The following is a 142,120-nucleotide window of genomic DNA, read 5'->3' as shown; positions in this document are numbered from 1 at the left end:
AATACCCGTGTACGTGTGGACGTAGCCTCAGTCTCTGACTGGAAGCGCTAATTCGTCATTCGGCTTTTGTCAGACTAAAGTAACTGTTAAAACTGTTTGAAAAGCTAAGCTATACAACAAGGAGAGATTGAGAATTTCCTTTTAGTTCTCAGTTTATTTGATATTGACAAAAGTTTGTCAGTTTTGTCTGTTCTTCTGTAACACAAACTAAGATTTATTTTTAGAATTAATATTTTGTTTCTAAGTGGAATTGACAATTTAGTCTGTTTCGTTTGTTCTATTTTGAAACTTAAACGCTTTAGCGGCTGCCTTTTGTGTAGTTTGCAATATTTGCCTTTATTTATCTGAAAAAGTCTCATGTTCCTTAAGTACATCTACCCTGTCGAACTTATTATGGGAAATAAATATTTAAATAAAAACAAGCTGCTGATTATTTCACATTTTACTTGTGAGCAACGGCACATTTAAATCTTACAAATATAGTTATTTGGCTTATATCGTGATAGATATCGTTATCGCCTGAAATGAAAAAAACATATCGTGATATGAAAAAATCTCATATCGCCCAGCTCACCGTTCTCATGATCATTTTGACCCCACGGGATGAGATCTTGCGTGGAGCCCCAGATCGAGGGAGATTATCAGTGGTCTTGTATGTCTTCCATTTTCTGATGATTGCTCCCACAGTTGATTTTTTTCACACCAAGCTGCTTGCCTATTGTAGATTCACTCTTCCCAGTCTGGTGCAGGTCTACAATACTTTTCCTGGTGTCCTTCGAAAGCTCTTTGGTCTTGGCCATGGCGGCGTTTGGAGTCTGACTGTTTGAGGCTGTGGACAGGTGTCTTTTATACAGATGATGAGTCCAAACAGGTGCCATTCATACAGGTAACGAGTGGGGGACAGAAAAGCTTCTTACAGAAGACGTTACAGGTCTGTGAGAGCCAGAGATTTTCCTTGTTTGAGGTGACCAAATACTTATTTTCCACCCTGATTTACGAATAAATTCTTTACAAATCCTACCATGTGGATTCATGGATTTTTTTTTTTCACATTCTGTCTCTCACAGTTGAAGTGTACCTCTGGTGCAAATTACTGACCTCTGTCATCATTTTAGGTGGGGGAACTTGCACAATCGGTGGCTGACTAAATACTTTTTTGCCCCACTGTATGGCTCCCATCAACACTGTGCAAAACGAGGGATTTAGGAAAATGATCAACACCCTAGACAAACGCTACACAGTGCCGTCCCGCAACTATTTTTCTATTGTTGCACTACCTGCTCTATACACGCAGTGTCGAGCAACGGTGGAGACGGAATTTCAAGCAGTACATTTTGCGGCAACAGCAAAACGCGAGACATTTGTTGTTTTTATGTTTATTTATTGTTTTTATGTTCAGTCTTAACTGTTGCGAAGTTGATGTGCAGTTAATAAGTACTGGAAAAGAAAATCGTGAGAGAATCGTGATCTCAATTCTAAGCCCAAAAATCGTGATTCAAAATCGTGCAGCCCTAGACCTTAGTGTTCTCCTTTAAAAAAAAAAAAAAGAATCTATAAGAGAATCGATAAAGAATCGAATCGTTAAACAGAATCGAAAATGGAATCGGAATCGTGAAAATCTTATCAATACCCATCCCTATCAGAGGACCCGGTCTGATCGCATCAAGTAGACTGTACTTACTTTCCATGGGTCTCGACGAGGCCTTGTTCCTTTTACAGAAATTTGAGAAAGCAAGCAGTTGTTGCTTTGTCAGCTGACTAATTTGCTTTATCAACAGGGAGCTTTAGACTCCACTATAACCCAGTTAAAGTGAACGTCCGCAGTTGCCTGGACGTTTTTACACATCAGCTGAAGAGACCTTTGGTGCTGCATATTGGGATTAATAAACGCAAAAGGGACTTCTCAAAAGAGGTGTCAGAGTTCACAGAAAAGGGGAGGAAGCAAGACAGGAAGCCCTGTTGTTGCAATGTGTTCTTGGGACAGGAAATTATGTCCCTTTTCCCCATCCTGAAAACCCTAAAACAACATCAAGACCCTCCACTGTCTTTTCAACTCTCAACTCTCTGGGATATTTACATTGCCTTAAATCAGGGGGGTCGAATCCCAGGCCTCGAGGGCCGGCGTCCTGCAGGTTTTAGATCTCACCCTGGGTCAACACACCTAAATCTAATGATTAGTTCATTACCAGGCCTCTGGAGAACTTCAAGACATTTTGAGGAGCTCTTTTAGTCATTCAAGTCAGCTGTGTTGGATCAAGGACACATCAAAAACCTGCAGGAGGCCTGGAGTTTAACACCCCTGCCTTAAGTGGATGTTTCCTACTTCGTTAATAAGGGAAACAGGTTTTCTGAACAGGTTTACGAATGTATGAAAGACTTCAGGCATGAAGCCAGCAGAAGAGGAAATGAATGACTGTCCATCCCACAGTCCAAAGACATGCAGTTTGTGGGGTTAGGTTAATTTATCAATCTAAATTGCCCATAGGTGTGAATGCGGGAGTGAATGTGAGTGCGAATGGTTGCCTGTCTCTGTGCGTTAGCCCTGCAACAGACAGACTGGATCCTATTTTTCTTAAACAAAAATCAGGTAAAAAAAAAAAAATCACGTAATTCTTTGTTTTTACATTCATCAGGTCCCAATCTGCCCAAATATAAAGAGAAATTAAAAATGCATGCCATGAAAGAGTTCGGGTCTTAGGAGGTTAAAGTTTGTTTTCTTCTCCCATTCCTGGACGAACTCCGCTGTTGCTCTTTTCTCTATTTTGTCCCATTTGTCAACCGATAGGCATTCAGCAGCTGCATATGTCATCTGCTTCCAGTGACGTGCTTGCTGTCGAAATGGAAAGGCGGGCAGACACATTTGCATGACCATAACTTGCACACAGAGCTTTTCTTAACTTTTATGACTTTAGGGTTGGCAAACATCTCCATAGTCTACACTTCCTTCTGTAAAACTGACAATTGCTGATACCATTTATGGCAGGGTGAATCAAATCAAATCAAATCACTTTTTATTGTCACATCACATGTGCAGGCACACTGGCACAGCACATGTGAGTGAAATTCTTGTGTGCGAGCCCCACAAGCAACAGAGATGTGCAAACACAACAACACAAACGAGCAAAATACAAGAATGGCCAACCTGAAACTAATAAATATATGTACAATATATAATAGTGTATGCATTTCTGGATGTGTATACTAAATATTTTCCTGTGTGTGTGTGTGTGTGTGTGTGTGTGTGTGTGTGTGTGTACACACATTTTTACAAATTAAATAGTAAAAAAATAAAATAAAATAATAATAATGATAATAATAATAATAATAATAATAATAATAAAATATATAAAATATACAGAGTTGAATATGTGCAAAACAAGTGGCATTTATATACAGTATGGAGTGCATAATGTTGAAGTTCCAGTAGTGAAGCTGAGGTGTCTATGACGTGTTCAGCAGTCTGATGGCCTGGTGGAAAAAGCTGTCTCTCAGTCTACTGGTACGGGACCGGATGCTGCAGAACCTCCTTCCTGATGGAAGCAGTCTGAACAGTTTATGGCTGGGGTGACTGGAGTCCTTGATGATCCTCCCCGCTTTCCTCAGGCAGCGCTTCCTGTAGATGTCTTGGAGGGAGGGAAGCTCACCTCCAATTATCCGTTCAGAGCACCGCACTACTCGCTGGAGAGCTTTGCAGTTGTAGGCGGTGCTGTTGCCATACCAGGTGGTGATGCATCCAGTGAGGATGCTCTCAATGGCACAGTGATAGAAGGTCCTGAGGATGCGGGGGCTCATGCCGAATCTTTTCAGTCTCCTGAGAAAGAAGAGGCGCTGCTGCGCCTTCTTCACTGTTTTGTTTGTGTGTACTGACCACGTAAGATCCTCAGCCAGATGTACACCAAGGAACCGGAAGCTGCTCACTCTCTCCACAGCAGCGCCGTTGATGGTGATGGGGGTGTGTACTTCTCTGCACCTCCGGAAGTCCACTATCAACTCCTTTGTCTTTGCGACGTTGAGGGTGAGATGGTTGTCTTGACACCAGTGGGTCAGGGCGCTGACCTCCTCCCTGTAAGCCGTCTCATCACCGTTGGTGATAAGACCCACCACTGTAGTGTCGTCCGCAAACTTCACAATGATGTTGGAGCTGTTAGTGGCTGTGCAGTCGTAGGTGTAGAGTGAGTACAGGAGAGGGCTCAGTACACACCCCTGTGGAGCACCAGTGTTCAGTGTGATGGGGGATGAGGTGATGCTGCCCAGTCTGACCACCTGGCGTCTGTCAGACAGGAAGCTAAGGATCCAGCTGCAGAGGGAGCTGCTCAGTCCTAGATCCTGCAGTTTCCTGTCCAGCTTCGAGGGAACGATGGTATTGAATGCTGAGCTGTAATCTACAAACAGCATCCTCACATACGTGTCTCTCTTCTCCAGGTGTGACAGGGCAGTGTGTAGTGTCAGGGCTATGGCATCATCAGTGGACCTGTTGTGGCGGTATGCAAACTGTAGAGGGTCCAGTGAGTCGGGTAGTGCAGAGCAGATGAAGTCCCTGACCAGCTTCTCGAAGCATTTGCTTACGATGGGGGTCAGGGCTACAGGTCGCCAGTCGTTCAATGAGGAGATGGTGGAGGATTTGGGTACAGGGACGATGGTGGCCATTTTGAAGCAGGCTGGGACTACAGACAGAGAGAGGGAAAGGTTGAAGATGTGCGTGAACACTCCAGCCAGCTGAGCCGCGCATGACCTGAGGACGCGGCCGGGAATCCCGTCCGGACCAGTAGCTTTGCGTGCGTTCACCTTCCTGAAGCACCTCCGCACATCCTCCTCAGACACAGTGTGCGCACTGACGTCATCCGCGGTGCGCACACTGTCCGGTCTCATGGTGTTCGCTGTGTCGAATCTAGCGTAGAATACGTTTAGATCCTCACACAGAGAGGCCGTGGTCTGCGGTGTGCTGGTTTTCCCTCTAAAGTCTGTGATCGTGTTTAGTCCCTGCCACATACTCCGAGGGTTGTCAAACTGTTGTTCAAGGGTGAGACACGCACACACACATATACCCGCACTGGGAAGGTTAATTATGGACTTCAACAGGGTTCAGTGTTAGGACCAATTCTGTTCACATTATACATGCAGTATCATCAGTATAGGTTTTCAGTATAGGCAGTATCATCAGAAGTCATGGCATAGATTTTCACTGCTAAGCAGATGACACCCAGATCTATCGATCCATGTGTTGTGGAAGTTTTCCATTTAAATAAAGCCTGCAGACGAGCGGTGAGCGGTAGCTAACATTCTTTAATCAAAACACACAAAGAACAGACAACCAAGCTTGTGGAGAGCCTACATGACCGCGGGGCAGGTCAGCAGAGTCTCTCTGAGCCTAGCATGGCTCTCAGTTAAATACCTTCTCCAGGAACAAAAGGCAGCAGACAGCGGTTTCACACCTTAAGATTCACACTCCCTTGCTACCTCCCAGAGTCCTCAAAGAGACAAAAGATTCTTCCTGTGGAGCTGTCTGCTTCCCCCAACTTCCTAACTAGACCCCCACCATTTGTCTTACTGTATGAGTGTGAGACTTGTTAAAATCCAGTGGCACCCAGGCAGTATACAATATAATAATGTGATTAATACATAAGTAAAATAAATTCCTATACACATGAAGCCAGTTAACACACATCATTAGTTACACTGCAGGAATGTCTGGAGTATGAACGCTAAGGCGAGGGTTCCCAATGTTTAGGGACAAATCCAATCACATGTCGGGTTGATGTAAACAGACCAAACTTCAGTCAGGAGAAATACTGAGACAATCCATCCACAATACAAGGTTAGCAATTAATATACTGCTACATGGGCTGGGCTGTAGTTGCATCATAAGGTTTTAAAAACTGAGCTTTAAAATAAACAGTGGTAATAAAAACCGAGAGAGGCCGACAGTGATCACTGCTTTTTTAGGGGCTTGTTCAGATTAAATAGAACAAAGTACAAAGCATTAAAACATGTTACAAACACAACTGCCTTGATAAACGCGGAATAGTTTTGACCCAGAAGCAGGGTTTGTAGATCATCAGGTGGGACCAGATATCTCACCCGCTGTGAATGTTTTAATGCAGTACGGTTGTTATTATTATCAATTACCACATCCTGTTTATGACAGTTACAATACATAACATTCATATAAAAAATAAAATTGTCTTGTCTAAACTCTATGTGGTGTTAATTAAGCGTATACTACTGTACTTTAACGTCGCTCATAAGGGTGGTACTTCAAGAGCCATATATTTTATGAGGTGGTACCATCAGCGTGACAGCGCCGTGCCGCCTTTGCAGTTTTAAGGCCAGGGAAACGAGCCTGCCAGCGCTGTGTAGCTGGCGATAAGGAAAGGCTGCTCTTTATAGAGGACTCATGCTCCAGGAAATGTTTTCTGGTTGACTCCAGCTCCCAGAAGAGCTTCGGGAACTCTTGTGTCATCTTTGCATAGAGATTTCCCGTGTATCACCAGAGAGAGCCCAAGTAACACAGTTTGAGAAAGACTGAAATAGAGTAAAATAATATGTAAAATAATTGTCAGAAAGATTACACTGCACATAAGCGAGACTAGCGAAGGCTACCATGGTTTATTGGTTATGTGTGTTTCTGTCTGTGCGTGTGTGGTCATTTCCAGTCTTTGTTGTGGAGTCTGACAGCAGTTCGAAGGAAAGACCTCTGCCCACATTGTGGGTGCTGCAGCCCGCCACAGAAAGAGCTGCTCAGTGCTGTCCAACAATAACAACAATGTATCACCTCTCCATAGGTCTGTAGAAGTAGATGATGATTTTGGAGATTGACTGTGGTCAAAGCAATCAGTGATCGCTTGCCAGTCTAGGTGACTTTTAGGTCTCTTCCCCAGCTATACACACAAGTTAATATTGTTATGAGCACCATAATTAATTAAATCTGCATTGCTTTAATTGCGTCCCGCATCTCCACATATAACTGGCAGTTGTAACAGATGTGGTTTTTGGCTTGCGTGGACACATGGACTCATCAGGAGAGAAAACAGGAGGATGTTTTTGAGAGATATCTGATCTTTTCAACTAGCTGGTTCACAGGGGATGGAGGTGATGGCTGAAGGCTCTGCCTCACATTCTACCTTTACAGACTCGGGAGACTTGCTTGTGGTTCCTAATCTGTGAGGCAAGTGCTCTGTTGGAAAAACCAGGCACTTGCAGGTTAAGCTAATAACATGGAATTGAAAATGGAGTGTTTAGTAAACCTCCTGATCAAATGGGGGAAAAAATAAATTCAAAAATAATAAAAGAATATAAAATATTTGCATGTACGAGTTGTATTTTGTATCAAATTTGCTACATCACACTTCTTCTTTCTTTTCTTTTCTTTTTACTTTTATTGTGCAGTTTCTACAAAACACAGAGTCTCAGACTGGCTGCTGCACTTTACTTTAAAGCATTAGGGTAAGATGGGGACTGATTATTCAAGACTTTGTATGTGTGAGGAAATATTTTAAATTCAACAGATTTAACAGGAGGCCATCAAAGAGAAGCCAATATATGGGCAGTGCATATTGTAAAAATATAATAATATACACCAGACTTTTTACTACTGTGACCACTATGCTTGAATTAACTTTCCCCCCTTTTGTTCCCAAGGATGTTTAAAGCATTTCCTAATTCTCAGGGTGGATTTTTAGCAGACACGTTGGTCCGTGTGCTGCCTCCTGTGTGGAATTACAGGGCCAATCATAATATCCGCTCTGAGCTGCCTCTGTGTTAAAAGCTCTTTGTACTGGAGCAAGTTTGGACATTCCAACTTGGCATACAGTTACGGCCCCATTATACTCGCTGTGCACTGCCTGGCAAACCGCACCATTCATCACCTCTTGATTTTTGTAACCTTGGTCTTTGTACTGCAGCCACTGGATTGAGGACACAAGTGTTCAACTGTGTTGCTTTTTACAACCATTTAATGATACATCAGTACAGAAGCTCAGAGATTCATATATTAGGGGAATATGTTGCAAGAGTTTGAAAATACTTTGTGGGGGAAAATCACTTTCTTTGATTCCAGTTTTTTTTTTCTTCTTCTTCTTCGCCTTCGCCCTAAACTCTGTGCAGTTATGTTTATCCAGGAAGTTGCCTTTGCGTCAGAATCTTTGTCCTTTGAGTGCCACTCTTCTCATCTGGAGTGGATGACTTTAAGAGAAAGGTATCAATGTTGATAATCAGTCGTCATGGGGCTGACTTCTTTGGTCTTGTTCTGAAAAGGTTGTAACAGGTGTAACTTTTTTTTTTTTTTTTTCAGTTTCACTTACCATCAATTTGGGTTTACATGAGGAAAGGCATCCAGCATAAAAACTTACCAAATCAAACAAGTGGTACTACACACTGTGGTGACCCCTTGTGAATAAGACAGCCACTGACAGACAACTTAGGAGTTTCTTCCCGTGTAGGATGAGAGGAAGCAGCTCTCATCCTACACGGGAAGAAACTCCTAAGCAATTTTTTCCAGTGAAAATCTTAGATTTTAATGTTAAGTCTTTTGTGCGATTTAGATTAGATGAAACTTTATTAATTCCTCGGGTGGGTTCCTCCAGGAAACACAGTTTCCAGTAGCACAGCACCGACAGAAGTTGCATATTCCAGATACAATAAAAGGGAATGAGAGTAAGGATATACGCATAAATATACCACACATACACATATACAGTGGCTTACAAAAGTATTCGGCGCCCTTGAACTTCCACATTTTGTCACCTTACAGCCACAAACATGAATCAATTTTATTGAATTCCACGTGAAAGACCAATACAAAGTGGTGTACACGTGAGAAGTGGAACGAAAATCATACATGATTCCAAACATTTTTTACAAATTGGGTGTGCGTAATTATTCAGCCCCTTGAGTCAATACTTTGTAGAACCACCTTTTGCTGCAATTACAGCTGCCAGTCTTTTAGGGTCTGTCTCTACCAGCTTTGCACATCTAGAGACTGAAATCTTTGCAAAACAGCTCCAGCTCAGTCAGATTAGATGGACAGCGTTTGTGAACAGCAGTTTTCAGATCTTGCCACAGATTCTCGATTGGATTTAGATCTGGACTTTGACTGGGCCATTCTAACACATGGATATGTTTTGTTTTAAACCATTCCATTGTTGCCCTGGCTTCATGTTTAGGGTCGTTGTCCTACTGGAAGGTGAACCTCCGCCCCAGTCTCAAGTCTTTTGCAGACTCCAAGAGGTTTTCTTCCAAGGTTGCCCTGTATTTGGCTCCATCCATCTTCCCATCAACTCTGACCAGCTTCCCTGTCCCTGCTGAAGAGAAGCACCCCCAGAGCATGATGCTGCCACCACCATATTTGACAGTGGGGATGGTGTGTTCAGAGTGATGTGCAGTGTTAGTTTTACGCCACACATAGCGTTTTGCATTTTGGCCAAAAAGTTCCACTTTGGTCTCATCTGACCAGAGCAGCTTCCTCCACAGGTTTGCTGTGTCCCCCACATGGCTTGTGGCAAACTGCAAACTTCTTATGGTTTTCTGTTAACAATGGCTTTCTTCTTGCCACTCTTCCATAAAAGCCAACTTTGTACAGTGCACTGACTAATAGTTGTCCTATGGACAGATTCCCCCACCTGAGCTGTAGATCTCTGCAGCTCGTCCAGAGTCACCATGCGCCTCTTGGCTGCATTTCTGATCAGCGCTCTCCTTGTTCGGCCTGTAAGTTTAGGTGGACGGCCTTGTCTTGGTAGGTTTACAGTTGTGCCATACTACTTCCATTTCTGAATGATCGCTTGAACAGTGCTCCGTGGGATGTTCAAGGCTTGGGAAATCTTTTTGTAGCCTAAGCCTGCTTTAAATTTCTCAATAACTTTATCCCTGACCTGTCTGGTGTGTTCTTTGGACTTCATGGCGTTGTTGCTCCCAATATTCTCTTAGACAGTCACAGAGCAGCTGTATTTGTACTGACATTAGATTACACACAGGTGCACTCTATTTAGTCATTAGAACTCATCAAGTAAATTTCTAAGGGCAACTGACTGCACGCAGACCAAAGGGGGCTGAATAATTACGCACACCCCACTTTGCAGTTATTTATTTGTAAAAAATGTTTGGAATCATGTATGATTTTCGTTCCACTTCTCATGTGTGCACCACTTTGTATTGGTCTTTCACGTGGAATTGCAATAAAATTGATTCATGTTTGTTGCTGTAATGTGACAAAATGTGGGAAAGTTCAAGGGGGCCGACTACTTTTGTAAGCCACTGTATAAATACAGAATATATCATATGGATATAGGGCGCTATGACCAAAATCTCATATCCCGATATAAGACATTTATTGTCCTGACAACGATATAAATCACAAAAATTTAACATTTTCTGTAAATTCTGTGAATCTCGGGCAGCTCGACTGGCGTGAAGTGTTTTCAGCTGGGCGTCATGTACCTGGAGTCCAGTGTTTTAACCGATGCATGAAATTGTACATTTTTAGAAATAGGTTGTAACGGCCGCTGTTTTCTTCGTGGGTATTTATAACATGGCGTGCTGCGGGAAAAAGGCTGTTCTAAAACAAACAACTAAAGAATGTAAAACATTCCCTCCAAAAAACTTGTAGATTCTAAACAAGCAAGTCAGTCCGTGCATGATTACATTGCTTCGCCCATCAAAAAGTACCTGAGACAATATACCGCCTATCATCATTTATTGGACTGACGAATGTCAGTTGGAAAAAACTTACAAATCAAATGAGAAAAAGGGAAGCAAAGATTGTAAAGTGCACATGTGTGTTAAACCAGATCAAACGGATACTGTGTAGAAAACTGTGTGATAGCCGATTTACATAAATAGTAGTGAAGAATCACACACTGACACAGGTTAGCTGACAGGTCAGACTGAGTGTGTTCGTGCATAGAGACACACACACACAGTGAGAGGGAGATTTACATTGAGAGCTGAAACAGGAGAAGCTGTACTGAATCCAGATCTGATTGGGATTCACAGGCTGAGTTCTGTGTGCACGGATACATTCCTTCAGGGGGAGAGGGGCGGTGTGGAGGTGAGTGGGAGTAAGAGGATGACTCCATTCGGTAAAAATCTTTCTGTATTTTTTTAAGAGAGTGGCGCTGCGCCTTCCCCTTTATCAGCATCAGTGATGACATCAAAACTACATTTTGGGGGGTCTGGGTGGGGGGAGTAAGCTACCAATGAGCTACCGACTAGCTCACTGGTTGTGTTGCTCCTGTTTGTCGTTCAGAGAGGAACTTCTCCTATCGGTGATGTACTCAGCTCTTTTGGGCTGTAACGCTAGAGGGTACTCCCTCTTGGCAGCAGCTTTCACCTTAGTAAATTGCAAGGTGAGGCAGGTGGAAAATTTGTTTTAAGTGCTGCTTACGCCGAGTTCACCATGGCAGCAGAGCAAAACAAGAATTAGCATGACTCTGTTATCAGAGTGAGGGAGAGCAGCTGAATGCTTTCTTTTTTTCCAAGGTTTGAATGAACTAATAATAATTTTATAATATGTCACAGATGATCAGTTTCCAGATATTCCCCTGGTTTTATATTTTTTTAATCTATATTTGGCTTTTTATGAATAAACAGAAATGCACTGCGATTTGTTTGCTTAAGGTTTTTCAAATGATCTGAATATAGATTGATACTGGGCCCCAGAGAGTGTGATTGCCAGTGGCTGATTTGTCAGTATCAGATTTTTATGTAATCTTTAATCAGTTCTGCAGTGGTTTTTAAGGTATTTAAACACTGCTGAGTTGCAATGCAAAGAATGCAAAAAAGAAAATACATGTTTCACATATTTAGTTTATTATTAATGATGCAATATTCACTGTGTCTCCAACAATAGATCTTGTATCTACCAATCAGAAAGCAACACCGGTCTCAGCCTTAATGGAGGAAAAGCTGAGTGGTGTCGTGACAGAACAAAGGAAAAAGTCCAGATGACAGCAGGTGACACATTCCCACTATGCTGACATAGCTGGTCAATTGACAGCTCAAGAACACGCCCTTCCTGCTGAACACCGATAGTGCAGCAATGATTGTTAGGAGGAAGGCTTGTGTTGCCTTGGTGATCGCTGCCATCCTCTTCCTCATGATTGCCAGCCAGAGCATTCAGAGGAGGTATTTCCTGTTGCAGCCTGCAGCTCCGCCCAGAGGCCACAGCACGTCCAGTGGCAGGATGACAGGTGAAGAGCGGGTGTGAGAAATGAATGTTTGTTTGTTTTTTGTTGTTGTTGTTGTTGTTTTTTAAGTATTGATCCACACGGCCTGAACTTTTTTCTGTTTCCAGCAGCTGAATTCACAGGCCCAATTTCAGGTCAGGCACCTCCTTACCTGAAACCTGAACAAATTCCCACCGAGGAAGAGATGGTTGAGGAAGAAATTGACGAGGAGGAGGAAGAGATGGTGATTCAGGAGCAGCTTATGAAAAACGCTAAGTATGACATGTAACACTTGTAACCCTGCATATCCACTAATACCCTGATCTTACACCTGTGTTTTGTACTCTTACAGGCTGTGTGGCTGCTCTGATGCCTGTATTTCAGACAACAATGGGTCGAAATGGTTCAGCCAGCGCTACGACGCTAAACAGCAGCCCATCATCAAAGAGACCGGCAATAATTTTGACTCTGATGCACTTCAATGGTGGCTGGTAAGGACAAAATGTAGTGATAGTTCAGATTTTATTAAAGGGGACCTATTGTCATTATTTCCAACTCTACATTTTTATTCTTGGACTAGATAGTTTTGCAAGATTCACTTTTAAAAAATGATCCTTATTTATCCAATACTCCACCTTAGTGTAGCCCCCAAAGGTCTGAAGGTCGGTCTGAAACAAGCTGTTTAAGCTCCTTTCCCTTTAAGTTTCCTTTCTTTTGAATGATTGTTCCTTTTTAACCAGGAAATGTGAAAAGCAGAACTGTGGCTTTTTAATGGCCAGCAGGGTCACTAACTCCAGTGGCAGTGACTGCTTTGTTTACTTAAACTCTAAATCCAAAACACTTTCTGTGAATAGTGAATAAAACAAGAGTTTTTTGCAAATGGTAATGTAATGTCCAAATTATAAACTTACCGTGAATTATCAATGTTTTTTTATTAAAATAGTACAGCAGTATTAGTAATGTCTACTTAAGCCACTGTACTGTCTTCAAAGTAATGCATCATTTGTTAATTCAACTTTTGTAAAGCTTTTTTTTTTTAAACTACATAAATAAATAAACAAGGCGATTTTTTTTGTTTTTTTACAGTAAATGGCTTTTATTGCAAGTAAGTAAATAATTACCAAGTCATTTACAGGTTTTCCCTTTATTTCCTTTGCTTTAGTTTATGGACAAAGAAGATTCACAGGAAATCATTGCAGCCTTCAAAGTAGGGCTGCTCAATTAATCGAATTTTAATCACGATTACGATCTGGGCTTTCAACGATCATTAAAAATGACTGAGCCGATTATTAGCCCCTCCCTCATGCTTTACTCTCGCGCTGCTCCGTGTGGCAAATCGAGCGCACTGCTCTGCATTTCGAACACGCGATTAAGAGGACCTGAGGGAAGCTCGGAAAGCTAAGCAGAAGTTATTTGGAGAGGAGAGTGACTGCCGTTGGTTGAAAAGAGAGGTAAAAAAAAAAACTTCAGTGGTGTGGAAACATTATGGGTTTGCGGAGTCAGACGTGGATCAAGTAGACACAGTGTGTAAACTTTGCTACAGTGTAGTAGCTGCACCACAGAGCAACACTGCAAAGTTCACTAAACATAGATGTTTACATTTTTCATTTATTTCTTATATTGCAAACATTTGCACTGTTATCAGTATTTGCACACTATTTTATATTATTTTTTAAAGTCATTATTCAATACATTGTTATTATTAACCCTTTAAAGCCGGTCAGAGCAGCATGCTCTGTTTTGTGTAACTATTTTTAAATTCCTGTAGAACCTGAACCGCATAAGCTAGCGCAATAAATTTTTTTCCATATGAAACCAGAGGAGTTGTACTTACATCTGATGCCATCAGCTTGTCCTAGGTCACAGTTTCCTTCCACATAAAGCTTTGCAAAAATTGCATAAAAAGCGCTTGCAGGAACAAAAACATAATATTCCAGAAACACGCTTTGCCGATCCGATCAGCTGTTCGTAACACTTCCCACATTGAAAAAGACGTCAACGAGAACTATCGCATTTCCTGCCCGAAACCGGAAGTGACGTCATTTTCGCGGAAAATGTAGTTTTTTACTTGTAGGCCTTAAAAGCCTATACTGGTGTTTTTATAAGTCATGTTTGACTTTTCTGAATAGTTTCTGGGATGCTTAGAACTCGAATTGCACTGCTGGAAATATTTTATTTTGATGCACGTGCTGTTTTCTTTGCAAATTTGCATCATAGGATTGTTTTTTTGTTTTTCCTGCAGTATATAAAAATTGCTGTATCTCCAAAATAAAACTATGAAGACACTCAAAATAAATTTCCTGTTGTTGTAAACTATTTTTTGCAACTTTTTTTGTATTTAAAGTTTTGAGGGATAAACCTCTTAAATTTCTCCAAGTAGAAATATATGTATAAAAAACAAAAACGATTTCCAATTTTTTTGTAGTTTATTGCACTTTTTTGCAATTAATGTAGTTACTATGGACTTAATACATACATATCATTAAAATATGGGCTATAACAGTTGTATTGATGTATAGCAACTTGAAATGCTCCCACAAATGGCACTACAACATGTAAAAAAAATAATATAAGTATCGTCAAATAATCGTGATCTCAATTTCAGTGAAAATAATCGTGATTATCATTTTTGCCATAATCGAGCAGCCCTACTTCAAAGGGGAAATGACTCAACAGCAAATCAGCTTAATCTCTGGGCATTGTCTTAAATTGAAAGACCAACAGATATTTTGTAACATACTGGATGATGTTGCAGTAAATAGTCAAGAACAGTTATGAAGTTTTGTATTTTCAGAAGCCTGAATTTGTCCTTGTGGAGACTGGCTGCAGTTTGCATGAGAAGACAAATGTCTGAGTCTTTTTCCTGCATTTAGAGAGGTGAACTCCTGCTGCAGAAACCATTAGTAGATTAAAAAGAGGAGGCCAGTAATGCTGCTAACATAATTAGTCTGGGCCACAGAAGGCAGTAAAGAGTGTGTGTGTGTGTGTGTGTGTGTGTGTGTGTGTGTGTGTGTGTGTGTGTGTGTGTGTGTGCGCGTGTGTGCGCGCGCGATTGTGTGTGTGTGTGTGTGTGTGTGTGTGCGCGCGCGATTGTGTGTGTGTGCGGGTGGGGGTAGGGGTGTCAGTACTCTTTCGCCTGCTTCTTTTTTTTTAAATTAAGAAATTATTTAACTAAAAATTATTTTACTGTCATGAAAGACAGAGATAAGCACCAATAACAAGCCTTTTGACACTGGAAGTTTAAGAATTTTTAACGTGACTCATTATGCAAATGTTTTACTTGAGTATAAGTGTGTTAAACAGAAAAAAAAAATGTTTGTCTGCTCTTCCACAGAGTCTTCAACGTGCCGGTAACGATCAGTCCTTGGAGGAAGTGATCTCAAAGATGTTCCAGGTCATATCCCCACCCTCTATAGACTTGGAGCCCGTGCCCTCACGTTGCCGTAGTTGTGCAGTGGTTGGCAACTCTGGCAACTTACGGCATTCTGGACATGGTGCACTCATTGATTCTCATGGCTTCGTGTTCCGGTACATGCACATGCACACACACACACACACACACACACACACACACACACAATCGCGCGCACACAGCCCTCACCCTCCTTATGTTTTTTTTTTCTTCAGGATGAACAAGGCGGTGACTAAAGGGTTTGAGGAAGACGTCGGTCGTCGGACGACGCATCACTTCCTGTACCCAGAGAGTGCAGTGGACATCAGTAATGGTACCAGCCTCATCCTGCTGCCATTCAAACTGAGAGACCTGGAGTGGCTGACCAGTGCGCTGTCCACCGGAACAGTCAAAATGTACGATATATATAAAAAAACAAGTATGCTCATTATCTCATGCATCCATCAAAAAGACATCAAAAAACATATCAGACAGGAGAGATTATTTGATGTAAGAGGGAAAAGTTTATTTAAAAAAAAATCTAAAATTAAACTCCTGGAGTCTAGACCAGCAGTCCCCAACTTTTTTTTTGCGCCACGGATTTAATGTCAGTATTTTCACAGACCGGCCTTTAAGGTGTCGCTGATATATACAACAAAATAAAATGACCAAGAAAAAACGGTGGCATTTGGTAAATATAATAATAAATGCAAATTCACTGTGTAATTGTGTAACTTTATTAGCAGCGTCCTTCTGAAATGCGCCAACAACATTGAGAGTAACATCCTCCTCTCTGCCCCTTAATGCTCTCTGGTTGCTATGGTAACGCATAAATATTTCTTTCAAAATAAGACACACAACTACAACATGGGAAAAATACCCAGGGAAACAGAGTTAACAATAAAAACCCTGAAAACCATCAATTTCAAACCTGAGCCTCAACTCTCGTGGCCCGGTACCAAACAACTCACAGTCCGGTACCGGCCCGGGGGTTGGAGACCGCTGGTCTAGATGGTTGTGGTGGTGGAGCAGAGTAAGCAGAGGGTTGATGGGGAGAGAGAGTTAAAAGAGTGATAGACTACAAAGAATTTCAAGAGAACAAGAACTAGGGGGCTGTTTGGCTATATATAAATATGAGCCCAGAGGGTTAGATAAAAAGAAAAACAGAAGGTTTGTTACCACAACTGAAAACCGTTAGTCAAACAACTCACTACGCAATGGGGTGATGTAAACAAACATAACAAACAACTCATATATTCAAATAACGCTAATAGCAATAGTAGAACACTAATCACCTAAACATCTCACCGGCAGCTACTCAAAACGAAGGTGCAAAGGCAGGAGGGACAGTCTGCACAGTCTAGTCAAATCAACAAGTCCCCCGTAGAACAGAATTAAAACCACATTCACTTTCAGCAGAAAAAGGTAAAACACTCGAGAGGATGACAGTCTGAGAACCTCCAGTGTCCCTAAAACACGCACAGGTTTTAAATCGGAGGGATTGTCGGTTAGCGATACTGAGCCATCAAAAATGAATGGTTCAAAACAGGGGTCCGGCACCTCATTACAGGCCTCAGCTTTCACAAAACCCACCCCTTTGGGTTGCTGAGCATTTGATGTTTTGTGTTTTAAGGCTAAACAGTCAGCAATCACATGTCCAGTTTTATGACAGTAAAAACATTCGCGGTTTTCCCTGGACCCAGACACTTTAGCCGTGTGGGGCTGTTGCACAGCGCTAACCCGTGGCTTCTCACTGCCAGTAAACGAGGCTTTATGAGTGAGCACAAACTCATCAGCAAGGAGCACAAACTCATCAGCAAGAAGCAGCAGATGCGAGAGAAGTCGCTTTCTGTACATTTAAATATAGCACAATACGCTCAGGAAAATATTTCTTAAACTCCTCCAACAATAGTAACTCACGCAGAGCGTCATAGTCACCTACTTTTGAAGCAACGCACCACTTATCAAAGAGAATCCCCTTTTCTCTAGAAAACTCCACATAAGTTTGGGTCGGCATTTTCTTTGGCGAAACCTCTGCCTATAGGCTTCAGGGACTAACTCATATGCCTGCAAAACAGCTGTTTTAACACACGCGTAGTCTAAACTGTCCTTTAAAGAAAGCGCAGCCACCACGTCTTGGGCTTTGCCGGACAGTTTGCACTGCAACAAAAGAGGCCAAATATCACTAGGCCACTGCAATGCGCCAGCGATACTCTCAAATGCTGCAAAGTATGTATCAACCTCAGTTTCTCTAAAAGTGGGCACTAAAGAAATGCACTTGCTGATATCAAAAGCAGAAGCGGACGAGGAGGTGGAGCCGGAATTTTCAGCAGAGACAGATGAGGCTTGAGGCTGAGACTCCAGCTCAAGCTTTCGCAGCCTAATGGCTTTGTCTGCCTCTATCTCCAGCCTTCTTATTTCAAGCTCTAGCTGAGGCCGCCTGTTCTGGGGCTTCTCCTCAGCCTCCAATTTGAGACGTGCCAGCCGCACCTTCAGCCGAGCTCCTTCTCTGCCATCTGAACTCCCAGAGGAGAATGGATCATAGCGAGGAAGCGTGCGTGGCGTTTTTCCCCGCTCATCCCCCTCGCCATCCCCACAAGAACCATTCTTATGGCCCTCCTCAACTACGGCAGCTTGGCTTGGCACACCAGAGACCACAGGCAAAACAGGCGCTTGAATCACACCAGCTTCCACCAACTTGTCCACTACTAAAGCTTTCAAATCACATCTTACGGAGATTTTTTGAGACCTGCATCTGAAAGTGATCCAATTTGCAGCAAATCGTTTTTGTGACAGCTATTTAAAAGCTCAATAGATGGGGCATCTATAAAGTGCTGTAAACAAAACGCAGCCGACATAGCGCCTAAAGTGATAAGGCTACTCTAAAACGAACGCCCCCCCCCTTTTTTTTTTTTAACCCCCCCCCCAGGGACAAAGACCCTCTATGAGGGATCCCGGGATATATATCTCTTATATATAAGAGAGAGAGAGAAAAGTAAGAGTTGCATATGTTTATACACTAGTATACATGAATGCAAAAAGATAAAAAGAAACGTGGCACACTGTAAACATATATGACCTGTATGTAAGTGTTTGTGTGTGTCTTTTTTTCAGGACCTACATGAGGGTGAAAGCAAGAGTGCACGCTGATAAAGACAAGGTAAATTATGATCTCGACTGATCTCAGTTTTCTCTACAGCGCTTTCTGTTGCTATTTTTACTTTCAGCTTCACCCTTTTTTTTTTTTTTTTTTGCTGCTGCTGCTCCTATTTTTAGTTCTTAGTTTTATCTACCAGTATTTACAAGATTTTAAAAATTGCATTTGCTAAAGAATAAGGGAACAAAGATGAGCAAATAAATCTTTGTAGTATTTTTATTTTTTAAGACAAGTGAGAGTGAAGGAAGTGTCTATACCAGAAACCACACATGATGAAATCCACACTTCTGGTCTGATCTGGACACAGATGCCCCACTACATTTGATGTTCAAACATGACCTGTTATACATTTCCTTATTTTCTGTCATATCTACCCTGATAAACTCAGGGGTTGCAACAAGAGTCTTTTTGTAAGTACACGGGGCTTATTTTGGAACTGTGGGCAATGCAAGCCTACTCTTGTGTAAAACACATCCATTTTAAACAAACTCTGTGTGTGTGTGTGTGTGTGTGTGTGCGTGTGTGTGTAGGTTGTTGTGGTGAACCCAGTGTTCTTTAAGTATGTTCATGAACGTTGGAACGAGCATCATGGTCGCTACCCGTCCACCGGCATGCTGGCCATCGTCTTTGCTCTGCATGTCTGTGACCAGGTAAGAGGAAAGTAAAGACTGGGTGTAGAGAGAAAAACCACATTTGTTCTTTCTTTTTTTTTTTTTGTATATTCACAAAATATGGTGTTACTAACCAAAAACAGACTAGTCCAAACAATATTGTAGCATGTCCAGACTAGCAAGTCATGGCAATACAACCAAGACTAGAAAAAGTTGCATTTCCTGCGAAAATGCAGTTTGAATGCCGTGTAGTGGAATCTGCTAAAAAACAGCTGAAGAAGCAGAATTATCTGCTGAAAAGAGGTGTAGAAGCTGAACTGCTGAAGACAGTTGTATTTGAAAGGGTAGACTGAAGAATGTCAAGAAAGCAGAGTGCACGCAAACGGGAGAAGATGTGCGGCAACCGCCACAGGTAGGATTCGAACCTTTGCTACCAGGTCTCACGGCGGCTGCTCATCCCACTGAGCCAAACCAGTTCCGGTCCCAAACAAAGATGTGATGAGAGAAAAAATGTGTACTGTGCAGAAGAAGCTGAATTGTGCTGAAAAAAGGTGAAGAAGCAGAATTTTGTTGTGAAAAGAGGTGAAGAAGCTGAAAATTCTGCTGAAAATGGGTGAAGAAGCTGAAGTTTGTGTTGAAAAGAGTTAAAAAAGTTGAACTGTTACCTGAATATAATGTTGCCATAAGCGGGATTCGAACCCGGGCCTTACAGCATTCACACAAAAATTAATATGTGAGGGTAGAAGTCACACATGAAATGAAGCGTATAAAAGCGGGATGTATTTAGTATCAGTATGACCTGTCAGCAGTGTGTCATGCATGGTTGATGAAATAGCTTCCTTCTCTCTGTCCAGGTGTCAGTGTTTGGTTATGGTGCAGACAAGCAAGGAAACTGGCATCATTACTGGGAGAAGAATCAGTTTGCCGGAGCCTTCAAGAAGACTGGCGTCCACAGCGCTGATTTTGAGAATCAGATCATCCAACACCTTGCCAACGAAGGCAAGATCACTCTACACCTCAACACAACCACATCCGTGCAGACAGAACTAGGCACCAACGACAGACTGGCACATAAACTCAATTGACCTCTACCTGGCTGATCGTCAAAACACCTGGCTGTCCTCTGGCACTCAAACCAAATCTGAGCCAGTTTTTAGACCATACATTTGTTGTTTTGGGTAGAAATTAGACTCCTGCACTTTTTCTGTCAGTCACCACAACTGCCTTGAGTCAGACATCCAGGAATGCTGGAATGAATGTTGTTAAGCTTTTTCAGACAGCTGAATTACCTGTGGACACATCTGTGAGGCTTATCTAATTTAGAGATCCCCTGCCTCTTCCAACGTTTGCTGGCTGAAAGAAGTTAAAGCTCAACTCAAAAAAATCAGTCTGTTTTTCTAGACCTAAAACCAACTTTCCTGACGTGTGCAACTGCTGGGATAGACCACAAAGACCTTTGCTGTGAGCTGGAAACAACCACAAACTTTATTTTATCCTATCTTTGTTTTTATTGGATTTTATAGGTACACAGGGATAACCTTTTTTCTCTCTTTTTTTTTTTTTTTAAATAAAAGCACTTTTTCCTTAAGAAGAAATGGTGGAAAGAGGCCGAGTGAAGGAAGTGTTCATTTGGCCACATAAGATTTCTTGCATTGTATATCATTTATAATCCCTCCATTTTATTTGATCCTAATTTTAACACAAACCGTCCTGACCTAGAAGATCATGACAAACTTTTTAAGCCTTGTTACTTCTGCATTTTCAGAATGTAAGCCAATGATACTTGGAACTTCCTGTCCTGTCTTGGTTCTCAGCCTGTGTGATTCAGCAGTCTGCTGCAGTCTCAAGGTTTGCAGCTGATTTCATCCAAAATAGGGAGATTTTAGTTTTCTAATCAACGCACATAACCCCCTGTTGTATCCAACCTTCATTGGAGTAGTAAAGTCAGGAGAACCAGTCCTTCTGTTGCACGTCAATACAAAAATACTCAAAATGTGGTGATACTTGAAACCTAAACTTAGTTATTGAAAATATAAGGGCTGATATTGGCACATCACAGGTAATATCAGTTCAGATGTGGATACTGTATTGTTCTTTCAATCCCAGTTTAAAACCACTCCTGACGTCCCTCAGTGTACACTGTAAACTCCAAACAGATACAATTAGCTTTTCTGGTAAAAGGTCCTAGATTATTTTGTCAACCTTCGGTAACATCCTCTATAGAGTTAACCCGTTTCATCTTTAAACTTTAGGCCTGGTTTCTTCGCCCCCTTTAACAGGTAGTGCATATCTTTTATGTTCACATTTAACCTATGTCTTACGAGCTTTTAATCTCCTAAACACATTTTCTGGAACAATGGTTCTCTGTGCTTCTTTTTGGGGTTTGAGCACCGTGAACTTGAAGAGTTAACAGCAGGCAAAAGTCAGTGCAACTGACCTATAACACTGAAGGGTCAAGCAGCAGCATGTATGAATGCCACTGATGGAGCTTTGAATCACAAACTTGACAAGTGACATGACTGTTTGAAGGCACTGGACGTGATATTTGCCATGCTGGGAGTTAACCTACAAGAAAAGACTGAAAGATTAACAGAGAAGAAGAAACAGCTGAGTTGGGCCTGTGTTTGCTGGAGATTTGAAGGCCACACAGGACACTGTGAGAAGAGGGACAGGGACCAGTGAGAGGTCAAGCCCGGACGAGTTCGAGTGAGAGAGTACAGGATATAATTGGATTGAAAATGGAGGCTGAACTCATGGAGGTTTAGGATTGTCCACCACAGAGAAAGATAAATACATGAACTAACAATTACGTGAATGAATAGAAAACACACATACACAAATTGTTACATGTGAAATTATTTTTGGAAAGAATCAGAAGTGAGACAGTTTGAATCCACAGCTCAGTGCAAGGATGCATGAATTAAACCTGACTATAAAAATACACATGCAATGAAGAAGCAGCTTGCACCTCTTTTCCCGAAAATCAAACTTGCAGCGTAACATCTCATAGTCCATGTCCACACTGGGGCCGCTGCCTGAGAAGAATTCATCTCTGAGCGGCAGCCGCTGATCTGGTCTCAATGTCAACTCTCCTGATGTTAAGAAGAAATTCAAATTGGGACACAAACGAACCGGGCGGAAACACCAAATATTAACCCCGATTCTTTTGTCCCCATGATAAAACAGAGCAAACCGACTCAGAGTGTGTTAAAACATTTATATTTCTTTTTATTAAATCATCTTCCTGGAGAGAGAGACCCCTGCACAGCCCAAAACGCCAGTTGCAGGATCATTAACATTAGAATCATAAACTTTGTCTCATATAGGTATTATTTTGGTACTTTACACGTCACAGTTTCAATACAACCATTGCTTATATGGCAAAGTTTCTCTTTTCTGTCTGGCTTCCTGCATTTATTAATACGCTGTACAGCTCTACACTTCCTGTTTTCAGTCTGGCTGAGCACTTAGTTTGAGTCAAAAGTGGCCTTTTCTCTACAAACCTTCATTATTAAAGTACATAAAACAATATAATAAGAAAATAAGGATACTAAGGATATATTAATTACATGACAGTTACCAGCTGATGTTTGCAAGCCTGGTTACTAACTAGACTTTAGATTCGTGTTAAGCAACAGACTGCATGCTTTTGGTTTTTGTTTCTCAAACTTTTGCTCACCAAAATTGGACCACAGACGTTTTTGGTTGCCTGATAGTACAATCAGGCACATCAGGCCATGTTATTCAAATTTGGCACTTACAGCTGCCTACATGTGATTTTATTTCATTTCGAAGCTAGCCTCAAGTGGCCTTTAGAGAAAAGCATTTCTACTTTGGGTTTCCTTCTTGACATTAAGTAAGAAATTCTATATTAGTAGCAGTCATCACAGTAGTAGGAGTAGTTTCTCCTTGAGAACATGTGGGTTTTGTAAAGATTGGGGGGGGGGAAAGGAGCATGGCAGCTTTGAAGTATGTTGACAAAGGCAGATTCTTAACCAAGACAAAATGGTGACTAATGGATGCAGTGTGATGCACTGTCCAGAAACCAGTGGGTGATGTCACAGAAACTATTATGTCTTTTATATAAAGTCTGAGGAATCATAACTTTTGGGCTTCACACAGTTGGGTCACATGTGCCATCGTCGATGTGGGCAGGAGGTAAATATAGTATTGGATTTTTATCTAAAAATCTTAATACTAAAAAAAACATTTTTATCTTGTTTTTATTTTTTTTAGTGGACTTTTTAAGGTTGTCATGAAGAGTCTGTAATTTGTCTCTGATCTGCCCCCTACTGGATGTACTTTTTAAACCACAAGTTGATGAATGCAACTGTTTGCTTTGTAATTCTGTGCATATGTGTACTTTAAAAAATGGCTGTTATAAGAAACAAACAGCCTGCTGTAGTAATGAGGTTGGCGTGTTGTTTTAATGCAACAAAAATGTGCATATTTGTGGTGACAATGTAGACACATATATATACAAATAAGCCAGTGTGAAACCACCCTGAGACTGATGGTCAGTGAAAAGATCAATCTGCTCCAAAGAAAAATGTTCATACAATGTGTTGTCCAACACTCCTCTTTACCAAGTATAACTGTACAAGGTTGGTAGGATATTTTTTTTAATTTATTTATTTTATTGTCTGAAAGGAAAACAAAAGTCAGATACCATTAATGGAGGAATAAAAAAAAACAACCCTTTGAGAATCACAAGCAGGCTGAGGACTTCTCAAAAAATTCAAATGCTGAATTTTCATTTGGAGGATGTTGCTCTGTCATTGGTGTTAGCTTGAGTGAAGCGTTTACCCTTATCTGTCTGGAACAAGTCAGTGTCTTGTAAATCCAACTGCTGCATCGCCAGAAGCCTTAATGTTAATATGAAACATCTGCTGCTTGCTCTAAACTTTTTCCATTCACTGCTGAGATCTAAACCTTTGTTGCCTTGTCCAGGAAGGGAAGGAAACTTCCTGCCAAATTACCTGGGAAATTATCCAGTTTACACACAGATGAGGAATGCTTTAATATGCCAGAAAACGACAGAGCAGCAGCCCTTCTGAGTCCTGAGCTGGATTGTTGTAAACAAGTTTACTTCCTCACCTTTAACAAAGGAGTTTGTTGTGACTTTAAATCCAAAGTTGTGCTCAATGACTCTCTGCAGTCTTCAAATGTAGAGTTTTATTTCCATTGCTAGGTGCAGATAAATCCACTTAGTCAGCTGCTCGTAATTCCATTATAAACATCTGTACATGAGCTGTAGATTTAGTACAAAGTGACAACAAGTGACCAAACGTGTTCGGCCTGTGGTACCATAGCTTTAATTCGGCTCGTCATGCAAGTTTCATTTAACAAACCTGCTGATTATCAGTCCGTTTATAGAGGCCAAACTGACAGAAGCATTGAAACAACAGATAAAAATCCTGAATCCACCGCTGTCACTTTGAATGAAATAAAACATTTTTTTTTAAAAACAGAATTCATGGGTTTTTGTTTTTCTATTTGAAAAATTGTCCGTACTCTGGAGGTAAGAGCTGAACTGATCGTCTGTGGAGTTTGTCTATAAAAGCTGATTCTTACGCCAATGAATTTCTGCCACTATGCCAAATTCTTTTTTTCTTTTTCTTTAAATGAAGATGTTTTAACAAGAACTGTTTTCTTTCATGAAAATGTTTTAGAAAAAAAGAATCAAGAAGTTTATACAGAGATGCTATAAGGAAAGGTCTTTTTACAACCCCTGGCAAAATTATTTTAGGGAAGAGAAAAAAAAAAGTTCTCCAACCTGCAAAGCTCATCTGTCAGCTGTTACACAAGAAAGCTGGAATCAGCTTGATGGAGAATGTTGTTTTTTTTTTCATGGATGAAACCCAGTGTTGATGTTATGGGGGAGCTTTGGGGGTCTATTCACGAAGGTCAGCTGAATTCTGACATTTTTCAACAGTGTTTAATTTGAATCATGCTCGACTTACTGCAGCTCAAGTTAATTATTTAGTTAACAGCGGCTCATTGACTCTGTAACAACTGCAGTAACTAGTTTGACATTTGGAGGAGCACATGTGCCTGTGTAGGTTGGACTTGTGGAAGTACTCTCCTTAGTGTTTCTTTGAAACTAAGGAGAGGTCATTCATCCAGAATTATGGATACGGTTGCTTGTTTTTCTTTAAAGTTTTGTGTACACACACACACTTTTTTTTTTTTTAGATGTTTCTGTTTAATAACATAGCAAAATGAGTAGAGCAAAATGCCTCCTTGTCAAAACTAGTTTCCCTTCCAGTACATGTGCTCAGGCCATTGCATAAGCCTGAGGGGAGGTACTTTGATCTTCTTTATCAAAAAAGTATTACATTTGGTTGAGGCATGTTTCATAAAGCCAGAGCAATTAAACAATTTGTTCATTTGCTAGACAGAAGACTTTTTTTTTAAACTCTTTTTAATAATTCCAAACTTTTTTCCAGGGGTTATTATAAGCTGATATGTTGTTGTAACCAGGAATGGAAGTAGTCAAGTTGAGTGGCCACAGGTCACTAAAGTACAAACAATGCCTTAAAAAGCAAAATGCTGTTCTAAATTCAGTCTGAATGGGTGTTAGTTACATTATGCTAGGATGTCCAGTACACAATTCCCTTTTTGTTTTGTGTTTTTGCCTCATTAAATGTACCACATAACATGGTGCCTCAGTAGAACTTATTCTATATTTTACTAAAAGTTTTACACAAATCATACAAAATGTGCTATATGAAGTTCCGGTGCTTAGCTCACTATTACGGACCTAATAAAAGAATTACACAAACGATTAATGGGAAAATAAAACATGTAACATTAAAAACTCTTATCCAATTATTATTATTATTATTGAACATACATTAAGAAGATTTGTGTTTTCTCTTAAAGTCATATCCAACACATGCAGGTTATGCACAATGATTAAATTCTACTGTCTTAAAGTACCAAGTTTGTCTATTTTTGTGCTTTACTTTTGTGCTTGATGCCATTACTTGAGTATATATGTATATTACATAAGCTTCTTTTTTTTTTTTAATTGTTGCTTAAGTTTAACTATGTCTAAAATAACTCAGTACTTTTACTGAGATTGAATTTTAGGTCTTATTTTTCTCAAATAGCCAAATAAAATAATAATTATAAAACTTTCCATCCCTGGTTATAATGTTAATACAACGGTTCTTCTTAAAACAGAATTATTTAATCACGACAGAAGTAACTCATTATAATGAGAAGTTTTGAGACTTGAGCACTGAGTAAATTCATTTTGCAAACGTGGCAGCAACACACTGCTGTGTTCACTGAGGCGATGTGATATCTTGGGACATCGAAGGCAACTGGAAGGAAATGCGAGTCTCCCATGAAGTCCACCTTTCATATCTCACTTTAGAGCTTTGGTCCTTGGCATCGCAGAGTGTTTTGTGCTATCCGGGTAAGCAGCTGTAACCAACAGATCTGATCAATAATATGGCCTGAGTCCGGGTCTATCGAAACCTAAAATGTGGCAGCAGTAGCTTGTGTGTTTTGGCTAGCCACAAATTCAGAAAACATAAATAAATTATAATAAAATCAAAAGAAAATGAGGCCCAGATTACCTTCAGAATAAAAATCCAGGGGATTGCTGTTTCTTGTGATTTGCCCTTTGTGCTTAAATATTTTTTTGCTTTTTGAGTAAATAAATAAAGTCCGGGCTACAGCAGCCTCGAGTGCTGGCTGTTTGGTCTGTCCGAGGCTGTCTCATTGTTTTTTTCCTGACCTAACTGGAGCCACATAAAAATAATGTGTTGTCTTTACTGAAGGTCATCCATAATGTTTCCATGGTAACTGAAGGCATGAGGAACACCGGTTGCTGTGACAACCGTGTCAGGACCATGAACATTTGAAGCCTCTGAACATCTGACCTGGTCCATCTGCAGATCAGGTGTTCTGATGTGGTTTGGTTCTCCAGAGCTCTGCGGTGATCTGGATTTGTGCTGGTCTGAGGTCAGCCCAGTTCTGGTTTCACATCAGTCAGACAGCGGCTGGACGAATGAGGACGGAAACAACCCTCTCTGGTCTGGTTCTTCCTCTATGTAACCATGCTACACAGAGAGAGAGAGATGTTTACCTTAATGTTCACTGGACATGTAGTCAAACAGAGGTTTGAAGAGTGAGAGCCACTTGAGTGGATCACTGCAAAATTTTGCCTTCGTATTATGTACTTTTTTTTTTTTATTCTAAAGGAGGGGTAAAGATTTGATTTTGAGCCCTGGTAACTTTTTAAGCAAAGGTAATATCAACAGTAAAACGTATACTTTAAAAAAATCTATATTTCTTTTTAATGCTCATCATAGAAAGATGATCTATAAAAGGTTCAAGAGCACTTTCACAAATGGTGATGCCATTTTTTCCAGAGAATTAGTTAATAGCAGTTTGATTTCATACATGCTGATGACTAATATAAGCTGCTCTGGCACAGGTTAGAGTATCCTAGCAAGAACTGAACCACCTTTGTTAGCAGTGAAAATCCAGCTAAACCCAAAGTTTATCCTATAAGCTTTAAATTCTCCTTACCAGAACAGGCCTCTGGGCATATGTTTCAGCTGAAGTACAGACTTAAGTTCAGAGGACAGATGAGGTCACACTGTGAGACTTTCTCCAACCCGCCGGCCGAGGCTCTAATGAGAGGTCGGGTTGGTGATACTGATACCTACCCACCAATCATTGTCCTCCTGTCCCAGGACCACCAGCACCTGGCCCTCAGAAAAGCTCAGCTCGTCATGGTGGTCGGCCTGGCAGTCATACAGCGCCTGAACCCGACGACTGGATGCTCCTCGAGGCTAATTGATACATACCAAATCAGGTGTAACATTATTGCTCATGTATCACAGTGTAGCAATTATAATTTCATTGTACTGCCAATTGGAATTTGTTCCTCTGTTGTCCAAATATGATATCGATTCACTTCTTTCATTTTATGCTCATTCTTTGTACCTTTTGCTTGCATAACTACTGTACCTGCACACAAATTATTTGAATTATACCCCTTTACTATTAAGGATTTCTTGATCATTACTATGCAAATTGTCATGACCACTGATCAAAGACCATGAGTACTATTCACAGAGAGTTGGGCAATGGCTGTAATCACAGCATTGAAAGATGATGGCAAACGTGTTGCGGAAGCAACTGGATTGTGATTTTTTTTTCTTCCTAACATTAAAACACTGCAAGGTTGATGGGACGTTAAATATTTTCAAAAATCTCACCAGTGATCTACGAGGAAGTGGTTGAGGGGCGGAGCCTCTGCTTTCACTTTCAAAGCTCTGAGAGCGCTGATTGGATGGAGAGCCATTTATTGGTGCCTTACTGTGGAGGATCTGGAAATGGGAGGAGCCACTTTCACTGTCCGCCCTCCGAAAACCTCAGACAGAAAGATTCAGGTTTTAAGTACATTCTCGTTCATACAGGGACAATAATTACATTAAATATATATTTTACAATTTCATAATAGAGAAAAAATAATCATTAAAATGCATTATTAATTAGTCATAATTAAGTTTTAAATGACCTGAAATGACTAAATTAAATTATTTTTAAAAAAAATAATGCGTTTTTGTGCATGTAAAGTAATACATGTTTGCATATATTAAATAATGTGAATATTAATCTCTAAATTCAATTCACTTCTTTGTCAGATAAAATAACCATTTTTTTGGAACAGTCACAAGCAACACATGTGCTGTAAACAAGAAAAAGCAGCAAATCCTCAGATAAGATTTTGGAATTTTCACTAAAACTGCAGATAAATTTTGTTTTAATAAAAATAAATAAATAAATAAAAAAAAAAACCATCATAGAAGTCAGTGTAAACTCATAGAAGCCAAAATGTATCCTCAGATTTTGTCTGCTCTTCTGCTCTCTGGTTAAAGACTGTAGGTGCACGCTGTCTGTAAACATTTATCACAGATAGGCATAATGGATTTAACAGACTCTTGATACGTAAAACAGACTCAGGTCTCAGAAGACGTTTTGGGACAGGAAGTACCTCTGTCAGATCGTTCAGTCAGTGAGCTGAGAGGAGAAGCTGGACTGGAAAAACAGAGAGAGACAGGGAAGAGAAGGAGTCCGTGTTATTGTCTGTGGTGTTTTGAAGCTCATCACACTGACCTGTATTTCACCTCCTATCCACCAGAGGTCAGTACAACCTCAATTTATCTAGGTAGAAACTGCTTCACTTTGTTTAAGAATAAAGTTCCAGCTTTAACCTTTTATGTCCTCTTTAATTCTTTTACAATCATGTATGAAATAATAAACCAACAATATTCATATCTGCTGTCTGTCCCAATAAATTTACTCTGACAGATTTTGAACAAATTCAAATTTTAGGATCTCTCCTAAAATTAATTTGTTTCTATTTTGCTTAAAACTTTGTTCTACGGGTTTGAATTCTGAACAACAACATGAGCAGAATAGCACCTCGGTCTGTGAGACATCCCTTCATCGCACATCCAATTATAAGCTTCATCAGCAAAGGTTAAATTTTAGCTTTTTTTTTTTTTTAAAGCTAGGATACAAAAACACAAAATTCAGTGGACCATTTTAGAACACTGGACTGTACATACAAACTCCTGTAGTGCTCCTGGAGTTTGTATTCATACAAAAAACAAAAAAAACAACAACACACTTTTACAAAATAATAAAGAGACACAACCGGTGTTGTGATCATCAATGCAGCAGCTATTGCACCAATGATGATCACAACACTGGTCATGAGCCAGATTTTTCCTGGATGTGCTCGATGCAGTGCTGTGGATACTCACACACACTTCCTGAAGGAGGAGTCTGGACCACTGTATATCCTGGGACTGGCTGGCAACCCATAATCTACACACACACACACACACACACACACACACACACACACACACACACAGTTAATAACACAGTATCCTTCTGACTGATTAATTACAGTGTGTTTCTCAGATATTACCGTGCTTACTGGACTCAGAGCAGCTCCGCTTGTGTCGGACGGCGATCGGAGAGGGAGGGGTAATCCTTCTATTTCCTGTCAGGGGAAAGAATACCTCACCCTCTCCCTCTTCTTCCTCCCCCATACCATCTCCTCCAGACGGAGGTGGAGGAGGAGGAGGAACATTGGGAGCTGAAAGCCAAAAGAGAGCATTGAGGTTTTTCATTCAGGCAGCAGGTAAAGCCAGAGAAAGACGTTGAACCAGATAAAACATTTAAAAAATGTTTATATAAGCTGACCTTTGACCCTGGGAGGCAGCGGGGGCGCAGGAGAGGATGGAGGAGGAGGTGGTGGGCTGGGGACGGAGCCAGCGGGATGGCTGTGAAGCTCCATAGCCATGGCGAGTCTCCTCCCCACACTGAGAAGGCCTCCAGCTGGTCCTCCGGGTGTTCCAGAGGAGGACAACGTGACACAGGAGGAGTTGGACTGACTGAAGCTGAAGGGACGGGAGGAGAAGGAGAAGGAGGGGGTGAAAGAAGAGGATGAGGAGGAAGTGGAGCGCTCCTTTTTCAACGGACCATTCTGAAACAGAGGGTGAAGCACATGAAGACGTTAGCAGAGAGAAAGCAGTGAACAATTTATAAAGATCGATAGCTTAAAACTCATTATGAGCATCATGACTAAACTGCAGATTTTATGCACAAAGACTTTTACTCTAACGAGGAAGGGAGCCAAACATGTTTATTTCAAACAGAGTACAAACCAATGGGCTGCACCATAACCCAATAAAATAAGGATTATTTCAAATTGTGAACTGTGCAAAACTCCGATAGCAGAGTAGAGTAAATCATAAATACAAGTAACATATCCCCCTTATACTTATATATGAAAGCAGAACATGAAGAAAAGGCAGTGACATCATTTAAATTACTCTGAGGACTTTTTTTTGTAAAAATCTCAACTCAACAGCCTGTCAGTTGCCATGGTTACCTTGTCATCAAAGTCATCATCACTGTCGTACAGGTCGTCATGACGAATCCTCCACTCGTACTCCACATGGACGTGATGGTCAAACTGGTTGGACTGGGCTTTCTGCAACTGCACACACACAGTAAAATATTTGTAAATGAGGATCACCTTCAAAGACAAGGGACAAGGCTTTAGGAGCTACTGACCTATCAGGTTTGAGCAGTATTTGACTGCATGCTGCTTAACAATCTATGCTGAGAGTAAAAGATGGTCAGTTGAGGATAGGTCCAAAAACTAGGTGCCTCTCTATAGACTGCCTTTAAAATGCCAGATTTTACAACAGAAATTCACTTGTTTACAACCTGCTAAAATAATTAGTTTCAGCTCTGTATCTGTTTTGCTCTTTTATAAAAACTACACAGGTGTTCAATGTGAAACTTTATCAACGCCTTTTGGTTAACAGGTAAGCAAGTAAGTACCGTTTCACAGGCAAACAGTCACAAACCACTGCAACAGAGTAAAAATATTAAGTGCTACAACAGCAATACAAAATCAAGTTAAAACACAGACTAAAATTAACAGGTAGGTGACTTAAGCTCACTATAGACAAGATAGTCTGCTAGCTTTGACCTCCACTTATATGACTCACTAAACTGGGGCTTTCACCATGTTTGACGCCTTTTTAAAGATATAAGATGCATTGCTGTGCAGTTAATTATAGTAACAGACCATCATTTATCTTGCTAAATACATTTTTTAAAAATTAAAAAACTAGTAATTTAGTCCTCTGGCATCTTGGTCAAATATGGTGATAACACAGTATAACAGGTGGTTACTGATTTATCAGACAGTCTGATGTGAATCTGTAATCAGAGCGATGACCTCACCAGTGCCTCACAATGGGTGTGCTTCAACCTGCGGCTCACATCCAGAGCGGTTTCTCCTAACTCGTTCTCTGAAATAAACGGTTAAGATATTAATTAATAATGAAATAATTACCAAATATCATCAGTTTATCCAAGTCACCAAAAATATTCTACATGTAAAAACTAGGGGTGCAACGATATTCGTATCGATATTGAACCGTTCGATACAGTGCTTTCGGTTCGGTACGCATATGTATCGAACAATACAATTTTTTTCAAATTTTTTTTTTCAATTTTTTTTTTTTCAAATTTTTTTTTTTTTTGTGTCCCGTTTGGATCTATAGCCATCAGAATTGTTGTCTTGAGGCCAAGAAAGATGCCAAGAGGATTTATTTTAAGTGGATCATCATATTGGTCCATTTGATTGACCTTTATTATAATTATGAATTTATTTTATTTTCAGTTGCAAACGGGACAGACATGACTGTGGGATAGGACAGGGGGAAAGAATGAAAGAAAGAGGGGGAGAGAAAGAAAGAAAACCAAAGGGGAGAAAAAAAAAAAGAATAATACAAAATTTGTAATTTATTTTATCAACTTTCCTTCTGACGATGCTGTCTGTGTTGAGCGCTCAGTGAATCTGCATTTGACTACTCCGCCTAGGCTCGAGAGTGCAGCCTAGGCGGAGTAGTCGAACGCAGATTCACTGAGCGCTCAACACGGACAGCATGGTCAGAAGGAAGAGCGCAGGGCAAGCTAGCAGACAGAAGTGGACCTCCCCACCCTCATTCAAATCTGGCGTTTGGAATTATTTTGGTTTTCATGTGACGTATGACCCTGAAGGTAAGCGAGTCATGGACTAAAGTAAAACAGTATGTTGGATGTGCCATGCAATGCTCAATTACATGGGTGGGAGCTAGTGTGTTAGCGCAGTTAGCTGTTAACGTGTTGGCCGTCTAGCCCCTCTGTATAGGGTAGCTCGTTAACGGAGATTTGCCGTGTTGTGGCGTTAAGGTTATTTCAACGAGATTAACCTGAAAGCACTAGTGGGAACACAACGAATATGACTGCACATTTACACCGACATCATCCTAGTGCAAAGACAAAAACAACAAGCATGCATGCTACAAACTTTAGCCGAGTCATTTAGACAGCTGTTAGCACAGGATTCTCCTTATGGAGACCTGATATGTTTAATATGCTGCTGAGAATATAGCCCAGAAGAAGCGGATAGTATAGCTTTTATTTTGGAAAGAGACATTTCTCTGTAATAAACTCTCTTTTCCAAAGATGAGTGATTCCTCAATCAGATACAGGGCTCGCAAAATCGCTAGCCCGACGTCCCGGGGCTATCTCTGCCCTGCCTGTCGGGCTATCGTAGGAAGGAAAAATATATGTCAATGCTTTTGCATTCTTTCAGAAATGTAGCTGGGTAATTATGTCATTGGCATCGGTGAGCCACTGTCAATATGTGACATATTGAAATCGCGTTTGAATTTGCGCTTGTTTTTTTGCTTTCACTTTGCAATCGTGCGAACTGTGTATAGAGAGCGACAGCACTGATCTGTGAGTGATGATAATTTGTGCACCAATTCCTCTGACATCGTCTTATTAATCGTTAGCTTACTATGCAAACATGACAAGTGAAATCTCCCGCAGCTTAAACATGTGAGAGGTTGATCGCGCAGAGAATCGCTGAGCTTATGTGAGTGCGGCAGGATATATATTTCACTACGATGACCTGGATGACTGAGAACCTTCACAGACAGATATATATTTTAGTTCTGCTGAGCCAAATAAGACAGGTCAGGGTGAAGAAGTGACAGCCAAAGAAAAGCTTACCACAAAACGGAGAAGTTATGACAAATCAGACTATAAGGCAAAAAGAAAGTGCAGCTTTATGGTTTCATGGACAAAAGAATTTCTGTGGCTGCAATATGACGAGCTAAAAAACAACACGCACAAGGGTTAGGGTTAAATTTAAAAACTGTACTTTTGTGTTAAAATATATATTTATAATTTTAATAAATGACAAATTAAAAAGGCATGAACATTTTTTTTTTGTATCGAAAAAATATCGAACCGTGACACCAAAGTATCGAACCGAACCGTGAATTTTGTGTATCGTTGCACCCCTAGTAAAAACCTAAAAACTGTGCGTTTTACTTATTGTCTGACAGTCCTCCTGTGTTGTTGTTTTTTTATTGGGCCTCATCTATTGGCTGGAGTCGATGGGCATGGGCGCAGAAGGCAGGTGACTCTACATGGAGAGTGAGGCTGAAGACCTACAACTCTACAGACACTGATCTTCTGTTTCAGGTTATCTTTAGTTTGTCTTTGCGATCCTTACTGTGAACCTCTGGATGATGTGGTTGTTTGAAATAAAGAGTGTTTTATCTTTGGGACAGTAATCCTGGTGAACTCGGATTATTTTGGATGTGAAGAGTCTGACATTTTTCTCATATGCTTTATCAGAATGACATTAAATAACCTCTACACACAGTTGATGCTCAACTGATAAATGAGAGCTCTGACAGATACATTATACAAGTGTGTGTGTGTGTGTGTGTGTGTGTATTACTGATGTGTGTGTTGGCTCTGGCTCTCAGCAACAGCTTCACACAGTCGGTCTTGTTGTGTAGACAGCTGTAGTGCAACGCCGTGTTTCCCGCTGATGTCTGTGTATCAACATTAGAGCTGACAAAAAAGAAAAACATGCAGGTAAACACAAAGGTACACACACACACACACACACACACTGAGGTGTAACAAAGGTTTCCATAGCAGACTGACCAGTTCTGAGCCAGGAAGTCCAGGATGTGCAGTGATGTCCTGTCAGCCAGTAGGACAGCTAAATGGAGCGCTGTCTCTCCTTTCTCCTGATGGCAAGAAAACAATCTCTTGAGATTATGTTGTTCCCAGATTATTAATACCATGCATCTTAATGTAGCTGTGCGTGTGTAGCTGATTATACCTGGGGTTTTTTATATCTGTATGTGTGTGCGTGCAATCCAACATGCACATCAGTGTGCCTGTATCAAGTATGTTTAGCTACCTGTATGTGTGCGTGCAGTGGCTGGCTCAGCTCTGCCCTCTGAGCGTACAGCTGGATCAGAGTGTAGATATCGCAGCTCTTGGTTGCCTCCTGCAGACGAAGTCGCAGCGCCGAAGTAGAGCTATGACTCCGCCTCACAAAGTTAACATCTTGATACTTTGACAGGATGAAGTCTTTACGCTCCGGCCTGCACGTCAAAAATATACAACATCAGATTTGTTAGAGTGTGAAATATTTCCTTTGAGTGTGTGCACCTGTGTTCGTCTCTTACATGTGGCTGTGTTGAGAGGGCTTCAGTGACGGACTCAGCAGGTTGGCTTCCAGTATTTCGTTAAAACCAGAATTACCGACATTCCTGGCCAACTGGGAGATACAGAGAGAGAGAGAGAGCTCACAGTCAAGGGCAAACAACATGAGGGCCATGTAATACCCATTCAGTGGGTATTGTATCAAGAATAAGAATCATCATGATTTTTAACCTCAGAATAAGCTAGATTGGATTAGTTGGGGGACTCTCTCCCAACTCTGTGTGAACGGTACTCATGGCTAGTTTCAGTCATGACTGAAGTAGTAATTTGGATGAGTGACGAAACGTTTCTCCCACTGAAAACGCTACGCCCAGATGAACAGAATCAACTTTTGGGGATTTACTTACCTGGATGATTGAGAATGCATCGAGATGTAACGTTACAATCTTTTTCAGTTTGTCAGAGGTCACTGCTGACTGAGAATTGGAACTTATTATGTCTTGCATGGATATAAATCTCTTCTCTGAATTAACATTAAATAACCAAGTTTGACATTTAGTTAAATATTTTCTAACATTACATATGTCAGAATAAACCACACTGCACTGAAATAGTAAAGATCCAGCTGCAAAGCAATGGAAATGCACAGCAGGAAAAAAAAGACTCTAAACGTTGAAACTACCTGAGAGTTTATCTCTACAAATGTCTTTGATAACTGTTCACAAAGCTAACTGAAACTATGACACATGCTAATGACAGTTCTCAGCTGAGCACATGTAAATGCCCTGCACAGTAGCATTTCAGACGTGAACCCAGTTACACCTGGAAAGCATGACTGATAAGCTCATTAGCTAACAGGTCTGACCTACCAGCAGGTCTGAGGTTCCCAGACTGTCCAGGCTCAGAGACTGGATCCTGGAGACGTGGACCCCCATTTCCCTGTGGATGCCTGAACACTCAATACAGGTCAGGATACCCAGGTTTGTAGACAGCCACCCAGGATCTACAGTAAGAGAGGTCAAGGTCAAAGGTCAAGGTCAAATTTATTTATATAGCACATTTCCAGATAGAAGATGCTGCACAAAGTGCTTAACAATGTAAAAATGGCATTAAAAAGCAACAATGTAATACAATAATAACAATAATAGGACAATAAAAGAATTAAAATAATAACTAAAACTATTTGAAATAAGACCAAAATGCTTGGGCCATAGTGTGTTAAAAGCCAGGGCATAGAAACGTGTCTTTAGTAGTGATTTAAATCGATCAAGTGTTTGTGCAGATCTAATATTTAGGGGGAGACTATTCCAGAGTCTGGGACCTGCCACAGAGAAGGCTCTATCGCCATGAGATTTGAGATAAGTCCGTGGGATGGACAGCATTAATTTTGAGCTTGACCTCATGGTTTTTCATGGAGCATAAGCAGAGAGGAGCTCAGACAGAGAAGGAGGGGCTCGGGCATTAGGTGACTTAAAAACAAAAAGTAAAAGTTTAAATTGGATCCTGTAGGAGACAGGAAGCCAGTGTAGAGAAGCTAAAACTGGGGTTATATGCTCTCTCCGGTTGGTACCAGTTAGCAGGCGAGCAGCTGCATTTTTGACCATCTGAAGACAATGAATGGAGGCCTGGTCGAGACCAAAATACTATGAATTGCAGTAGTCCAATCTGCAAGCAAGGAAATGGTGAATGGCACGTTCAAAGACATTAGCCGGGAGGTATGGTGTTACCTTGGCTAGCTGTCTAAACTGAAAGAAGCAGGAAAAAAAAAAAAAAAGAAGCAGGACTGGACTACTGCACTCACCTGCTTATTCAATTTAAAACAATCATCAATGTAGACACCGAGGTTTTTTACATGTGTTTTACAGGAGGAGGAAAGGGGGCCCAGAGTGCCATCGATGTGATTATTGACAAAGCTGCCAAAAATGACAACTTCAGTTTTATTTTCATTTAGCGAGAGAGATTTTTTCCACATTAAAAGCCTACCTTGGCACAAACCACCTGATTGTAGAAATACAGACTGCTAATAAGAAATTATATAACATTTAGCAGATAAATATTAAATACACGCTTGGAATTAAACTAAGCTATTCATTCAACTGTCTTATTTGCCACAAAATAATCTTTCAATTATTTGCTTGATTAAATATGACACAATTAAATCAGTAATCTCTTCGGCATAACATCTAGTGTACTTTATTGGTTTGATTACCTGGTGCGCCACAGTCACAGCAGCTGTTGTTTCCCGGCATCCGTTTGATGTCATCGGTGATGGCTCGGGTCAGATCCTCCACGCTGCTCTCACTCCCTCCTCCTCCTTTTCTCCCCCCGTCCAGAGCCATACTCAGAGCCTCCTGCTTGCTGTTAGTGAGCACTGACATCCAGCTGAAAACAAACAACACTTCTTAATAATGTGTTCTCATTTTTAGACCCAAGATGATGTGAGCACCACAAGAAAAGAGTAGTCCGACAATTTACCACCATTACTATATTAAAAACACACACACGGCCGCTGACATCTCAGTCCAACCTCTCTCAGACAGCGTTTCAAGAGACATGCATCTCACTTCTTTAGGTGCAAAGTTTGTGGAGCAGCAAAGGAAACTCCCCTTCTGTCTAACTAAACATTTTCAGACTTGTAATGTTTAGTGTCTAGTGTCACATGTGCAATCATACTGCCCAAGACCTGCAGAAACATAACTCATACTGTACGTGTAAACTTAGCAGAGTGGCCCGTTAACAACCTGCCCGAAGAAAATTTTACTTACGCCACACACTCAGCTTCATCTTCAGCCAGGAAGTGGTAGGTCCGATTATCTGCAGGAAAAGGTGTATCTTATGCTTACAGAGACGTATTTATACAGTACATAATACTGATTACATGCATTTAAATTTATATTTGGATGCATGCAGTTTTTATCTTGTGTTAAATTATGTACGACTTCAGTGTACATGTAGAATAGCATTTAGTGACACTTACGAGAGATAAGGTCAAAGCATTTCTTATCCTCCACGCTGGGTTTAACCTGACATGTGAGCAGGTTGAGTCTGGTGGGAGGTTTGTTCGGCTGAAAAGCAGAAAGAACGCTGCTGATAAGATTCAGTTAAAACATAGACAGCAAAGAGAACTAAGCCAAACAGATTTTTCCTGATGTTTTTATCTCTTTATACATTTATACACATGCACTCACAGTAGCATGCGCGATGGTCAGGTAACAGTTGTGAACTGAACATTTCCTCTTCTGCCACATTTTCCTCAACCTGTAACACAAACACAGTTTTAGTCCTTTTAGTGATCCTAATAGCGCTGACTATCACCAAGTGTCTTAGTGCCCTCGCTCTGTAGCAACTTATCAATAAGGAAGACCACCCTATAGTTTTGGTGATTAGCAGATTGCCAGAGTAGCCCTTCATTTGCTTGAAACACATACTTGTCTACAGCAAATTAGTAACTGTCAGGGAATACACATTTTCCCTAGCATACTTTGGTCTCCAGTGGGTTGCCAACCAGTCACATGTGTAACTGAGGCCTTAGAAAAGCACAAGTTTCAGGTACTCTCCCTTTAAACCTCCTTTCAAACCCGAAATCTACAGCCATGTTTTATATACAGTCTGTAGGTGCACACAGAGAGATCTGTTCCCTGATTTTCACAATAAATGCAGCATCTTCCCCCATCCAACATAAATATTTTGGAAAACATCGACCAGTCTGGAGGGAACAAATTACAAAGGCCGGTTTCTTGCCATTCCATAATCCACACACACAAATATAAGTACGAATCCAGCACATGTGCAATGTCGCTCCTTGTCAGTTCAATATCTATATCGCCAGTTCACAACAGCTGCCTCAAGGCACTTCATTTTGTAGGGTAAAGACACCACAATATTAGAAAGAACAGTGAGAATAAAAGAGTGCCTTAAGCTATGAGACACAAGCCTTTAAAAGGAGATGATGCAATGACCATGATTATATAACAACATTAAACCAACGGCTGCAGGCTGATGTTGGTTAAGTGGTCCAAGAACTATTCAAATTCAAACAGTCAGTAGCACCAAAAAGCTTAAGGACACTCCATTAAGAGCACAAGTCAGATACATTTTTCTAAATGCGTTATTAATGTCGAGGAACAAATGTCGGTCAAGGTGAAGATACTTTTAACTATTTAACATTGTTTATATGAGTTGCCCTATTTTATCAACGCTTTGGTACCGTTTGTTTTTAAAATTTAAATGATTTCTTTAAAATACTGCAATTGAAAAAAAATCAGTACTACCAATGCAGTTTGCACATTAAGAGTAATTGAGGCATTTAACTTAATTGCACTGCTTTGTGAATGTTTAAAAAGGCGTGCAGGTTATTTTATGTTGTGTGTTTACCCGTCACTCTTCTTGTAGAGGAATCCTGTTCTCTCCGTCCCGTACTGTTTGTCTCCCAGCAGCTGATGCATATTGTACACCTGCTTAGGCAAAGAGTCCTACACGCGCACACACACACATGTGCAGACACACATTCATTATTTTGCATGTCCAAACAGCAAAATAGCGCACATATGTGTCTGTGTCTCTGACCTGCTCCGTGTGGACGACCGGCCTCAGCTGATCTCTGAGTGTGCACAGCTGTCTCTTCTCCTCATCCTGACGTTGCTTCACCTGCACACACAAACAGCTCACCTGCAGAGCTCAGCTAATCCAGGATCACATGCTGCTGCCGCGCTTACACCGTCCAAATCTCACTCAGCAAATTTCCATTTTTAGTTTTGGATTAAATCATCACGAGTTTACTTCTCATGGTATATTACATATGTAGAGAGCTGGAGCTGATCAGTTACTGTATGAATGGATGAGTTTTGATCATGTGACTGCAGAGACAGGGCACAACCAAGCGGCAAAGTATAGTTCCTCAAGGCTGGCTCCAAAAGGAAAGTCAAAAAGAGAGTAAATCACTTAATTTCTTACTTCATGTAATGTCTCTATTCTGTATGTTGTATTCTTCATAATAATAATTTTTTTTAAAGTAAATGACTTTATTTTAATCTCTGTGCAAATCATTAACAATCTGCCAGCCGCACTTAAAGGCTGCTGCTAGTGTTGCTGCTGTTAGCACTTCCTGTACCGTGGTCAGGACTCCGTTGAGCTCATCCATGTACTGCTTCAGCCTCTGAGTGGTGGAAACACACTCCTGCAGGAAACTGAACACAAACATAAAGATGTAGTAAATCGAACCATTCCAGTTTACTGTATGTAGCTTTGCCAAAGCTGTGTTTGTGTGAGCTCCTACTTGTTGTGGCTATGGTAGTGTTTGATGAGGTTCTGCAGAAGGTCGACTCCTCGCTTCGTCTTTATCTCATTGACCCTAATTAGATACTGAGGGAAAAAGACAAGAAGCGATTGAAGGAAAGCTGCACATTTAAAAAATAAAATAAATAAGAATGGAAATGAAGGGGAAGAGTCACTGACCTCACACATGCTCAGTTGGAAGGAGCGTCTCTCCTTCTCCAGCTCCTCCGCGATCTCTCCTCCGCTCACCTCACTCCTCACCATCCCATACTGCCGAGCTAACTCCCTCTTCTCCTTCTCCACCTGTTTACTGCACACACAGTTTCAAGACTTTAATTTAAAAATCTTCCTGCCCCTAATACAAACGTATTAAAGTTTCCAGTCTTAGATACTAGCAAATAAACATAAGTTAATTCAGTGTCACTCACAATCTGCTCTCATAATCCCTCCACGCTCTTTCAAAAGGCTTTTTCAGATCCTAGGAGACAAAGAAGGAAACTGGAATTAGAATTATTTACCTTACTGAACACAAGCAGCAGCATCCTGAGGCTAAACAGTAAAAAAAAGACTACAAAGATTCATTTTTTTTGACTGAACTCTGGTGAAATGTTGACAGAAACACTGGCCAGAGGCTCGTGACTGTTATAGTTCATACGAGTTATTTAGGTGGTATGAATGCACTAAGCAAAGATGAATGTCCTCACCCCCTTCACCTCCCTCAGGTCTCCTTTAACCAGAGAGTCCAAGAAGAAGTTGATGTTGTGGAGCATGCTCTTTAGCTGAACACAGAGAAACATAAATTATCTAAAGGGAAAACACATACTGCTCAAAGCCATCATGGGTAACACTATGAACTGCTTAACATGAAAAACATTAAGACAGTTTAGGTGATTATGACTTTGACAGAGAGCACAAAACCATATGACACAAGGATTGTGTCACGAGCTCACTACGGTCTACTGCCGTCCAGATGTATAGTAATTAGAACTACAGTTTGGTCTTAAGTTAGGTCCTTAATCGGACAGTGACAGTAATGTTGCTTCTGTACACCAACACAGCGGATTTAAATAAAGCAATCAAAATATGAGTACCTCATTTTCAAACCCCAGAATAACTGGACAATAAATGATAATAAAATGCACTCGTCATAACATAGAACCAAAAAGTCTGTATTTAATCATGTAGCTGATGCTGGTCAGTCAGTCATTTTGCAAATGAACTCATTATGCGCTCCTCGACATGGGGCTTTCTGTAAAGGAAGGAGGCAGATATTTTCAAACTAGAGCAAAGACTCATTTTAAGGGTTTTTTCAAACTGAAGTTACAGATTTTTAAGTAGAAACTCATCAGCTGGAGGTGTTTTGTTGCTATCACTCACCAGGTTTTTCATGGGAGAGAGGAGCTCTTTGGAAAAGTCCGCCAGGCGGCAGAAGGCGGAGCCAACCTCCGTCTCTCCGTTTGAGTGACAGTTGACCGACAGCTTCTCCATCGCGTTAATGTACTGCTCCAAATGAGACACGTGTTCTGACACAGAAATGCTGTTAGTAAAGGGAACAATACGGGGATGTGCATGTGTGCGTGTATATTTTGGGGTGTGTACCTTGACCTGATGTGTATTTGGCTTTTGCAGCTTTCTTCATCTTCTGTAGCACCAACCTGTCGCTGTCCAGAACCTGAAAAAAACAAAAAAACAAACCATACACACATTAATAAAGAGTGTGTGGACCTGCAGTGTGTGCATGTGTGTGTACATGTGCATGAAGGGGAGGTGGTAGTAATTCACCTGCTGACTCAACATACACACAGAGGACAAACTTGATGACATCGCTTGATGGCAGCAACGTTCCTGTGTGAGAACCATCGTCTGATCACTAAAAATCTCCACATGAAACTCCACAGTGAAGCTCTTCTCCCCATTCTGAGAAGATGTTAATTTTTTACCTTCAGCAGTTATTAACAGGTTAATAGTTTGTATAACTATTTCTACATGATTATTTCTGAATGTGTCAGACCACATATCTAATGGAGGCTGCCAGTTTTCATGCGCTGCTGCTTCTTATTGATTATTAAGTACTTTTTTTTTTTTGACACTACAACTTGAGTGTGGAAATGATGATTGATGGTTGTTATTATTGCAGTTGGAAATGTTAGGGTTGAAAATACTGTGTTACGTCAATAAACCACCACAAATTTCAAATTTTATCATTTAATTACATTTAAACAGCTTCAGGGTTTGCTTGATTTTTTCACATTCAACTTTCAAAGGTGTCCTTATGACCTAGATGTTGACATAAATGCCATTAAAATTAAAGAAAAGTGATAATTATGCAAAAAAATATGACAGGAACTAAACAAATGACCCTATCTGCAGCAGATTTTGGGGTATTCATAGCATTATTAATATGCTCTACTTTATTGTCAAACAGTGAAATAACATTTATCTTTGCCTGTTGGGAATTTATCTTTGGACAAGCTTGGACTGTCTATATGTTGCTTATTATTCGTGGCTTTAAAACTTTGCACACATGAAATAAATGTCACTATAAACAGGTGGTATGCCACCATATGGGTGTTTATTCTAAAATTTTTTTATAAATAATTAGAAATTATAAAATTAAATCTGTAATTTACAGTTTTTCAGCCTCCTTTGAATGCAGTACCAGTGTGCAAGCTAGAACATCCTTTACGTAATTATCCCTCTGGCCCCTTCTCTTATCATCAAATAACCATAGCTGTGAATGATTAATCTGTTGCCATGGTAACATATGCCAACACTGTTGGGGGTACATGTTTGGGGCAGAAGGGCAGTGTTTTTGAGGCCAGGCTCGGGGTCAGTAGCTCCACTGTTGAGGGAATTGCGCTGCCTGCTGGCTTGAGGGGCATCCCCATTCAAGCTCTCAGACCTCACACAGTAGCAGAGCAAATTTACAAACTGTTTAAGACCTTTAGTAGATTATAAAATGTTCTAACTTTAGACCTAATCACTTTAACATTAAGAAATTACTTCTGTATATGTAAATATTTAAAGGGCTTCAGTCCATTGAGTCTTCGGATGAAGGGTCCAAAATGTTTGCAAATTTGCATGCAAAGGGAGGTTTAGACAAAACTCGGATGTAAACATTTCATGATTTTGTTCCGCGTTTCCTTCTGAAATCCTGCAAGCACACTGCAAACTATAAGGGTGATATGAAAGTCGTGGCAGACAAATGGAAAAGAAACTGCTGTTACTGCAGAATGTTATTTTAGTCAAACTTCGTAGTGAGATACAGTCTGCTTTTTGTTTCAATTCAAGGATGTTCTGAAAGGCTGTAAACAACATGTCTGCAAATATAAGATGAGTAGTAGTTAAGGAACAGCTTTGTGCTAATTAGCCATGCTACCAATCTGCTGATTTAAAGAACCATTTGCACCCCTTGTGTTTTGACAAATTTTGCATAGCATGATTCTGTGTCTTCCTCCAAAAACTCAAAGTGACAGCAACACTTTGATTGTGAATGAAGTACAAAAGCTGGACTTCAGTGACTGAAGCATTTGTCTAACAGAAATGATCACATTTCTTCACCAATAAGCATGATAGCTCGAAGGGCGATTGACAGTAAATAAGAAGATTCATGTTTTTGATTAATAAGTAAAACATGGAAGATGTAGCTCTAGTATAGTCATTAAAAACAATGCACGAATTTAGCAAACAGTTGAGTGAATTGCTTTTTGATAAGGAATCTGATACTTTCCTCAAAGTACAGTAATACACGAATGCATTACTTTTTCTGTACGCAGTAACTAAGAATATATCTGAACTAGTAAAAATGATTGTCACCTGTCAAAACACTGCCCAGTTTACACAGCTTTTGTCTACAGCGGCTTTGATCTCGATATAATGGCGACAAGCTCAAACACTGCTGTTAAAATAAAACAGCTGAAGGGGTTTGGGCAATTTGACCAGGATGCCTTCCTGGAGATTTGTGCATCTCATTTGGTTTGGGAATGCTTCAGTGTGATCCTTGAAAACAGCTGGAGGCAGTGGTGGTGGTGAAGGAGGTGTGGGCATACAAACTGTATGAGGCCTGCCTTGTACTCCTATAGAACCAAGTGTTGAGCTGGTGGTCAATGTCATGAAACCCAGTCATGACAGTCAAAAGCTTCTTGCAATAGCATTATATAGAGGTAACATTTTCTGCAACTTCTTTCATAAATGGCTCTGAAATTTAGTGAAAATAATGAAACATCCACACAGCAGCGAGAGTTCTGGAGCCGCTCAATGGATAATATTTATAAACCATAATGTCGTCAGACCTGTGACTAAACAAATGTTAAAAGACATATCGAGGTAAAACAGTCCAACCATCAGAACTGTGTGTTATAATGTGGATTAGTCTGTTTAACAAGAGTGTGGTGAGTCTATGTTTGTGTCAAAAGGTTGGGATAAGTAGCACAGACATTTAAATGAAATTGTGAATAGCAAGCTGAAAAGCCAACAACGCTAAGCGCCAGGGGTCATCGTTAGTTAATGGAAACCGTCAATGGCAATAAATTCATAGTGCATAACCTCATGAATCACAAAGAAATTGACCTGCACACTCCTGGTCGCACACTCTGTGTCGTAGTTCTTTGACCCAACTCTCTTCACAGCGATGATCGTCGATATAAAGGCTGTTACACTTTGACACACAAGTTGATACTTGCTCTCTTTGCAAGTTTGAGGTTTTAAAATGCATTAGTCAAAGCAGGACTAAAAGGGAACCATCTAAACACAGCAGAAAGGCTGTGCTGTGCTTCACAAGGAGACAAATTTAAATCGGTTACATTTTTTTTGTACCAAGAAGAATTTTAAAAGGAATAAACTGTTTCATGCTTGCAGGCATTTATCATCTATAGTAAGTATGTATAAACAATTAATGTGCAAAGGCCTTTGTGATTTGTTAATCACATGCAAATAATATAAAAATGTTGTCATTTGTAGGAGACAGGGTTAAAAGGAAAAACTGTACATTTCACACAAAGAGGGGTTGGTATGAAGGATTGAGTGGGGGCCACAGCTGCTCATTTTCCCCGGGGACCCTGAGCACTTAGGTCCGGCCATGAATGTAGGCTAGAAGCCAAATAATCAATTTACCGTGTACGGATAATCTCATTCATCAGGTAGCCTACACCCGTCCTGTTGAATCTGCACGATAAGCATCTTCAGACTGCTACCACTACCTGCTACCCCTCCTCTGTCAGTACTGACCTCCTCCAGCAGGTAGACTGTGTTCCTGCAGCTGATCATCTTGGAGGTGAAAGAGGAGGTAGTGGGAGAGTTCCAGTCCTCCTGAACCTCCTGGACGAACTCTGATACCGACACACACTCCGGCATTGTGCTCCTGAGGCCGGTAAGGACCGGGAGAGAACCAGGACAGTCCGGAACTGAAAGACCAGTTCCACACAAAAGACCGAGGACACCAAGCGCAACGTAGAGTCACCAACAACACACAAAAATTAAAAATACAGCTGAAACGAGCCCATCAGTGGTACGTCCAGACTCCCACAGTCCCGGTAAGAGAAACTAGCATCAACTGGCTGATTTAAAAAAAGAAATGGGTAATTAAAGACCTGCTGGGTGATTCCTCCTCCGTCAGTGTGAGTGAACCGCAGCATCAGCTTCTTTTCTCCAAACAAAGGTGGTTAAACCCAGCAGCAGATGAAAGCCCACCAGCCTCTCTGCACGAAACAACCAAAAGATTAAAACGCCGCCGGTTCACTGACGTCCTAAGATCGAGTCGGTCTCCGATAGAGCGTCTTCATTGAGAGAAAACCAGCAAACCCGCCCGTGTGTGGTCAGTGTGTGAACCCGCTGACAAAGAGCGGAGGAGAGGAGAGGAGAACCGGACCCACCGGGCACCGGTTCCGGGCTCAGATGAGACAATAAAAGCGGCTTCTGCTGTCGGCTTCAGCCGCAGCTTCATGTCTTCTCGTCACAGATATTTCTTTTCCTGCTTTTGCTCCTTTATTTAAACCGCATGGAGAGGCGCGTTCACGGTGTACAGCGGCGGAGCCCTCTGTCGCGGCCGCGCGCACTGCTGACCGGGAGGAGTGTGAAACGCACGCTCCTCCAAATAAACCTCAGCTCGTTACACCTGCGTCCTCTCGTTGTTCGCTTAAATCACTCAACCGGAGTTACATTTCCACAAACGGCCATTTTAAAGTTAGTTTCAAAAGAAAAGGAACCATGAAAACAGGATTAGCTACTCAAAGACCCCACAATCTGAAAATCCCTGTTTGTGCTTTTTTCGACTCGTTTTCAAAAAAAAACAAATAAATTAAATTGGTTTCAGCCGGCAGGCTTAATTAGGACCAGCATGTAAGCGGCTAATACCTATCCAAAGACTTCATGCATATATATATATTAATTTAATTCTGGGTTGATAGTTTTATTTTTATTTTCTTCTTTAGCAAACCAACCCAAAAATCTTTCTAAAAATAATTCGAAGAACTTCACGTTTTTTGAGCATTTAGCCAGTGAAAAACCGATGCGACACCACGGTTCAGTTGTTGTCTAATGACGTAAGTAAATGTCATCTTATTCGCTGATATAATGTTATCAGACAGATGTTGGTATCTGCTGATATTGGATCTGTTGCACCGGTGGATCCATAGGGTATATACAGGCATGTTAAAAGCTAAGGTCCATTGGACTCGCTCCAGTTCTGTGAAAAACTAAGTACGACCCATAATTTAGCAGCAATAACTTGAAGTTTTCTGTTTGACTTTATCGGTCTTTCTTGTTGTGCACTCTTTACACGGTCGCCTCAGTTCACTAACGTGAACTACCAATTATTCGTATCGACTGAGCCTCTTATTCGTCTTCTGACATAATTTCCTTTGTAGTGTCTGAGGCAAAAAGCCAAAGTTTGTCTTGGCATCAACCATCATTATCATAGTTTTAGGGGAAACAATCAGAGCAAACCGCTATAAACAAGCTACTTCCAACTTCCTGTTGTTCTGACAGAAGATAAGAATGAAGTCTGACAGCTGACTGCAGCGTATTACTTAAATACCCCTAACAAACAAGGAAACATCCAAAGTTCTTTGATGCCTGTTTTAGATATGAGATAATAAAATGTCCCACTGTTAAAGTTAGGTGTGATATTGAGCCTTTTTCCAAGAAAATATAATAGTCAAGCTAGAAAACAGTACATCTTTTTAAAGGAAGACGTAGCAAAGTTCTCCTACACCAGACTAAATGTGTCGTTATGACAGAAATAATGTGTGCTCTATAACTTCAGTGCAAGAACTTCTACACAGAGGCAGCCTTATTTCTGTCCCTGCAGTTCAAATCCCAGCCAATTAATTTTGAATGAGTTAATCTAATTTCACAACTTATTTGCGAAGGGAAGAAACTGTGGTTTTAATTCTGCATAACCACAGTGAGTAGAGACGTGGCATCTCCCTTCATAATTATGTTGTTTCTCACCTTTCTACAGAATTAAAAAACTTGAATTTTCTGCTGTGATAGCTGTTAACAGGCACAATGACAGAACATAGAGAAATTACTTAAGCAGAGATCAGAAATCAGCACTGACAAATCCTTACCACGTTGTCTTAGCTGTCTATGGAGTCAAATATTTTGGAAAAATATCTGGAGAACCACGTATTAAATTCCTGAACTGCAGATTCAGCTTTTATGTTTGTTTTTTTTTTACCTTATTTGGGTGATCTGCCAGGAGCAAAAACAGGAAGTGGCAGATACACTTAAAAATTTATCAAAGTCAAAAGTTTACAGCGCAACCCAAATACACGAACATTCACGAAATTAACTTTCCTGTTGGTGATTTCCTTCAGCATTATTGCAGCTTTAAATCTCTTTCTTCTATTACGTTATGTAGAAGGCCTAATGTATGAGACCACTATTACATAGCATGCTGTATGTTCTGTGTATATAGGACTACATTGCATGTATTACTTGTATAGTAGATGCTGGATGCCGATGTAGCAGCAATTATACTCTGTGCCATTGTCTTTGACATAAACAGATTGCTTAATGCAGCACAGAAATAGAACCATCCGTTATGTAAGGAATCTGTTGTAGCTGACATTCAATTCAGATTGTTTTGGTGCAAATTGCTTTGTCTTTCAGTTACTGAGAAATCGTATAGCTCTCAGTGCTGGTGTGACGCTGATCCCACTACAATTAGCACACCAAATTTGTGCATAAAAGAAGCCAGAAAAACTGCCAAATTGAATAGAATTAAAAGCTAATTAAAGTTAATCTCCTTCACTGGGACTCTGCAGGTTTCGTTTGATCATTTGGTGGAACTTTCAGGTCTGACCTTAAACCTGTTAATTGTGACAGCAAGCAGGAGTTACATAGAAGTAAAAGTAAAAGATCCTTGGTGTCATGAATGCGTGCTGTTATTAAATCCTTTCCTGATCAGTTTGTTGTCTCACTGAATGCATGTTCATTTTGTAAAAGAGGGTTCCTATCAGTGTCCAGCATGACAGTAATGCAGGGTATCTTTAAGGGCGGTACCACCATATGAATGACAGGTTGCTACATGCGGCTTCTATCGGTTTCTTAGTCAGGTCCATCTGCGTTCATGATCAAAGCTAAAATGACAATGGAGAAAATACTCTGATCGAGAACTTTGAAAATAGGAGTAACTTTCACTATATTTAGATTTAAGAACCCAGTGTCCAGGTGGATCTATTTGCAAAAATAACTTATAGTATTCATAATTTATTTTAATTGGTATATAATCCCTGGAAAATAAGAACTTTTGCAGCTTTATTGGCTTCAAATATGCCCCACAGCAAGAATGGGAACTATTTCATGGAGTATGATCATTGCATCTGTCTGCAGTCTGTGATTTCACTGCTAAATGCCAGAAGGATATGTACTTATTTGACTTACCTTCCAATTATAACACCAATATAAACCTAACTATGCATAATACACAATATTAGACGTATTACAATGAATAGAAAAGTGTTTTATTTTAACATACATACTTATTTGTTACATCGGGTTGCTGCAAGTTTTACAGTTCATAAAATACATGTAAATAAGATCAGTGTGGTTTCAAACTGAGGAAAGAGATTTAATTTCCTCTGAGGATGGATTCATCCAAACGTAAAACATCTCTTTGATTATGTAGTGCAGTCAGGATAAATACATTAAATCACCTGTTATACAGATTAGGTACATAAAAGTGAGGAATAAAAAGGACGCTGGGCCAGGTCAGGTCAACAACCAGCCATCCATTTCTTTACCCCTTGATGATGAGAGAGCTGATTTGCTGTGGCATTGTGTAGACAATGAGGACGATGAAAAGCGTGAGGATGGTGATAATAACCAGAGCAATGATATACTTCTTGTATTTCTTCCAGATGAGGAAGACGAAGGTCTTCATCGGGTTGACGAACCAGGCGAAGCTGGTGGTGGGACGACTGGAGAGACAACAGAAGACAGTTTATGTGTTCACACCTGGGCTGTGGAAGCCTACAGGCTGGGTCACACCAAATTCAAAACATCAATGTTTTACCACAAAATAAACTTTCCCTGCTAGTGACCAGAAATGACAGGATTACAAAATTAGTACATCAAAGAAACAGATCAGGCTGAGCGGTTTGGAGACAAAGGTAGAGAGACAAGACTGAGATGGTTTGGACATGTGCAAAGGAGGGAGAGTGGATATACTTGATAAAGCATGCTCGATATGGAGCTGCCAAGCAGGAGGAAAAGAAGAAGACTATAGAGAAGGTTCTTGGAGTAGTAAAAGAGGACATGCAGAGGATTAGCTGGAAAGAGGAAGATGCTGGAGATAGCGGGGATGGAGGCAAATGAGCTGCTGTAGCAACCACTAAAGAGATCAATCAAAAAAAAAAAAGAAAATGGTTTTAGTTACATTAATCAGGGAAATTTAGAGATGAAAGAAAAGGAAGTTGAATACTCTCTTATAAATGTCTTTAAGTGTATAAATATATTAACTTGAAAAAAGAAAAAAAGAAAAGAGTTGTAGTGTGCATGTGGTAGTGCACGCAGTACTTTGGTTTGTCCAGAGGCTCTGGCTCCTTGCGTGCCCGACCCACAGGGTTGGCCTCTGCCTGCTCCAATGTCACCAGCTGAAGCTCCGCCTCCACTTTTCCCTTCATAGAGACAAGTTTGTGTTAAATAAAATTCATTTTCTTCATTTGCCATTATAAACTCAAAGACCAGAAGGCCAAAAGTGGGGAAAAAAGCTTTTGCTGCTGCAAAACTCTGTTTAAATTTCTCTTCTTGTGCCAACAGACACAGATGTTCTATAATTTAATTGAATAAATATTTTACTGCTTCTTGAACTGAAGTGATTCAGATGGATTTTTGTACCATTAACAGGAAAGTGTTGCCCATGCTGTCAGTGTACTGGATGTCCTCCTCTCTCAACTGGCTCCTCTTGTCTTTGTTCTTCTTTTTCTTTTTGCGTCCCTTCTTTTTGGCTTCCTCCTTCTCCTTCTCCTCCCTCTCAAAGTCCTCGGCGGTCTTTGGACGAGTCAGGGGCCACCAGCCCTTCATCTTCTTGGCACGAAAGATCGAGAATCGAGGGCTGGCCCGATCCTTCGCCATCGAAATCGTACACTTACCGGATGACTTTGCCGGTCGCACCATGTCGCTGAGGCGCAACTCTATTGCACCTAGCAGATGAAGCATAAAAGAGGAATGACTGGGTGGAAGAGTCGGAGGTAAGGACTCTTTAATCTTGTGACACATTTTAAACAGTGGATGGAAAAATAACAGCTCAGCCGTGAGTTGAATAAAGCTGAAATAACTATTACAGAAACATAAAAACATTCATTTGTTAATTGCCAAGATTGTTACTTTAGGGCAGCTGTGGTATAAACCATACACTGGGTGGTGGTCTAATAATTCTTTTAAGGGCTATTAAGCATTTCCTAATTGACAGTGTTGATAAGCCTGTGTGCCTCACCCAGGAAGTCATTGGCAGCGATGCGATCGTAGTCCCAGACCTGCAGAGCCAGAACAGCCGGCTGACGAAACTCTGACTCCTCCAGAGAGAAGATGGACTCCTTCTTCTTGTACACCACCTCTTTCTACAGAAGGAGAAGATGCATTTTTAACAAACATGATACGTCTCCAGTCATTTTCTAGTACCTCTAGAAAACTATGTGAAATAACTAACAGATAGAAACACATATTTCATGTATTGTGACACTGTTGGTTGTTTGTTTGTTTAATTGCTGTCTTAACTATAGAGAAACTCAGTAATATTTCTGGTCAGAAGTTTACAAAAGCGATCACAAAGGCACTACCCCCTGAAATTTACATGGTAGACAGCTAAGTACATAAGGTGCAGAGTATACTACTAAGTACTGAGGCTCACTATGAGACATGCTAGCATCCACTAGAGCCACAAGAAGATCAGCATCTCCGTCTAGTAGTTTTTTCTCTTCTTTGATCTCTTTTTTTACCCTCACTCCAACTCATCGTAGCAGATGACAGCCTTCCCCTGGGATTTCTTCTTGTTAGAAGGGAGCTTTTCCTCCCCACTCTTGCCAGGTCCTTCCTCATACATTTTGGATACTTGGTGACTTTGGTTATGTCATCTTAATGGATCTTTACCGTACAAAACAAATATCCTGGCTATTTTTGTAATTTCAGGCTTTATAAATAACTGAAGTTGTACTTTAATAATTTTTTTAAACTAAAATGCCTTTTCTGGGCAGCACCAAAGGAAAGAACATAAGAGTCAAGATGATTCATCTCCAGAGAAAGAGCGCATTTACTTATGTTTACTGATTCTGAAAAAGGAGTTTTCTGCTTTTCTACTTTATGTAAAGATTCAAGGATGATATTTTTAACATTTTTATAGACTTATTAGTTATCTGGTTGTAGCCCTGGAGACATAAGAGCAAAGGCTAATTGACATTAAAAGGTCCAGACATCACCAAAATATGTGTGTACCTCAGTAGGAAGGTAGTCAAAGCGGAAAACAAATCTCCAGTTAAAGTTTCCTTCTCCAGTCAGAGAGTTGAAGTGAACATCGGTTTCCTGCTTGTCTCCTTCCAGTCCTTTTATCCAGCTGCACAGGGAATACAACACAACAATGATCCCTAAAGGCTAAGCAGGAACACAGAGGTAAGCCCATCAAGATGTAGGCATGATGACTGTGCAGACCAAGTTAGAGAGAGAGTGTGTGTGTGTGTGTGCGCGCGTGTCTAACCCTTTCACATAGATGTCAGAGGACGGGTCGCCTGTGAACGGGTTCACATCATCCAGAAACACATCATCAGTGTTCCAGATGATCACACGCAGCTCATATTGTTCAGGTAGGCGGGGCTTTATGTCAATGGGGGGCGGAGCTGGGATGTCAGTGGGAAACATGTCCACCCACATATGAAGATAGCCCTGCAACACACACACACACAGCTGAATATACTTATTTGCACCTGTAGCAGTGTGTTGTCCTTACTGCTGTGGTATGGTTACCTGTGGCAGTCCAGGATTGTCCTGGTTCATCAGAGACCGGATTTCCACGTGCTCAGGTACCAGAGGAACAACTCCAGCAATGAATTCGTTCATTTCACCCCAGCGGTGCAGCACACTCAGGGCTGCATGCTCCTGTATCTCTGCCTCCTCCTCTGGAGACCGCTGGTTCTTCTTCAGCAGGTCTAATAACAATAACAGTGGCAGCAGCAGTGTTGTTAGAGCTGTTATTACCATTACTGTTATTAGTGTTATGAGAGCTGGAGGCTGCTGTATGAGACGAGCAGCAGAAATAAAGTATGAAAAATGATTATGGTGCAGTTTCAGAGCTGCTAGATGGAACAATATGATGTTGTACTGTATATTATGATTCATTTACAGATGTACAATTATGCACTGTTTACTTTGGCTTCAGAGTAAGCACTGCTTCACTTAGTACTAAAGTCTATTTAGATCTAGCTGAATCGCAACCTACCTGTCTCTCCTTTTCTTTCCGTCTTACCTTCAGGTATCGCGTCTGGTGGTACTTTGAAAATCTTGTTGAGGACTTTGACTTCAGATGGCCTGTACTCAGGAGACGGGATGCCGTACTTCCTGCAGTGCTCATTTAAGATAGTTGACGGCTTCTTTGCATCCCGCCACATATTGTAACCATCACTGGAGTGAGAAACAGCAGAGAGACAAAGCATATATACTCACCAGCCACTTCAAGTAGACATTGCTTGTACCAGTTTTGACCCTACTGTCAGAATTATATTAACACTTTAAACCCTGAGCAAATAAAACATTGCAATAAAAAGATATATTTTTTGATTCATTAAACCCTTTGAAAAAAATTATAATTAGTGAGATTGTTGCAAAGCACCAATCACATGCGTTCCAGGGTGAATACTTTATAGCAAAGGTTCAACAAGGTACTGGAATTGTTCCTAAGGGATTTTGGCCCATATTGATATGACAGTGTCACTCAGTTACTGCAGATTTGTCAGCTGCTCATCCATGATGTGAATCGTCTGTTCCATCTTATGCCAAAGGTGCTCATTTGGACTGTGGAGGCCATTTGAGTACTGAAGTTATTGTTATGTTTAAATGACAATGAGTAAGATACAATAAGATATAGTTTATACACAGTAAGAAGCAAAATAATTTTTTACGTGTCCAAATTGTAGAATTAAATTTAAAGTGTCATTGTCCAGAGCCTTGAATGACTTGCGGTACTAACGTGTCGTAGTAAAGAGCCAGACCGCAGGAGGCTCTGTGGCTGCTGTAGAACCGGTTCTCCAAGTCAATCCGTGTCTCTCCGATACGGTCATCGGCCCCCACAAGATCGTGGTCCATGACTGTGATAACCAGCTCCGTCTCCAGTGGGAAAGACACTGTGAGTTCAAATACCCTGAGATACAGAGTCAGTCAGACAGGCAGACAGACAGTGAGACATATAGGCAGGTAAACAAAGAATCAAATACAGCTAGACTGACACGCATCAAACAACTAGAGTTGAATAAAAACAACTCGAAGTTGTGCAATTTTATTCTTTGTTAACTTAAAATTTCCAACACAACTGGTCTGAGGAGGCTTTGGTGCAAATGATTATGGGATGTCAGTTTCAGGCTTTTTTAAGATTCAAGAACTTCAGACAAGTTCAATTAGACAATGTTACATATTATCGTAAAACGAATAACCAATACCAACACTAACAGTAATAAAACAAGCAGTTCCACAAAAAAGCAAAAAATAAAAAATAAAACCATAATAACTGTGGTACTGACTCTCCAAATATTGGATTGAGCTGTTTGGGGATGTATCGATCTTTGGTGTCCATATTCTGCTCTACAACTTGGATCACGAGGTAAGGGTCTGCTTTACCATTTGGGTCTGTGGGAGCCAGGCTGGTGGCCTGCAGGCACCAAACACACAGCAGGAAATAAACATCAATTGGGTCCAAACAGATATCAACCCAGTGCAATGCAGCTGCAGGCAAGAATGTGAATTTGGTTATCGAATGCACAAAGCTGTTTGTGTAAGCAAGAAGGACCTTGACTATGTAGACTCGAACTAAGACTTTAACTGGTGAGTTTCTGGGGATTCCTTTGATGATCTGACAGCTGGTGTCTTCGGTGTCTTCTGGTTCAATCGGATAAACCAGGAAGGAACCCTAGGGAGAGAGAGAAGTACATAATAAACACTATTTACCAGAATAATACACAGACAGCTCTGTATACATTACCTTGTATTTTCCCATCAGCCTCGCCTCTTCATCCTCCTCCTCATCCTCACCGCTTGCTCGACCTTTATACACAGGGAAAACCCGCAGCCAGTCCTGAAAGTGACTGAATTCTGACTCCAGATCGCCTCCATACAGCTGAACACACACACACAACACAGAGAGAAAAATGTCTGAAAGTCTACCCCAGCTCCAAATCTGCTCTGTTGTTACTCATTGGCATCAAGGCTGCGGAAAAAACTCGACTCAGAAAATAGTCGCACCCAAAACAACTGAAGCTACAGTGCACCTGAGAAAAATAGCCATCCACATCCTGCTTTGGTAGGGACGGCAGAAGGGGCCAAATTTAAAAAGCTGGAGTACCAAGTTATCAGATGATTGTGGTAAGCTGCACCCATAAAATCTGCAGGTACAACAGACGGGTATCTTCCAACTAGTGCTAGACTAAGAAAAGCAAAATTTATCTCACCAAAACTTGAGGTCAGTCTGCTTGGATGGACTGAATCACACAACAAGTCACATCACTTGTGAGGTAAATTCATTAAAAATTCTCTGTAAGGCAATCATCACCACCACAAACTTGATCCAGACCAGAGTTTAGTGGTCAGTGAAGAAGAGGTGAAGCCTTGCAGAACGATGCCAGCTACAGCTGCGCATGAATCACTCAAAGGGGCCTTTTCTGTAATAATGCATTGCTTTAAGCATTAATATAATGCAATCCTTTTGTTGTATTTGCAGTTATTTTAAAGGGCCAGATTATTATACTTTTTTGTTTTTTTGTTTGACTGTATTTTGTTACCCTCTATTTATACTTGTGTAATGACAATAAAGTTGAATCCTAATCCTTTTAAACTGCCTGTAAACATGTAATTTTTTATGCTAACAGTATTTTAACAATGACGTCTATGTGGATTGACTCACAACTTCTAGTACTTTCAACTGATTTAACATTTCTACCCAAATTTCACTTCAGGTGCAAACTTTGCATGTGACAAATAAAGGATTGATTGATTGATTGATTGATTGATTGATTGATTGATTGATTGATTGATTGATTGATTGATAAGGTTGGGAACTGGGGAACCCTAAAAGCTTTGCAAATGTTCCTGTGTTTTTATTTTTCTAGAAGCTTACAGTGAGTTCTCTGGATTTTGTATTTGTTGTAAGCGTTTAAATGCACAGATGTGTTTTTCTAAAACCCAATATAGCCAAAATATAATATGTGGGCTTGAGTTTAGACACCTTATTAACAGTTAAAGTAAAAAAGATGTTTATGACGAGTTTTTGATTTTATGAAATTGCCTGAATATGTGTTAGTCCTGCGACAGACTGGCGACATCCTGGACAGGTTGCCTTGCCCTAAGACAGCTCGGATAGGCTCCAGCCCGCTGCAACCCTGAACTAGATAAGTGGAAGAGAATGAATGAATGGATGGATGGATGGATGGATGGATCAATCCAAGTGAATGGAGGTCTCCAAGTTCACAACTTCACAGTTAACATATCAGTGTGGGACCAAAACAGTTTGTAATTGTTTTTCTGAGAGAATCCTAAAGACTCCTTTTAGTAATGTGGCCATAAGATTATGATTATGGATCAGCTGCTTCAGGCTGGGGATCGATTGTGAAGTCACACCTTTAGTGTTGCAATCTTTTTGCGTTTGGGAGGCTCAGCCTCCACAAGCACGGCTTCCTCCTCTTCCTCTTCAATGTTCGCCATGGTTAGATTTACTCCCTCTGAGCAAAGAAGAACATTTTATTAAACACACACACATGGGCACACACACGTGCTTTCTCTGTTATATATCTATCAACATTTTATATTTAGACATTTGGACTGTTGGGATTTTTTCTGGATTGGGACGCCTAATGCTGCAGAATAAAATCATGTTTTAGAAGATTTTATGTCAGAATGTGTTTTCTGTTAAACATACGATCCTTGTAAATAATCAGATGATATGTTGTTGATATTTAATAATATAAAATAATACAGATTATTTGAACTAAATTTAGCCGTTTAACTGTACCGGTTTCGGCTTGTTCCTCCATCTCCAGAATCTCAGCAGCCTGCAGATGGGATCAGAACATTAGGACGACTGAAAAATGTCCTAATTAGTGCGATTATTTATTTCTCATAAGCTTAAGCACATATATTTGCACATGTTCGGTGGAAAGAAATTATTTAAACATAAGGTCTCTTGTTGAAAGTCTTAATTAAGCAGAATTTCATTGATTCTTAAGGTATTATATTATTGAAGCCTCACATGTATCCACGGCTCTGTTTGAAATTTATATCAACATTTAACCTTTTTGTCCATGAGGAAAATTAACAGGTACACAGGTAAATTAGTGTCTCACCTGCTTCTCGAGCTCCTCCAGTGAGGCGTAGTATTTCGACCACCAGTCTAACTCCTCCTTCTCAGGCACCTCCTCCTCTAGCTCCTCCTCCTTATTTCTAATTTTTTTCAGGGGTGCCTAAAGACATTAAAAATATTTTTAAAATGTGGATGGTTGAAATTTGATTTGAAATATGTCTGAACCTTTCTAGTTCCTAGTTTTTAACACCCAGCGCAAAGTGAGTGGGAGATTAACACACATACATTAACCAGCTTTAAGGGGTTGATGGGAATCTTGGACTGTTTGACTGAAAGGTTGCTGAGTCCCATACTCCTCACTGACATCAGAGGGTCCATCTTCATTGAACTCTTCTTCGCTGAAAAGACACACAAAAACTTTTGGAGGATGCTGAGAAAACTGTCTATTGAAACCTTGTGGAAACAAATGAGTAGTACGAGTTACTCGCTTGCATTCTCAGCAAACAGCTTCAGAGAGCAACATTAGACTAATTTTGCAGGTCTTACCTTTTGGCTTGGGCTCCTCTTCCTCCTCTGGCTCCCCAGCAACCTCACGCGGGCCGTAGTCCATGAGGTTCTGAACCACATGGGACCCGACCAGAGCAAGCTGGCCAAACGCTCGATGCTCTACCACAAACACTGTGAGAGGAGGATGCAGGTACAACTCCTCCGGCAGCTCCTAATCAGACCACAAGCAGGAAGAGGAAACAGGACAGGAAATGAAATTTTACATTTTTGCACCTGTTCTGAATTTGTACAATTCTGCTTTTCTTTATACCAGAATTGTTCTCTTTAGCATCCTTAACTAGTAACTCACCACATCCATGTAGTGGACCACCTCTTTGAAGTTTGGGTTAGTCTTGTAGCTTTCAATCTCCTCAGACTCCAGTTGTCGTCCTGCACACTCGATCTTCACCTGAGGGTGCTCCACCTCAAAGAGGTGCACTCGCTTCAGGTCCCGCAGACCCCAGAACAGCACCTGAACGCACACAAACAAAGACACAGATCTCGCCCTATAAGCCAAAAGTCCACATTATCCATCTGCGTCACATCAACAAACTTTGTGTGTCCATGTGTGCCTGACCTCAATCCTGAAAGTCTTCAGCACAGGTCGCACTCCTTCAGGGATCAGGTAAAAATTGTGCTCTTCATCGTAGTTCAGTTCCTGCGGGTCCACGTGGCTGGGGAGAGTGGGCTGCAGGGGGAAATGTTTTTGGTATTCACTATGTTTGATCAGTTCAGACACACCACCTGTGTCTCTATGTAAAAGGACGTTTCTGATTTAAAAGAAAACGAAACTTAGTTGCTGCGACCATGTTTTCTTTTTTCCTCTTTAATTTTATTAACCAAATTCATTGAGATTTGTCATCAGATCTTCTATCAGATTAGAAACAAAAAAGACTGTTACTCCAGATTCCTCACTTTAAATATGAACTTTTTTTTAAGATTGTGACTGGCTGACAGTCGTTACCTCTCCAAACCCAGAGTAGTCCAACTCGATGAGTTCAAAGGCAGCCAGCAGCTCTCCAGCGGAGACCCTCCCCATGTTAACATCAAAGAAACGGAGGCGGGGCTTTTCATACAACTGCTCCACGGTTTTAAACTCAGGCTCAGCAAAAGCTCGACCCAGAGGCTTCGGACCACCCTGCGCACACACACACACACACACACACACACACACACACACACACACACACACACACACACACACACACACACACACACACACACACACACACAATAGCTATTATGACATCACTTAATAATAAGTTGACGATGTGGCAAATACTAAAACATTTCATTTAAAAAATCTGCTCCCATATGAGGTTGACATAGCAGAACATCTTCCTCGATCTCACCCTATCCGTAGCGTCTTCCTCTCTCTACCAGCCGGTGCTATCATTTCCAACATGATAGCACGGTTCTCACTACCACCTTGTAAACCTTTCCTTTCACTCTTGCTGCTGTCCTTGTGTGACAAATCACCCCTGACGCTTACTCGACCCACTCCACCCTGCTTGCGCTCTCTTCATTGTTTTGGATCATTGACTCCTTTTAAAGCCATTCATCTTCACTACCTTTACTCATTCCATCTTCACCTTTCCACATATATTCTGTCTCGCTTCTACTGTCTTTCACGTTTCTTCTGCAGTGTATACCTCCACCCTAACAGGTCCTCTTCCACCTTCTTCCTCTGGATAAATCAAATGGTATTCACTGTGCAAAAATGACAGTGAGCCACTAAGAGTCTAAATAGGGAAAATCTGTTGATTCCATTCATTAAAAAAACACTTATGAAAGCTGTTCAGTTCTGATTACAACTGCAGAAACACATTTAGCTCTCACCTACTAGATTGCTAAAGGATACCTGCTATGTCTGTCCTTATTTTAAATACTGACACAGTGTTGGATGTTCCAGTTACAGACAACCAAAGTGTTTAGAACTTAATCCCTGTGAGCTAAACTACTATAAGTGCCTAATGTCAAACAGTTTTGTCTACTCTTGGACAAAAGCTATCACTCTTCTGTTTATGAGACAAGCAGACAAGCAGTATAAAAGTGGCTTTAAGTGAGAGGGAAGATTTGTGTCAGACAGCAGATGAGCTGGGGGGCTCCAACAAGGTGAAATATAAGAGAAATAACACTTATTTTGAACTGTTTATCATGCAAAGCTACTTTAGTACAGTCCAAGTATATATATGTGGAGCTGGAAATTAGTATATGAATCCGTTATAAACTTATAAACTAAAGTTCTCACTAAGTGTGAGATAATATTTTCTATTTTAAAAAAATGAAGCGCATTATTTTATAATAACATTTTATAATAATATAACAACGAAAAAAATAACATTACCACAGCATCATAGTCGTAGATGTTGATGATGATGAGGGGCGGATCCTGTTGGAGATCCTCTCTCGTTCCCTCTAGCAGAACTCTGTCGAACACCAAGCACTCACACCAGGCAGGAGAGAGTGTGTCTGGCAACATCTGTACATATCAAAAACAGTAGGTGCAAAGTTTACGAGCTCTGATAAAAGATCCCATGATAGTATGTTAAAAAAGAAACAGACCAACAGATGACTTTAGTGGCAGGTAAATGTAAAGAGAGACCCAATAATGATTATCATTTTTTGTCACCCTTAATTTCCCACAAATTTCCCACGTGTGGGACTAATAAAGGTTATCTTATCTTATCTTATCTTAATTCTCACTTTAGCTCATTTTAGCCTCAATGATTACTTTATTTTGCCGATTCAATGTTTCAAATGTGGAACGTTTGAAACATTGCACTTACAACTGTTAAACCTGCTGTACCTACCCTTGTGACCTGGCAGTGAGTGGTGAAGACCACCCTGGCAAAGGGGTCTGACAGGCCATCATCATCTGCAGCCATCAAGCCACGCCCCTGGTACAGGTGACATCGTAGCTGGTAGTACCTGCGGTCTGTGGAGAAAGAACAAAACCAACATGAACAAACAGCTGAAACTGTACGATCAACAAGTCAAAATAAAAGAAACTACAAGGCTTTTATGTAGAAGTACAAATTTATCAATTTATTGCAGGGAACTTTAAATGTTTGCAAACTCTAGTTCTCTAATAAGATTATTTTTTTCACCTCGATGCTAAGCTTCCACCAACACACAGACGTTTCAGCTGACTCACCTTGGCAGGACAGTCCGAGAGGAAGCTTCCTCCTTCCACCCGTATCAACAAGCCCCCTCTGCTCCTCCCCCTCTCCTATGTCCTCCGCATAAACTGGCACAAAGTCCTCAGGCAGGCAACTGATGACCTCTTTGCTGTACTTGGTAAGACCAAGCCACAGGTAGACCTCAAGTTTCACAAAGATCTCACTTGCTGGACCTCCCGGAGACTAAAAGGACAGACAGATAAATGGGATGAAATGGGAAACATCAGTTTTTAGAGCGTGACCATGAGAGGAGATGAATTATCTGTGTTGTTATCAGATCACTGTTGTAAAAACAAACTTTATTCATCCGTTGTGAGAATGGACCTCTACAAAAGTTCTTTGACTTGTCATAATTATTACTGTCATGTTATCATTGCTATATTATTTTTTATCGCACCTATATTGTTAATATTATAAGTTTTGACAGATTTGTGTGGTTTCATTGATTTATGAATTTATTTCAAAACAAACTGCCCCTAATGGTATTACCAGTGCTGGATTTAACTAAAGCAAATTATCATGGGTTTCACTGATGACTAGAGACGGAATGGTTACCTTCATGTAAAGAGTGCTGACTTTGCCACAGTCCCGCCCCCTCTGCTCCTCCACCAATGAAAACAGGATGGAGTAGGCCGGGATCCTGACGTAAGCTAGTCGCTTGTTTCCACTCAGTAGCCATATGAAAGCATCTGGGATGGTACTCTGGGGCTGAAGAGAGCACAGCGTGGGCAGTAGATGTCAGACTTGCAACATATTGTACATAAAGCGATTTTCTAACATCTTTTTGGTGACTATCAGTCACACTCTTTGAACTCTGACCTCTACAGCCAGTAGGCGGAGCTTCTTGAGGAATCTCTTGCTCTCCATTAGCCGCTGTTTGGCAGTCCGTCTTGTAATCCTTCGCCTGGCCCTGACTGCTTGCCTGGCCAGCAGGATCTGGACAAAGTAAGACATTCAATCAGGCAGAGAGAAACAGGCAGGTAGATGGTGATGGGTAAAGGAAGGACATGAGAACAGACTCACCAAATTCTTCTTGATGAAGTTCCTTCTGCATTTATCGAGGTTGTTGGGACGCGACTGAGATCTCTTTTCAGAGAAAGCACTGAACTGTCTGCAGAGAGAAAGAAGGGAGAACATTAGAAAAATGAAAAGACCAAAAGACAAATAAAGTTAGATCAGAACAAACTAAACTGAATCATTTCTAATACAGCTTTCAGAAGGAGGACACTGACTTGCAGGAGACCACGAGCTCCAGCAGCACCTCGTCCAGTCGCTGCTTCGCTTTACTCCTCGGCCTCCTCAAAAGTTTTTCCACCTCATCGAGACCAATCTCCTAAAAGTAGAGAGAGCACGGATGGCGCTGTATGCATAACTTAAAATATATATAATTTCATTTTTGAAATTGGAAATCCATCGAGTCTCACCAGCCTGTCTGCCATCTTGCTCAGCCAGTTAGCCTGATAGAGACGAAAGCTGTGGTCTTCAAACTGACTCCAGACAAACAAACAAGGCTTCGATTTCACTAATGGGGGATGAAGTTGGAGACACTGGAAAGACCTTAGAGGCCAAAAGACATAATGAAAGTCATGTTAGGGTCACATATAAAAAAATCTCCTTAAACAGGCAATCGAAGTATTGGAAAAGACACGGGGTTATCATTTGAAGACGTGAGATGACAGAGAATTACATAGGTCACATGCATCTTCTATCAACACTGTTCATTGGTTAATTCAGTTAATGGGCTGCATGGGTTATAGTATTTGAAGAATGAACTCTACAATATTTATCAGAAGTGTCATCACAATGTGATTAATTTATTTCTGCAGAAAGTTGTCTAATGCAGAGCTTCTGCCCAGGGATGGACAAACGATGGGAAGACTTTTTCCAAACAGAAATCATTTTTGATGTTCTTAAGTTATCTTGAGTTAAGGTTAGAAAATTGTGATGAACCGTGTCCTAGTAATCTAAAGGGGGCAGAGGTTACCTGCTGTACTCGGTGGGTTGGGGCCTCATGGCAGCAGACACAGATCTGTTCTCAGGTTCAGGACTTTGAACCTCCTCTCGGTCCAGCTCGTCCTCTGAATCCAGCAGATTCCGAGTCTCCTCGCTCAGATCCTCTCTGCTGCTCCTCAGCTCTTCCCTGCTCCTTCTCAGATCCTCCTTGCTCTGCTTCTTCTTTGACTTCCTAACCTGTACTGCTTTCCCATAATTCCCTGGGAAAAACACATCAGTACCTGGAGTTCAAGGATTCACCATTGCAAATAAAATGTGAAATTTGAGCCCCAGGCAGCGAAAACCAGAGCGGCCACTGCAATCTGTGGTTTCTTCCTCACAACCACAGAAGGTCCGTCTAGCTATCAATTTACAGGATTTGACTCAATCTCTGATATCAACAATTTACTAAGAAAATAATAATCAGATAAACTATCAGTGAAGATAATATCTAACTGTTGACCCACAGTGACTAAACCAGCAGTTCCCATATCCTGCAAACTGACCACCACATTTACCTATGGAGAGTTCAAAGGTTATTGGTTTGGTTCCTACAGATGGTTCCATCATTGTGACTTCAAACAGAGATGCAAACAGCAGAAACTCCTCCTTCTGTCCCAGGAGACCCTGAGGAGGAAAATAACTTCCCTTAAGTGATGAGCAGAAAATTCCCAACAATTTAGAAATTTAAAAAAATCATGTATAGTGTGTCGTTCATTTCTCTACGTATGCAGAGAAGGGAAGAGCAGAAACAAAACAATGAGAAAAGATCAAATTTGATCTCAGTGTTGAAAACAGAATAAAAAATATGTATATATATATATTTTTTTAAATATTCTCAGCTATCACAGTATAATTGGTACTCACCTCTGGGAGAGGGTGGATCTCCTCGACATCCACAGTCGCAGCCTCTGGTACCTCAACACTCGCCTCCCCTGACTCATCAGGTCCACTAGCAGCCTGAGATGCTGCTGCTACAAGAAGGAAGCAAAACAAGTGGATTCCTTTATTCTGTACAGTTAACCTATTTTTTTATCCTAACTATACTTTTTGTCATTGGCTTCGATTATCCAGAGTAAATAAAGGAAAACATATTGTGTTAAAAGATAAAACATTTTGTTTCAGCTCAGCTTTCAAAGAAGTCTGAGAATATCAGTGAAACAGTTTTGCCCCCAAAATTTCTTCTCGTTCACCACAACTGAATTCACTTCCTCTTACTTCAAACTCATTAAGTTGCCACTGGGGGAGGTCATAAAGTCCTGGTTTTTTTTCTCAGGCTTCAGACTGTGCTAAATGCACTTTTTTTCAACTGTTGAATCTGTATGATGTCAAAGAAAGTAAATAACCCTTCTATGGTCATGTCAGGTGCATAGCTTTGCTGTCCCAATCACCTGCTGTCCAGATCTTTTGGTTATGAGATGGGTGAGCCAATCGGTAACAAGACGCTGGAAGGTGAATCAGTCAGAGGAGGAACTAGGGGTCTGCATCAAGACTCATACAAAGTGAGTCCAAGCACAAAAGCACAGAGCTGAAACTGACTGGAAAAGGTCCCTTCATCTCCAGTGATCTAATTTTTCTTGAAAAAAATGCACTTTGGCAGCTTAGACATTACTTTAGTTTATTTTCTCTCAGTTTCAGCAGACTGACCTTCCTTCTTATCTTTTTTACTGCTCCTTTTCTTCCTCGATCCCAGCTTACTCAGGGCTCCTTTCATCTTTAAGGGCAAAATATAGATTCAGAAATGAATTAGTAACGTCATTAATGCAGAAATCAGGCCAGCAATAAAATTAAATAACATTGTATTACATGATGTTGTTGTTGAGATCCAAAATCCTGATTAGAGCGAAACATCGTATAGAAAATACTGCTGATAAACTGAAGTGTTTGCGAATTGTTTTGACTGATACTGAAGTTTCAGCTGTTCAGGTACCTTTCCCAAGGCAGCAGAGCCTGTGTCTGCAGCGATGGCTGAGGAGGAAGAATAGACCTCCATGGAGAGAGCGAGGAGGATTCGGCCACGGTAGAACAGTCCTTCGCCCAGACCCTCATTCAAAGCCTGAAGAAGTGAACAAAAGATATATCAGTATACATATTGTCATTGTTACATTTTTCCCCTCCACATTCCCTTTGGAAAGTAATACCAAACACCCACCCAGAACACATGGTAGGACACCAGTCCATAAAAAAAAACGAGTATTCGCATAGGTTTACTACTGCTGAAGCCGTGACCTGCATGCTATAGTTCACATGTACACATAAAACACACAAATGTTAATGTGATAGGGCTGCTAGGTGGGCAAGTTTTGAAGTCTTAAGCAATGTAGGTATGTTAGCACTGAATTTGTCCCTGAACCCTCAGAGATTGTATTTTATTATTTGTAATTGAATTAATTGAGGTTGCCAAACCACAGGGACACATTGGGCGGGTTTTTAGATTCCCAACATAGTAATATTCTTCTCCTTCCAAGTAGCATTGTGAAAGCAGTGATGTTTTTATGTTACAAATTATCGTGAAGTCCTCTAGTTACGATTATTTTAATCCTGCAAAGGCTACATATTATTCCTGCGGATGACTCCACAAGATGCCTGGAAGTTTTTAAACAGCAGCTGATTAGGTTACATTAGCTTAGCGTACACACTGTCAGTAGTTGAAAGTAGCCAATATTATTCTGTCTAAGGACAACACAATTGTTAGTTCTGGGGGGACTTTGGATAGTAGAGGAGATTTTTTTTATATATATATATTTAGATAAAGCCAGAAGAACTCTTACCATCTTTTTTAGTCTTTGTGCTAAACTAAACTTGCTGAATGAGGCAAACAACAAATATTCATCTCCATCCTATTTTCAGATAGAGAGCAAAATACTGCCTTTCTTAATGCTGGTTTGCTGGGTGTAGATTACCTGGTGGACATCTCCAAGGGTGGAGTTCTGAGGAGATCCATAAAGGTTAACCCAGCTTGGGCCAAAGGTGGGGTTAAATCCTGCAGATAAAGGAGGGACAGAAATTCTACTGTTTCAATTAATGGTATAATACATTTTAGCATAATACATTTTTCAAAATAACGTTTTTCAAATAATGTCGGTATGCCAAACATGTAACGTTGGCTGTATTTAAAAGGGACAAAAACAAAATTTTGTCAATACTTATTGCTTTGCTTAAAACTTTTCAGTTTACCAATAATACAATTTTTAATCATTGATCACAGCTTCCTTGAAGCTTTGTTCCTACCACAAGTGAGCAGGAAGTGTTAAAGTGACAAATACTCGGTTATCTTTGCAGATTAAGATTTGATTTTCAAGTTTTTCATCATTTTTTAATAGAATTAAGGAAAAAAAACATTATGCATTGTTTTATTAAGACAGTGTAAATCTGGGGTCACACCATTCCTGGTGGGGTCAGAGATCTGCTGCAAGTCAAGAAAGTGAGTTGCCAAAGCGATGTCGCCCATCTTAGAGTCATCAAGAATCTGAACTTTGATTCGCTGAGCCAGAGGAGGAAACTGTTCAATGAAGGAGATCTCCTCGTTCCAAACTGGGCAGTTGGTGGCAGTGGCGACAGATGTTTCCCCCTGAAAGCAGACACACAAAAAGATTATGAAATGTGACAACTCCAAACATTGTTATCAAAAGCAAAACAACTTAAAAACAGCCTATTCTGCTTTCCGATATTTTCTGTGATATATGATACATGGCCAACAATTCAGATAGTGATGTCAGTGTATGTACAAGTAAACCCTTCAAGCTGAAAGGAGGCCTTAGACTGCTGTAAACATTCACTATCAGACAGTTCTTTCTACTCCTGGTTCTGTATTTATTCAGTCAGAAGGAACATCCCTAATGTGGTCAAGATTAGGCTGTCAGTATGAAAGCCCAACCTGCAGCCTGTCCAGACCTTCTGTTTGTGGAGGTGAACTAATTAGAAAAAAGTTGGGTTGAAGGGGGAGGAGCTAAGCAAGCCCATTAAAATGTAGGTAAGGATGATTTTAATCTCTGAAGCTACTCTAGCAAAACTAAACAGAGTTGAAAATGAGCACAAAAAGTTTAATGCAATTCTAGGACTGACCTATGAATATTATAAAGCTGTGAACATCCTGTTTGTGTTTTTCTTGCAGATGTGACAATAGCAGAAACCAAAGTTTGGTACACAAGTTGAAATGCAGGAAAATTTGTTTCAGCAATGCTTCTGAACCAGCACTCAGACCACAAACAACATTTGTACATTTATATATCTGAGTACCTGTTGGCCAGCGAAGGTCACCTTCACATAGGGGTCAATGAATACAGTCCTGTCAGTGACAGACACAAAGGCCATTAGCCCCGCCTCCATGGTGGGCAAACCCTCGGCCCTGTAGATCCGGACACGGAACCGAGCCCAGGGGCGCTCAGAAGGCATACCACGAGGAAGCAGCAAGTTCCTGCAGGAAAAACACAATATCACAACCCACTGATGATGTGTGCTGTATGTTTTTATCAATCTCAGATTCAATAGTTCACAACGAGATCTGCATTTTTGTTTTGCTGAGATTTGATGCGCCCATAAGTTTAGTGGTTGAACTCATGACAAAAGTTAGCAAACTGGAACCTTTAGAATAAAGAGCAAAATTACTAGTAAGACAGACGACCCCATCTCATCACGTCATCTAAACACAGTGAATCCTAAAGTAAAGAAAGGGGAAGTTTAGTGCAGAGACATATTAATAAATCACAGGAAACTAGACAGAAAAAGCGAAACTAGTAACACAGAAGGAGTTGTTTATATCGAAACTATGTTTGTGTGACGTGCAGCAGAACTATATAACCATGCTGGCTTCTAATGCTTTCAGACCTGAGCTTGTGTGTTTGTGTGTTCAGGTCTCCATTTCCGGAAATGTAAAATAAAGATCATTTTTTGAGCTTGACCACTCTGAGTCCAGTTTTTCTCTGTCGCCAAAAGAATTCAAAAGAACAGAATTTAATAATACTTAAGTGCTTCCATTAGGTAAATTATCCAGAACAATAAGAGGTGGTGTTGATTTATTTGTGCCCACACTTGATTTTAGGGGTCTGCTAGGACTGAGGTGGCCTTGTTAAGTCATAATCTCTGCATTCACGACTGTGTTATTTTGTTAAACAAGGACGCTATTGTATTTTTCATACTCAAATTAGGGGGTGTATAAATAATTTTGTTTTAAACATGAGGTCAGCAAATGTGGAAATAATTCCATTTAGGGAAAAATGGGCTTTAGACTGGTCTAAACACTCAGTTTCAGGCAGTTTTTAGCTCAGTTGGCCCAAGGACTGCTATACCATGGCAAGCTAAAATTCACAAAAATCACTGCTCCTCCTGCAGCACTGCTCAGAATTACTCAAACACAGAATGACTTGAGGTCCTCATTGCCACATTTTTCATTTTATCACTGAATTGTGATGGATCAAGAGCTAGATGAGCGAGATGACTTGTCGGGACTCGACATGATGCCAGAGAAAGCAGCAGAGTGCAGCCAATACAATCATTTCCTGTGAATACAGAAGCCCAACGCACCTGCTGTTCAAACCGTTTGCTTATGAGGGGCAACAATAAGGCCATGTATAAAGGGAGGTTGAGTGTGAAGGGAACTAAAACTGCTTGTTTCAGACAAAAATAAATTCCTGCATAATAATAAAAGTATCAGACTAGAAATGACAGGTTCTCTTTACATCTTCTGTTTTTTATGTTATTGGTAATGATTATTATTGATTGTTTTTACAATGATAGGGACTAATCTTGTTTGAAATAAAGGTGAATAAGACATGAGGACTAATAATGATTCCAATACGGCATTAGAACTGACTTTTCAATGTCTTCGGTGGCTCCAGACGAGGAGGACGGTGGCAGACTGGGCATGCTCAGAGTATCCCCCTTCATTAGCACATTGAGGCTGGCCTTGACATAACCTTTGATCCCTGACCTTGTATCTGCAGGATCAGTGAGAGGAGCCCACTTCTGGTAGAAGCGGTGGTCTGGAGAGGCAGAGAGAAAAGAGGTCAGTGAGTACTGCAGTAGTCAGATCAGAGTACCACACTGTGAAAAGTACTTATACCCGGCTGGTTGTACACGGTAGATATGTCAATCTTGAAGGTTCCAATGTGGGTCAACAGGAAGGCCAAAGTCCGCCTGTGGAACACCTGAGAGGAAGAAACATCACAGGTGTTCACTTAGGCCATACCCTCAAGTATGTCACCATGGCAACATCATGAGAGACAATTGGAAAATTAATAGAGCTGACCTTTATCTCTATGACTTTATCAAGGAAAGTCTGTGGAGCCTCCTGGAAGTCAAACTGGAAGTTCTGAAAGAACAGAAAAAAACTGTGATGGACTCTACTGCAGTCTACTGTGTTCTGCTCTGATCTCCACTCCACTGTACCTCGTTGTAGAACGGACAGTTGGTGGATTTCTGAGTTGCAGTGTGTCTTTTCTGGTTTCCTACGCTGATGAAAACTGCAGGGTTGATGTTCACTCCAACCAGCTTCTGGGCCTCGAGGATGTTCACATTTACCTGTACACACACACACACACACACACACACACACACACACACACACACACACACACACACACACACACAATTCAAATTTATGGTCTTTATAGTGTGTAATGATAGAGGACTGAGTGATATCCAGGTCTGTCTGTTGACTTTATCTAAAGCACATGTTGGTGTTAAACATAAGGCACAGGGGCGAGAATTGGCCTGACAAAAAGACTCAAATCTGGCCCACTGGAGTGTTTTGGACAATGTGAAGGGCACAGATTTTGGACTTTTAACTGTTTCACAGGTTTTACATTTTCTCCCACTGATAAAGACTGAATATTTTCTATGTATGATTGATTAATTATGAAATACTCTGACAGATTTCTTTCACTGACTACAGCAGCATTTCTCTATCCTGTAGACAAACTTTATCTTTTAATTAATGGCTACCTGGGACAAGATTCCTAATACTTTCCCAGCAAATGTAAGGAGGAAAAATTACTTAATTGGGGTTGTCAAATCTTAGTTTATGGGCTATGTGCATCCCATTTTGTTGACGAGGTAGCCAGATGAGTAAGACCATTACATAAAAACTGTAAGAAATGTGTTTTTGTTTCATGGTATGTAAAGAAATAAACCAAAACAGATAATAAAAAATATTAACTCCAATATAAAACTCCAATGTTCTAAAATACACTCAAAAGTTCTTCTCCTACAGGTTTCTCTCTTTGCAAAGCCAGGCAGTTGGCTGGATTGGACCCATCTTGAGAACAGGTTGTGGTCTGCGTGCCGCATGTTTGGCATCCCTGACCTGAACCTGTCCTGTAAACACCAGCCTCAGAAATAAATAGCTGCATGAACTCACCTGGAAGCTCTGGACTCTGGGCATCGCTCCAACAGAACTTTTAGACAGCGGCCTGCAACGACTGCGCGCACACACGCACAAACACACACATAAAACAGCAGACAGTAATCATTTCAACTTCACTCAGATAAGCTACAGGTAGTATAACATAGAGAAGGTAACCTGATTTACCTCAGCAGAGACGTAAAGATGATGTTCGAAGCCTCCATGTCCATCACGTCATCATCGTAATCATCGTAATCACCATCCTCGTCTTCCTCATCCCTCGGAAGCAGATTCTGCCCCAGGCGCCGAGCCTCTCTGTCCAATTGATCGAGGCGGCCGATTGTCCGCTGCCTGATGGGAAAATACGAGACACAGTGACAAACTCAACCACGATTTACAGAAACGTTATTCCAGCAGTGCACAGGCTTGGACTAGAGTGAGACACCGTGAATGGTCAGAGAGGCTTGCCACACTTTTGTGAATAATAATAATAACAATAAACACGGACTTACAAAGTGTTTCCTAGTTTGAATAAAAGCCACATATCAAAGATAAGCATGCAGACACATAGGGTCACACGTTCATTCTAACATACACACTTCTATACACATGAAAAGGAGCGAAAGTGTGACTCAAAATAATGAAGGAAAGATGAGGGGAAAGCATGAGGAAGATGATGTTATCATAGACCTATGGCCTCCACAGAGGGAGGAGTCGAGGTGGATGGAAGCAGAGATTAATTAATCATCAAGCCTGAGATGATTTTCTTGTTTTTTCTTTTTCTTTGTTTTGTATTTGTGGTATCTTTGGGCTTTTTTTTGTTTGTTTGTTTGTTTGTTTGAATATATCAGTGACTCTTTAAATATTTATTTTCTTTTGTTTTATTTTTAATATGCTATTATGCATGTGAAGCCCATTAAATCTTTATGCATGATGCATCGGGCTATAAAAATAAATAAACTGACATTACTGTAGACTGACTGCTTGATAAAAAGCTTGAATGATTAATGAATCGGAGACTCCTGTGAGGAAGAGTTTTACTCTATGTACAGAGCGGCTTTGGTGTCAGCTCACTTTAAAGATTGTGTAAGTGATGTTAATTCTCACCCTTCAATGTCATCAGCTCCTTCATTTCTGATGACCAGAGTTGATCTGAAGAACAAAAGAACAAAACTAGTCAAGCTAAAAACATCTTGCAGTGGCCGCTTTCATAAAACAGGTCTTTACTGCAGATGAGATTTAAAAAAAAGATTTTTCTGTCCAGCATATATATTACTTACTCATCCTTTTCTTCATCTATGTTCAGAAAGTCCCGTCCATCCCAGGTCCCTGCGGTTCCTTCAAGTGGATGAAACCGAATTTCCAGCTCTATGTAGATCTACAGAAAGAAGGAGATGTAACCAGAGGTAAGTGTTTGCATTTAAAATCCAGACTTTCATACAGCACCGTGTGTGATTGTGCGTCCTCACATCAGTCAGGCTGTAGCTGGCATCGGTGAGCGGTTCCCGTACTACCAACCTCCCAGAAGTCACGACATGCTGGAGGCTGATGATCAGCTTCCCAAGCAGTCTACAAAAACAAGCTTTCAGTATAACTTACACAACAGCATTTGATATTTACGCTTAAAAATACAATTTAGTCAATATAGAGAAAGTAAAAATGTATAAACATGTCAAAACTGAATTTCTTTTTCTTTCTACTCTAACACCACAGGTGCTTTTCATTACTTCATTTTCATTTTTCTCACATCTTATTCATGGAGCAACTGCAGGGCTGAATAACAATAATTAGCAAATCTGTGTCTGTTCATTGCACAGATCATGGATGGAAGGATGCTAATCAGGCTTGCTAGGGTTAGTACTCCACCCTCTAATCCAAATATGATCATTTCTGTGTATATAATCTATGTTATTAGGTCCTCCCAGCAGAGACGTGTGAGTGTTCATCATAATAATTGAAAGCACCCCATAAACTCACCAAGGACTTATCTTTTACTATTAATTATCATTATTAGTTACTATTTCATTATGACAAATTGCTAATAAGATGTGATGATGACGTTTTTGTTAATCTGTTAGATGTGTGTGTGTGTGTGTGTGTTACCTGTTAGAGAAGAATTTACTGCAGTTGTAAACGCTGACGGTCAAAACTTCAGTACTGATCTCTTTTCCGTAGTGAGGCCATCGGAAATGCTGCAAGTACACACACACACACACACACACACACACACACACACACACACACACACACACACACACACACACACAGTTTTGAATGTATTTAACGACTTCTTCACTGAATTCAGATGACTGAGCTTCGTTCAGAGGTTTACAAACATGGTAGTTATGCTTCCATACACTATAAAACACACTATAGATCCTCTGACATCTAAACACAACGACAACAAGTAGATTTGTTTTGAGATTATTTCTATCATTCTGCTGGTAGAAATTGACACGAAAAAACATTTTAACATTGAAGTTGTCTTTGGCCAGAGCTGCAGTCATTTGTACAATTTCTTCTTTAAAAAAAGACACTGGACTCAAAACAAAAACCATTAATGGTCTTAAAACACACTCTAAGATTTAAGATCCCCAACATAAAACAATCAAGAACGGGAGTTTTCCACAGTTTTACACTTATACTGACCTGATTTCGTTTAAAACATTATGCATTAATCTTTCAGTGCCTTGACTAAGGACATTTTTGGAGGCAGTGATTGAACCAAAAAAAACCAGTAAGTCTGAGTAAAAAAAAAAAAAATGGAAACAAGAAGGGGAAAAAATGACACTTTGAGTCAAAAATCTGGGTTAAGTGATTTTCTTACAGTTTAGAAAATATTTTTTGGAATTTATTTCAATAGAAGTCACTCAGAATTTCAAAAAATAATATTTATCCCAAAGAAAAGAAAGCTGTACTTCATTTTATTGTGAAAATAAATAATACATCCATAAAACCATAACTGTAGCCTACTGGGGTGGGAATAGTTCAGGAGTTGGGATGAATAGGGGGTGTATTTTTATGTACCAGAATATATTTGAAAATTCAATAAAGAGATGTGAAAAAGTAAGGAAAAATAAAAATAAAACCACACTATCTTTGTGCCAAATCATCTTCATATTCTTGGTTTACACATTTGTTGTGTAAAACTTTATATCAGCTACTGTGCAATGCCTCTGGTGCCTACATTTTCAGACGCACTTCTTGTATCTGAAGCATAGATAAAAGCAAAATATGGTTCTATGATGCAGTTTGACAATTACGTCATGATTTTTAATTAGCATGCTGGGATTCTCAGATAAAAGTCATAAAGAAACAAATCTGTCAGGATCCATCACTCATCATGATTCACAGTTATTTAGCTTCATTTATTTGTAAAAGTTCAGTTTTTATTTCAAATGTTAATATTTCCGTTTTCTCAGCCATGACATCTTGTAATTGTTGTACTAAAAGAATTTGATCCTCAAACAAACAGAAAAATTAAATCTAGATCCAGGAAAGAACTTTGGACATTTTCCACTTCAGCTGTTAATCATAGTGTGGCAGACACACACAGATACACTCACCTGGTCACACCTGAAGAACAAACAGATGTCTGACTCAGAAGCAAAGAAATATATACTCAGATACTCATGATCACGTCACAAGAGGTTTCTGTATTACTTTATCAACAAACAGGAGGTTATGTAATGAGACTGAGGCTTTTACTCGGCTTTCTTTTTTCATCTTTGAAATCATGCAATAGTGTTTCTTTTTCTTTTAATGTATTTATTGTCGGAAAGGCCTTTCAACTTCTAAAATCAATCACAGAAGAAACAATAAGAGAGAAAAAGAAAAAACTAATAAGTCAATAGATACAGAATCAAGAAGGTGGGAGAACATGGATGGGGACACATCTGGAGACGGGGATTATACTGAGCTAAAATGTGTCAGGAAGGCTTTCCACATGTGAGAAGTTGTGGGATTTGCCTCAGAGAGAATGGTTGATCGTATCAGGTTTAAGAAAAGACATTGTATCACAGAGCCACTGCACATGGGAGGGAGCATTGCTGATGGAGTAGGAATAGGTGTCACATTGCCAATAATGAGGTGAGATCTCCATCTAACCGGTTGGAGAATCGTTTGTACTCCACTGGGACACCAAAGATGGCAATACGGCGAGAGTCACGTTTAAAGAGAGTATTTTTGACACTGTGTCACAGCAATGCTGCCAAAATCTCTGCTGCCCAGAAATGTTGCCAGGTGCTTCATTAGGTACCATAAACTTGTATTCTGACATGTGGCAGAGATGTATCCTCTTAGATATATCTCTTTTGGAAGAATGTCAAAAGCTCTCATTTCTTTAAAGCAAGTCAGAACTGCAGCCAATTATTCATTATTTATAATACGATTTTACACTTTTGCACTTTTATAAATGTAGTAATATTTTTCTTGTTAAACTAAAGTGTGCGCATGTTGGATGTAAAAGCCCAATTAGGGGCATTAGTTGGAAATGAACAGTTCTCTATGCAGCACATGAGTGTCGTGCTCTGTCCTGGAAACATGTTAAACTGAAGTGTGTGCATTAAAACAAATATTTAAATTAAAAATAAAATAGAAGAACGCATAATATGAAAAATAATAAATATCTACTCTCTTCTGCTTATCCCTCTCAGGGTCACGGGGGTGCTGAAGCCTGTCCCAGCTTTCTAAGGGCGAGAGGGAGGGTACACCCTAGATAGGTTGCCAGATTGTCACAGGGATAATGCATCGAGACAATCATTCACGCTCACATTCACTCCCGCATTCAAACCTATGGGCAATTTAGTGTTTCCAATTAATCACTAACTGCATGTCTTTGGACTGTGGGAGTATCCGGGGAGAAACTGGGCAAACAGCAAACTCTGCAAAGAAAGACCCTGGCCTGGTGGTGGAATTGAACTTAGGAACTCCTTGCTGTGAGGCACCAGTGCTAACCACTGTGCCTCCCAATTAATAAATAAATATCATTAAAATATTTTAAACATTTTTTATTTTAGTAGCTCACCTCATGGGTGAATCTGTGCTTAAATGTCATCACCATATTTTCACTGGGCATCTCCATCTCCTAATGCTGGCCTGTCTCCAATCAAAATACTTTTAATACTTAAGACCCCGTAAATATTTCTGGTTTTGGCATTAATTTCTGATTAGCCCGTGGTCATGGTTCCCATTTAAGAACTTCGGTCAGATGGCTTTTCTTGTAGCCTTTTCTTGTAACACAAGTAACTAGAAAAAGGTGCCCGTTGCTGTCTTCATATTCAGGATGTATAATTGATGGTGTTTGCGTTCTTTTTCAAGTACAGTTTCTGCCTCTGTGCACTGAAATATTCTTGTCTTCCTTCTATGTCATTAAATAATTAATAGACTAGGAAAGAATCTCTGCACGAGTTTCTCAGTTTGGTAGTTGGTCAGCTTTGTTGAATCTCCTCATGTCTTATGACATTTTATTCACACAATAATGTCAATTTGTTAAACCTCTTTCTTTTGTGTGAACTAAGTATAAAAGTCGCCTTAAAGCTTATCGGAAGGAATCCTGTCACAGTTACAACTATAAATGTAGCAGCTCGATAAAATGCCACACATACATGTCATACAGTTAAAATGTTGGACTTTTTGGTTTTGGTCATAAATGACAGCTTTAGATAAATTCAAACTATGACCTGATAATAAAGATTATAAAGGACTGTGAATGGTAGTTACATCCCTGAGAATGAATCAGAATTAACTGAACAATACAGCCTCTCTGCATGATGTCTGTACCAAATGTCACAAGATTACAAGCAGAATTTGTTGATGTCGGTTTGGTTTGTAAACCAAAACTATCAGTCCAGTGTTGTAGTTCAGTCTAGGATTGGATGGGCTGTTATGTCTATCAAAACCTTCATGTTGAGTTGTTTAAATATTTTAGACCTGATCAGTTTAGTGGACCAACCAGCTAACAGACCGTGAGCCATGCCAGGAGGATGGATTCATCTATCACATCTGTCTTAACAGAGTGAAGCAGATTAACGTCAATTCATTCCAGTAGCAGGCGTGTGTGCTGAAGGAGTGGCTGTGTGTGCACTATAGGAGGGGTACACTCTCATATCAGTTTAATTAAAATAGTTTCAATCTGTAGCAGGCAAACAGCAGCAGCTACCAGCTCCAACACGCGCACAGCGTTTCTGTCTTTGTGAGGAGCCTCAAACTGACCATTTATTGTCCTCTTAAAACCAAGTCTGACGTGTCAAACAGCCCCCTGCGAGTTCAACGTGGTCCTGATAACGATAAACAAGTACAGACCAGTACAGACAGAAAGGATGAAAATCATTTGATCTGAAATCTCAAATGCTCTCACTTACTAAAAGTGTGTTTGCACAAACCTGTGCATAAATCATGTGTCTGAGGGCTTCCATTAGAATGAAGGCTAATCTCCGCACTCCCATCTGAACAGACATCTCTTTAAACGCCAGAGTCACACAAGAAACGAGCGATCGATAGTGATGCCTCCCTTTGATTTGTGGCCTCCTATTTGGAAAATGCAAGCTAAGCATTTTGGCCGGTCTCGTCACGCTTTTCTTTTTTGATTGTTTTGTTTGTTTTTTAATCAGACACAACTAACTTGTGGATCTGAATTGAGAAACTGAGAGCGATGGTATAAAGTGCCAGCTTCTCCATCGCAATTTTGTTACAGCTATATTAACCCCTGCTTTAATCTAACTTACAAATTAAATATCTCGCTGTGTTGAGGAAGACTTTAAAATACAGACTGAGAATAAAAACTCCATAGTAAAGTCAAAATACGATTTAGCGCCATTGTTTTATAGACAGTCTCATCTTCGTGCAACCAGAGGAGTCGTCCCCTGGAGATCATTAGAGAAAAATGCAGGTTTCAAGGAACTGGGTTTATAACTGGTCATAGTTTGAAGATAGTTTTGGAAAGCAGATTTGTCAGGTAACTATACATCTGGGGATTATGAGGACGGGTAAGCTAGCCTGGTAACTTTAGACTCTGGAGGTCTGCATAGACCATTTACCCAAATCCAACTAATGCCTGTGATTGTTCAATGGTGCTCAGAAAACAAGAAAAAAGCAGATGGAAACCAGAAAGCTTCCAGCACCAAAAATCCTTTGGTTCGAGATTGTAAATGTTCATCTGCAGAATATGCTTACAGGGATACATCCAGCTGGCGCTTTTCTGAATGGCATGAGCATGTCCATAGCATAATATGGTTTACTGACCTCATTGAAGATGGCCACATTCTCACACTGCAGGACTCTGGTTTTATGGGTGAAACCTGAAGGAAAGACAGACAGACTGTGATGCTTTTGTCTGCACACTGTGAATGAAATATAAACATAGCAATAAAACAATACTGCCTTGTCTAATGTTCCACTTTGTGGCTATGTTTTTTTTTCTTCTTAAAAAAAGATGTGTAATTCAATAACTTGCTGTAATTTTCATCATTTCAAGCTGCAACATTTCAGAAAAAATGTACCTCATTGTTTTTTTGCACAGAAATGAGTGATCCTTATCTTACCGTAAATATGTTTTAATTTAAATTATCTGACATTTACAAATACAGCTTTAATGACTATTTAATTCAAAGTAATGTCAATGGCATTATTTTAATAATTACAATAATTATATATAATATATATAATAAATATATTTTGGCCAAACGCTCATTCACTGTTAATTATTTTAACTTCATCGTCATCATAGTATGAATTTATTACAAAAGCCAAACCAGATCAGTTGTTAGAATGAGATAATAAACAGATTGTAAGATTATGAAAAAATTATAAAGATCTTACAAAAAAGCACCAACTGAAGTACAGCAATGTTTTATTTACACGTTAATGCATCAATAAAACACTCTAAAACCAGTTTATAATGGTGTGGTGGTCACAGTTACTTAAATACTTTAAATGCATCGCCTTTACTTCTAATTGAATCCCTGATAATATACGCATCAGCATCTGAATGCTTCACCTCTGCAGTGTAGGGACTTATTTTAATGTTGACTGAGTAACACCCATACGTGTACATGTGTAGCAATTTAATGTTTGTTCAAATGCTGACAAATAAACTTTTCTGTACGCTGTAATGAAAAGACCATCACAGAGTACACTTTAACGCTCTTCTTAACACAGCCTAAAAGTTGATTTAAGCAGTTTCTGTTTTACACCAGTACAGCTACTGGCAATAATGAAACAATAAGCTGGTTTCAGTCAAGACTGAAGTTGGCTTCGGACCACATCAAAAAATCGTCACTAGATATCAGGAAAAACTAGATAAAATTTATTAAAACAACAACAACAAAAAAAAACACTGGAAATGTGAACCTAAACAATAAACATCATCCTTGTGTAGTTTAATGCTTCTTTAATCCTGTCAATCATTTGAGCTTCAACGTGTTTTTACTCGTCATCTGAGCTCCACGTTTGATTTTCTTATTTGTTCACTGTATGAAATTTAAATTCATGCAGTGAATTTCTCAGCTTAAAAATAAACAAAATAAATAAATCTCCACATGCCAGCAGTGCTAAAATAACTTTTCCCTTGTTTCAGTTGCTACATCTGTTTGTAGTTTATGTATTTGTTCCCATTTCTCCTCCTCCTCTTACCAGTGTCCCTCCAGAGGAAGTGAAGCAGAACAAAATCAAGGATTGGCTGAAGTTTAAAAAAACAGTTTCTCTCTAACGTCAGAGTCTCAAATGTAAACAGAAGATGTAACGCAGTGACAATGAACTCTACACTGCTCTGCCACCATAATAAAAACCCATAATTCCAAATCAGTAATGCACCTTTTAAATGTAATACTCTGGATTTACTTGTTTTAAATTATTGGCACTTTTCTGCTAGTTTTTATACTTTCAGTATTTTTATGCAGAATTTAGACTGTTGCATTTTTACAGTTTGGTACTGTTACTTTTACGATAAAAAAAAAACGATAGAAGTTCAATAAAGCAAACCAAGAACACAGATCATGTGTGTCCTCACACTTTTGTTTCACTTAATGTGCCAAAGAGACCAAAGGTGTGTGCGGACATTGCTGCTGTGTGTTACCGACCTCTGAAGCAGAGTTCGACCTTTCTGTCAGATCGCCCTGGCAGGTTAAAGATCCTCTTCAGATTCACAGTGATGGACATGATAACAGACACCTGTTTTTCTGTCTATTTACATCATGTCCTTATGAAGTCGACTCATTGCTTCTTCTCCGTCTTCCCTCTTCAGCGGTATGAAACTGTGTGTGTGACTGTACAGTTAGTCTTGTTAAAGTGTGTGTGTGTGTAGGGCAGGACCTTTTAAATGTTTGAGAAAGCAAATACAGTTGCTCAACTAGTTTCCTCCTCAGAAAGCACACACGCACACACTCCAGCCTTCTGCAGAGTTTACCTGCACCCTGTTCCAGGAAGCAGTTTTAACTTTGAGTGGATGAACTCTATGATGGGGAAACAAATGTTTGATTCCAGCACAGATGATCAGATAGTTTGACCAGCTCTGAGTGTGTTCGACTGAATATAAAGAGCAAAGCCTCCCTTTCAACCCGATGGAGCTGAAACATGAACGTCAGTATGTTTGTGTGAGAAATCATTCATGCTGAGAGGTAGACTAGCTAAACAAACAGTCGTCCTTCTCTCAGTAAGTAAAGATAAGAAGAAAATGACGTTTTTACAAGAACAGCAGCAGCTCTTCCAATGAAACACAAAAACCACCACGCTTTCCATTTCCCAGTTTTTATTACCATCTTGAGAAAAGCATTCTTCACAGACAGGTTTATTATTGGTTATACTGGTTTAGTTACACAGGTAAGTCGATAGTAGTTAGCCGAACAAGCAGTGGAGCTGCTAGTCACATTATGCTGTGGCTCCACAAACTATTCTAATCACAGCCTGCAGCAGTGTGGGAATACTATGGGAGATGTAGTGCTTTATCATTATTAATACCTAATCTTAAGCTTAATTTGTTGATACTGTGGGTTTGTGAGATGACTGCACCATGTGACCAATCAATATGATCAACAATTGACTCCTAAAATATGTTTTACTAGAACAAAAATATATTTCAGTATTCAACATGTGAAAACAGAAGTTTCCCTTTCTTTAGAAGCACCAGGTGAGGGTGAAGGTGAAAAACAACCTGTAAGAAAAAAAGCTTTCTACTGAATCTACTAATGTTTGGTACAAAAAAACCCCAAAACAACCAAAATGAAATCACTATTGTTCTGATTTTATTATCTTTTTCTACAACAGTTTAGAATGTTCTGTTTGCAGAAGATTCAAACACTGCAGACCTGTTTCTAAGACTAACCCTAACCCCTTTGCCACAGCAGAAATAAACCAGCAGCTCCCGACCTAAAGGCTTGGCATAGCGCAGATCATGAGATGAAGAAAAGAAATTTAAAGAAAACAAAACACAAACTGACTTTTCGCCCAAATTTTGTCCAATACGTGGAACTTTAAAAAAAATAAATAAAAATTTTGCCGTTGTTAAAAATGTATTTAAATGATACGGATCTTTCTGTTGAACTGATCACAGCTGTTAATACAGTAGTTGTGTGCGCTGCTGTGACAATTATAGTCAGTTCTGCAAGGAAAAGGATTTTGGCAAACAGTAAAGCAAAACAAGGGAGATGGTGTTTTAATAAGAATCAGTTTATCCCATTCAGCTGATCTCTGAACTTCTGTGACAAAATTAGCAGAGGATTCACTTCCTGCGAGTCTATCAGGACGCTGTGCAGAAGAGGTGGCTTTCTATCACCCATATTCATGGTGAAATACAGTTTCAATTAAAAATAGATAAAATAACGTGTTTGATCACTTTTGCCTGACCTTTTCCCCTGGAGATCTGATCTCTCAGAGTTTTAATTGAAGAAAATCAAACCAGCACTTTCATGAGACTGAAACAAGAAATCTTGGCTCAAGTTAAAATAAAAATACAATCAATACAGAGTACAAGAATTTGACCTAAAATTAGCTGTGAAAAGCGAACGTTGATGTCACTTTTCTTCTTTTCGTTTGCAAAAGTGATGATGTGACATGAGTAAAAAAAGCTCAATCTTGCCATGAGTTTGGAGGTCAAGACACCGACCACAAAGTCGAGCGTTTCAGTTTAACCAAGCACTTCTTTTTCCCATTTTTCCTCCTTCCTTTCCTGCATTTTCTCTAGCTAATCTTTTAAAAAACAAAAAAGGCACAACATCTAATAATTGTTTAGAAGTCTTTACAGCTGAAGCTGTGGTAACAGTATTTTATAACAAAATTAAATGTGACTATGCTGTAAACATATTTTGACACGTTTTAAATCCCAGCATCCCAGGCTGTAGGAGCCATGTTTATCTTGAGGTTTCTTAAAGTGTCCACAATGCTTGCTGTTTTACGACTTCACTGCGTTTCAGTTACATAAAAGCTTAGTTTGATTATTAATTGCTTACTTCTGCATCTCATGTTTTCCTTGGCATTAATCCTTCAAAGCCTGGACATGTTGCTGTGATATGGAGTTCAAGCTTGAATACAAATTCATGTTTTAAAGTGTTCGTGTTTGCTTTGGAAACAATTTTTTTCCAACTTCAATAACATCTTATTTGCATAGGATCCAAATAGAGCAGTGATGTCACTGTGCAGCACAGGTGGCCATTTTGGCTCCCAGGATTCATTCAAGTGTGAAAAGTTTTCAGGTTTATTCAAAAAGGCACTTTACTGTCATTGTTCTAAACTTTGTTTGACTTCACTTTGCACATTATGTTTGATACTAATTGCTTTCTTATAAAGCACACATTATATTATCTTTAATGTCCAACCTCGACTCTATTTCAATCAATTGATTGCAGTTGAATTGCAGACGTTCAGATTTACTAGTAACCTGCAAACGTTACTGACATAATGTGCAAAATGGAGCTCTGGGAGCCAAAATGGCAGCATTAACAACCAGCAGCACAAGAGAGCTATACAGAAACATCCAGGCTCAAGTAGCAAGAAAGAAGCTAAACTAAGGCTACACTATAAGGCAGCATTAAAGTCTATAGTAAGGCGGTAGGTGTAAAGCTATATATCATTTGTAATATAATCTTCCAGCAAAGTGCAAGGTATTGGCACATTTAAAAAAAAAAAAAAAAAAGCTAATCAGAGCAACACACACACACAGAGCTGAGGAACCAGGAGCTGCAGTGCCACTCATGTCCACTAGGGGCTGCTGTGATAAAACTACATTTAAACGAATGAGAAAACCCAGACATCTGTGCAGATTTTAGAGATCACATCTCCTCTGTCAGTAACTTTCTTCTTCTGTTAGAATACATGTGGAACAAAAACAAGACACTTTTTCTCCTGTGTGTGTGTGTGTGTGTGTGTGTGTGTGTGTGTGGCTCTTTGTTATTCAAACACATGCTAACAAACACATGTGATCTGCATAGATACTGTGGAAGCAGCAGAAGGAATAAATAATCTGCCATTTCTATTCTAAGATTATCATTCCAGCTATAGAAGACAAAGATCTGGAAACAAAGACATTCTTAAATGGAGTAAACAAAACTGGGATGTTTTCCTGTGGCATCCTGATTGGCTAACAGCTGAGTGCTGTTCTGCAATTGGCTAACACATCAGCGTGGTCCTTGAAGAGTGGTCAACTTTGTGGCTGAAGGCCGAGTGGGGGCATGTGGTCTAGCGGTGGGTTGGAATGACATGAGGGTGGGCCTTCGGTTTTGGGGAATGTGAGGGTGAGGGTGGGCCTTCGGTTTTGGGGAATGTGAGGGTGGGCTTTAGGGCATGCGGAATGTTTAGGATTTAGCAGCAGCCTGAGATTTTGGTGGATCCAGCCCTCTCGTTTTAAAATAAGAGACCAGCTGATTGGGAACCTCAGCGAGCACAGACTGAGCCAGAGCAGCCTGAGGAGCCTGGAAAAAGAGAGAGACGTTGTTAATGATTTCCTCCAACACCACAGAGTCCATGCACAGAAATGACTTCACCCCCAGAGACAGGTTAACATTTAGAGTATATTATTTTAGACCTGAACAGGTTTTAAATTAAGAAAATATTTTCTGTTGTTGATGCATTTTTGTTTTGTGCCCTCTGAGGAGAGTGGTTGCATGAATTGAATGTAGAGACTTATCATCATTTCTATGAAAGAAATATCCCTTCATCTATAAAAGTACACAGGTAAATCCAGCAGGGTAGTTGGAGGGAGGGGTCAGCCGTCAGTATAAAACAAAACTGGATGAGAAAAGTTGTCATTCTGGAGGAAGATGTAAAAAAATAATGTCCTTGCATTTCATTAAATTCAAGCAAGAATCCACCTAAATTCTGTCTATATTTGCCTATTTAGGCACAGTGACTGCACTGTTTTAGTGGAAAGCATCTAAAAATCTGCTTTGTGCCGTGTCGGCATGAGAAGTAATGTTTCTGTTTATCTTTCAGGTTTTCAGCATAATAGTTGTCATAAAAGTTGGAATAATATTAAATTTATAACTAAAGAATTAAAATATTAAAATGATAGGCCACAGGAATGAGTCCTTTGTAACTGAGCCTGAACTTTCTTTTAGTCTTCTTATGCATCACACTTACATCTGCAAACTGTCTGTACGGCACGAACTGGACAATGTCTCTGGCGACTGATTCTCCAGTTGTTGACCTAAGCACACCGTCATCTCCATCCAGAAGCTCCATGGCCTTAAAGTCAGCTGGTCCTACCCCCACAATAATGATTGACATGGGGAGTCTTGATGCCCGAACGATGGCGTCCCTCGTCTGGTCAAAGTCAGTGATCTCGCCATCAGTGAGGATCAGCAGGACAAAGTATTGCTGCAGAGACAAGAAGATACATGTCAAAGTTAGACTGTGTATTTCAGGCTAATTGTCTTAAGCTTTAGTTGTTATGAGTTCACTCACAGCGGCAGCATTAGCCTGTGCGGCACCGGCAGCAATGGAGGCAACGTGGTTGATGATGGGGGAGAAGTTTGTTGGTCCAGAGAGCCTGATCTGAGGCAAAACCATCCTGTAGGCTTCAACAATCCCCTGGATGCCTAAGAGTGGCAGCAGCAAAGCAGAAAAACCAAACTTTAAAAAGAAAATCTGTTAACTCTTCCCTCCTTGGATGCCTACTAAGGGTAACCATGTTTCTCCTTTTTGAACTGAGCGGTTTCTGTCACTTTTCAGGTCTGCTTCAGAACAAAATGACTGTGTGTGCATCAGATGTTAGTGAGAGAGATCTCTTCCCATGCAGCTACCTTTGGAAAAACCCATTCTAATGCTCATCAAATCACATCTTTATTGATACATAATAAGATGTTAAAACTCATGACTAAGGGTACAATCTTTTTTTTTTGTCAAATAACAGCTAAACTATCTTAAATAAAATTTTAATTAATTCTTCCTTCACCTGTTTTTTAAATGGAATAATCTAGTAAATCATATCACTTTTGAGGTACAGTAAATGTGTGTGTACCTTGGCAGTAAGGGTTAGTTGGGTTGAAGTTGAGGGCGAATTCGTGGTGTGCCGCCTGTAGGATCAACAGTAGAACGGTTTAGTAAACCGGACATAACTGATTTAGATCAACGAAATCAAATCAGAAAATTACAAAATAATTTTTACACCTCAGGGAATTAATGATCTCTCACTTCAGAAACAAATAGAAACTAAAGAAACAGGCTTTGTGATTGGTCGGTTAGAGAGCTGACCTGGTAGTCTGGAGGTAATTTGGCTCCAAAACCGAACGCTGGGAAGAGTTTATCGCTGAAAGAGGAAACAAAATAATGACTGTTAGACATAAAGATCAGAAACATTTTCATTTCACCAGAGGTTAGAGTGCAGTCAGGAGAGCAGAACAAGAGCTTAGAAGGCTGCAGAGTTTAGAGTTTAAGGCTCAGGTTGGAGATGTGAAGTTGTTTGGGTGTAGTTTGAGTGAATGAGTACTGACGTGTCATAGTCCTGGACCACGTGGCCCACAGACCACAGAGCAGACAGGTACTGGTTCAGCCCATCTGCACTCATATAGTGGAGAGAGTTGGGTGAGCGAGGATCACCATTAGAGCCAGTGAAGTCAATCCCAACCTAAAGCGTTCACATAAAATTACTGCGTTAGTTTATTAACTTCTTTTTCAACTGCTCAAGTTGATTGATAAGTTGTGATCAGTAGCTGAAAAGTCAAATGACAAAGATAAGCCACCCTTTGAGTTACTGAGCTTGGTTAGATAAATTACACCACTTAAAATGTGTGCATGTGAGCTGGCGTTGACATACGGTGAAGTTGATCTGGCAGCCACCCATCACATAGTCCAGGAAGGTGTACTGAGTGATCAGCTGCACACAAACAGAGAATCAAACATGTTTCGATGCATGCATCTTTACTAAAGATTCACTTCCGTCACGGCAATAGTCACCAACAAGCCAAGCTGACAGAGCTCTGATTAGCAGTGAACAGTTCAAGAAAACTCAATGAATAGAAACTTCAGCTCAAGAGAGGAGGAATCTGTTCAGTCTGTCTGACAGTGGTTTACACAGTAACTGTAGAGGAAGAGTAGAATTAGTATCCCTAAGCTGAACTTTATGCACATCGTTTTCTCATTTGTTTATTTTTATCTGATATATGTTTTTGATTTACTTGATTTTATAATGTTAATAACCATGTAATGTGTACTTTCTTGGGCAGGTCCCCATTAAACAAAAGTGAGATTTTAACTTTAAAGGAATTCCCATTTAAATAAAGTTGAAAATTTTAAAAAAAGTAAACCCCTTGAAGAGAACCCTGTGCCACGTAGTCTTTACCTTGCAGCTCTTGACAGAGACAACTCCAGAGTTCTTGTAGCTCTTCTTCTTCTTCTGTTTCTCGGGATGGATGCAGTCAAATTGCACCTGGAGAACAACACGGCACAGCTCAATAACCTCTCAGCAGCAAACTAAAATACGTCACGTGTCTTATCATCGCTGGACTCACCGGTGAGCCGTGTGCTGTTTTCTGCATATCGGAGACTTTAGTGGTGAAAGAACCAATCAGATCATGAGATCCATCACTGTCGTAATCAGAACAATCCACCTGCAAAGGAAGGACAGGATTTAATGGAACAGTTACACATTTGATTGGCTGTCATGAACTGAGGTGGATTCTAATTGGTGGAACCTTCAGAGGTCTTTCAAGGTCGCTGTAGCAGAGAGTCTGCAGAGGGATGGTGAACTTCTTCCAGGTTGGATTCAGATTGTTCTTCACAACCTACAAACAGAAAACACAAATACACAGAAACAGTCCTCATCTCGGTCATCTTCACCATAATTTTCTGTTTGTGCTTTTGTAGTTTTTCCACATGATAAGCTAAGAGTGTTAGATGTTTAAATATTTTGTATTTCAGCAACAAGAAAGAGTTTGAGAAGGATCGTAGCAATTAACAGCCATCTCTCACATGAAATAAGGTGTGTGCATGTGTGTTTACCTCTGTCCTGTGGACCAGCTGCCATTTTCCATCATCTCCCTGTCTAAAAAACTCCAGGAATGGATCAGACTTCCCAAACGTATCCTAAACAAACGGAGGACAGCATGCTGCAATCTCATTTATTGGCGATGCATTTTACTAAGCTGTGAGGGTAGATTAGAAAGCAACACACATACTCTGATATAGCTGCATGTCATCAGTGGCTCAGATATATAAAAGGAAAATTCAGTACACATTACCAAACTCTTTGTAATAAAAATGAGAGTCTAAGAAAAGCTCAAAATTAAAAAAAATACACTTAAATTATGTTTTTAAGCACAAAGGTGAGGAAAAATAAGACCGATGGGGAGTATCAAGAAACACCATCAGCCATTCAGAGCAGCTGTTCATGAGATCAAACCTCAGTGAGTAATAATTAAGAATTAAATAAAGTAGGAAGTAGAAGATACCTTCTTGTCAAGGTTTTTAGCCTCCCACTCCAACTCAATGGCTCTGTTGTCCTTTATCTCCTCTGCTGTGATCTACACACACAGAAACACACACACTTATGTTAAAGTCACAGTCATCATAATCTTGTTTTATTCTCAGTACAGCGATACTCTACATACAGTGATGGTTCCCTTCCCAGCAGGTTTGCCCTTCTTCAGCTGCAGAGGTCTGGTCACAGTTTTGCTGGAAACTATCTGAAACACACAGAGAAGGTAATGTTTGCAGCTTAATCATTGACAGCCAGCTCCCAAACCTGAATTTGCATAACACAGTTTGTCCAGCAGAGGGCAATGTTGACCTCAGAGGAACTTTTTAGTTTCTTGCCTAACAAAAATAAAGTGTTGTTGAACATTTTAATGGATATCAGATTATAATCTTATATCAGCTTGCATGCCTCAAACCAGTAGACTCAACCTGAATCTGTAAGTTTAAAAAAAAACAAAAAAACAACAACAACAACAACAAAAACGCCATTTCAGAATTAAAAACAGCCAATCAGCTGCAGCACAGACAGCATAGCTCGTTATGGTTCAATGACACCACTAGAGGGCGCCAGCATTACATTGGAAAACTGCAGAATAATCTGCATTGAATAATCTACACTAGGGGTGTCAAACTCAAATACACAGTGGGCCAAAATTCAAAACTGGAACAAAGTCGCGGGCTAACGTTAATATTTATTGAAATATATTTATTCCTCCAGATATAAGAATGAATCTTTTCTTATGGACTCAAACACGTTTTGCTGAAAAACTGAATATGGAACAAGCAAAGCTTAATACTAAACAATATATATATTAGCTGTATAATACCAGTAGGCCAGCTCTGAGAGTTTGACACCTATGATCTACACATTGTAAGACTGGAACAGCTGATCGTGAATCATTATGTTAGTTAAAAGAAAATTTATTTGCAACAACTTTGCACAATAATTAAAAACCGTGAAACATTTCCTGCATCTCAAATTGTTTATTTCTTGGTCATATTCAGCATATTTTGCATTTCAGCTAGTTTCTGACACGTTGCCAACAAAAGTTTTAATGAAAGTTAATGAGTTACAATTCCACTTTCAATAAAGAAAGTGCATCTACTTATTTCAGTAACTTTATAGTGAAACTTGTGTTATATGATTGATGTCACATACATTTATGAAAAATGTATAAACTTTATAAAAAGTACCCCACCCTTGCCCACCCACCCCACTAATCTGAGCGACCCCCATCACTCAGGCCGCTCGCAAACACACTATATTCAGACCAAGTCGGTCTTCTTTTGCACTACTCCCAAGCACTTTGCAACTTGTACTCTAATGTGTGCCTTTCTCTTATTTTTGTATATATTTCTCTTTTTTATATATATGTCCATCCTATTGTATACATTTCTCCTGCTTCCTCTTGGGAAACTGGAGAAAGCAACAGACTGAAAGTTACAATTCTAACCTACAACAGTTGGGACACAAAAACAAACAAAAAAATAAGCTTGACTGCATTTTGAAGAGCTGAACCTTAGTCTACTGAAAAATAGATTCTAATAAATCTGGTATTGAAAGTAATAGCTGATCACATTCGGTGTGTACCTGGCCAAGTGTGATCTCCACCCCTCCCAGGTAGTCATCATCACCAAGGTCAGAGCTGGAGTTGTCGATGTCGTAGACACCCAGCTTCAGGTTCTGAACTTTCTCGAAGTGATAATCCAGTCGGAGACGCTGACTGAAGGACGGGCTGGAGTTGTTCTTCAGACGCTCAGTGCGGCCCAACTGACGCAGAGAAACACCAACAGGATTCTCACATTAGAATGAAGTCTGAAGCCAAACAAAGCTCTGTTCTGAAGCGTGACTGTCATATTACCTCAGCCCACTTATCTCCTCCAGTGCTCTCCAGCAGGACACACAGAGGATCAGACTTTGACCCCACATCTTTATCCAGCAGGTTAGCACAGGAGACACTCAGCTCCACCTTGCTGACACAGTCTGCCATCTGAAGGAGGAGCAGAAAAGAAATTAAAATCAGCATATTTCAGAACTTAAGAGTTCAATATCAGCATAGCTTACAGTGACAGCTGTAACGTTAAAATAGTCATTCAAGAGTAGAAATGTGTGTCTTTACAGCAGTTATAGTACCCTGTATCAGAAAAAAACAACTGCAAATAACACCAATGCTTATCCATAAGCACTGAATCACTAGAAACACAAAGCCTCAGGTTACCCAAAGTGGCCACAACAACTCAGCCGCTACAGATCAATATAAACACAACATCTAATCACTATCATACTCTTCTCATCTCCTGCTCCTGTACATTAGTTAAACAAAAACACGCGTTGGTAACAGGATTTTTTTTTTTTAACCATACTGGGTCTTTGCAAGCAACCACCTGGTCCAGGAAGTGAGTCAGTTACCTCATATAACCTAAGTGCTGTGTCACTTTTGGTCAACTCATTATACATTAATATATACTTTAATCATATTGATTAAAAATAAAAACAAATTATTTTATATTGCAATCCTGATAAGTTTCCTTTTGGTAGCAAGCCAAAACCTCTTTATTGGTATGCCACTCAAAACCGGAAACTTTCAGCAGAGTTCCCTAAGATGTCCCCAAATGAAACAGCAGCTCAAAAACACCACAAATGCAATCACTCTTTAACCACAAACAGCTGCAGAATTTAAATGAAGTTTGGCAAGATCTCAGTTTTGTGTTCTGCAACTTCCTGCACCACAGAGTCATAAAACAGCCCAAATGTAAGACAGCATATCTCTGATGACTGTATTCATTTATCTTTTCCACATTCAAAAGAGGCCACCGGTCTCAGACACTCAATAAACAGAGGAAATGTGGCGGTATCGTCTTTATCAGCAGCCATAAAGTCAGCCAGGCTCTTCTATAACAACTCATGTGACATATTCGCACCATCTGCCACCTGATATGCCGTTTTCATTACAAACTAAATCAACAAAAGGAGCAGAAGCAGGTAAAGGCACCACCCGCACGAACTTGAGGAGTAGCAGCCCCTTAAAGGCAACATCAGCATGAGATTGAATGGAGATTTGACTTGACCTGTAAAACCAGTTACACCAGCACAATTCTCCAACACACGAAGTTCACACACTCTCGCACAAGCACACATTTAAAGAGAATTATGCCATCATAAATGCTAAAAATCACCTTATTGGATCCGTTATATTTTATCCCCTTCAAACAGGAATAAAAACCAAGGGCGGTGTACAGCCACTCCCACAACCCGCGAACGGAAACTACTCCCTGTTTTTTCTGTTAAACACACTAAAGAGCTCACTAAACGTTATCTGACCAGTTTATCAGGATTTCTAGTAAAATACACGCCACACAATACAAGCCTTGAGTAACTGAGACGAAAATAACTCCGTTTGTCGTTGCTCGAAAGCCTTCGATGTCACGGGAGGGTGGTGGCCAGGCTAACTATTCTCTGATTGAACATGCGGTTGCGTACTCGACTCCTGATTGGCCAAAACAACCGTCAGTAACGCCCTCTGATCCCGAACAAGAGTACGGTGACGTTACTACCTTTCACATGTCCTGTAGACTCCTTCACAATAAAAGCTCAATAACGCCAAACGCAATCAATCCTCCCACTCATTTAACTTTCCAATCACACTACAGCCGACCAGGTATAATGCACATTGTTGAGTAATTAATAATTATATTAGTAGTAATGTTGGTACAGAGACAAGAACAACAGAAAAGAAATCATACCACCTCGTTTAAACCTTAGCATAGCCTGAAGATATTATTATTACACCCGCCTCGGAATTAAGCTGCTGCAGCAAACGGGGAAACTATTCCAAAGATTACTGCACCAACAACAAACCAAAGCTGATAACCCCAAACACAACGATGACAGGACAGAGAGAAAAACGTCCAGAGTCCCTGAGATCTTGCATAATTAAAGCTTTACTTCCAAACACAAGCACAACAAGACTTAAAGATATGGTAAGGATTAAAGCATATCCCAGTGCAATAATGCAAAAATGTTTAACAGTGTTACACACTTTAACACAATTCATAATCCTTGAGGATTATAAATCGTACAAGTAATTTATAAATGATCATGACTGCATCCCATCAGAGATAATATTCAGTCCACCTAATTTTAGTTTAAATTATCATGGCTGAACAATCCATCCTAATATGTGTATTGTTTTTGCTAAAGTCCAGCATGTTTACGAGGGTGGTAATATTGCTACAGAGATGTAGCAATATTTGGAGATTTATGTATGCATTTCCAATTGAAGATTTATTTTTTCCAAATTTCACTTCAAAACTGACCTAATAGAAAAATATTTTATTAATATCTATTTAAAGCTTTCAACCTCATTTTTATGTCCTCCAAAGTAGAATTCCCATTGCTCTTTTGTAACGAAGCTATAAGAAAGATAATGTGTGTTGGGGGAGGGTGCTATTGTTTTTGTTTTTTTCTTCATCTGACTTGATGTTTGAGGGAAAAAAGATCATGTGCTTTAAGACTTAAACGTTTTAGTGCTTTTATATTGAAGATCACATACTTGGGCCGGAAGTGCTATTGTAGCTGCAGTTAAATGAATGAATGATGAAGCAGATGTACTGTGGTGATCAGAAGAAGAGACCAAATAGACTGAACAACAGTCAGAGCAGAGAGGAAACAGAACAAACTGCACACAGCATGAGTCACCCTCCCCACAGAGAACAATATGGTTTCATTTTATTCATCCTTCGCAGTAGAACCACAGTGCAGTCTGAAAAGCAACACAGAAACACACCAGGAAAAGCACAAACAGATAAATGCAGTACGGAGGGAGAGAGGGTAGGGGAGAGTATTGTTGTTTTATTTACCGTGCAGATCTCACATGCATAAACAAACAGAGCTCCTGCTTCAGTGATTCTCATTCTGTAAGGATCTCTTTCCCTGAAAACTACTCACACCCTTTTCTTAAAAATAAAAATAAATAAAAATCTTTGGGACTTAATTGTGAGGAAATATGTTGAAAGTAGCATACTCCATGGTTTGAGTAAGATGCAGCCTCAAAAAAGAGCTGGAATAAGTTTGCACCCAATCCATGCTATAATAATGTAACAGGAACCTTAAGCTAAACATTATACATTAAACATTATATTATTCTTCTTTAGCCCTAATTTTATGTTATGCTCATCAAAAATAAATAACCCTGAAACTCACGCCAACTGTCTAAGTTGGAAAAGCATATGCACTTGCTAAGTTTATCATGACCTCATGCAAGACCAAAAAAGTTGAGAAAAAACAGCATCTGCAAGAACCCACAGGGCTCAGATTACCCCTTTTCCTCCATATCTATCTGTATATCTATCTAGATATAGATAGATATCAGTTTTAACATTACCTTAGTGTACTTAGGTGTTAATTTAGCTTCATGTACATTTATTATATTGTTAGACTCACTGCATGATTCTATACAATAAAAATGTTGTTTCTTTGTTTTGTTCATATTTGGGTCATTAATTTGCATTTCTGTAAAATCCATATGATGAAAGACTTACTAATTAACAAATACTAATATTTCAACATTATTATTATTAAAGTTGAAGCAGCAAGGAATCTAGAAGTGGCATTAAGAAAATGCTCAAACTTTGTAGGCATATGTAAGTGTTTCATATGCCTTAAAAAGAAAAAAATAATACGTGATCAGTCCAGTCAATAATCTTTCGCACAATTTCCTCCATTTCCACAAGTGGACTCCTCCCCATTCTTTATACACCACTTCTCATTCAAGGATAAAGAAGGTAGTATATCGTTTTCTACTTAATTATAATATATATATATTTTTTAAATTACTTATTTGTTCATCCAACATCACTAGGTCAGGTTGCCTACCTACAATTATTTTGTGAATTTTGCATTTACTTAGCTGCATGTGTTTACATTTTTTTAAATTATTTTATGTTGTAAAACTATTGTATATTTGGGTTAATGTTACTAGTCATTTATTTTCAACTGATTTTCAAATCATTACCAAAATAATGCTAAATAGGCGGCAACTTTATCAGAAAATGCCAGTCTTCCAATCTCCGCCATCTAATACCGCTATATATTATATAAATTGCATATAAAAACCCATCTACCAGTTGCTAACTATGAACAACAGGTAAAATATTCTGTAATGTCTATACATGACCATCTATATATTGCCGTGGCTCAATTTGCATTCCAACGCATACATCTACCTTCTACACCATCTATAGGCCTCCAACAGGTAACTGTTACTAATAGAATACCATTCACAGAGCACTATTTGCCATCTAGACAATGCTATCTGCAGAGCACCATCATCTAACAATCACATTCAATCCACATCTATCATGTGTTGGTTACTGGCCAGAAGCCTCTGGCATCAGCAATACCCTTTACCTTTTACAACCAACCACAGTTTACATAGCCCACCTTCTGCACCATCTATTGCAAGGGTGTTGAACTCCAGGCCTCGAGTGCCAGTGTCCTGCAGGTTTTCGATGTCACCCTGTTTCAACACACCTGATTCAAATGATAAGTTCATTACCAGGCTTCTGGAGCACTTCGAGACATGTTAGGGAGGTAATTTAGCCATTAAAATCAGCTGTGATGGATCAAGGACACATTTAAAACCTGCACCGACCCTGGAGTTGGACACCTGTAATCTATTGGCTACCAACAATCACTTACTAACCACAGACTACCTTTGACAGTATACTATCTACCTTTGACAGAATATTGTCAACCAGCACTTACTTTCTGTCCACAGGCAACCATCTACATTTGTACTGTACCAAAAATCAAACACTATGTTATTATACACATTCCTCTATCTACCATTGACATAGCATATTCTATAGAACGGCATCCACCTTAAAAAGCCATCAAAAGTTAACCATTTTCAGCCATTTAACAACAACCACTTTCTATCCATAAGTCACTATATTGGCTACCATTTGTAAGCCGTTGTTCCATCCACAGGCTACTACTATCCAAAACAATATAATCTAGAGGGCACCATCAACCCTATATAATCATCAACAGCTTACCAAAAGCTTGCCAAAACACTACCATTTACCTGAAATCATGTTCTATTCTTCCTCCGTTACATAGTAAGTACTATATAGACTTCTATCCACGGGGCATTGCTAGGCATGATTTACCTTCTATAGGTACCCTTTTAGAAAGCTATTACATACCATACACTTCCTATAACTTAAAGTCTAAATGCTACCAGCTACCTTCCAGTGCTCTTATGATCAAAAGGTTACCATATATAGGCTACTATCCACCAAAAATTACTTCCTATCCACATGCTACCTTGTACTAGTTGCCATCTACAAATGAAATGCTACATAGGCTACCATCCACAAACTACTATTCACCACTTAACTGCCAGCCTTTACCTTTGAATCAATTCAGTTTTAGTCATATAGTGTTTTATTTATGCAAGTGTAAATTTATTGATATCACAACAGATGTTTCCTCAAGGAGTTTTATGTTGTAAAACAATAATACAAAGAAAACTCCTATGAGCAAGCCCTTGCCAAGAGAGAGAAGAAAAACAATTTTAACAGGAAGAAACCTTCAGCAGAACCAGGGTCAGGTTTGCAGATGGCTGCCACTCCCTGAGCCTGTGCCTATAAAATCTTAAAAGAGCTCAATCTACCACAAGTTATCTACAGCTTGACATCCATAGGTTTAACTCGCCTACAGACTACCATTTACAGGCTACAAAAAACCCCTCTACTACCTTCCAAGGAGTTTATACAGGCTAGGAGCCATCTAATAGCTACCATCGCTCATAAGTATGTATCGCCTTCCAAACATTGGGCAATTTAGACAATCTAGTGATTCAAGGCTGTAGGCCTGCCACCTGCTCCATTTTTTTGAATCATTGAACAATTATGGCCTTGAAAACTAATCTAGGATTAATGATATTGGTGCTCTACAGGCAGCACCAGCACTTTTCAGGGTATTGTTGATAAACTATGTGAAATTCCTCATGTGCTTTAAATTTCACTCACCTGCAAGATCTGCCTTCTGGATGTCTATTTATCAGGAGGGTGGAAAGCAGCTGAATGATTGACAGCTCAGTAGCAGTCACGCTGGGATAATTTTTACCCCTGCCTCACACTCACCCACCAAAACACAGGTACTGCACAGACATGCATCCTTTGCAGACCAATTGTCAGAAAAAAAATTTTTCTCTTTAATTTGCACTGCATTTTCTCTTCACTCCACACACCAGCTTCACAACAAAGACACAGTCATCTTTCCCAGCAACCATTTTTTAAAGACAGTGCTTCAGTTCTCTTTATTACAGCCTGCTTATCTCCCACAGTTTCACACAAAGTTCAGCAATGCATGCACATATTGTTGAACGCTGTTGTACCTGCTTGGAGGTTAACCATATCCAGATAGCAGACGACTCCTCTTCAGACAAAACTACCTCCACTGATGCTCTCCACTACCTCTACTCAGTACAACAGAGTTGATAATACATCCAAAAGCTTTATTTTAAGTTTGCAGCAAATAAAAAATAAATAAAGCACATCGACAAAAATGAGAGCAGCTGAGGTGTCAAATCAAAACTTTGACGATTTGGTTGAAAACTGTCCTGTAATTTGGGATAAATGATCTTCCACAAATTGGTTTGAATTTGCTCAGAGAAGAGTTCAGTGAACAACAAAGGCTGTCATAGAATATCATAAACCTCTTGTTCATATATGACTAGTGTTTGTTTTACCCTGTCAGCTATTATTTAACTCTTGGTTTCAGGATGAATTTAATTATGAGCTCTATTTTGTGTGGAGAATTAGACAACATGAATACTGCTGAGGCACAAAGGTTTAGTGAAGTTCTGCCTTCATGTCCCATCATATTTCTAAGGGAAGCCTAAATTTTCACAAAAAGCTACAGCTATTTTCTGCAGCTACAATGTACACACAATGTGCTTTAGTTCTATAACTGTGCAAGAATGCATAGGCTCTTCATAAACAATTCCACTAAGAAAGCATTTAACTAAATTCCTAACAAACAACAAAAAAACAGCTGAAAGTGTAGTAGTAGTAACTGTAGCGCAATTCACCTGTAACATGCTACAGTGCTCCAGAGGTTTGTTGCTAAACAATCATTTTAAAAACGCCAATGAAAATTTTCTTGGGAGTCAGCTTCCCTTTTAGCATCACAGCAGAAGTGGTTAAAAATAGTTTTCAACCAAGTATTCTAGGGACTGGAAAAAAACCCCATTGTGTACTTAACTCAGTTACTGGGTCTTTGCTGTCATAGTAGTGGTAGTTTCATGTAGGGTTGGGCGATATATCAAATATACTATACTATGTATGATGACTTTTTCCACATACAATAGTTAAAATGGCCTTAACATAACCATCTAGTATAAATTACCATGGTAATATTTTGCATGTAATTCCCCCCGCAGCCAACCCACCTGGCCGGGGGGGGGGGGGGGGGGGGGGGGGGGGGGGTAGGGAGTATATTACCAGACTGGGAAAAACATGGTGACAGCAGGAGTTTCAGACAAGCAAGGGAATGAGACTCGCTAGCTAAACAATGCTGTAATTCGCAAAACATGCCATAGAGCTATTACCGTAAAAGGTAACTGTGAGACCTGCGACTGTTCTTGGTCAGTCGTTTTTATACTCACTATCTAGACTTTTGTTTCTGTAATTTGAGGTCATCAAATGTTTTATTTTACAACTTTTATAGTTATAAGCACAAAAGAGCACCTTTTTTGTTTTATTTTGTTTCAGGAATTCTTGATGTCCTTTTTTTGTTGCTATGATCTTGTTTTGTTAAAAGTCTAGTGTTAACCACAGAAAGAGATTTACTGTGACAGTATAGTCAAACCTCTGTGTGCAACTGATGGTTAAAAAAATGTTTAAACTAAAGCATTTCAATTGATTCAGTCATCTTATTCTGACTGTTTCAAACAGCAAAACTTTCACGTCAGCCTTTTTAAATTGTGCCTTTGTTTTTTTTTTTTACATTGTCTTCCAACTCCAGAGAAAATAAAACCATTACATGTACGCCTCCTCCCCCCAAACACAAAATCTCTCTACTGTGTAAAAGAGAACGGATAACTATATAGGTTCAAGTTCTTTCCCATAATAACGCCTATTCATATTGAGTTGAAGATGTCGATATTAAAGGTCACCTGTATTGGAAACAAGTCCAAACGAGTCTTCCATTCCGCTTCTACAAAAATAACTCATATTCAGTCAATTTCCATCATCAGACAGTGAAGAGCAGTCAGAAAGAGCTCATCGCAGGTGAGGAACATCCTTTTATTAGCTAAAGTAAAGAGGACTCCACATCATATAGGGTTATACGTTCATACAAGTTTTTCACACTGACAATAGAGAGAAACAAACATAAGCTTAAAGAAGAAAATATCCAAAACAATTATGAAACAACAAAAAGCTACCAAACTAAAAACACTACAGACTTCATCTTAGCGCTCTACAATCCAAACATCTACTGAGCAAGTGCTGTGGAAAAAGGGTGGCATTGTTCAAACACAGCGAGATGATAAAAAATGTGAAAAATTAAAGAAGTTCAGCAGCCCCTTTTTACAAAATAAAACTGAAGTCAGCAATCTGTCCATCCCACACACTCCACGTATCAACAGAGGACTGTTGCAACACAGATTTGAGACAACATTTACTATAGCAAGTGTCTTTCTTTTACAATGGCCACAAAACTTCAAGTCAGTAATACGTTTTCCACAGCAAAGGGGCATGTCAACATTTCACCAAAGCAACATTTGATCATTGCAACATAGCTTTTTTAAAATCATGATTTCACCACAGCAACAAGGAATGTGGAGAATTACAGCAACAGAGCATGTTAATATCGAACCACAGCAGCGCAGCATATTTAAGCATATACAGCAATATTAGCATAGCAAAAAAACAACAAAAAAGACACACAGAAAAACCTAAAACAGTTGAGTGTGTTCGCTGCATCATGAGTTGACATGATTTGGAAATAAGCTGTGATGTCATTAACAGCTTGAAAACAAAAGGACCAAAATCCTCCCATCATCATCATAAGCATCATCATCATTACAATCACAGCAATATTAATCATGATACTGTGCTATCAAAGTCAGTGGAGGAGCTGCAGAAAAGAGCAAAGTCATAGTTTTCTACTGCACAGACTGCAGGGGATCTGGCTTACCTGCCAATATCTACACAAAGGGACAGTCACAGCACAGGGCAAGGTCTGAACTGTGTCCAAAATCTGGTATGGTTTAGGCTGGCTTTGTTTCAACTTGACTTAATCCAGGTAATTTTAACTACAGTCAGTGTAGGGGCTTTAACCAAGGCTTATCTTGACCTTGCGTGCTCCAATAGGTCGATCATTGAGGTCCATAACTGCAGCAGTGGCCTCCTCGTGGCTCTGAAAGGCCACCATGGCCTCTCCAGTTGGCAGGCCTTTCTCATTAAACTGTAAGCAGACTGAGCCAGGCAGCACCTGGTAACCGTAAAAGAAATCCATGATTTCATCCACTGTCACGGTGAATGGCATGTTCTGCAGCTTTACAATTGTTGGGCCAGCAGCGCCACGCTGACTGCTAGGATTATTGGATCCTGCGGGGGCTGGCTGGTTGCGGAGACCCTCTGCCCCTGGAGTGAACACTGGCTGTGCACTCACCACTCCACCACCTGGACGCCCCTGGTTGTTGTTGGCCCCTCCCCCTCGGTTCTGTCCTCCCACACCTCCTTTTCTGTTGGCATTGTCAAAGGGTACCAAGCCTCTCAGCCCATCCTGGCTGAATGGACCCCCTCCTGCAGCTCCACTACGAAAGCCAGGTGGCTCCAAGATTGGCGCTCCAGGAAGGCCTGCAACTAGTGGGGGAGCCACGCCCAAATTAACATCTCCCAATCCCGCAGCCAGTGGTGGGAGAGGAGGAGGGCCTGCTAGCCCATTTCCTGGAGCTGAAAATGGAGTCACAAATGGGGGGCTGTTGAGGTTCCCCATAGTGTTTCTGAGAAAGTTAAACTCCTCACCACTAATCCCAGCAAATGGATTGATTTGGGGTTGCTGGGGAATTGTTTGGGCTTGTTGGTGGTGGTTTTGGTTCTGCTGGTTCTGGTTGCGTTGGCCCCTCTTATTTTGGGGTGGAGGATTTCTTTCAATTTCTTTCATCTGATCAAAGGTCACAAGATGGACAAAGGCATCCCGTCCATTGAGCTTTTGACGGTGCAGTCTTTCAGCTTTGCGAGCATCTTCTTCAGTTCGCAGTTGGAAGATGGCTTGTCCTAAACCGTTGCCATGGCTATCTGTCAGGACCTTCAGGGTGTCCTCATAGATGCCCACACCCTCCAGAAAGGCTCGAACATCCTTCTTGGAGATGTTGTAAGGTATGTTGGTAATGTGGGCGCAATTTCTGGGCGTTTTTAAGCCATCCTGGTTCTTGCCATCACCCTGTGCTGCTTCACGCTTGCGGATGGCATCAATCTTTTCTAGCATTCCCTTACGGCTGATTGGGTGAACCTGAATAAACCGGCTGCCCATATACTGCATGTGAGCACCTAGAGCTCCCTTGTAGTCCTGTTCCGATTTGAATTCAAGAAATCCCTCTCCTGTGGCTCGTCCATTGGGGCCATAGGCAATGTAGATACTGTCTTCTACAATGTCCAAATTCTTAAAGAACTCCTTAATCTGTTTTTTGTCTGCCTCATAAGGAAGGCCCTTTAGGTACACACAGAACTCCTGTCGGTGGGGAGATCGCGACCTTGCTCGTTGATCTCTGCCTCCTGCCTCTACATTACCACGGCGGTGCTGCAGATCTTGTGACTCATTACTGCTATTTGATTTGCTGCTGTTGTGAGGAGCATGGCCTGCCAACCCATCATTGAGGCTGGCCCACTGACGCTCAGAGCCAGGGGTGATCTCAATGAATCTTTGGCCCATCATGCCACCTCCACGCTTCACTGCTTCAAAGCTCTCCTGGGGTGAGAAGAACTTGACCATAGCTCTACCAGTTGGCCGCCCCTGTCCATCCCTCATCAGGCGAACAGCATCAAACCCCAGACCCCGAAAAAATTCCCTGACTTCCACCTCTGAGCATGAAAATGGGAGGTTTTGCAGCAGAACAAACAACTCATCAGGATTGCCAGCTCCTCCCCCAGTGGCTACGGCAGCAGCCGCCTTCATGTGGGCTTGAAGGCCAAGTGAAGCCAGAGGAGAAAGAGGGTTAAACAACATATGGTTGGGTGTCCCAAGAGGAAGGCCCGAGCCTAGTCCAGCTGGGGGAGGTAGGGAAGGGTTGAAGGGAGGTAGAGAGGACATGTGCGGAAGGTGTGACATAGGAGGCACTGGAGGTCCTTGGGACAGTGGCGAAACAGTAGGAACAGGAGGAAGGGAGGAGACTGGAGGAGGAATTGGTATAGTAGGGAGTGTGGGCATAGGAGGCATGGAAGGCATGCTGGGAAGTGGAGGGATGGGTGGGGGTCCTGCATTAAGAGATGCCAGTGCTGTGGTGATTGTGGGAGCAGAACTGTAGCTGTTGGGGAAGCTGGGCACCACGCTGGCCAAGCTGGTTGCAGCTTTGTTATTTGGTGGCTCCTGAGATGAGCTTGCTGCCGTCACTGCAGTCGGGGTGTTACCAAAACCCTGATTTCCATGGCTACCGCTTCTCCCCCCTGCCCCAGACTGTACTGTGGGTATAGGGGCAGCACTTGCTTGACGACTGGCATTTCCTGCTGTAGGTGCAGCAATCTCCACAGCCCCTGCCCCAGCCTCAAATCTCCGGCGACTGAGTTCAATCATATTCTGCATTTCTGTCTTGCTGCTAAGCAACAGCGACACTTTGGAGCCCTTAATGGACCCACCTGTTCGCATCATGCCCAGCCGTGCGTCCTCATCTGTGGCGAAGACGATGAAAGCCTCACCATGTTCACCCCCCACGATGTGCACTCCCCCATCAGGAATGGTGAGGCCAGAGAAGAAGTGCCTGATGTCCATGGTGCCAGCCACTATGGGCAGACCCTGCAGTCTGATGACTACCGCCATACTGACTGCTAAACAACAGCCCTAAAACCTGGGGAGAAAGCAACACTACCATCAGATGAAGAGCAGAGAGAGGGTGACCAATCGTTTCCAGATTTTTTTTTCTAGTAAACTTGGATAGGAGTCTCTTTTGCATAGCCAGCAGTGCTTACAATTTTAAGCGCTTCATAATAACAAGTTCTCAATCTTGCACTCCTTTTTGTCTTGCCATCTGGAAACCAAAGGTTTTTTGGAAGGGGTTTGGGGAATAGAGGTAAGAATTTTAAAAATTTGCACAAAACTGTCAACTAAAACAGTCTCTCTGAACCACTTAATAGGTTAGCTAAACTTTCATTTTGATAATTAAGCAATCCTGCCCAACATATTTTACTAGACCACAAAACAATCTTAAGCTTTAAACATAGCTTTAGTATTGAATAACTGACAAGTGTTAAAAACAGTGCATAGCAAGAACAAAGAAATTGTGCTTAAAGAACAGCAAGAATTTCAGGCAGGCTTAAAGACAGGGGGAAAAAAACAATCCAGATAAAGTTGACGCTGTGATGATATGTGGTATATTCTCTCCTAAATTGTCATGAATTGCAAATATATAACATTTAAAAATTCTGAAAAAATTTTTTACATGCCAAAAATGAGACTCATTTGTCATCTGTGATATCTTTTTGTCCTTCTAAACCATGCATGCACCTGGCCAGGTCAAATTCTAATCCTCAGTAAAGCTTATCTGGTTTGTAAAGACAAGTAGCACAGCTTTTGTTTCATTCAACAAGCATTTTCAGGTATCAACATACCTTCAATGTGAATTGTGTGCACAAAAAGAAAACTTTAACACAACTTGTTTTACTTTCAATACTAGATTGCATAAAAGCATCTGAAGTCTAGGGTTTCCGCCAGTGTTTGAGTATCAAGCATTAAGATGGTTGCATTTTCAGGTCGTGTTTATTTAAATTTTATTTAATTATGAGCTAAAATTATGACTGTTAGTTAAACACTAGCTACCGTATCTTGTACGCCTTCTGTTTTTAAACATTTGTCAACAAATTTTTTTTTTAAAGTGTAGCATTCACACCAAATGTGAAGCAAAGTTTTGACAAAAGTCTATGCAAGTTCATGCGGGTAATGGAAATTAAGGCAAATCCACGTGTATTCATCTTTCTCTCTATTCTCCCAGAGACTAGCGTCTTCTGACATCACCAACATTTAGAAAGTGAGGACCAGTTTAATGCTGGTGTTAGTGGATTGAAGGAGCTGTATGGTCGAACAGGAAAAAAACTAAAAAGCTTGGAGAAAAGTGAGCAAATTTGAAGATGTTCTTGTGAACATTTAGAAATGATGGCAGCACTGCAGTGATTTTTCTCCTACTGGCCATTATGGCCAAACATTTGTGGATTCCATAAAACTACTCAGCAAGTGTACTGGCGCAAGGTGAGACTTTTTTTTTCATGTTTGGTGCGAACACTCTTAAAACAAATAAAACAAACATACTAAAATAAAATGGACTGAAGTAGCAAAATGTTTAATACCATTTCACCTTTATTTTTCAACTAATATCTGCCCAATTACATTCGCTAATTATAGCAGGCAAAAATCATCCATCGCTGTATACAAGATTAACTGTGATTCAGTGCACTGTAGGTCTGTGCCATATCATATTGTCCATGACAATACTGATATAACATTTTAAGTGACATAAAAAAGTCATTATCCAATATCACTGCTATAGCAATACTATGTTTTTATGAACCCTACCCAACCTATCTGAAATGGGAGTTTCTTTAGCAGCCTCCAAAGAAGCACAATAAAACATTCAGCATTTTTTTGTCTATATCATGATTAAAATATTGTGATACAATTTTGAGGCTATATTCCCCCCCCCCCCCGCCCTCCTGCTGGTGTAGCCTATTGTACTTGATCTTCATGTGTACCTAGTATTCATTACTTTGGTTGAATAGTGCCATGTTAATACTTCCTCCTCCTTTTTCTGCTTTTTCTGGCCTTAGGTACATTTAGTAAGGCCACTAAGTTATGGCGGAAACCCAGTGAAGCCCAAAGAGGGAATTTTTAAATGTTTTAATTTTTGTTTAAGATGAAACAGATGATGAAGTGTCATTCAACCCAGTTTGTCTAAGGTTTATCAAGGCCTTGAGTCTTTGCAGTGGTACTCTGGAATATTGAGCCCTAATAAACTGGCTGCAACAATAAGGTTCATTAAGTTGTCTATCATGCAGTACAGCGATATTGCTTGTTTATTCAACTATGGAATCATTCGTGCAACAGTAATCCTTTATAAATCTCATGCAACTTCCAACTCACCAATGCAACTAAGCTGTGTGTATAGTTTCACTGTAACAGACAGAGGTTTTCTGCAGGATACTGAAACCTGGTGAAAAGGTCAAAGAAACAAGCATTCCTGTTTTTAAAAACATCATCAATGAATTCAGCCTTTCACAGAAAAGAATGGTACGTTGAGCCATTTTCAAGAAGGTTTTGACAGGATGTGCTTTATCAGTTTCAAGTATTTGCACTCACTCAGTTAAAAAAAAATGCTGAATATTGCACAAGTAGTATGTGGTGGAAGAGTTTAGCCCTACAACTAAAAGCTGGTCTTATCACGGAAAAGCACACGAAAATTGTTCTATAAGCTCCATGGACACTAAAACTGGAAATCTTTTCCAACAACAGATCATCATAATGAGACAGCAAAAAGAAAAACTACTGCCAGAAGCAAAGAAGAACTCCAGTCCAAAGTTCAACCTCATCATGACTAAGACTAGCAGTGCCCACAACATATCACACTAAACTAAAACATTTAGGCTTCGTAAACCAACAACATGATGACTTCAGCTACGAAAAAATGTAATTATCAACAAATAGATAATAACAATATCTGAAAACATTCAGCAATGCCCACCAAACGTCAAAGCAACAACCCAAAAAACCAACCGATCTGGCAAACAGGTCGAAGGCAACATCACAGTGTTGACCAAATCCAGCAGACAACACTTCAGCATCTGGCTTTAAAAGAGCACAACAAGCGGAACAAACCAAACCAGCAAATATGCAACACATCGTCAGCAATTAACACAAATCATTGGGACAACTATTACAGAAGTAACAACAGTAACTTATCAATTACAGCAACATTTTCAACATTTTGTCAAAAGCAAATTTAGATATATGTAAACCAGAGCAACATAAGCATCACGTCAACCAGAGCAACATTAGCATCATATCAACCGGAGCAACATTAGCTTTAAGTAAACCAAAGTAATATCAGCAACTAATTACCAGCACAGCACCAAAGACAGCAGCTGAGCAGAGGAGAAAGTACAAAGCAATGAGTTGCAGAGGAACATGTTTGTATGCCAGGATGCTACCCACAACTCAACACACCCACCAAAATCAGTCTGGACATTAACATTAGCATTATCAGCGTCAGCAGTGTACCCACTGCTTTTTTAAACTAGATTTTAAACAATTTCATTCAAGACATCCACTACCAACATCAACAGCAGCAAGAGGATAAAACACAGCAGAAGAGGAAACAGCAACAAACAAATACTGTCAAAGAATCGAGTAACCAGAAGCAAGTTTAAACATTCAGCTTGTATTAACACAACAGAGACACAGTGAAGCTGATAAATCACACAAAGAAAACCAGAAACTGATTTTCAAGAAAGAAACTTCAGAATCAAAAGGAAAAACACACTGTCTTAATTTGTTGGTTCAAAGCTGGAACGCATAACTGGCTGTCAAATCCATCAATCAAAGAGTGGAATTGAAGATGAAAAAAGTAAGACCATAATCTACCAAAGAACAAGAATGAGGAACTCTCCATTCACAACATTCAGCATGTAGATCAAGTCTCAGATGGGACAATGAGACTGCCTCTGGGATGAAGCCCAGAGCACACCTGAGCCCTCCTTTTTCAGAAATGTCTGATAAAGAAAAATCTCTGGCACAGAGCTCCACTGGCCTGCGCAATGCACACTGAGCCAACAGAACAAAATTAGAAACCACTAATACTGGAGAAACTGATAAATATTCCTGTTTGCTGTGTTCAGCATCCAACAGACCAACTGGGGAGTCATTCACAAACTCAACTAAAGCCCCTTTCAGACATGCACCTTTGATGTGAATGTTTAGAAGCACTGATATACAAGTCTCATGTTTGATTAATAGTGTACATGAAAGGCCATACGAAGGGATGCACCAATATATTTGGCCAAATTGACTCATTAATCTTACATACTGCTGTGTGAGGATTAGTTATGATAGTCATATATTCAAAATGTCACAAATTATACATTTATGAAAAAAAAAAATTCCTTGTTATTACAATTGTCTGTTATATTTTAACATGCAACTCTGCTCCTCACTTATTTCCCAAGAAGGCATCACAGCAGATAATTTGGCAGACATTTACACCGAATACCCATCCTGATAAAACTCTCCCTTTTATCCAGGCTCGGGACCAAAACCATGTTTGTGTCTCTTCCCAGTCTGAGACACTTAAGTAAAAATGTTAGCTACTACAACTTGAAGTGGAAAAAAAATCCAGTGCAAACTTTTTCAGGTAAAGTTGGCAAAGCAAAACTACCTGCAGAGATCCGGGACTTAAGTAGTTTTCCTTATTGAATGCTATTTCTGACTGAAGTTTTCATCCCTGTTGTTAACCTATTTGCAAATAAGATGATTTACCAGTTGCTGTGGTGTCACATTGGTTAAAGAAAGTGTGAAACAGTGCTGTCACAACTGTCCACAATTCATTATAATGGATAGAGAATCAAACCATTCCAATGCGTTTACTTATGTTTTCTAATAAATACTTCTAAAAAATACCTATTTCTATAATTTAAAAATTATAAAAACAATGCAAATAAACAAAAACATTGGTGCATCCCTGGTAATGAGTGTGAAAAAGACATAACTTTAGAGTCAGTCTTACACTTTAAGCTGTTCTTTATGTTGACAACCTAAATCTTGACTATGCACTTACCTGTAGGAATTACATAAAAACAACAGGCGCATCATCGTCATAAATTCAGGCTATACAAAAATATGTAGCATTGGCCTATGTTGCATATATTAAATCATGATATTAACGCTACAGTGTAACGGCATGTATACTGTATACTACATATTTTAGAAGCTCTCTCTCGGTTCTATCATGACTGAATTAAATCATGATGATCACAGGGGAGAGCTGGGATTGCATATTTCATATCTGAAAAGGGCTGATGTTCATAAACCAAGACCACACATCAGTTAACAGCTATCAGAAACGTCCCCACATGGTCTCCATGACTACTCAGCCTCATCTTGAACAACATCCTCTCTGACAACATCGCGGCTCAACGCTTAACGTCATTACCCAAAGCCGGGGTTTACTGGTTTCTACTATGCAGTGACGGACGGCATTGTATCGTAGCAAATATCGTTCAAAACCTTCCTCCATGCCCATCACTCCACTCAATAAATACACGACAAGAACACGAACTGACGCTCAGTGAAAAATAGAAAAATGTATATATCTGCTTGCGGCTACGGTTAAGACACCGTTTTACACAAAGTCTGCTTACACTTTTTCTTATGCTAACAGTCATTACGCTTAACAGGCATTCATAGTCTACGTGGAGTTTATACAGTCGTAGCTAACTATCAAATTTTCAGCAGATAAGAGTGAATGTAGATTATACCGCTTAGCTTCCTAGCAGGCTAATGCTCATTAGCGACCTAGCTGACTGGGGTGGTTGCTTTGTATGTGTGCGTGTCTGTGTGTGAAGTGCAGCGGAACAACGAGCAGGCTGCGTGATTTCATCGGCTCCCGCTGTGATTTCGTCTTTTAGCGAGCAGCCGCGGATGTGTTCTTACCGAGAAATTTGTCAACAAACACACTGAGGTTTAACTCATGAACGCGGGTCTTTTCTTCTCCCTTCTGCAAGCTGCTGCTACGACTGCACGAAATGTCGGCACAAACACCGCGATGACAGGCGTGATGACGCGAGAACACGCAGCTGGGGATATCCTGATTGAGCGACATCGCCACCTGTCGACTGGGGGAATTAAGTAGTTTAGTAGACCTTGCCTTATCTATCCCACTGCACCTTTAATCACTCTTCTTGACAACTTAAGTTGTTTTTGTAGATTATAAAATTACGAATATTTTATAATATACTATACAATTACTATAATATTATATACATTTTTTGTTGGGTAAAAACAGGGGTTGTACAGTTCTAGCAAATGGGAAAGTTATTATTTGGTAAGACTATCTTTATTTTTCAGAGATAAATTCATATATTCGTATGGTATATTTCGGTGTTTACTGGAGGCAAAATGGGAAGACATGAGTGGTGCAAGACTTTTGCAAAGATTATACATACAGGGGCCTAAGATGTAACTGTGCAATGTTTGGTTGATAAACTCCTGATTGCATAAGAGTCTGTGGACAGACAGATTTGGAGTTTTACAGTCACAGACATTCGTGGTGTTTAACTGAAATTTTATCTGCTACATAAAAAAAAGACAATTTCTGATCTCCAGGGCAAAGAAGATCCATCTTATTTTATCTTATAATGGAATGGTCAAACTACCTCAGGTTGAACTCTCTGCGACCCGTGGAGCAATGTGAAAAACGCATTCAGACATCATCAAAACTGTTTTGAGAATCTGAGTTGAAAAAACAATAAACACAAATTAAATACATCAAAAGTTGATGGCATAACCAGAAGAAACAATTTTATTGGATACTAATGTGCAATGACATGTAACAGTCGAAGACAGTAGATGCAGGAGACGAGCAAATATATCAAAAAGAGGCTCCAGATACATCCAAGAACACAATACAAGAATCCCCCCCCCAGAGAGTGTAGTCTTAGAGACCCACATTTTTTAACCAATTGTTTTATTTTTGTTTAGATTTTCACAATCATCTTGTATTTCCTGTCATAAGCCACGGACACGTGTGACAGAAGTCTGACTTTAAAAATCAGGGCTGCAGACTTGTAGAGTGGTTACTGACTAACAGAACAATGAAACCGCTGCTGCTAACACTGTCTCGTTGGATATTTCACTGAGAACTGCTGATCATAGGCCAACATGCTACCACTGAATGAATAATAAACGCTGATGTGGGATGATAAGACAAGAGCACGAGACAGAGAGGGCAGTTTATAACCTATGAACAGAGCTGGAGAGATAAGCCTGTGAATCTAGTGGAAAGGTCTGACTCAAATAAATACTGGGCGAATCATCACATCCTGCTGCCTTCAGTTGCTCTTTCCAGCTTTGCTGAAGCAACACAGCTTTGTTCCGATTCTTTTATCACTTAGATTGTTGCCCGTGTTTTATTTTTTTCTAATTTATGTGGCTATCTTTGGGTTTAATGCGAGTGTGATGGTATCACAAAGCTCGGTCACATTTAGCAAGAGTAAACAGTAACTGTGTTGGTCACATGTACATTCGTGCTTCTCCACAGCAGGTTCATTCTCAAGATAATATCAAAACTTGTCATCAATTGGATCGCTGGATATAACACCAATGGATGTTTGAACTACTGCTTGACTCAGTAAATTATAAATTATTTTGTTCTAGTTGTGTGAATGTCTGATCAGGTCTTTCTGTGGAGCTCTTTGGCTCTGCAGAGAGGGTGATTACTGGAAGTCAAAGAATGAAAGGGCTATGGAAACACACTTGCCATTAGCCCCGGCATACTGACTGCTTAAAAGACTTCTCAGGTTTTCAATATTCAGTTTCACTCCAGTTTGAAGTCTTTTACACTACATTACTGAGATATATTTGACAGATGACAGTACACAGCTACAATGTGTGGGCCTACAAAGCTTCTACTAATTGCAGTGTCATAACAAAACAATGTTGCATTTCAACCTGCCTGCCACATTGACACTTCATGATTTGGACGGTACTGTGTGTAACTTCCATTTCCCACAGACACGCTCATGAGTGCATTAGTGAAACAAGTGTAAACTAAGCTGTCTGTTAACCAGCTTCATGACACCAGGCATCAAGATGTTAGATTAGGTGAAGTCAAATCACCTAAAGAGTCAGATTAAAAGCGCCTCTGTGCCATTTACTGCATGTCTGTCATACTGTGCAAGACCAGTTTTAGACAAATCTTGGTCACAGACACTGATGCATATCAAATTGTGCGATGGATGCATAGTTGATTACAGTGCTGCAATGTTTTTAGAAAAAAATAATAATGACAGAGACATGAGTATAAAAGGTTTTCTTCTTAGTCATAGAGTGTGTTTTTTTTTTCCTTTTTTACTTTACAACCAATTGTTTTGGTTTGTGTGTGTGCCCACAAATTTGTTTTCCCCTAACCTTTATTAAAAAATACGACATGTGCCGACTGGTTTATCCTTTACTGTTGTATTCTGAATAACTGCTTTTTTTGAGTAGCCCTGCTGTGAAAACATGGTCCTGGATGTCTGTCTAAATTTTTTGTTTGTGGGCAGTCTGTTGATCAAAGCCCCAAATCGGCCACTGATGGACATGTCGCACAATCAATACCATATTTAGTTTGAAACAACCAAAGAGGATGTACTTCTCATGAATGTCATGTTAGATTTCAGAGCGTGTCACAGCCTCTGTAAACATTTCATCTGAGATAAAGAAGCAACCTTCTGGGCAACAGAAGAAAAAGAAGAGATTGATGTGCGTTGGTCAACTGTCTGAGCAACATCTCCTGAGAGAGCAACTGGAGGAGCTTCTAGAGAGACACTGAGCTACAGCCAGACGACAGGGAGTTTGTGCGTGTTTGTTTACAGGAAGAAAAAGCTGGTCTGTTCCTTCAGCCTTTTGGGAACTATCATGTCGAAGTGGGCAAGAAGTGGAAGAAGCTTAATGCTGTGCCCAGTTGATGCTCTTCAGGTCGATGCCTTCCTGACTCATCTCCCACAGAGGACTGACAGACAGAAAGAGAGGCAAAGAGGCAGGTTAGAGAAAACAAGGTTACCATTCAAAATTTTGTATCAATTTTATGAATGTAAAGTAAAATCAGCATCTGCGCGATAGTGTCTGAGAGCTGACTTTACCTCATCTCTCTGAGTCTGTGGACCTGCTCGATGCATTTCTCTGCTGTGTAGTCAACCTCTTCTTCAGTGGTGAACCTGCCAATACCAAACCTGCCACAGACACAAACACGGACATTTAAACCTGAAACTAGAGAACATGAAAGGCTGTTGGTAACCATTCCCTGGTTATCCAAGTTTATAAACAGCTTAGTTTTCTGTGGATTTAATCACTTTGATTGCTAAGTCTGATCAATGTGAAGAAAAGAGTTAGGAAGCTCAAGGAAAATCATTATTAAACTTCTGGGGAGTTGCAGTTTTTATCATAATCCAGGTTACAGGAGGTATTGTTACCTGATGGAAGAGTGAGCCAGATCTTCATCTGCTCCAATAGCTCTGAGGACGTATGATGGCTCCAAAGACGCTGAAGTACATGCACTGCACACACAGACACAAATATTCATCTTTAGAGACTTCATGCACAATCATATGAGGCTTTTGAACTGTACATTAAGCATGTAACTGTACTCTCAATGCTGGTGTTGAAACTGACATTTATGTTAAAAGTGTTTCTGTGAACTTGAGCAGAAGATAGGGAACGAAAAGTCATTCAGGCAAAAGGCATTCAGGACTTTGTGTGATAGGAGAATGATTTAATTTCAATTCCAGATTTAAAAAGTAGCCAACAAAGAGAAGCTAATGTAAGAATGCTACCCTGACCACACAGGTGGCAGGACACTTGATTCATAAATAGTACACAAATCGGTCAACACTTCCATCCTCTCAAAACCATGCCGATTTTCTAACTTTTTGATGCAGTGGGTAAAGTTACACTCAAAAGTTGGACATATGTGCGTGAAAAAAAGTTTGTATCTGACCTCCCTGATGACAGAGCAACATCCTTCAGTGCCATCAGCAGACTCTCGCCCTCCACGTAGGCAAAAGAAAGGTTGATACAGCCTGAAAACACCCAGACACACAAACACAATCAAAGGTGTTAGTCCAACTTCCAACAAAAACACTTCAGAAACATTAACTTCAAAAATCTTCACTGACTTGTAAATCAATTTTGGTTTAAATTCTAACCTGCAGCAGCAGCACTGAGTTTCATTTCTACATGGAATTTATTAGCGTATTATAAAACCAGTTTAGTTACAAGGAGCACTTTAACACTTTACAGTTTAAGAGTTGGTTTCGAGGTTCAGTTTAGAATTAGGTATAGGCTAGAGTTAAGAAATGTCTTACGCTAATAAATGTCCTCAAAGACTGCTAAACAAACATAAATGTGTTTACCAGGGTAACGCTGTTCTGGATCTCCATTCATGATGACATCAGGAATCTCAGACATGACCTTCTGGACCAGACGATTAGCCAGCATGGACACCCGCTGATGATCATACTAAACAAACAAACATGCACTAATCCCCCTGAAATGTAGCATCGTCTGGGAAGGTTTTTTGGATGTTTGACTTTGGTTATTTTACCTCCATCTCCTCCTGGGCGATGCTACAGGCAGCTCCCAGTCCAACAGCCAGTGGGGTGGGGACAGTGCCAGAGCGCAGCCCCCTCTCCTGCCCGCCACCGTTCTGTATTGGCTCCAAACGCACCCTTGGCCTGCGACGCACGTACAACGCACCCACACCTGGACACACACACACGTAGTAAGTATTTTTGCTTTTACACCATTTTACGTGCATCTTTTCAAAGATAATCAAACTCCGACTTTGACAGCTGATAGAAAAAATTAACAGGGAAACTCCGCTGATTTAAAAAAAAAAGAAAAAAAAATCTTCATATAAACAACCTACATGGCAAAAAAGTATACATACATACTTTTTTGCCATCTTTCCTGCTTCATATTTCACCTGCGTGTATTTTGTTTAATTTTTAAAACCAAAACACGTATTTCTGTGGGAAAATTTAGCCATTTCTAGTTTTATACAATTTATATAAAAAATGGAAATGGGCACTGACAAATGAGCTCCACAAACTATCTCACCTGCCTATCGATCGGTTTAGAGTTATGCCACCTACTGGTACTGCTACTAAAGCTGACCTTTGGGTCCGTAAATCTTGTGACCACTGATGGACATCAGATCGATCTTCCAGTCAGAGATGCTGATGGGAATCTTCCCAACGGCCTGAGCAGCATCAGTGTGGAAGAAGACTCCTTTTGAGCGACAAATCTGACCTGTAGATAGAAAGAGTTCAAGCTCATTAATCTGATCAGAGCTCTCGGTTGGGCTCCGCATAAAGCGAATAGTCTGATTTATTCAGTAAAACTGACAAAACTATTTAGATGCGGATATTATGAGTGCGTGATTGTGAGCATTTCATGTGTGTTTGATTTGCTATGCTTACCAATCTCCTTGATGGGCTGCTTGACTCCGATCTCGTTGTTCACGGTCATCACCGACACCAAAGAGGTGTCAGTACGGATGGAGGCCTCCAACAACTGAACACACAAACAAACATGTAGTAAGACTCACTGTAAGGAGCAGACACGGGACACAATAATTCGTGAATTCTGTAACGCTACAAATGGAGGTAAAAATAATAAATACAGGCTTCACTGCCCAGAGGTATTGTAAATATAGCTTCCAGTTTTTAATATGTTCACACAGACAATATTCTGGTTGTTGTCTGCGTGATCTCTCTTTTTGTCTCTGTATGTTTACCTCTAGGTCCAGCAGGCCGTTGTTCTGGACCGGCAGGTAAGTAACATCGAACCCTTCGGACTCCAGAATCCGACACGAGTCTAAGACGCACTTATGCTCGGTCTGAGTGGTGATCACATGACGTTTTTTGGCCTTGTAGAACCGGGCTACACCCTACAGGAGAGAACACACTGGGTTAAAGGGAAGAAAGTTTTAAGATTTTCTCTGATTCTAGCACTTTCTGGAGTTGTGAATCCAGTTTGTGGCTACTGCTCGTTTCTTTTTAGCATTAATTCAATGACCTCATTTATAATTCCAGTAAATCAGAATCGACAGCAGCGTGACTTTAATTTGCTTCCTCTATTCTCGCTGTTATTACTTGTTCTTTGCTACACATGGTGTCTTTGGTAAGGCAATCCAAGTGGACTGAAGTGAAGTAGTTTGTTTCAGTGAAACAGTGAAAACAGATGCTACTTCTTCCTGTCAGCTGACTTATTTGCCTCGTGTGCACAGAAAATTTCTTTTAATTAAATGTTCTCAACGTGGCTGACAAATTCCATTTTTATCACAAGTTTTTGCATTTCAATATTGTATAGTTTGATTCAGAAGAAGCATCCAAATCATTAACAATACAAAGAGTTTTGTTAATGACAGTTTTGTTTTAAGGAGTTTTATTAATCAGTTCACATTCTGAATTTGCTCTTACTGTTTTGTGTGTTTTTTATTTCTCATGTAGTTTATCACTTGGTTTTTTACAGTGTTCTTATTTTGTAAGAGTTGTAGTTTTAATCTGTTGTCTGCATTTTATATTTTTGATCAGTTTTCACCAAAACAAAACCTGTGTGTGTTTGTGTGAGATAAAGTGATTAAGGTCAAGAGAGTAGGACCTTGATAGCCATGTTGTTGGACTCTGTGGCTCCGCTGGTGAAAACGATCTCTCTGGGATCGGCTCCAATCAGATCAGCCACCTGCTGCTCAGAGAGAAAGAAAGGGGAAAAAAAACACCAAACAGATTCACATGTTTCTAATTTGTGTTTCTAATTTTGAACATGTGTTCTAGTGATGCTCTAACTCCGCCCTAGTGGCCATCACAATTTGGCCATTGAGAAATTTGCTCAAATTCTTATGCGTGGCCATTTTTCCTGCTTTTAACACATAAACTTTGAGGACAAAGTGTGAACAACCAGACAAAAAAATCAGATTTGATCAAAAAATCGTAATTGAGCATTAAGACCTGCAGTGTGAACGTAGCCATAGACATATAGCAACATCAGTCAGTGACTCTCGGTGAAACATGCACATGTTGTAGGTTACAAATATTAATGTCGGAGCGCTGATGCTGAATTCAAACATTCAGCATCAGTGCTCGACTTTGGTGTGCTCACTAGCTTGTATGAGGCCTGCATCTCTTTGCATACCACAGCTACAACTGAGCAAGCCAAAGTGATACATGGACCAGATTTTTTCAGTAAAAGGACTAGATGTTACTGTCCTTTTACTACCTGCAAAGAAAGTGTAAATAAGCACAGCCCACTTTTCTAAAGATGGAGCAGCTCTCTACCTTCCTAGCGGTCTCCATAGCGGATTCACTCTCCCAGCCGTAGGCATGCGTTCTGGAGTGAGGGTTACCGTAGTAATTCACCTGGTAGGGCAACATGGCATCCAGCACCCGGGGATCCTAAAGACACACACAAACATATGAAATAGGGCTGCTCGATTATGGCAAAAATGATAATCACGATTATTTTCACTGAAATTGAGATCTCGATTATTTGACGATATTTATTTAACCCTTTAAGACCTACCATAGAACCAAGTCCGCCAGAGCTTATATTATTTTTTTACATGTTGTAGTGCCATTTGTGGGAGCATTTCAAGTTGCTATACAACTGTTATAGCCCATATTTTAATAATATGTATGCATTATGTCCATAGTAACTACATAAATTGCAAAAAAGTTGCAATAAACTACAAAAAAATTGAAAATCGGTTTTGTTTTTTTACATATATTTCTACTTGGAGAAATTTAAGAGGTTTATCCCTCAAAACTTTAAATACAAAAAAGTTGCAAAAAATAGTTTACAACAACAGGAAATTTATTTTGAGTGTCTTCATAGTTTTATTTTGGAGATACACCAATTTTTATATACACTGCAGGAAAAACGAAAAAACAATCCTATGATGCAAATTTGCAAAGAAAACAGAAGGTGCATCAAAATAAACGATTTCCAGCAGTGCAATTCGAGTTCTAAGCATCCCAGAAACTATTCAGAAAAGTCAAACATGACCAGTATAGGCTTTTAAGGCCTACAAGTAAAAAACTACATTTCCGCGAAAATGACGTCACTTCCGGTTTCGGGGAGGAAATGGCCGACATGTGATAGTTCGTGCTGACGTCTGATTCACTGTGGGAAGTGTTACGAACAGCTGATCGGATCGGCAAAGCGTGTTTCTGGAATATTATGTTTTTGTTCCTGCAAGCGCTTTCTATGCAGTTTTTGCAAAGCTTTATGTGGAAGGAAACCGTGACCGAGGACAAGCTGATGGCATCAGATGTAAGTACAACTCCTCCGGTTTCATATGCAAAAAAAATTATTGCGCTAGCTTACACGGTTCAGGTTCTACAGGGATTTAAAAATAGTTACACAAAACGGAGTGTGCTGCTCTGACCGGCTTCAATGACTTTAAAAAATAATATAAAATAGTGTGCAACACCACTGAAGTTTTTTTTTTTTTAACCTCTCTTTTCAACCAACAGCAGTCACTCTCTCCTCTCCAAATAACTTCTGCTTAGCTTTCCGAGCTTCCCTCGGGTCCTCTTAATCAGCGGTCTCCAACCTTTTTTGCGCCACGGACCGGTTTATGCCCGACAATATTTTCACGGACTGGCCTTTAAGGTGTCGCGGATAAATGAGGGAGGGGCTAATAATCGGCTCAGTCATTTTTAATGATCGTTGAAAGCCCAGATCGTAATCGTGATTAAAATTCGATTAATTGAGCAGCCCTAATATGAAACTCTAAGTACAACCAGCTTTATGTCCAACTCTCTCTGACATCAGCTGTAAAAGCCTGTAAAAGTGACAAAGTGCTTAGTAACAGTTACCATGGGAGTGGTTGCCTGGAAGTCCATGTAGAGGGGGCGAGGCTCATCCTGTTCATGTTTCTTGATCAACTCTGCAGCATAAATTACAGTATATTTAAGACATTTAAAGCCATTCTTAAGACCACATTAAATTTATTAATGTAAAAAAATGGCATTTAAATTGTTACATTATTACATTCATCGGGCATATTGGGGCCCGATGAATGTAAAAACAAAGAATTACCAGATTTTTTTTAACCTTATTTTTGTTTTTATGAAAAATAAGAGCCACATATGAGGATATTCGTTTAAAATTTCGATAGAACAGTAGCAGTATAATGTCCTCGTAAGTGGATATCAGGCCCTTGTAGAGCAAAATTGAGTATTTTGGTCTAAATAACCCAAAATGTGATGTCCACATATGTGGACGCCAGGTCCTAGGAAGTTAAAATACGAAATTTTTCACCAAACCTGACGTGTGCAAAATTTCACGAGTTTTTGAGCATGTTAAAGCACTCAAAAAAGGCAATTCATTTCAATGAAAATAAGAAGAAGAAGAAACAGAGCAGATACAATGGAGCCTTCGCACTCTCAGTACTCGGGCCCTAATAATAAGAAACAGAGCAGATACATTAGGGCCTTCGCACTCTCAGTGCTCGGGCCCTAAAAATGTTGTCAATCTGGCAATGAAGTCAAGAGTAATGTGCATGATTTTAACATTATAAAAAATGGAGAGTGACACAGAGAATATCAGAACATAAAATCTTTTTAAAACAGTTATTTAACAAGATTGCTTCGTCTTGTGCCAGTCAGCTAGTGCTCGTGAACTTTCCGTTTATTAGTGTTTTAATTTAGTATTTTTTAGGTTTTCCTGACCTCACATGGATTTTAAAGTCGTCAGTTAACCTGACAGTTTACAGATGCTGTGAAGTTTCCTGCCTCACTAAACTGCGTCACTTTGGGATTAGCTTCGTGCTAGTTGGTCTTGGGGGAATAAGCTACCCATTTTGCTCCGGGCAATTGTTACCTTTCTGCGCGAAGCTAGCGGCCGTCCGCTCGGGCATATTGGGGCCCGATGAATGTAAAAACAAAGAATTACCAGATTTTTTTTAACCTTATTTTTGTTTTTATGAAAAATAAGAGCCACATATGAGGATATTCGTTTAAAATTTCGATAGAACAGTAGCAGTATAATGTCCTCGTAAGTGGATATCAGGCCCTTGTAGAGCAAAATTGAGTATTTTGGTCTAAATAACCCAAAATGTGATGTCCACATATGTGGACGCCAGGTCCTAGGAAGTTAAAATACGAAATTTTTCACCAAACCTGACATGTGTGCAAAATTTCACGAGTTTTTGAGCAGGTTAAAGCACTCAAAAATGGCAATTCATTTCAATGAAAATAAGAAGAAGAAGAAACAGAGCAGATACAATGGAGCCTTCGCACTCTCAGTACTCGGGCCCTAATAATAAGAAACAGAGCAGATACATTAGGGCCTTCGCACTCTCAGTGCTCGGGCCCTAAAAATGTTGTCAATCTGGCAATGAAGTCAAGAGTAATGTGCATGATTTTAACATTATAAAAAATGGAGAGTGACACAGAGAATATCAGAACATAAAATCTTTTTAAAACAGTTATTTAACAAGATTGCTTCGTCTTGTGCCAGTCAGCTAGTGCTCGTGAACTTTCCGTTTATTAGTGTTTTAATTTAGTATTTTTTAGGTTTTCCTGACCTCACATGGATTTTAAAGTCGTCAGTTAACCTGACAGTTTACAGATGCTGTGAAGTTTCCTGCCTCACTAAACTGCGTCACTTTGGGATTAGCTTCGTGCTAGTTGGTCTTGGGGGAATAAGCTACCCATTTTGCTCCGGGCAATTGTTACCTTTCTGCGCGAAGCTAGCGGCCGTCCGCTCGGAGCTCAGCCGGAGAGGAAGCCACGCGGTTGGCCTCAGCAGCCGGGAGGACACGGTCCTACCCGAGGCAAGCATCTTGTCAGTGGACTGGCTTCAACTGGAAAGCCGCTGACCTCCGTCAAAAACAGCACGCTGTTCGTGCTGAACACCAGCAAAACAGAAAACTTGGCACAGACCAGCTTAACCCACTGGTTCCTACGCAAGAAAATAGAAATAACAAAATATCACTACTTAAACAAAAGGTTAAATTTGAGTGAAGTTCGGTGATGTTGCCGCCTGTCTGTTACGTCCAGGTATAAACACAAATGTCAAGATAAATACGTAACACCGAACACTTCCGTGTGAGACGTTCAAATTAAAAGCTTTTCACAACCATCGCAATGATAAGCATTGCTTCATATAAAGTGGATTATTTTCTAAAAAAGTATATAAAATGCACATATATTTGGATTTTTATCAGTCGGACTGATAGCGGTTTTTGTCCTCTGATTGTCAAGGGGAGAGAAAAAGCAACAGATAAATAAAGTAACAATGTAAAAAAATATCATAGGACTAGGGTCACCAGTAATGATGTCTTAGACTTTACAGGGTAAAAACTTCAGGTTTCTGTTAATTAATTTAAGTAAGATAATGGAATATGTTCTTTATCACAAAAATCTGGGACTTCTGCAGCCAAAACAAATTGTGCAATACATTAAATAAAATCCCATTATTTTAACTTCCTCCTCTTTGCAGCGTCTTCACTCGGTTACTTTGATAGCTTGACGCAGCTCGATGTCGATGCCGTTTCATGGTTGCACAAGAAACGGAAATAGGAGGCGGGAGTTCCTGTGAACGTTCACCACTCTTATTCGTTAATTTTCTGTGTTTTGGTACCGCTTCTGCTTTTTGGTTGGCTACAAAGCAACGAGTTTGTGCAAAGTGGTTTCAGTGTGTTTCATTATCTTATGAATACACTACTTTTAAATAATATATTTTTGCTTCAGTAAAATTTTTGGGTGAAAGTGTTGTACTGTATAACTATTTGCGTATATTTCTGGAGTTAAGTGGTTCGCACTGTTTCCTCACAGCATAGAAGGTCCTGAGTTCACTTCCACCATCAGGAGTTTTTACATCTTCTCCCCCGTTTGCGTTGGTTCTCTCAGGCTTCTTCCTACAGTCCGAATACGTTGGGGGCGGGTTAATTGGCGATTCCAAAATTGCCCTAAGACAGCTGGGATAGACTCCAGCGACCCCGAAGAGAATTGATGGATAATGCAATATTTAAATCCAGACCCAAACTCCATACCAGCTGGTGGCGCTTTTTTGACGTTCGCCCAATAAAGAAGAAGAAAAGGTAGAAGCGGAAGAGAAGGCGAATGTAGCTCATTAGCTACCTAGCTAGGTCACTTTTAAAAACCCTATTTATTAATTTATTTTTAAAAACACCGGGGATGGAAAATTAAACTTTTTGAGTGGTGGATCTCGCTTTGAGGTGAGTTTGAGGTTTCTGCTCGTAATGTGAAAGCTCGCAGAGACGAGCTAACCTGTCAGTATGCTGCTGCTGGCAGGACGGTAAAAACGTTTTGGGGTTTTGTTTTTATTAATATCAAATAATATGATGGGTTTATGCTTTAGTCAAATTAACGAATAAATTAGGTAGTGTTATATTTAACATTTACATGCGTTTTCTGGCCGTAGCAGCTGCACTGATCGTAGTTATTAAAGATAAAAAAGGAGAGAAAACTAGTTTCCTGAACGTTAGACACCAACATGAGCGTCAACTCTTACTTGTTATTTACAACGACGAGTGAAAAGCAGAACTAAACACTGTGGGGATTTAACTCCCGAGTCTCAGTCTGATATTACGTTCGCACTGAAACTGAATTTGCACTGTAATATGTAATAGTAGCTTGTCGTTTTATTTTCGTATAGATATTATTATGGAACATAAATAAGTGAGAAATATTTATCAGTTTACCTACACTGGACAGTCTGTGTGGGTCCACTTTTTTTTTCCTTTTTGATGTGTTTTACTTTGTTTTTAAATTTTAATATTAAACAAATGAAACCCAAGTCAATAAAACATACAGTTTTTAAATGATGGTTTAACTTATAAACTGAAAAAGCTACACAAACCCGCCTGACCCTTTGTAAAAAGTAATTGCCCTAAAGCTGATTGTTTTTGCCACTCTTGGCAGCAAGAGCTGCTGTCTTTGCAGTCATTTGTGATGACTGGCAATGAGTGTTTCACATCACCGTGGCCCACCCTTATTGACAAAATTGTTTTAATTCTGGGTTTTCAAGCACAAAAAGCCTTTTTAAGGTCAAACCAAAACATCTTAAGCCTGGACTTTGCCTAGGATACTTCAAAACCTTTTTAATGTTTTTTGTTTTGTTTTTTTGGACGTTTTGGTTGCATGTTTCTAATTATTGTCCTGATCCACAAGTGCAAGTCTCAGATTCCAGCTTTGACACTGTGGCTATCTGGTAATATTTTCTGTTGTAATGTTACTTTCTGGATGGTTAAACCTTGTTTTATGTATGTGGGGTGCATCGTATGCAAGCCATTGCTTTGGCCTGCACCCTTTCTTTTGGAAAGAACCACTTGTTTCATTATGATCAGATAGCAATAAACAAACAAATACACAAGTAAATAGTGAAGAGAACCTATTTAAATGTTCGAAATCTCGAAAGTCTGTGAACAGGACTTTAGAGATCATATACCCTTCATTTGAAATGAATGGTAAAAGAAGTACTTGTCACTGTGGGGTTTTTAATTCTTGCTGTAAGGAAAAAGAAGTTCAAAAATTATACATGCAACATTCTTAACGGGCATTTTTGAAGTGCTGCAAATGTAAATGTTGCCACCAACCTCATGTTATCAAAACAGGGCTGTTTTGCAAAGTTATCTGTAACTGGTGCCAAAGTCCGTGTAGAACTGACACAAGAGAATATGGCACACAGATGATCTCAACCGAGCTTCTTAAAAATCAATAAAAGCTGTGGCTTGGTCAGAGTGTATGCATTTTTATGTCAAAGAAGGTGCACCCCCATTTTCTTTAAGTTTATTAATAAATGATGCTCTATAGTAGTTTTTGTAGAGTACAAGTTGCGACTTGTACTGGACCTTTTGAGAGTCATGCAGAGCTGATCTAATAAGTCAAATAATTTTTGCAACTGTGCATGACGATAATAAATCCAGCGTATTAATCTCACAAATCAAGATGATAGTAAGGATGATATTGTAAAATATGTTTTAGTTATGAAAGCCAGAAATTCATTTGAAAGATTTGTGACAGTGTCTGGAAGAACAAACATGTTTGTGTGAGTGGCCAAGTGGGCAACCTTCAGCCACATTCAGATTAAACATAGAAGTATTTCCACATCATCTGCACCTTCAGTGATGGTAACTTGCTAGTGCTGAAAGCTGTGACATGTCAGCTGACCCTTGGTTTATTTCACAGGTGACGCCATGCTCCAAGAGCTTTTAGCAACCGAAATTCGACACGTTTGACTAAGAAGCTGTCGCCACTGCCGGCATCATGGGGACAACGATGAGCGAGCCATGTATTTATGATAAACTGTCCGAGAGTATCGACATCCTCCGTCAGTCGGGTTACCGCTACGGAATGTCGGAGAGGGAGATCGAGAGGTTCATCAAGCAGGTCCTGGAGACCAACGAGCCCAGAAGAGAGCCCCCACAGTTTCCCATCCTGAGAGCCACCATCAAGGTCCACATATAAATTACTACATTGCTGAAACAGATTAATACTGAAGACCTTTGACACTAGAGAGGCTTAGTTTTAATTTTAGTTCAGTAGTGTTGGTAATTAGTTTGAAAGACTGTTTTAAGATAGATTTAAAGTGTGAAAATCCAATAAGTTTACTTTGTAGAAGACTCAGCTCTTTTTGTTGCTCTAAAATAGGTTTACGCTTCACAGACGGTTATTCATGTGCTGTCCTGATAAAGGAGACATTTGTCTGAGTTGCAAAGTCTTTGTGTTGTCTCTTCAGTTTGTGGTGGCTGTTGGCTTCTTGCTGGTGGTGGTGCTGGCCTTCACCTACCCCCAGAATGCTCCCCAGCTGGGACTGGTCAATCTGGGCTGCTATAACTGGTCGTCCCCTCTCAGCCATGTCCGCCTGCTTTCCCTACCCATCGCCAAGAAGTACAACCTGCAAGGTGTGAGTTGTTTCAGTTTTTGTTCTGTCGCAAACATGCGTACACAAACAAAATCCAACGTTTCCTACTAACGAGAAAGTCCTTATTACCCTAGGATTGCACGATTCATTTCAGCACCTCAGCAGAGAGCTGTAGTTGGGATATGCCAATCCAGAAGATATTTGACGTTTCAGTTTAAATTAAATTTGACGTTTGTGTGCAGCAGCAAACATGACTGTTCCGTAAACTTGTTCTCCATTTGAGAAAAAACTGAAACCAAAAAGGAGAAACACTTTTTTTTTTTTTTTTGCATCTCTGCTTAGGGGCAGACCTGTGTTTATGCATGCTGTTACTTGCAGGGACACTTAATAAAACTGTTTCATCATTATAACATCTTTGACTTGAGTGCCTACCTGTAAGCTGTATGCATAAACTTTACGGGGCAGTGCACAGACAGTGCTATCTGCTAATCACTGTAACAAACAAAGTAAAATAAAACATACTAGAATTTTAGGGCAGTAAACTAATTCCAGTAAAAATGTCCCTAAAGGCACCATAAACATGAACCACTTCAATGACTCGAGTTAGTGGAGATGACATCCGTCAGACTATAGGTCTTTAAAAGAAATCCAAACAGGTGACTTATTTAGGAGAAATTAAATCAACCCATGCAGTTAGATTAGATGAAACTTTATTAATCCCTCGGGTGGGTTCCTCTGGGAAATTCACTTTCCAGTAGCACAGCACTGACAGCTCTGTCAAGAATGAAGCTATCCTTAGAGCCCAAAGCTTGTTTGTTTGTTTGTTTGTTTCAGACCAGCCTGTAAATATGCATTTCTTAAGTGTTTATTTGTGTGCTGCAGGTTTCCATGAGTGGTGGAGCGCTGGCGCTCTCAGGCAAAATCTAGTCAACTGTTCAGGCTGTGCGGAGATTTCCTCAGTGTTGGAAGTCCCTGAGAGCCTCAGAGGGACTGTCACTCTGCGACGAGGTCCTCAGCTTGTCCTGCTGAAGGTCAGAGGTCAACGCTGTCACGGTGGCCATCTAAAGAGCCTTGTGTCATATTCCTGATAGAGAACCTGTTTAAAATGTCTGTAAACACCACCGTGTGTGCCAGTGGTGCCATTTAAAGGATTTGACTTGTTTAATTTGGACTCTGTTATTAGCGTAGCCTCTGTCTTTCTGAAATGTGCACGTGAGCATTTTCCTTTCCAAAGAATTTATTTATTTATTACTACAAACACTTCAAAAACTTAAGATCATCATGATAACTGCATCTACTGTGCTGAACAAATGACGCATGCATATTGTGGGAGCCGCTCACACAGATCTCAAGAGATAAAGAATGTGTGTAAGACACTTGTCACACTAGGAAAAAGTCAACAGCAGACCTGTAAAATCACATGCCCTGTAAACAGTATTCAGTTTGAATAAAAAAACAAAACAAAACAGTTTGTTCATCTTTATTTCCATTTGTCCATGCTGCTCTCTCTAGGGCGGGGAGTCCCTCAGCGTCCAGCGGCAGCAGCTCGAGGAGCTCTACCTGGCTCATTCGGGCTCCATGTCCATTCTGCTGGAGGAGGAGGACGGTCTGCACAACCACAATCTCGGCCTCCCTCAGGGACCTGCCAACTTCACGTTGCTCTGGTACTTAGCATTTTTAAAGTAGTGCTCCATTTGCTCAGTACTAACCCAAACCACTGGAAAATACTTACTAATTTAATACTTGAAGAGGTCAGAATCAGATTGTTGTGCCACTAAAACATCTACATGCGGACGCATACTGTGTAATAAATAAAATGCTGGGTGCAACACATCTACCTGTAAAAAGTATACTTACTACACTTTTAGACAAATCTTTGTACTACCCCTGTGATCTTTGACCTTTGTAAATTGTGGTCTCAATTACATTCAAAAGAGGAAGTTAAGTCCACCCTATGCTAGAGTAGGTTTTAGAGCGAGCCAGCCTTGTAATTGTCAGATCGCTGACCCTATGACCCTAAAACTGGACGTTAAAAACCAATAGCTGACATCACTGTGACCATTAATTATATCTGGATACAGTCTGTGTGGTTGTAGTTGTGCATATTACTTCTGTCCCTGTAGGCGGTTCAGCTCTGGGACCAGGGAGAAGGTGCTGAGGTGGCTCTTCCCGAAGGCTGAGCTCTGCCCTCTGCTGGACAGCGCCGGGACCATCCTGCAGCGCTGCCTGGTCACCCACAGCACAAACTCTCAGAGCAAGGTGAGTCCAACTGTGTTCATATTTGTTCATATTCCAATCGCGGAGGAAACACCACGCTAATTATCGTTATGGATGCAGAGAGTAAACAGTAAAAACGGTAAAAATAAAGAAAAAAATGGATTATTAGTAGTAGTAGTAGTAGTAGTATTAAGTTAAAGCAGCTGAAGTGTGAGGTTGTGCAGTTGTGATTGTAGCGCCTCAGTGACGTTTTGTCCTCGATAATATTTAACTACAAAAACACACCTTTCAGCTTTCTTTGTTGTAAGCTGCCGTTTGGGTTTCAGGGTGTCAGGGTGTTGGGCTGGCTGGTGGTGGGCGAGGGGCTGCCAACTGTTCGAGTTCTGCCCGTTCAGCGCTGCCAGAAACACTGCAGCTCCTTCAACCTGTGGCTGACGCCGGGAGACATGGGTAACACCTGCTGCACCTGCACATTTTTACACATGGACAGCAGATGAAATACAGATAATTATTTTTTTTTATTTTTTTTTAAAGTTAAAATATAGTTTTTGTTGTTAGGACTTTATATAGTTTATTAATTCATTAATGTTTAATTTGTCAAATTAAACATTAATAAATTAATGTTTAATCTGACAAATTAAAATCAAAGCAGTTAATGTTTTGTGTAGCTGCTGAAGCCACACTGAGCACCTATTGATGATTTGTTGTCCCCTCTGACCTTTGACCTGCACAGTGTACGCTGACCCCCGGTACTGGCAGATGGAGCTCTTTCCGGGTCGAGGCCAGAACATCATCTGTGGCGGGTCGACATTTTAAAACTTCAGGAGGCGCCAAGAGAAGAAGGGCGGAGTTCAGGACTGAGGCGTGACATGGAGATCATCTGCCTTGCTCCAGCTCCGCCCACTGATGCCTTACAAAGTCCCAACCTTTTATTATTATTACTTTTTCCTGGTACCCCTTCTTTCCTTACATCATCCTCAGAGAGCTGGAACAACTGCACACATGGAGGTTTGAGGACTGAAAAGTGACTCATTTAGTTTACCAGCTGAACGTAATCTCGTGCCATAGCTCCACACAGATATCTAAATAAAAAAAGAACAAACAAAAGAAATCTTTGTTTCTCTTTAGTGTGCCCGGTCCCAGGTCTCTGAATCACCGCCAACACCTCCGACTCGTTCAGTGATTTTAAAATATCTGCTGTTGTCCTTGTTGGTTGGAGAAAACAAAGTTATATTTTGTGTCAAAGCCAGAAAAATGTCTTCATGTGTGACTCTTCACAGTGATGAGGGTCAAATTTATGAAAAATGACTTTTAAATGGAGTCCTCTTAAGAGACTTGTGGTTTCAGATATTGATTCACAGCTGATTGGTCAGCCAGAGACAACCCAAGCACCATGTACAACGGAAGAACAATGAGATACAAAATTAGTGCTTTGTATATTGGCCGTGTGCAGCCGACCCCAGGCTGGATTCACTTAAACTTTGTGGCTTTTTAATCTGTAATAGCTGATTGATCTAAAATGAAACTGGGAGTAATCAAAGTAGAACCAGTAGCAACGCAGGGGATGCCCCACAGCTCCCGTTCTTCTTCTCCCTCTAACACCTGCTTTTTTGCACTTTCTGGGAACTTTAAAGGAACTTTGGCGTCATTTGGATTCATGTGGATGTGGTAAAAGAGCCGGACTATGATCAGAACTTCCAGCCGCTAACAAACTCAGATGGTGCTGAGAGGAAAAACTCATCGAGCTGCTCAGTGCAGGAGCAAACCCAGAAACAAAAGAAAATAATTGCCATCTGTTGTGACGCTTCTGCCCTTTATTTGGTTCTTTTGATTATGTTAAAGGGACAGTTCACCCCAAATTTTAAAACTATGATATTCTCAGTTACATATCGTAGTACCTAAAACAGTCTGTCATTTGAACTGCGTTTTAGTTTTTCTGTATTTTGGGTAATTTTTTTCAAAGTGGACCCATTATGTTCTAGTATCAGTAAGAGGATATTAGAGTTACCCCATCTTAGGGCTGTTCGATATAACGATATATATCGGATGATGATGTTATAAAAAACGTCTATCGTTGCATTTTACGCTATTGTTTGTTTCGTGGTGTCGCAAAATAAACTGTTTACGGCAATATTTTTTCATTATGGTCACTGTAGTGGTTATATTAATTTCTTAAAGTTCTCTCTTTCTCTTATATTTAATATAACCACACTACAGACAGACAAGCGCTTGTTTTTATGCGTTGTCGTTATTTCCACATAAACCTTTCACAATAAAGCTCAAGATCCTGTTGAGACTTTTCAAAATAAACTGAATCACGTGAAAGATCTAGAATATTTACGGATGAGAAGCAAAAACGAGCCGTCAGGTGCTAAAAAATAAATGTCTAAAAAAAGTATAGTTTCATGCATCAGTTAAAACACTCGAGTCCAGGTACGCAACGCCCGCCTGGAAACACTTCCCGCAAGTTGAGCTGCCCGAGATTCAGAATTTACAGAAAATGTTACATTTTTGTGATTTATATCGTTATCGGACGATAGAATTCTTATATCGGGATATGAGATTTTGGTCATATCGCACAGCCCTACCCCTTCTTACTGACATCATAGAGATCTTAGAGTAGAAGAAATGAAAATGACGTGGATATATATATAGGCATCCTTATTTGAAAATTGGCCACTTTTAATGTGAGCATCCTTCATTTTAACAATAAATATGGTGGAAAACAAGGAAAATTGGGAAAGGCTTAATTTAAATGAATTGTTTTGGCTCATGTTTTTGCCAAATGTAAACATAACACTGCGATTCTCGTTCTTTTCAAACTCTCTTGAAAAAGTTTTTAAACTTTCTTTTTTTGGTCACATTTTAGCATTTTACAAAAGTGTTTTTAACCTGATTATTAGATTATGAGCCATCTCTGCCTCAACTCAAGTTTTAGACCTGTGAGAGAATATATGGGTGAGCTGGCCCTTTAACATCCAGTTTGCAACACTAAGGCACCACACAGCAGCAGACGGGAGACATTTTATTGATAACACAGACAAAAGCTGCTTCTCTAATTTCATTGTCGCTATTTATTGTTATGGCTGTATAGAAATTGAACCATTAATTTTAATAATAAAGTGTTGTAATATTATATTTTTGATTATTACATGGGATCATTAGCACAGACAGAGCAAGAGCGGAGGATATATTTTGTGCTTATCAGGGTTTAAAAGTCTGAATAATGTCAAGTAAGTTTGCCAAAGTTTCTGCATTTTAAAGATGAACTCCCTCAGCTTGTTTAAGAGTTTTACATTTCCAGCAAAGCAGCTGAAGCTAAGTCAGGGGCTGCATCTTTTGAAATGTTTGCTTTGCATAGAGATGTAACACTTTTATGAGGAAATTAAAACTTATCGTGTATTATATGCTTCCATCTGTGTGGACACTTTGTTTAAAAGTTAAAAAGTTGAGTCTGAACTTTATGGGGAATTGTAGGAATTGTGAAGAAAATTAAACAAAACAAAAAAAAGTCTTGCAGACAAAAGCCCATCCACCCATTTTCTTCTGCTTATCCAGAAGAAAGGGTGGCAGACAAAATAGAATAACTACAGGTGATCTGGTATGCTCATTGTCATCTCCAAAAGTCATTTTTGAACTGCACTAGAGTAGCTTGGATGATTCACAGTTAAATATAATCCTCATTGTTGTACTACACCGGATCAGTTCAGCCTCTATTTTGAATCCTATCCATCTGAACCAACAGTCTTCTGATTGGCTGCCCCTCCAAAACAGAACAGCAGATGGGTGGGGCTTCTGGGCCTTAAATTCCCATATTAGGAGATGACATCACTGCAACTGAATACATGTATTTCCAGACCAATGGCCTAAATCTAGTTTCAAAAATCAAAAAACTTTAAAAGGTTTTAGAATTAGACTGAAAAATTAACAGTAGGAAAGGAAAAGTTAAGTCTGAAAACCTTAACCCAGAGATACTAGTACATAACCTCTGAATATATATGAAAGAAAGTAAAAATGAGTATGATTAATAGGTCTAATTTAAATATTTTGTCAACATTTAAGCATTTGTAAGGTTTGCCAAGAAAACTGCTCTACATGTCACATCCAAATAATCCTGCTTTAAATCCATTATTTAATTCAGATTTGGCCCGTTTTACAACATTGTGGTACCTTTGAAGGACCTTACAGGAGAAGTAGACTTACATTAGCTGTGCAGTTTATAGCTAACTAATGCAAAGAGCAGTGCTGTAGTAAATCTCACTTTCTGACATTTACTTTTTGGTGTCTCCAATAGTTTGCGTGTACAAAATGTACATTTGAAGTCAGTGATTCACGATACTAACCACACAAGTTCTTACAATATTTATCCAGCCATCAGTGATATAATCTGACCTCAGACCCAGAGGAAGTACAGAACATCAACAGAGGCTTTGTGGTTTGGTAAGTGTGGATTGGTCATTGTTTCAATATTATGTTACTTCCAAGTCACAGCATGTGTTAAACTCTTTGCAGGTTAGAATCATCAGCTGGAGCTGGAAGAAGCAGCTTTGTCTTTCTGGAAATCTCTGATTAAACGTTTTGCCCCACAAGAGTAAATAATCCTTCCCCTGCATCTACGCAGTATTAATATTAGGGGTGCAACTATACACAAAATTCACGGTTTGGTTCGATATTTTGGTGTCACGGTTCGATATTTTTTCGATACAAAAAAATATTCACGCTTTTTTAATTTGTCATTTATTAAAATTATAAATATACATTTTAACTCAAACTTACAGTTTTTAAATTTAATGTTGCTGAAACAACAAAGGGATAAAATAATAATCTAAACCTAATCTATCTGATCGAGAAATCACCCATGAGAGTTTATTACAGAGAAATGGCTCTTTCCAAAATAAAAGCTATACTATATGCTTCGTCTGGGCTATATTCTCAGCAGCATATTAATCTGGGGTCCGTTCTTCGTACCTCGCTAAGTAAGTTAGCTGGATTTGATTGTTGACGATTTCGTGTGATCTTGGATCGTTCGGTTCTCCGAAGCTCATCTGGGACTTGCTGTCATAGCAACAGATCCGTAAGCGTAAACCTGCTCGGGAGCAGGTTTACTTTATGTAAACAGGATTAGATCGCGGCCACTCAGGTATGTCCGCTTCATGTATACGAAAGCAACAGCGATATTTTACCACTGTTTTACCATAAATAAATATTATCAATGTAACTAAAGATAATGCAGTATTTGATCCTTTCATTGATTTCATACAGATACATACAGGTCATTTCCTAAAAAAAGGGAAATTTACTATTAATCATTCTATTTCATGTATTTGATTATTTCAGATGTAATTCATATTTTAGAGTAGTAATAGTAAATTACTTTGTGTAATCAAGATGAGAGACCACGGCTATAAAAGCGAAGGTGGATTTGGGAAGGGAATTGTGCAACACAATTTCGAATATTAAAAACATGACAAAACATATTTTTCATTGAAATTTATTTGAGCATCTTTTTCTGTCTCATCAAAAAAAAGCCAGTCATCATTTGCCTGGAAAAAAAAAATCATATATACTGTGTCACGTACTCTGAAGTTCCTTTTGAAGCAACTCGATTTCTAGTTGAAGTTTTTGCCTCATTAGAGCTTGAAGTTCAATTTCACTTAGAAGCTTTTGTTTCTTCAGCTCAGTATACTCCATTTTTTGCTGGAGACTTCTCTTATAGAGCAAACGAATGTCACCCTGTTTCAATTGTAGAGACAACATTTAACGGTCAATACATGTCATATAGGAAGTAAAATTAATTACAACACTGCCCACCTCTGTATCAGGCCTCTCTGCCGGCCTCTTTGCCTGCAAATCATACTGCAGTCAGAAACACATAGAAGTACACAAGTAGATAGAAATTCAGGCCAAATTTTGCATGAACTTACAGGGACTTCCTCCAAACCACAGTCATCTGACAGGGTTGCGTCACTGTCCTGTGCAATGGAAACAAAATGGTGTTACAAAGGGATGTGGTACAGCCTATTGGTCTAAATAATTAAAAAAAAAAAAGATATATATATCTCCCAACTTACTGTGCATGCTTCAGTCACCCCTTGCATGGGAACAGGTAAAAGTGATGGAGTGTTATGTAAAACTACACACAAAAAACCCCACAATGTCAATAAATGTCAAAGTACAAAAAGCATGTTAATTAAGGCAACAACCAAATATTTTACATTGTACAAATAGAATTATGAGCTCATTTACCAGTTATGAAGGTGCTGCTGCTACTGCGCCCCGGCTGCTGGTCTAAGGAAGAGCTGCCCCCAGGGATGCCCTCAACAATGGGTCTGGTGGCATTCAACCCTAGGGCCAGCTCCTCTGCCGGGGTGTGACGAGGGGGTGCAGGACCACCACCTGTCTTTTTTTGCTCTGCCCTTTTCTTGGTTGCTGTTATACACAAACAAACAGATTATTTCAGGGTCTCTTTTCAAGAGACTAAAAGCAATATAAGTGATAAATATTACCATTCTGTAGAATATTCTTATATTTCACTTTTACTTGTTCCCATGTTCTAGTGGGTCCTGTTGTGGCTCTAATGTGAAAGAGGATATAATGTAATATAATATGATATAATATAATATGATATGATGTCATATAATATAATAAATTACTTACGAGTTTAATTTGTCAGCAACTTTCTGCCAGCCCTCTCTCCTTGCTTTTGCAGCCTTTGCAGTGTTCCCTTGCGTTTTAATTACACTCTGAAACTCCTGAAATCCCTCAATCAAGAGTTCTTGCTCTGCTGCCGAAAAATACCGAGCGCGCTCCTTCGACATTTTCGCCGACCAATCAAAGGGTTGCCGATCAATGTTTCTACTATCGATGCGTAGCCCCTGTTAAGCCACCCAGTGATCTCACATTACTTCATCCAGCTGTACTAATCGTCAACAACAGGTGTGTTCGGAGAACCGGAATAGCGAGCTCAAAGTTGGCGCGATGATTTGATCTTGGATGTAGTAAGCGAGGTACGAAGAACGGACCCCTGGGCTGTACTTTGGTGGCACAGCCTCAAAACACTGAAAATGCTGCCCCCTGGTGGTGAAAGCTTTTAAAAAGCTTTTTTTTCCACCATGAGAAGTTAAACCCCTCAGATTTGAATTTAGGATTATTTACATGCCCAGTCTTTCTCTTAATAAAACACTAAAAAAAGACTAGAAAACAGCAGTATATTTACATATTTATTTATATCAAAATATTTGTATAGACAGAACTGAAGTTTACATTTATGTAAAGTACTGAAACACAAGTGCAGCTTTATTAGTTTTTGTATAAAAATGCACATCAGATGCCACAGTACAGAGGGGAAACAAGGGTTTAAAGTTAGAAGCTCGTTCTCAGACTATATATTTGTTTGATTATATATTTGTAGATATGATATGATATGAGAACATATCACATGTTAACTGACAGCAAGGAAGTGCCATCTGTAGTGTGTCAGGAGACACAAAAATATATTGTTTAAAGATAGTAAAATAATAAATTGAGCGCTTTAGAGTGTCACACCGACAGTAAACCTTTTTTCCTCAACAAGACCTGAACAGCGCACCTTTAAAGTAACCAGGAAACAACATATCCCAAAACAGATACAATGAACTAAGAATGTAAAGGATAAAATTCTTTTAAAATTTTACTATTTAGAAACCAAGTTATAAAAGTCTTTCTTTAGGAATGTTTTTACACTTTCAGTGATCAAAATCATTTCAGTGGCACACTACAGGTTAGCTTCTGATAACATAACTGCATTGTTATTTTTTTATTGACACCAGCCAAACACGACTGAATGAAACTTAATGTTTGCTGAACTGAACAAGCCGGCAGCTCAACTCAAATACAAACAGACTGACTTAGATTTAAACAGTAGTTTTCCATCTAATGACTCCAGAGACTGCTGAAGGAACAGCAGTAATGATTCATAAATGAACATGAATACCTTTTTTTTTTTTTTTTTGAAAGAGTAATGATAAAAAGTGCAAAGCGGTTACATAGTTTGACAGAAAAGTGCAAAAGCTTCATGTTGACCAGGTCATATAATAATAATAAAAAAAAATCTCTCCTCTTAGTTTTCTCTCTTCAGTCAGACAGGTTTTTATTTAGTTTGATTTAGCATGCGCCATTAGCGGGCTGCCTGCTGTAACCCTAATTTCCTTCGGGATTAATAAAGTATTCTGATTCTGATTTCTTTCTCCACCGAACCCTATACAAGGAAGGTAATGGGATACCTGCCAGCACTCTGGTTTTCCCCACATATTTGGAGGATTCTCTCAAGAAAGCCTCACAATCTGCATGATTCTCAGTGTTTTTTCTGTTTGTCTGATGGTTTTCAAATGTGTGGTTTGCAAGAGTAATTTTTTGTTTTTTTAGTTAATTTTCATTTTTACTTAAAGTTTGTTTCTTTGGTTAGCTTCCAGAGCAGGTTTTCTCATGTCAGTTTCATTTTTTTTTATCCATTTCAATGTGTAAGTTTTAGTCACCAGACAGATTTAAGAAAATCAGACTAGATAAAAACAAAAGACTGTAAAAGCAGGTGAGTCTCAGTCATGTAGATATCCAAGTCTCAGTAACAAAAGCACCAAAACCTCATCAGACATCTTGTTGACAAATCCGACCAAACTAACAAAGACTAAAACTAAAGATATGTCCTTTATATCTGTATTAATAACCTTGTTGTTCACAAAGATAATCTCTTTGCGAGTAGGACCACCAGTCAAACACGTGTCTTCAGAGTAAAGGCACAAAGAGTCCACACACACACACTAAAAATAAAAAACGGACAACTGAGATGTGCGACTCTTCGGATTTGTAATATTGATTTCAAAGAAGGTTATTCACCAAATTCAGATTAAATGTTTGCTTCAGGAGTGAAAAGCTGGAACAATACAAATGGCAACCCTAACTAACTGAATTGGTCAAAGTTGTCAACACAACCAGCTTGAAGCAGCTTTCATGCAGGTTTACTGAATGTACTGATCTGAACTTCTACAGATACCACACATATTATATAAAAAAATAACAAAAACTCAAATAAAGCAAAAAAAAGACTTTTAAAAATGGTAAAAAATAAAACCATATTAACACCCGTTTAGTCTCTCTGGTTTCCTGCTCATCATGCTACAGAAAAAAAGTGTGGAGGGACCATAAATGCTGCCAGGACTCGGTGATATATTTACTATGACATCTGCCTGCTGTGGATTATTAAGACTCAAACTAAATTCACTTCCACATTATAGAGGTAGAGAAAGAAATAATGGAATAACAGTCGAACGTTAATGTCTGACTACATGTTAGGAGGAGACACTGTATGTGCGTACTGACTCTTTATGAACCACTACAGCTGTCAGAAACCTTTTATAAAATGCCTTTAAATGTAAATTAAAATATAAAGGGAAAAAAAAGAAAGAAATTGGTGCAGGAAGTCCTGTTCTCATCATGTTGTTCCCGCCAGCAGTGGAGACACTTCAGAGGGTGCGCGACTGTTGTGATGTGATGCAGGGTTGTGCCCGTGAGTCCAGTCGTACAGGTGACTGCTCTGCAAATCAACCTCTGCTCGCAGATTTATTTTCTTTATTACGAAGAAGGAAAGAAAAAAAGAAGAAAAGATTAGGAAGCGGGTCTTTGTAAATGCAGACATAAAAGGAATGCTTTCTTCTTTTTTTACTCTTCAGTGGCATCATTTGTGGTATTTCAGTTAGACCGAAGCAACACGGGCTACTTTGTTCTGTACAGAAACTTATTAGCTGAGTCAAAGGGGAGGGAAAAAAAGGATTCCACTTAAATGACTTTCCTTTTTAAGCCCCCGGAGCAAGGCCGAGATCATTATTGTGTTATGTTACGAGTAAATCTGTCAAATAAGACCTTCAGCAGCTGCTGTGAGTGAAACAAAGAGTACCTGAAAATCTCTGATGTAGGTGAGGAAGAAGCTGATGAAGGAGAAGGCCAGAAACCATTCAGAGATTGTGCTGATAATGTGAGCCGTGTAACCCTGAAGGAAAAAGAGGACAAGCTTGAATGCTGCGGTAATACTAAATGAAGAGTATTTGTGTCCCAGTGGGAGCAGTTCATCTGCTCAGAGCTGCTGGCTAAAATCAAAGATCTTCTGTGGCTGTTGGTGCTGACAAAACCTTAAAAATTGAAGAATTAATACAGTAAAACACATTTTTCTTGACTTGAGAACTACTAAAAAAAAATACTTTGATGACTTTCAACCTTCTAACACACTCAGAAGACTACTGACCGTCTCTCCAGGAGTCCAGTGAAGTTTGCGAGGTACGTCGACACCTATCAGACTGGTGTACATGATGACTGAAGATATAAACACTGATAGGCTGTTGAGGACTGTTTTCAGAGTCATCAGGACATCGGATATAACAAACAGACTAAAAGACAGATGCAGCTGCCGATTATGGACCGCATGTTTTGCATCCTTGGTATTTACCCTTCGACTGATTGCCTGGTGATATTTTCACAGGAAAAACTGGATTTAAATGCTTCACCAGAACATTTTAAAGGGTTGTATTTATGCATTTGCAGCTATTCATGCATATGCTTTTATTATTTTTGTGTATAATGTGTCTTTAGTGGTGGTTATTGCTAAACTATCATCTAGCACGTGTTAGCATGATGTACTGCACTTGTGCAACACGCATTAATCAGTTAGTTGACATTACTGCCAAGTAACTGACTGAATTTTATGGAACATAAACTTTTAAAGAGGCTTGAAAAGGCATGAAAACAGTGCAATGGCTCAACTGACTAATTCTGGAGTATTTTATAAGCACACTTGCCAAAGAAACAGCCAACTTGGGTGTGTTGGCTGAGGAGCAAGAGGCACTGCTTCTGTTGGCTTCATTCTCAGGCCCCGAGTTTGCTGCTTGTTTTAGATTAAAGCAAAAATGACGACTACACAGGGTCGAAGGATACTGCTGAAGATGTTGCCCAGGGTCCAGAATCCGATGCAGAGGCGCAGCAGGTAGATGGTCCTGCTGTGGATGTGGGGCTGCATGTAGTAGGAGAGCACCGACTGAAGCAGGATGTAAAGAGTCCCGAACCCAAAGGTGAGAATCGCCCCCACGAGGTGCATGTAGAAAATGGTGGTCTTCTGCTCAAACAGACACAGAGATACACTGATAACACGATCGATGCGTCAGAACCTGAGCATGTAGAAAATGATTCCAGACCAGCAGCAGCACACACCTGGAAGTTGGCCACTACGCACATCCCGAAGGAGCTGGTCCAGCCCACCCAGAGCCCGATGCAGTTCAATCTGAGGAGTTTGAGATCGTCCACACCCAACAGAGCCTCCACCTGTTTGTAACGCACGTACATCGTGGCCATACCTGCAAGCACAATAACCATCAGCTACACTATGTGTTTGAGCACTTTTACTGTTATGACTGTGTGTTTACACCATTTTTACAGAATAGAGCCGTGTGTGTGTGTGTTACCTAAAAAGGCTGACACATCCATCATGATGCCAAACACACACCTCTCTGGTGCCATCGTTCCTGTGTCACTGTAACACCAAACAAATGCTGGTTTATAAAAGTCTGGTTTGTTTCTTAAACAGATCAAAAGGTTCAATAAATTATTATTTAACATCAAAAATACTTAAATTTCTTCTGTGTTTGTTCAGACCTGATGTACGGCACAAAAGGATCCACGTGTCTCAGCACCACCGCCGTGATGTAAGGGAAGATGAAGGACGCCGCCGTCCAGACGACCAGAGCGGCAGGGAGGAAGCACATTCCCTGCTGGAACCACCACATGGCGCCCTCACTGGATGTGTGCACTGATGCTGATTCACTGTGCCCTGTCCAAAACATCAGCATCATCATTATTATGAGAGCACTCCATCTTTTTTTTTTTTTTTTAATAATTTCATGCATTTAATTTCTAAGTCAGTTTCCACCTGATCTGCGAATCAGCTGGGGAGTTGTGCAACATTACTTTAGCACATTTACCACTCAACATAAAATTGAACATTTATACTGTGAAACACAGGAAGACTTGCAGCTCGCAAAGGTGAGCCTGATATCTAAATGTGAGTAAAAACAAGACCTTTCATATGCTCTAACATTCTTTGACCAGCCACCTGTCACACACAATGACACGGCCTGTTAAAGTTTACCCAAAAAGCACTTTTTGAAATTTTGGATGTTTTATGTGTTATTTAATGTAACAGCCATTAAACGTGCAGTTTCAATATTGAAACTATCATATATCCTATTATATTGATGGTCAAACTAGGTTACAGAAAAGAAAAAAAAAGCCATTCTGCTTGGATTTCAGCCTGACTTGATCTCATAACAACATCATTAACTTTAAATATTAAACTTTAACTTGTTAAGAGTCCAAAGAGGGTGAATATCTTGTTAAAAACAGCCCAACTCTACTGTATTTTTACACTGATATGTCCAGATACTGAGTAATGCTTTCACATGCACAAGTAACTGTGAAGATGTACATGCACCCAGTGACGAATGTTTCTAATCATTTTGTTTGTTTTTGCATGTGAAAGAGTTTAAGTGGGGTTACATTCTCCTATTTGAGATTGTGATTTAAGTGATCTGAAAAAAAAGTGCTTTGATCATTGTTTGTGACCGAGTCATAACCCTTCTGTTGAAAGCAGGAAGTAAAAAAAATGTTCAAGAACTCATGAGACAGATTGTTACAACACAACTGGTTTGGAAACCTGTTCTGGTCCAATGATGATGTAAACCAGGATGATTAAAATAGACCTGAAGTGAATCCTTTCAGTTATGGAGGAGACATTTTGTATTCAGTAAGGAAATGTATATATGCACATTCACAGGGAAGTAAATGTAATTTTGGTACTTCTAATACAGAAAATAAACATTAATACGATATTTTTCGAATGCATCCTTTACTTTGTCTAAACGGGATATTATTAGTTTGTTTAAAGAAAACAAAATATCATCAGCTGTGTCTTTCTGAAATGTTTAAAAGAAATTAATCTGAACCTTAATCAGTTAACAACATATTTATATTGATATAAAAGCACTGTTCAACATAACACTTCCCCACACAAAAACAGCCAAAGTCAGTTATATGGCTTTTAATGTCTAAGAAATAACAAAACTAGATTACAATTTTAGAAGGAGAAGCACTCAGTAAATTAAACGCATACACCAGCATTAACCAAAATATCCCAGCAGCTGGTTGTTCAACATGCCCAGCATACTTTTTTTTTAGTGGCCCAGAGCCATCGTGTCATTTTTTTTACCTGTAAAGTTTAAAGAACAACACTTTCATGTTTGTAATAGTGTGACCCAAATAACGACATGGACATGATTTTTATCCTCAGTCCTCCCATCCCACATATAGAGACAATGGCCAGCATTTTTATTAAATGTAGTTTACTAGATATAACTAAAAAAAAAATAATACAGATTTAAAGGTGCATCCTCACCAAAAACCCAAATCAATAATTATTATAATAATTTTATTAAATATATACAAATATAATTAAGTTGTATTGTATTTTGGATTATTCTGCAGTAAAATTCTGCTACTTATTTTCTAAAAACGTACTTTTGAAGAAGTAAGTTTCAGTAAAAACCCTTGAATAATAACAGGTAACAGTTTATACTGTTTTTGCCCAGTTTTGTGCAACATGCCATTTTCACTGAAGGGCAGGTAGATGAGTGAAATCACAGCTACCAGGTGAGAAAGAGGGAATGCAGAAGTGTACAAAGACTATGATATAAGATCTTAATTATTATTTCACACAACCTCTTAGCAATAATGATGAGATGCACAAAAAAATGCTAATTTTTACTGGGAGCTAGCTTAGAATATACAAAATGTGTTTTGATATAGCACCAGACTTTCGTTTAACAAAAAATAACCAATACACCAGGATGGAATTTTTAAAAAGAAAATATCCAGGTAAGCCCATGTGAGTTACTGCATGACTCGTGAGAGACAAAAATGTGTTAGGGTACAAACATGAGTGCAGGAAATTCCCTTGTTCTCACTGAGGAAGCGAAACAAAGTGAAAATATCTCACAGGGGAGACGTTTCAATACCAAAGTGCACTGTAAAAATAGACTATTTAAGGCGTTTGACAACACATTAAGCTGCAAATGAACGCACGTATTTATTTACACGTGAAAATAAAGAGCCACCTACAGACAGAAGGACCAAAACAAAGCATGGAGCTAAACTGGCAACATAAAGCCAACAAATACTGACAGAGACGTCTACAAAACATGGCTAAAAGATGGCTAAAGCATGGCTAAAATCATAAAATTTATAGCAACTAGTTAGCCAGCTAAAGTTAGCTTCGTTAAGTAGCCTTCACTAATGAATTTGCTGAATAGGACATCTTTACTTTAAAGTTTTCTATCTTGAAGCAGACAGCTGCTACAGCGAGGAACCAACAATCGCAGAGAGAAAGTCAGTTTTTCTCTACTTCAACATAATGACACTCACGTTACTCGAGTCCTCCTGCGACCATAACCCCCCCAGCGCGCACAAAACTGCTCCAGTCACTCGTTTCACACCCCGAAGCAGCTTCTCAGACCTCCGGTAATCACCGTAATCGCCGGAAAAAGGAACCGACTCTCATTTATAATATAAACTTTTTAAAGCGCCTACAACATTCGAGTTCCTTACTGAAAACTGCGCATGCGCCTGTCAGAAGCCACAAATATTACTTTACCTCCTGAATTTTGACTCGCAGGCGAGCTTGTAGGCATTAAGGACATACACTCAAAAGCTCTTAAACTCAAACATAAATAAGTACATGAACAGCTAAAATATTAAATGCATTAAATATCTATGTGATGTTATTCGATTTTATTTTTCTTTATTGATTTTATTTCATTTTCCAAAGCAATGGACAGTGTGAAGAGAGGTAAAAAAAAAAAAAAAAAAAGAGTGTGTGTGGCGTGTGTGGAAACAAATTTCAAGGACAGCATAAAGCACAAAAGGAAAAGTTTACAGCATGTTGGTGAGACCTACTGTGATGTGTGGTTTGGTGACAGTGGCACTAACCTAAAGACAGGAGGTGGCAGAGGTGAAGATGTTAAGATTTTCACTTGGAGTGACCAGGATAGACAGGGCAGATAGTTGGTGTGACAGCTTAAATATTCCCATTTATTTCTCATTCAAGTCAGTTTTAGTAGCCCATGGACAACCTACCTTAGGAGGTCACCAGCTGGTGTACTCCTATTGCTGGTCTCAAGTCCAGATAAATTGGAGGTCTGCATGAGGGCATCAAATGTTATAACAACTCCGTGCCAAATAAAAAAGTGTTGATTCATACACTATGGCAAACTTGAGGAAGTAATGGAGCAGCTGTCTTACTTAGTGTTGGTCGTTTATAAGGTGGCAGGTTCTCTGAAGAAGATTTGGAGTGCTGACGTTTATAGTTATTCATCAGGAGGGTTTCTGGGATGTTTGTGTTTAGTAAAGTAAAATATTTTTGCATCATAGAAAAAGAACCTAAAGTGAAATTACCCACAAATCATTCTATCAATGGGAGTCCTTACCTGTTAAAGGTATTGTAATTTGTTTTTAGAGTTATTCAGTCTGACATGTCAGATAAAATAAATTTCAGCTTTGTTCAAACAGACTTTGCCAATGAGATGTTAGTTTTCAATAATATCTATAACATATTTCTGAGAGATGAGATCTGCTTTTGATATCAGAGAGTCAGGTTTCATCAGGAGGGTTTCTGGGATGCTTGTGTTTAGTAAAGTAAAATATTTTACTTACAGCTGTTACACATCATGACTTGAGTTGCTTTGAAGCCCTTTGATGTTCAAACGTCTTACAGGGTCCAGACTAATTTTTCTATGTTGTGCCAGATGGCTGTATGGTACAACCAACAGTCCTTGGACACCTCATGTTCAGAGCAGTATTTTGTGCACAGAAGCTCTGTTCCTAGCTAAGTTCAATGTCAAACTCATGGTGGGAAAAACAACACCTGGATGGTGGAACAGGTGAACTAACTGGTGTGCATTCGAATTCAGATGGTGTTAATAAGTGTTACTTTAACCCAGCAATAGCGGTTCCCATATACAATCTGTGGGAGGGTTTATTTGAACTCTCAGACTTTTTTTTTTTATTTTTTCTTTATTTTGCTGTGTGTTGTTTCTAGTTTTCCAACTAATCTTAATTCTGTGCTCTCAGAATGTGCAAGTCTGGTTTTTAAATTTTTCTATTTCAGTCAGGGTAAAACAATCATTCTAATAATCACTGATCAAAAAGTATTAACCAAAGAATTTCTTTTGGATTTTATCTAAAAGGCTGTAATTGGGTTTTCACTTATGATCACTTAGGCTTTGAATGTTTAAAGGGAGAAAAGTTTTATAGCAACATAAGATGGATTTTGAGTTGCCATGTAAATCTACTCCAGTGGAGTCAGAGAATTAAAAATATGAATTTTGAAATCAGCATTTAATCTCATTTATGTCATTTATGTGCATGTTTGCATAGCAGACACATAATTCTGTGGCTTAAGAGACTTTAGATGTTGATCTATCAAGCAGAACCTCCAGGGAAGCATCTGATCCTAAATCCCGCTGCAGCACAACAGAAAGCCCAAACATACTGCCCGACTCAGCAACAAGAGGAGAAGGAGCTTTAGCAGATGGTGGATCCCACTGAGCTCTGATCTTCGCATATTCAGTCTGGAGTTATATGAAAAGACAGAAGATACTGAGACAAACTAAATCCAAGGAGGGGCTTTCAAGCTCCTTTGGGAAGCTTTCTAGTAGCATGAAAAACTGTGCAAGTGTGGCGTTTAAAGGAACTAATATCACCACTGGGTGACAGTGTTTCACCAGAAGGTGTTTGTGTAGCTGTAGAAGAAACAAGGAAATCCTGTATTAGATCAGGGCCGTGCAGTGGTTTGCATGGTCACCTTACTGCAACAAGGTTGTGGGTAGGGTTGCCAACTTCCTGAAAAATAAATAAGGGACACCTCGTGGCCAGGGCCAGGCGACCCAGTTGTCTTCACCCTTCCCAGTGTGGTGAATTTTCTAGCTCTTTTTTTTAACCATTTGACTTGAAGTTGATTTAAGTAGATATGTTCTACTTAAATCCTATTCTATTCTTTGTGATATGAACACATGTGAAACAAATGATCATTTAGCCATTTTTTTGTAGCTCAAAATGACAACATTAACACAGTAAAACAGGTCTCTTTCTTAAACAGAAGCCTGTCATGCTTAACTTTTGAGAATATAAGTAAATCTTTCTTTAAAAGAACTCTGTCCTGCTTAACTTAAAATAATAGAAAACAATAGAAAGAAAAATATTCTTGTAACAGTGCACATTTAGTGCATTTAGTACAATTGGCTTCAGTTGAGGTATTATTTCAGCTTTTCTAATGCTAATCAGCT

General features: G+C 39.8%; 8 protein-coding genes across 15 annotated transcripts in view; 2 read left to right on the top strand and 6 right to left on the bottom strand.

Annotated features, from left to right (window-relative positions):
* The window catches only part of st3gal8 (ST3 beta-galactoside alpha-2,3-sialyltransferase 8), a 33,419-nt gene extending 7,315 nt beyond the window's left edge, over positions 1-26,104 (top strand). The window contains exons 2-9 of one of the 2 annotated variants that reach the window (XM_085353408.1): positions 11,843-12,182; positions 12,290-12,434; positions 12,511-12,649; positions 15,493-15,686; positions 15,786-15,965; positions 18,664-18,709; positions 19,237-19,356; positions 20,172-26,104. In XM_085353408.1, coding sequence (XP_085209534.1) covers positions 12,032-12,182; positions 12,290-12,434; positions 12,511-12,649; positions 15,493-15,686; positions 15,786-15,965; positions 18,664-18,709; positions 19,237-19,356; positions 20,172-20,402 — 1,206 coding nt within the window. In that variant the 5' untranslated portion in view covers positions 11,843-12,031 and the 3' untranslated portion in view covers positions 20,403-26,104. Of the gene's footprint in view, positions 1-11,842; positions 12,183-12,286; positions 12,435-12,510; positions 12,650-15,492; positions 15,687-15,785; positions 15,966-18,663; positions 18,710-19,236; positions 19,357-20,171 lie in introns of both variants that reach the window. The other variant, XM_085353407.1, reaches the window with a different exon arrangement.
* Positions 26,105-27,302: 1,198 nt separating this feature from the next.
* unm_sa1614 (un-named sa1614) lies at positions 27,303-46,026 on the bottom strand. 4 transcript variants are annotated; one of them, XM_085354518.1, is made up of 28 exons: positions 45,901-46,026; positions 42,274-42,346; positions 42,052-42,197; positions 41,379-41,453; positions 41,103-41,152; positions 40,855-40,984; positions 40,676-40,761; positions 40,511-40,586; positions 39,967-40,047; positions 39,775-39,872; positions 38,589-38,658; positions 38,378-38,465; positions 38,166-38,214; positions 37,610-37,782; positions 36,270-36,403; positions 35,424-35,515; positions 35,153-35,339; positions 34,891-34,976; positions 34,679-34,812; positions 32,119-32,186; positions 31,253-31,360; positions 30,562-30,844; positions 30,284-30,454; positions 30,114-30,177; positions 29,339-29,382; positions 28,560-28,714; positions 28,005-28,130; positions 27,303-27,392 (listed from the first exon to the last, which is right to left on the bottom strand). In XM_085354518.1, exons 1-28 carry the CDS (start codon positions 46,024-46,026, stop codon positions 27,318-27,320), a joined length of 3,048 nt encoding a protein of 1,015 aa, XP_085210644.1. In that variant the 3' UTR covers positions 27,303-27,317. The 4 variants fall into 4 exon arrangements, with proteins under 4 accessions (XP_085210644.1, XP_085210645.1, XP_085210646.1 ...); XM_085354519.1 differs by having other exon boundaries at positions 34,679-34,794; XM_085354520.1 differs by having other exon boundaries at positions 30,120-30,177; positions 34,679-34,794.
* A 3,889-nt stretch (positions 46,027-49,915) lies between these two features.
* Positions 49,916-79,885, bottom strand: fer1l4 (fer-1 like family member 4). The gene is made up of 48 exons (XM_085354517.1): positions 79,807-79,885; positions 77,972-78,027; positions 72,833-72,921; positions 72,199-72,298; positions 72,010-72,107; positions 71,837-71,881; positions 70,916-71,080; positions 70,745-70,805; positions 69,775-69,906; positions 69,635-69,697; positions 69,449-69,533; positions 69,200-69,368; positions 67,627-67,804; positions 66,772-66,958; positions 66,291-66,370; positions 65,318-65,443; positions 65,035-65,101; positions 64,255-64,355; positions 63,906-64,014; positions 63,380-63,608; positions 62,820-62,952; positions 62,628-62,728; positions 62,419-62,506; positions 62,215-62,331; positions 61,951-62,103; positions 61,371-61,578; positions 61,027-61,151; positions 60,561-60,695; positions 59,178-59,351; positions 58,791-58,901; positions 58,524-58,685; positions 58,214-58,385; positions 57,953-58,065; positions 57,711-57,827; positions 57,380-57,419; positions 56,989-57,089; positions 55,358-55,492; positions 55,166-55,285; positions 54,900-55,027; positions 54,353-54,523; positions 53,633-53,787; positions 53,134-53,315; positions 52,868-53,052; positions 52,609-52,726; positions 51,614-51,737; positions 51,016-51,320; positions 50,695-50,795; positions 49,916-50,096 (listed from the first exon to the last, which is right to left on the bottom strand). The coding sequence occupies exons 1-48, from the start codon at positions 79,883-79,885 to the stop codon at positions 49,916-49,918; spliced, it is 6,174 nt and encodes a 2,057-aa protein (XP_085210643.1).
* Positions 79,886-80,467: 582 nt separating this feature from the next.
* Positions 80,468-107,610, bottom strand: cpne1 (copine I). Of its 2 annotated transcripts, none has more exons than XM_085353405.1 (17): positions 107,553-107,610; positions 89,491-89,619; positions 89,220-89,399; positions 87,763-87,837; positions 87,604-87,675; positions 87,155-87,238; positions 86,848-86,937; positions 86,665-86,763; positions 86,496-86,582; positions 85,971-86,030; positions 85,648-85,781; positions 85,409-85,463; positions 85,176-85,230; positions 84,620-84,753; positions 84,296-84,532; positions 83,464-83,628; positions 80,468-83,428 (listed from the first exon to the last, which is right to left on the bottom strand). In XM_085353405.1, exons 2-16 carry the CDS (start codon positions 89,617-89,619, stop codon positions 83,512-83,514), a joined length of 1,608 nt encoding a protein of 535 aa, XP_085209531.1. In that variant the 5' UTR covers positions 107,553-107,610; the 3' UTR covers positions 80,468-83,428; positions 83,464-83,511. The 2 variants fall into 2 exon arrangements, with proteins under 2 accessions (XP_085209531.1, XP_085209532.1); XM_085353406.1 differs by lacking the exon at positions 107,553-107,610 and adding an exon at positions 90,806-91,585.
* On the bottom strand, positions 98,568-107,611 carry rbm12 (RNA binding motif protein 12). 2 transcript variants are annotated; one of them, XM_085353403.1, is made up of 3 exons: positions 107,553-107,607; positions 103,992-104,058; positions 98,568-101,709 (listed from the first exon to the last, which is right to left on the bottom strand). In XM_085353403.1, the coding sequence occupies exon 3, from the start codon at positions 101,679-101,681 to the stop codon at positions 98,979-98,981; it is 2,703 nt and encodes a 900-aa protein (XP_085209529.1). In that variant the 5' UTR covers positions 101,682-101,709; positions 103,992-104,058; positions 107,553-107,607; the 3' UTR covers positions 98,568-98,978. The 2 variants fall into 2 exon arrangements, with proteins under 2 accessions (XP_085209529.1, XP_085209530.1); XM_085353404.1 differs by lacking the exon at positions 103,992-104,058 and having other exon boundaries at positions 107,553-107,611.
* Positions 107,612-108,404: 793 nt separating this feature from the next.
* On the bottom strand, positions 108,405-118,691 carry nfs1 (NFS1 cysteine desulfurase). Of its 2 annotated transcripts, none has more exons than XM_085353399.1 (13): positions 118,340-118,691; positions 116,477-116,547; positions 114,935-115,051; positions 114,261-114,344; positions 113,395-113,547; positions 113,078-113,171; positions 112,773-112,907; positions 112,201-112,358; positions 112,010-112,115; positions 111,595-111,676; positions 111,071-111,154; positions 110,741-110,830; positions 108,405-110,610 (listed from the first exon to the last, which is right to left on the bottom strand). In XM_085353399.1, exons 1-13 carry the CDS (start codon positions 118,443-118,445, stop codon positions 110,547-110,549), a joined length of 1,344 nt encoding a protein of 447 aa, XP_085209525.1. In that variant the 5' UTR covers positions 118,446-118,691; the 3' UTR covers positions 108,405-110,546. The 2 variants fall into 2 exon arrangements, with proteins under 2 accessions (XP_085209525.1, XP_085209527.1); XM_085353401.1 differs by lacking the exon at positions 118,340-118,691 and adding an exon at positions 117,483-117,534.
* Positions 118,692-119,276: 585 nt separating this feature from the next.
* lg5h6orf89 (linkage group 5 C6orf89 homolog) lies at positions 119,277-128,100 on the top strand. The gene is made up of 8 exons (XM_085353402.1): positions 119,277-119,844; positions 121,817-122,083; positions 122,367-122,532; positions 123,375-123,523; positions 124,005-124,156; positions 124,616-124,751; positions 125,036-125,159; positions 125,443-128,100. Exons 2-8 carry the CDS (start codon positions 121,895-121,897, stop codon positions 125,523-125,525), a joined length of 999 nt encoding a protein of 332 aa, XP_085209528.1. The 5' UTR covers positions 119,277-119,844; positions 121,817-121,894; the 3' UTR covers positions 125,526-128,100.
* A 5,685-nt stretch (positions 128,101-133,785) lies between these two features.
* LOC146632600 (DNA damage-regulated autophagy modulator protein 2-like) lies at positions 133,786-139,341 on the bottom strand. Its single transcript, XM_085354515.1, has 8 exons — positions 139,203-139,341; positions 136,383-136,557; positions 136,193-136,260; positions 135,942-136,084; positions 135,669-135,846; positions 134,983-135,065; positions 134,638-134,730; positions 133,786-134,310 (listed from the first exon to the last, which is right to left on the bottom strand). The coding sequence occupies exons 2-8, from the start codon at positions 136,511-136,513 to the stop codon at positions 134,176-134,178; spliced, it is 831 nt and encodes a 276-aa protein (XP_085210641.1). The 5' UTR covers positions 136,514-136,557; positions 139,203-139,341; the 3' UTR covers positions 133,786-134,175.
* Positions 139,342-142,120: the final 2,779 nt, after the last annotated feature.

The sequence above is a fragment of the Diplotaxodon limnothrissa genome, linkage group LG5 (assembly GCF_057381915.1).
Source record: "Diplotaxodon limnothrissa isolate DT_005_m linkage group LG5, D_limnothrissa_male_GT1.1, whole genome shotgun sequence".
Taxonomy (NCBI): domain Eukaryota; kingdom Metazoa; phylum Chordata; class Actinopteri; order Cichliformes; family Cichlidae; genus Diplotaxodon; species Diplotaxodon limnothrissa.
Note: the sequence above shows the minus strand (reverse complement) of the source record. Positions and strands in the feature narration are given on the sequence as shown.

Excerpts from the sequence above, each read along its gene's own strand:
- cpne1 (XM_085353405.1), bottom strand. The coding sequence starts at position 89,619 with ATGGCAGACTGTGTCAGCAAGGTGGAGCTGAGTGTCTCCTGTGCTAAC. Across the intron at positions 89,400-89,490 it reads GAGGAGATAAGTGGGCTGAG|TTGGGCCGCACTGAGCGTCT; the intron begins GTAATATGACAG and ends TCTCTGCGTCAG. Across the intron at positions 87,838-89,219 it reads TGGAGATCACACTTGGCCAG|ATAGTTTCCAGCAAAACTGT; the intron begins GTACACACCGAA and ends TGTGTGTTTCAG.
- lg5h6orf89 (XM_085353402.1), top strand. The coding sequence starts at position 121,895 with ATGGGGACAACGATGAGCGAGCCATGTATTTATGATAAACTGTCCGAG. Across the intron at positions 124,157-124,615 it reads GCCAACTTCACGTTGCTCTG|GCGGTTCAGCTCTGGGACCA; the intron begins GTACTTAGCATT and ends CTGTCCCTGTAG. Across the intron at positions 125,160-125,442 it reads GCTGACGCCGGGAGACATGG|TGTACGCTGACCCCCGGTAC; the intron begins GTAACACCTGCT and ends TGACCTGCACAG.
- LOC146632600 (XM_085354515.1), bottom strand. The coding sequence starts at position 136,513 with ATGTGGTGGTTCCAGCAGGGAATGTGCTTCCTCCCTGCCGCTCTGGTC. Across the intron at positions 136,261-136,382 it reads CCTTTTGTGCCGTACATCAG|TGACACAGGAACGATGGCAC; the intron begins GTCTGAACAAAC and ends TTGGTGTTACAG. Across the intron at positions 134,731-134,982 it reads ACTGGACTCCTGGAGAGACG|GGTTACACGGCTCACATTAT; the intron begins GTCAGTAGTCTT and ends TTTTTCCTTCAG.
- unm_sa1614 (XM_085354518.1), bottom strand. The coding sequence starts at position 46,026 with ATGCCGGAGTGTGTGTCGGTATCAGAGTTCGTCCAGGAGGTTCAGGAG. Across the intron at positions 41,454-42,051 it reads TCTCTCCCATGAAAAACCTG|CTAAAGAGCATGCTCCACAA; the intron begins GTGAGTGATAGC and ends CTCTGTGTTCAG. Across the intron at positions 40,762-40,854 it reads TCCAACTGAGCATGTGTGAG|TATCTAATTAGGGTCAATGA; the intron begins GTCAGTGACTCT and ends TTTTTCCCTCAG.
- rbm12 (XM_085353404.1), bottom strand. The coding sequence starts at position 101,681 with ATGGCGGTAGTCATCAGACTGCAGGGTCTGCCCATAGTGGCTGGCACC.
- nfs1 (XM_085353399.1), bottom strand. The coding sequence starts at position 118,445 with ATGCTTGCCTCGGGTAGGACCGTGTCCTCCCGGCTGCTGAGGCCAACC. Across the intron at positions 115,052-116,476 it reads TCCAGGCAACCACTCCCATG|GATCCCCGGGTGCTGGATGC; the intron begins GTAACTGTTACT and ends GTGTGTCTTTAG. Across the intron at positions 111,155-111,594 it reads GTTGCTCTGTCATCAGGGAG|TGCATGTACTTCAGCGTCTT; the intron begins GTCAGATACAAA and ends CTGTGTGTGCAG.
- fer1l4 (XM_085354517.1), bottom strand. The coding sequence starts at position 79,885 with ATGTCCATCACTGTGAATCTGAAGAGGATCTTTAACCTGCCAGGGCGA. Across the intron at positions 65,444-66,290 it reads CCCTTGGAGATGTCCACCAG|GCTTTGAATGAGGGTCTGGG; the intron begins GTAATCTACACC and ends TCACTTCTTCAG. Across the intron at positions 62,953-63,379 it reads CAACCCACCGAGTACAGCAG|GTCTTTCCAGTGTCTCCAAC; the intron begins GTAACCTCTGCC and ends TTGGCCTCTAAG.